This window comes from Eutrigla gurnardus (genome assembly GCF_963514095.1).
Source record: "Eutrigla gurnardus genome assembly, chromosome: 5".
NCBI lineage: Eukaryota > Metazoa > Chordata > Actinopteri > Perciformes > Triglidae > Eutrigla > Eutrigla gurnardus.
Genome location: NC_139919.1, coordinates 18,741,906 through 18,852,696, shown reverse-complemented (window position 1 = coordinate 18,852,696; position 110,791 = coordinate 18,741,906). Strand labels below are relative to the sequence as shown.

Here is a 110,791-nt window from a genome sequence, read left to right as displayed (position 1 = left end):
GAGCTCCCATCCCTCCTGGTCAGAAAGTGCCCGCAATGCTCACCGTTTCCCTGCTGAATGTCAAAAATGAGTTCGCAAAAAAACTCACCGACGGCAGCCAATGAGGCAGAAATGGATGACATTAATTTTTCATAATAATACATTAATTTTAACTATCACTCTTTACACAGTAATACATGTTACGGCTGCTAATCGCTCATCGGCCAATGGGCTGATGAAGACTTTATCACCAGAGGTAAATGGCAGCTGCACCAAATCCATGTAGATCATCTGTCCCGCAGCTGAAATACACCCTGACTCTGTGACATGAGAGAGATAAAATTGCAATCTGGGGAGCAGCCAAGTCAATTATGTGGTGTGTTAAAGGGAGACGTGACAGAAATACAGCATCCTGTCACACACTTCGACTCTGACCTCCTTAGTTTTGAAATAACTTGCTGACCCCATTCTGACCTTTGGAGCTGGGGTCAATGCGCCTGAGCTCGTTGAGGCTCAGAGATAAATGAGCAGACCGTCCTGTGAAGAGTGTTGAAATCCATCATTTCTGCGTGAGCCTCTATGGACACATGCATGAACACACAGACACAAATGCAAACACGTATAGCCTTCATTTTCATTTTCAATCCTCTCTCCTACATCCCAAAATATATAATTATGAAATAAAAAAGTTTCCATGTTCCCTATTAACTGAGTAAATCCTTAATTTACTCAGTTAATCTTCAATCACTGAACCTGCAACTCTCTGATAAGGGTAAATGTCACAAGATGTAGTGATACACGTAACTTATGGCACTGAGTGAGAGACAGAAGATGGTTGGTAATAAATCCTAATATTCGACATAATACAGACACATATTCTACAAAGGCTCCTCGACCTCCAGCTTGTATCCACTGTCATCAGCACCCCTGTAACAGGACCTGCATGATTACCTTATCAGCCGCGCTCAGAGCCCGATTCAGGCTAACACCATCAAACAGTGGCAGACGAGTAACCCCGCTGCACAACAGTGGCACATTAATCACCCTCCAACACCTCACCGCCTGTTCCAAAAATGTTTTTTTGAGGACAAATTCCCCATCCATACTGGCTCCTCCATAAATATCACCTTGGGTGATTTTCAGTCCGGCCAAATCACAAATCAAGCTGCTCCTTCACTATTGGTCTGTTTGTCATCCCATGCGAGTGATTTATACGTCAGCTTAGTGTGCAGATGGGGCGAGTGGCGTCCAGGCGATTGGAAACTGATTTTGAACCGACTGCCATGATGAATATACACCGACTCTCAGATCAATGTACATCATTTCCCTAAAAATAGAATCTGATTAAAGAAATGTAAAGTCATTAAAAATGTGACAAGCTTCATGGTTCATGTGGCAAGGGGGAGAAAAAATTACATGAACATTTATACAAATCTGATGCAAGAGCTTTTTGCAAAAAATGTTAAAATAGGAAATTTTTTCTCAGTTCTATGATTCGTCATTCATTCAACCTTTCAATTATTTTAACATCATTCATTTCATTCTCTTTGCCCACAATACTTCCTCTGAACGATTTGCATTGGTCACTATTGATAAGCATGTTGCCTAAAGATCGACCTACAAGGAATCTAAGAGTTAGGGTATGACTGACAAGGAAAACTGACTAATCTCTTTGAATCACGTGATTTAGAAATATTGGAAGAACCGCCTTAAGGAAACCCATAAGACGGACAATGCAATTTCTTCAACAAATAGATGAATGTTCTAACATCCTCTTTGTTTAAATCCTGCTCACAGAAATGATAAATCTCACACGCTATAAACTTCTTCAATGCTACACAGGCAGGCATGGTACAATAATAACCGAAGAGTAACTTTTCAAATTCCATAAGTCAAAATGAATCTTCATGTTTGCAAATAAGAACATTTCTTTCATAAGGTTACGGTGCATTTTCTAGCAGGAATCCTGCAATCAGCAGACAAGCAGACGTGATTCGGGGTTATTCTGTGATAGTGGAGGACACGGCCGCTGTGATGTGACAGAATGTGAGTCAGGAGTTTGTTTCATGCTGCAGGGCTTTGCCTTAAACAGGCTGCTGGTGAATGTAGCACTGTACAGCGGTGCCCTGCTGGAAAGGTCAACGGGGGCAGTCGGCCATGGACACAGTAACACAACCCACATACATACTGTGTATGTGTGTGTCTGTGTATATATATACATACACGCACATGTATACATATATAAATGTATAAAGTCATTCAACAACTTACATATTAGATATATTATACAGATTATTAATGTATAATGAACGATTATAGATATTTTCATATGAATCAGAGATCTTCGTTTAACCTATTGTACATTTGATGCATGTATGATGAGAATGTATACGCCGCCATCACAAATAATAACTATGCAACCCCTCACCGCTAAAGAGCAGTCAGATGTCGTGATTTAAAAAAAGGGATAAATCAATGAATTTCCTTCTAATAAAGCGAGCACTCTACGGAGGCGACTGAAAGCAGCAGGTGAGCTTCTTCTAGCACTTCTGATTAAATTAGAAGGCACAAGAACAAGGACTCAGCTGCCTCCATAAAGGAATTATAACCGGAGGGAGTAAAAAATCTATAAGGGGTAGTTCTAAACGGTGCCAGTCAAGAGCTGCAACCAAGGCAAAGAACAGGCCGACTACTCATGAGTGTACAACCACAGACTGAAGACTGTCATCTGTTCATACTAGGCTTTAGAATAAACAAAGACAATGAAAAAGCCTAATTAACAACAGAAATAAAATAAAATGCATACTGTTTGGTACCATAAAGCACAGTAAAGATTAATATAAAAATGTGTTAATACATCAATAATGAAGAAAGTTACGATGCAACAATATAAAAAGATGAAAAATATTGGAAGCCTTACAATTAATTTATGTTCAATGTGTCTTAAAAACAATAGAATAACATGGCTGAAGTTATCTAAACCATAACGTAACCATAATTTGACCATTTGAGACCAGCGCGTGGCTTGACATCTCAGGAAGATTTGAGCATGTGAAGAAAGTTAGAAAGGTGTCTTGTTTCTTCTAAAAATAGCAACTATATAGATCTTGTAACCCTCGACCAGCAGGTCTTTTCCCCTCTGCTGCCTCTGAGGGCTAACAGACCTGCAGCACCAAGAGATGTGACAGAAAACCTGCACGAATCAGACTCGGACTAGACCGACACTTCTGGAAGGCTGTTTTTTACTTTTAACTCTGAATTATAATTATTGACCCTAAAAGAGGTTTGAAAACAATTTTGGATTTTTGTCTGCAAGTGTTGCTCACTCAACATTTGGAAGTGGAGCGTTTAATGCGAACGATCTGTAACTTTTAGGCTTCATCTTGACAGTTTTTACAAAAGGTAAGGACCCCAAGCTTTCAATCCAAATATTTTGCTGGACAGAGAAGCTTTCTCTATATGTCTGTATTTCTTATAATATGTCTTTGGTGGAAAGTAGTTTACATAAAAAGTGTTCACTGCTGGATCTACAGATAATCCATGGCCCATTATTTCTAGAAAAAAAAAAAAAATATTTCTATTGACTTTAAAAGTATCCAATAAATAATTTTAAATTACACTACTCTTTTGGAAAATTGAAGCCAAACTGCATGACACCACAAGAGGGTCAGTAATAAGATTTTTTTTGGTACATTTAAAGATAACAAAACATGATGAGTGATTGTTGCAGGATAATCTGATGTGCTTTATCAACAAAGTTACTGATCAGCACGTGATTATTACAAACTACAACTGAAATATTTGGCAAATGTCCCTGATTAACCTGTCTAATAAATCTAATAAAATAATCCGAGAGAGAACAGCCGACAGCGTGCAGGAGGATACACGCGCCTGCTGCATGTGAATGGGATGACGCAGAGCTCCGCAAAGGCAAAACTGATCGAGAGCAACAGCAAGATGGTGCGCGCAGCCACGCAGCACCACCTCCTGCTGTAAAGTCCTCGGCGCGTCGACAACCCCCGCTCACACGGTGGCTGCGCGCACCGCCGGGGCGCGTGTTCGTCCACAAACAAACGTCCACGGGCGTGAATTGGCGCTGTAACGTGGAGAGGGGGGCGGGAGGGAGGGAGGTGGGGTTGGGAGCGCGCGCTCTCTCACGCTGTGTATCCTGTTGATTGTGCCCGCCGAGCGTTCAGAGGAGCAGAGCTCGTCAGTGGGAAGAGCCTCAGACAAGAGAACCTGCTCGCTCAAGCTGGATGACATATCCCCCCCCTCGGGGATCGTTTGCACAAAGGACGGGTTCAGTGTTTTTCAGCTCCATTTTTTTCTTCCTGACGTTGATTGAAGACCCCTGGAAAAAAACAACAACCTGCGCTTCATATATTTATTTTTTTTGCACCTCTCCTTTGTCACAGTAGAGCAGGTCGTGATTTCTGCATGCAACACACCGGGATTCATGGTGGGAGCGCTTCCTTTCATCAATGTGCATTGATGTAGCAGAAAACGTGGAGGAGATAAGGTAGGTTGGAGACGCATTCAACAGCTTCTCGGCGTCTATTGAAACCAGAAGTGCAACCCTTTGTCGTCTGACTGGGTATAGAGATCACCACTGGGATGTTTACAATCACATCCAGTTGCCTCCCCCCCGCCCCCCCTAATAGCACCTTGATCCTCGGGTAGCTCCCATAGTCCATTGTCTCGGTGGAACACCACACGCTGCCCGTTCTCGTATTATGAAAGGAACAATCCCTGATGAGTGTTTCTCTCTCCGCAGAACCCTTATCTCAGCAGCCGGAACCCGCGGTCAGGATTTCACTGAAGACGGCCGGCAATTAAAAGGATTTCGATTCTTGTCTCAATCGGGAATTACACATCCAAACTGGGATCTATGAGCGGAAAAGTGGCGAAGCCTAAAGAAGACAAGGATGCTTCCAAGGGTAAGACCACGCACCCATCCACTCACCACTGAGCTTAGAATGACAACAATAGCGGCCGCCGGACGCGGAGCCGTTTCCAGCATGGTGCATGTGGATGCTGCTGTGCGAGGGGCAAACGGCGGTCTGTAAGGCCTGCACGCTGCACGACGCGTCGGGCTCAGATCACACGCTTGACTCGCGTCGTCAGAGACGGACAATGGAGCAACGCGGAGGAGCAGCGGGCTGCAGAGTGGCGTTCACCCTCAAAGTAAACGTTAGGAACGCTGGGAGGGTGATTGTGCCACTGGCACCCTGTTGAAATGGCCCTTTGTGCTCCGCGCTTCTCCGCATCCCGATGCGCTCATTCTCATCACATCTGGACGAGCGTGACGCGCGCTTATGACCTATAGCGTGAAAAATACGCACCGTCGCCTCATAGAAAGCCATTGCCATGGACACGGGGGTTGCCAGAGAAACCATGGGGGATGTGCACGACACTTTACGCACGGGCTCACATATTACTGCACCTTTGTCTTGGCGCGGATTCTTCCATTAATAATCACAAAATGATATTAATACACATGGAGGTTGTATTTTTAGATATGTATGCAACAATCAGTCAGAAGGTATTTATTGGAGTCAGTATTCACCGATTTCTGAAAACCTAAAGCTATTTCTATGGCCAATGAATGAACACGGTCTCCCCGGTGTGATGCTATAATAACTACACGGTGGCAGCTTGCCCGTCGCTGCCTTCACGTTTTATTTACAGTTCAAGCGGATGCCCTCGTTGTCAGGTTCCCCTTATAAGGTGCTCACAACAAATCAATACACCTAATTGGCTTATTTTGGCAGCGGTGCTATAGTGATGACGTGAGCCACTGGCACTATAGCAACTATAACAGCCTGCGTGCAGAAACTTTCCTCTGGTTGTTCTTTACATTTAGTTATTTGTGAGATTCTCCAGAATTATTACAGCTTAGAGTCCAATTATTAATGGATAATGAACTATTGTGATACGGATATTTACGCTATCATAGGCTCCTATACTGTACTCACAATCAGTGTGAATATATAAACGGTCAATGATCAGGCCTTAGTTTGAATATCTCCCTTTATATGTCAATGATGCATCACATCTAAGAACCCCTCCATCACATTTATAGCTACATTTGGTGGAGAATCCCTTCTCTTTGTCTTCCAGGCCCAACAAATGCATGTTACAAAACTAACCTATGAAGCTTAAAACAAAAACACCCGTTGGACAGAGATAGGCTTGGATGTTATACTGACAGTACAGCTTGAAAATAATTGATTTCAAGATTAATCTCCACTGTAGCTTCCACTCTCAGCCCTACAGATCAGATAAAAAAAAATCCTTCACCTTAACCAAGAGGCGCAACAAAGCATGTTCTAGTTGCACAGCAGAAAGCCAAAAGCCGGTGTGGCTCTGCTGCGTCCCAAACACAACAAAACTGCAGTTCATTATCTGCATCAGTGAGAGGGTCACTTGCTGCCAGCTGTCCTCCATCAGAGACTTGAATGGCACACGAGCAGGGAATTGCACGGGAGTGTGTAGGGGATCAGTGCCGAGCCTGCCAACGTTGGCAACCACCTGCCCCGCAAATTATTTTAGGGAAACAGTCCATTAAAGCCGAAACCACCTGCCATCTCCAAAGCTTTTTCCCTCCTGCAAGCTGTTGGCTGAAAGACTGCCCTGTTTATTCAGAGCTAAAGCGAAACCCGCATTTCTCATCTACCCTCATTTAGTTTATGACACTTTCAGGTTCAGTGGTATCAAGCCGGCTGAATACATGCCCCCTTTTAAAGCTGATAACGGATTGGACATATAGCAGTTCATGGAAATTGAATGACGGTTTAAAAACCGCCAAAAGCTCTTTGGCAAATGTATTGTTCGTCGGCATAACGTGAGAGGGACGAGCTAAACAGAAATCGCATAGCTCAGTAATCCGGTGGTTTCTCCTCTGTGACTCACAGTTCATCCTGTAGCAGCACATGTGAAGACAGAAAGTGTGGTGAGACGGAGACATGGCCGGGGAAGAGCGAGGCGGCGTGCAGCGACGCTATCAACACCAGTGAATCACGTTGTTAGTTGCCCTCTGTCCTTGTGAAGCTAAGCTGTGCAGACAAAGTGATGTGTCAAAGCGTGACGTACAAACGCTCCCAGCTTTACAACTTTCCAGAGCCTGAAAACTCAGCCAGACCTCCTTTATATTAACAGCGCTTCATGGATGCATTGATGATAAAAGCGCGTGCACTCCGCTTGGCCTCATGCCAGTAGCACAATCTCATCTAACGGTCTCCATCACTCTTTTACAGTTTCAGAAAGCCAACGAGACTTTTCCCGTATGCATTTCGCATGGACGTAAATGCGAGTGAGGAACTTTGACTGCACTCCTGTCACTCTCCTCGCACTCCATCACAGCGCAGCGTGTTGATATACTCTACTCTTCGGGGTGAGCGTCAGCCAGCAGATTCATGTCCGCCTCAACTTGCCGGTCCGAGCCAAGCAGAAGGCATACGTCTTGCATATTTACAGGGAGATTAATTCAGCGCGAGGCCAGAATCGATAGACGCCCGGTTGCAGAGAGGAGTTGCAGAGCCGCTTCATTAATCACAACACAGGCAGCTCAATCCTCCACAACACTGACACCTGAACGAATGTCATCGGCCAAACCACCCGCCATCTAGTGTCGCTGAAGTCAGTCGATCCGATGGACTCAGAGAAGCCCCTTTGAATAGCACGAGGTCAAGGGGCCGTTGTTTGATTATGACATCATTGCATATGTAGTCAATATTAGTCTGTTTTATTCTCACTGAATGTTTGAAAGATATCTGCAGTGGTTTAAATTTTAGTTAAGCAGAAGTTAAGTTACTTAAGAAGAAAAGAAGTTTGTTCCATGTAAACAGCGGGGTTAGTGAGGACATGTCCTGCTGGAAGTATTCGTGGTGTCAGGGTGGTGGAGTCGTTGCCTGTCAGAAGCTTTCCTGGTCCTGACGCAGATCCGGCCACATTGCCCAAAGGAAACTGGTTCGCCTCGCATCAGAGATCTGCCACTCTCCGTCGCTGACTTGCACGCCGATCGCTGTTTGGGAATGTTGAGAGCCCCTCTCTTTCAATTCCTCTGTCAGTTTAGGTTTCTGAGTGACACGGGGAGCCCTGTGACTGGTGCAGTGGTCTCTGGTTCCAAGTCTTTTGTGTACAGTTTGTTTCTTTGGAAAGGAAGTTGTGTTGTTTTAAGCGATATTGTTAGGTCTGGTTGTGCCAAAAAGTGTGTTCAGGCAAATGACGTTTTTGCATCCTATTCATTTCTCTCGACTTATAAATGGAATCAGGCTCTGTATTACGTCATCCCTGTCAGAAATGTTCCCTTCTTAAAATCTCTAAAAACCTGACTGTCCTGGTTCATTAGTCAGCTTGCTGCTATAATCCACAGAGCTGCATGTCTTCTGAGGTGAATGGCTCTGTGAGCCGTCCCCCCTCAGGGCCCACTGGGACATGCTGGTTTTAATTTGCAGGGCCACAGAACCAGTGAAAACATGTCACTGGTTTCCTCCTCCTCAGTCGTCTCTTTTATTCTCGTCGTTCCTTGATGTGGTAATACTCCTCTTGGTAGACATTAAGTTGCTCGTGTCATCTGGCTACCTCTCTAAATGCTGTCACCCAGAGGGACTGAAGGCTTTTAATCCTTGTTAATAAAATGGCCATGAATGTTAAAACATCTGGCTCTCCACTGAATCTCACTGCCCTTTTTCGAAACTCGGGAATGCACAGCAGCAGACCGAGATCATAATCTCACAGATCATAATCTCACGAACCGTAAACCTAAAAATGTGTTTTCAAGTGTGTACTAGTAACCTTATAGATGGGAGGGACGTTCATGTCATGGCAAATCTCCTGATGAACACGTTCCATCCATCCATCCATCGTCTACCGTTTATCCTGTATTCAGGGTTGTGGGGGGCTGGAGCTGATCCCCCATTGGGCGAAGGGTTCAACCTGGACAGGATGCCAGTCTATCACAGGGCCGACATGTAGAGACAGACAACCATTCATGCTCACATTCACACCTACGGGCAATTTAGAGTCACCAATGAACCTATCCCCATCCTGCATGTCTTTGGACTGTGGGAGGAAGCCGGAGAACCCGGAGAGAACCCACACTCACAAGGGGAGAACATGCAAACTCCACACAGAAGGAACCCGGACCTGACCCGGAAATTTAACCCGAGACCCGGAAAATAATTTTCTGCAGCCCACTAATGTTGAATATGATCATTTAATTTCTAAATCTAAATGATGCAGCAGATCCGCACTCTGACAAATAGGTGTGGCATTAACTACTACCTGTGGATTACTCCAATTTTACTTTCAGAAATGCACTTCATGCTACAGCAGTTAATCCCAACGGAAGATAATCCCCCTTAATTGTGGTTGTGTGTGTGGAACTGCCCAGATAACAATAAACGATGTCTCTCCACAGGCCCAGAACACAGAAATGTTTCACAGAGAGAACTATGCCACATAGGGCTTTACACTAACGCCAGCTATATGGGACTAACTAACCCTTTCCTTAAAACACTAAGCCTGGTTGAATTAGTAGTCTTCATCTATTGCAGAGACCAGGAAGCAGACGGCTTTTACGATGGATGTAAAAATTGGACAAAGATGACATCAGCAGAAAAGTGTACCATGAGCTGGTGTAATTCCCACTGCCTCATATAGAGTATGTACATTTTGTCCATGCATAATACCTTCGCCAGGGCGTGTGACAATCCAACTCTGAGTGCTAATGGGCTCACTGCAGATCAAATGCTTTTATCTGAGATGAAGGAAAGAGCTCATCTGTTCAACTAAGCATGTGACAGCACTGACTCATTTGTCGGTAAGCCTTCACACCACCCTGAGCTCACTTTCAAATTGTGTACAGTATGTCCCAATGCATTTTCTACTGGAGCTGAAACCCATCGACGTCTACTTCATTTATCTCCAAACGGAATAAGATGCTGACCTGTCCAGGTTGAACCCTGCCTTCGACCCTGAATACAGGATACGCGGTAGACGATGGATGGATGGATGGATGGATGGGTGGAATAAGATGCCACTGAAGGTGGTGATGCAAGTCTTTCGAGAAAATTCCATCATGTTGGCTTCAGACTGGAGTAATAATGTTTTGCAAATCATAGTTCTAAAAAGATGTAAGTGAGACACAAAAATACACATCAGTTAAGATTTTAATGCACAGTAACAGTATGACTACCACGGCACTGTGGAGAGCGACTGGAGGATCTGAGGACACAAAACGGTCAGAGAAGCAATTACAATATTCCAAGGTCATTGTAGACGCCATGAGTTGTCATCTAAAAACAACCTGCATGCAGCCTGGATGGACTGTAGCACCCTAGGGTGAAGTTTAATGGACAAGACAGGCACTTTCTGGTCTGAGTGTCGCCAGTGAAATACTTGTGAGCAAGGTCATGGTCTCATAATCATGTAGGGAATGGCCTGCTGGATTCTATATTTTAAATCATGCTCAGGATTAACAGTTGCTTTGGACATGAACTAATTAAAGTCGGGGAATATTATAAAGGGGGATTAAGACGAGGTAAAAAGCACGGTGATAAGGGTGGACCGGTGGTAATAAACAGGAGCTGAGGCCGGAACAGGCCAGCAGGACTCGGCCGTACTGATGGTGAGGGCAAACGCTTGCCTCTGGTTTGAGGAGGATGCAGATGAGTGATTGGCAGTCTATTCTAGACACGACAGCCTCCAGAGCGATGATTCACCAGGAAGACACCGAACAGCAACTCACTTCCCAAGAGTCTGGAAATCAAAGAGGAAGCCCTGAGCCGAGCTGAAAAACGTGTTTTTTAATGGCTGTAATGCCTTTATGGAGCCTGATCCATTGTTTGCAAACTATGGCACTCTGGTTATCAAAAATGCATAACTGTGCTCTTAAAAATGCCGGAAACTGCTCCTTAACGCACAGACTTGTGTGTGTGAGCAAAGTGTGCGGCAACAGGAACGAAATGGCAGTCAGCAGTTTCAGTTAATGATATCCACACTGACAGTGAGGAGAGCGCAGAGCAGGTTGGGGTTTAGAGATGTGCTGAAAACTGCATTTTTTGGTCTTTTGTTTGTGTTATATTCTTTTGAAAAAAAAAAAAAAACCATCACAGGTTCTGTGATTCCACCTTCATTTGCTTAAAGCAGAGCTATTCATACATATTTTTATATGAACAATAATGGCTTGGACTCATTATTAGCACTTTGGCAGTTGTATTGTTTAATACATTCATACATTCAACCCCCCTGCAGAAATAGCCAACAGATAAACCCTTCAAAACCACAGTCAAAATGCTGTTGCTAATGCAAATAGTGAAGCGTGAGAGTAGTTTGCATTGGAGGTACGGTTTAGTGTTGCCGGTGACTTTGGTGGATGACAACATGTAGTTGGAAGCCTGAAGAAGACCAAGCAATTTGTGTGGTTGCTCATTAATTAAGGTCTTGACCGACCAGGTTAATGTTATTGACCATATTGATCTGTGGGTCACTCTCTCAAAATAACGGTTTCATTAGGGTGACGGCATGGACACGGTCTCTGGAGGGAAGGTCTCTGGTGTTTGTTTGAACTTCCAGGTAGAAGATTGACGTAAGACAGCTGAAATATTAGCAAAGATTATTGAATGGAACCGATGCTGAGAAGAAGAGGACAAAATAAATAGCTCCACCTGCTTTAACCTCACATATACTCCGTGTATAGATCGGTGGGCCATGTTTAATGTCTGGAATGACCGAGGCACTCGAGCTGTAATAGTACAGATGATACATAGCAGAGAACCATTAGCACCATTCCTCAGAGAAAGCTCGTTCATTCAGCATTGATGAGGACAGAGGACGGAAGGTTAATGCATTCTTAGCTAAATATTCAACAGGGAGGAGATAAAACAAATCCGGATGAAATGGTGGACGGCTAGAAATCACAGTATATGAAAATGCCAATCGCTCAAATAAAACGTGGCTGCGTGCTTTGATATATGTTTGCGTTCCACCGTGTGAAAATGATGACGCAAACGCTAAATGTGAGCAGCCTTCTGTTTCGAGGATGTGAGAAAGCAGGGGGGGGGGGAGAATAAAGTCATTGTTAAGATGAGCTCTAAATATAGCAGCGATCCTTCACTGGTCCCTGAAGCCAATTTTACACAGTCTGGAGCAGTGAACATCACGGCTGCGCCTTCCTGCTTCTCATCAGGGAGACGTCATTAGCATAATGAGACGCTGCCATGGCATCAAAGCCCCGATAAGCACCGGAGTCGTCAGTCATGGGGGGGGGGGGGGGGGTGGATGCCGAGGTGCCTCCCAGCTGGAGGCCGCGGTGTTGTGAACGCCGTCACACATGCGCTCTGAGCCTGGCAGACAGAGTCCGTATGGAGAGGCACACTTGATTAGGAAATAAAGGGTGGGAAGGGTAACTGTAAACGGGCGGTCTCTGGGGTGCTGTTGGTAGAGGGCTTAAAGGAGTCATAACCTGGTTTTATACGTATCCAGCCCCCCTTGGATCGCTTTGGATCAATTCGTAAAACTTATTAGAAAAAAAAAAAAAAAATTTAATCAAACATTGAGCTTGTTCTGACCCTTTTTCGTACCGCGATTTTATCACGCGAGATTACGCGCGAGGTTTTGACTGGTCCGGATGTGCATTGTATAATATGTAATGAGGCGCGCGTTGATTCGCCGCAGGAAGGACAGAGCTGGGGGGGCTTGCCTGCATGCAGACTCCAAAACATAAACAGCCCCCTGTCATGGCGCACACACTAAATGACGAACCTTACGGAATTCAGGCATTTATGTACGAACCAGAGTCGGAACCCGAACCGGAGAGTGAAGAGCCAGAGACGGTTGAAGAGACACGTTTACAGCAGGACGTCAGGTAGCGGACGGGGGGGGGTTGGGTGGTGAAAGAGGGGTGGGCTTATGCAAGTAGCCTCCACGGTGACGTCACCGTAGGCGCAGAATCAAAATCTCGTGCTTTAGGAATGCACACCCTTGTGTGCTATTCCTGTTCGGAAAAAGAGCAGAAGCGAAAAAACGGCGCCACTTTCAAACTCCAGCCTTTCAGGCAAGTTTCAACTGAGGTCAAACACAGATATGCATGTTTTAACAAGAGAAATTGCGATTTCCTGGTGATGACTCCTTTAAAGTGTGTGTTGTGTGTTTGTGCGCATTGTAAACATGTGGGTCGGCATTTTTTATCATGTCATGTCTTTCAGTTCATTCTTATCCCATTAGTCTAAATTGATACAAGGTTGTACAACTTTAAATATTAACAGTATGCCGTTAAATGGGCCAAGAGATCAATTGTTGTGATGTCCTTTTTTGCTCTTTCTCATATCATTTTCCCAGATTGGTTCACAACAACATTTCGGCTAATGTTTACATCAGAACAGCAACCTGATGTCATAAGATACATCACCCGTTATCATAAACATCAGTTTATCTCCTAAATGATGTGTACAAAGAGGGAATCCATAGAAGACCAATTCTAACGTATGACTAAGACTTCCAACTTTAATCCTCTGATTTTGATGCATCAAGCATCCTGGTTGATCAAACTTCTGTCAGGAAGAAAAGTTGAAAACGCAGAAGAAACTTCTGGAATGGATGTTAGCATGTTCCTACCTTTCCAACAGTCAGAACAATACACATTCTTGAATTAACCGCAAGCTTCCACATCCGTTGCCACAGATGTCTGATACAAACTAAAGAAATATATATTAGCCTAACATTTTCTTTACTCGCTGTGTGTTTGTAATTTATATTTTATATGTAGACCTTTAACAACACTGCAGTGTGATTTCAGTTTCCCACCTGGCAAACTTTTCTTTTTGTTTTGTCACATGTCATCAGAGATTCTCTGTGGTGAATGATCACATCATTTTCAAAGTAACAAGAGGAGACACGTCTCTGCCTACACTGCAGTACAGAGAGAGAGAGAGAGAGAGAGAGAGAGAGAGAAGCAAAGGGACAAAGAGAGGGAGTGTGAGAGGGAGTGAGATGGCAGCCAGTGATCTAACAGTAATCCATAACAGCAGAACTGGCTACCATAAAGAAGATGAACAGCGCTGTAGGCGAGATGAAAAGGTTACATGCAATAACGACAAAACGCCTCAGCTTTGCTTAAAGGTTACGGTGGAAAATTTAGACAGGGACGATGCAAAATTGCCCGACTTACTGTGGTTCCTCGTCTAAACGCTTCTGCGGTAACCATAGCAGTTTTATTTCTAACTCTTCACTCAGTTGTCTTTCCAAAAGAGCAGACGAGCTTCGGGGCTCCAGGTGTAAATAAAGTGCTCTTAATACTCAACATTACATCTTCTACAGTCGAACCTTCGTTTTTTTATGCCATGTCCCCGTGTGTCATGTTTGTGTTTGTGGCCAGTTGTTCTCCTGGCAACAAGAGACACTTGAAATCTTTTTATTTTTTTAATCTTCATACTATTCATAGCACAAAGACCTTTTTGGCACAGCAACCTTTAGAACACGTTTGACAGTGGAGGAAATATACTGCAACCCCCAACTGAGATCTTGTTTTCACATGATGGTCTGTGTATCAATGTCTATGTGTGTGTGTGTGTGTGTGTGTGTGTGTGTAGATCAGTCTGCGTGTTTGATCATGACTGTGTATGTCTGCGGCACCGAAGAAACAATTAGCCACTTAATCAATTAATCCATATGTCTAGCCGACAAAATAAATAAATATGTTGCTTACAAAATAATATGGTGTAATCTTAACCACACTTAAAATGTACACATTGATATTCACACTGGAGCATGAATAATGTATGAATTGTGAACCATTCTGCATGCACTCATTTCACATTTGCACATAATTTAAGTATATTGCGTGCATGCTCATATCACCAGTGGAAACATGCACATCCTCGTAAAAAGAAAAATATCAGTATGGCTCTTGATAGTAAGAGTTGAGTTGAGCAGAGCTCTAAAAATAGCAACCCAACTAATACACATCCATGCATGTCCAACTATTTTATGGGATGGTTTTTACTCATGGTGTGTCTGCTAAGAAATTATACTGTGTTTGGATGCTGTGGGCATTATTGCTAGGATGAACAGAATGCGTAGTTAACAGTGTGTGGAGGCAGTCCTCACACTTGCTCTAAAATCAGCCATCACACCCATAAAAACACGTGCAAGGCTCCTTAGCTGTGACACAGGAAAGTGAAAAATAATTAAAAATATATATTTTTGTCTGCTGGGTGGTTGAACTCTTCTCACTGTGTATTCCCTATGAAACTCTGGTGGTTTGAGAACTTTGCATAACAGGACAACTCCATTCTTCATCCCCCAACAATCCTTTTTTTGGGTGCAGGTGAATGAAAATGGCTGAAATGTATCCATTCATTCATTGATTCTGAGGGATGATATGTTTGACTTAGGTCAGCGACCGATTCTGGAGAGTCAGAAGCGTTAATGCTAACAACATGCTTCTCCACAAATGCGAAGGCTGCATCAGCTAAATGTCCCGGGGGACTGTGGATGGTACGTGTCTGTGTAGGGTTCGTGTGGGTGGCTGAAGCTCTGAGGGACAGATGGCCGCTCAGTCTCATTGCAAGTTGCTTCACCAGCGTCTCGTCTTTGGCTCTGGGTCTCTATCCTGTCTTGGCCGTAGCATCACAGTGATACCCACCCACTCATACGGCGCACGCACATGTGACACACACACACACACACACACACACACACACACACACACACACACACACACACACACACACACACACACACACACACACACACACACAGTTGGATGTATCCGAGTTCCGTTTACCAAGCAGGCTAACCAAGCTGCCTACTCTGCGAAAACCACCAACACTGCTGCTGAAAGTGACCCGATCCATGTTGGGATCTAAGGCACCACACTAATCGCTGCGACGGGGCTCCTGGCTCAGCAGGTTTTTTCACTATACTTAATGGCAGCGCATAACTTTACAAGCATACATAAGCCTATGGAACTCACTTTAAAATGGGTTTAAATTAAAAGCTTCCATGTTATGAGTTGCTCTTCATTACTAGGGATGCAACTGTGCAGCATATGGATTTAGCTTTTAGTGAATTACGACGCTAGAGCATTTCATTATATTTGACCAGGATTTTCCCAATCGAGACAGCTGCACCATCAGGTGAATTGGCACCATCTAAAGTATGCAGGATAAGGGTAGGACTATCTATCGTTGTTACATCGATATTGTTGTATGAGACTCGTTTTAGAATTTTGGATATCATAATATTGTTTTTCCTGGTTTTAAAGGCTGCATTAGAATGAGGTAGTTTTTTTTTTTTTAGTTTGATTATTTATTTTTGCCTATCAATGTTAGTGATGATTATGGCTGTTCGGTTTTGCCCAAAAATAAAATCCCGATTTTCTTCTCTCAAAATCCGATTTTCGATTACAATTATTTTGTGAAATGACAAAAGGCAAAGAAATTATTTCAAATATGCTGTTTTTCATTGAACATTTTGCAAATAATTTCCCCATTGGGATTTGAGTGCAAACCTTGCTCTTATTAAACAAAAAATCCCTCAAGGGATTAATATAAAGAACAATTAATGAACTTTTGCCATCTGGCTTTGCTCCATGTTATCTTCTTGTAGACCTCTTGTAAACAAAAAACAAAAAAAAAACAATCCGTTTGGGATTAAGAGAAAAACCTCACTTTCACATGTATGTTAAGGTGTGTCCATTAAACAAAAAGAACTTCAACTTTTTGTAAAATAAATAAAGCTTGAAAAAATATAATTTGTATCTCTGAGACAAAAATCAGACACACAAAAAAATCGATTTTACGAGTTTCACGTTTTTAACATCGTCCTAAATACATAATCACGGTTACGACTTAAAATCGATTAATCGAACAGGCAATATCGAGGTATTTGGTAAAAACAAATATTGTTATTGATTTTCTGCATATCGCCCCCTTCTACGTGGAATTAGCTTATTGTAGTTCCTGTTTGCAGTGTGCCCATGTATACCAGTCAACCATCACTGGTTACTGTGATGCTGAAGAAAACTTAATGTGATGATTCTCAGGCTTGTTCTGCAGCTATTAGGAGGCATCGTATTTCTAGCATTTCTAAGCTGATTTATGGATTCTGTGTTTGCAATGAACATCAGAGATGATGCAGATGCTAAGGGTTATAAAGTGCCTTCATTGCCTCCACAAGCTGTGTGGCAAAGCCACTACTGCTGCCTCTAATGGCTGTGTGTTGATGAGTGAGAAAAGTTAGCAAGTTATACTCCAATCACTAATTTCCTATCTACAAAACAGTCGTGTGTGCAGGTGTGTCTGGGTGCAGGTAGAAGTGTTTTTCTTCTATCATCTCTGTGTTTGCACTCCTTTTGTAACAGATTTCGAGACAGATAAAAGCTGCTAACAGGAAGCAGCGCTTTCTCTCTTTGCTCTTAACAGTCTAAGCATGAACACACACACACATACGCATAGATGAATATGTGCTTGCAAAAGTGGTCGTGTTTACACATGCTTAGTATAGAACAATGCCATATTATTAAAAGCTCATGAACATCCTATTATTACAATAAGGACTGTTACATCACAGCCAGTAGAAAACCGTAAATACAGTCAAAGCTTCAGCAAGCCTCTCCTACAATAATAATAATTGCACCCTCCCCTTTCAAATGTGAAATACAAATCTAGCCAAGACATAATTAAAGCGCTGTTTTTCAGACTATTTTGAGCTGAACTTAAAACTGTGCCGCCACTAATGAAGTTGTTTGTCTTTGCAAAGTGATCTCGGCATGCTGCTTACTAATGGGTAGTTGTGTCACGGCACCCGGCTGCCTGCTGATTGAACGGGTGATGAAAGCAGAAAAGTGGAAGAAGAAATTACCCGGTGGTGGCAGGTTTTCTAGTAGACCGGGCTGAGGCTGTCGAGGGGCATGTCACTGAGCCCTGCCAGTGTGGGTTGGTCTCTGAACATTTTTACAGACAACACACACACTGAAGTTTGAGGAGAAATTGAGCTACTCACTTCTATAAGAACAGCAAAATGTGGCCAGCTTGAATTAAACGTTAAATTGCATTCCCATAGCAGCACATATGCAGCATAATTAACTTATTCACTGTCCATTTGCTCACCATCTTGCAAAGATGCATTGTTTTCATACTAGCAGGGCTTGAAGAGGCCAATATAGAGATGCAACAGCCAACTCATATGAGCAAAAATAATGTCTGGAACATACTGCTCTCAGATGGAAATGGATTATGTTGCAGAAGGGGTTTGAGAAGTTTCTATGGACATGTTTCCTTCCTAAATAAACTCAAGTGAGCTCTACCAGAAGTCAGAGTTTGATACTCAAATCTGTCAAGATGTTGGTTGAAACCAGCTCCTATGGACCATATTCTGAGTCTTTTGAATTTCCTGAACATCAAAATGTGCACAGTATTTTGCACATGCCCAGTAGCTATCCATTTCTGTCAGTTTTTGCAGTATATCATTTGTTACTCGAGTGCTTACAATTCCTATGTGCAAGGATAGTCAGCTAATATGTAGCTTATCCGTGCTGAGCAGTGGAAAGAGAAGCCCGAGCCTTTATTTTGAAGGGTCAGAGTTTGAACTCTTAGACCCCAGCCTGTGCAAAAGTGAGCCCTAAGAAGCAGGGGTAGTTTAAGTCAGACCTAATGGCTTTCCCATCTGCTGTGCCTGGTAACTGTGAGGGGCCCCGTGACCCTTCATGTCATCTAATACACTAAATGGAGGGAGAGGGAGAGCAGTCAGGTATTTTGGCTTATTCTGAACACAATTCTGTAAACCGTGTGTGTGTGTGTGTGTGTGTGTGTGTGTCTGTGTGTGTGTGTGTCCCCGCTGTGCAGGTCTGATTGAATGCACGATCGTAGAATGTAAAAACCGTGCACATGTTTGCAAGTGCATAAATGAACATTTGCATGCAGATGCATTCATGTGTCGTAGTGTGAATATTGTAGCGCAAATTAAGTCACAGCGTGTGGTGACACGCAGAATAATCTACACACGCTCATTCTCATTGAAGGCACAGCATCTACAGATTACTACAAATGAGCAGTAACTCCCATCGAAACAGGACAACCCCGTTTCAAATATTCATCATATCAGTGATTCCATATTCCAATATTTTCCATTTGAATGTCAAAGAGAATGTTTCCTGGACCTTTTCAGTTAGAAAACTGTGTAAAAGTGACAAAGCCAAAGCAGGAAGGGTTTTTAATGCCACAATATAAATCGCAGAATTGCTATGTGAATGTGAAAGACACAGCTGTCCTGATTCTCCCCCTATGTGGTCGCTGCTACAGCGTGTCCGTACAGGGTTTGCATGAGAGAGGCCCATGCATGCGGTCTTGCAAGGTTACTTCATGTGACTCCTCTGGCTGGAGGGTTTCTCTCTGCCTCTCTCACTCTCCTCCCGCTACTTTCCGTCTCTCCCACTTTGAAGCGTGCTATGCTGTAGGATGCTGTCTGAGCCAGCAGCCGTCTGAATGCTGATGACTGTCTGCACAGATAACCTGCAACTGATCTCAATGTCTGACCCCCTCCCCCCCCTCATATGTAACCCTTGTGCAGCCAGGCAAGTCAAAAAAAAAAAGGGACTACATCGTTATTTGCAGCATTAGCTGGGTGGTTACACGGCATAGCACTTGGGAGCTGTGCAGGACTGCAGCAAGGGCAGTTTTGGCAGAGAAATAATCATCACCTTATGTCACCTTGTCCACAGATTTTCTTGCTTCCAACAAGCCCACTTCTATATCGCAAACCGCTCTAGACTTTTTTGTCAGCGCCTTTCCTTTCCGCTCACACCACTTACTTCTTTTTCATCACTGCAAACTACTTCCAGCAGCACATTAGTACTTTCCCTTTTTAGAAAGGTATTAAATCTTTCTGCCCGTCTATTTCCATTTCAACTTACTCTCTTAACATTGGACTGAGAGTCACACTCGGCTCCTCCTCTTCCTCCTTCTGAGACACTTAGATTTCATGTTGTCAGATTTGATGTCAATCTGCCGGCCAAGGAGCTCGTGATATCCTGGGACGGACGTTTGACTGTCTGTTCTGTTTGCATCAGGCTGGTCGTATGAGAGCAGGGTGAGCAATAAGAACTGTAGAGTAGAATTAAAGTGTAGGAAATTTTGATTAGATGGTTGCTCTCTTCGAACATCTGGATATCTGCACCTCCACAGAAAAGATAAACTGGGCTCTCATTCATCCGAGGCTTGTGTCTATTATCTGTAAACACACACACACACACACACACACACACACACACACACACACACACACACACACACACACACACACACACACACACACACACACACACACACACACACACACACACACACACACACACACACACACTTTGGTGTTACCCCGATCTCCTATTGCCTCCTCTCTTCGTCAAGCTTCACCGACTTGATCTGCACACACATCAGGTAACCTTCCCCGTGACGTCACTCCACATGATTGTTGCTCCAACACAATGCGTGCGCGTGGTAGTGCGACAGCGGCAGGAGCAACACAAGGGTGTCGATCCCAGGGTGCAATGGGAGTGCTTGAGAAAATGTAAGCAGCTTAAGCAGTCCATGATGTTGTCATCTCTTCTCAGCTGAGCTCCCAAAATAACAGGCCCTCTGGGCACAGACTGGCAGGGCTGAGCGGGAGGGACAGTCAACAAACAGACCCAGAACAACCCGGCCCAGATTAGACCAGATCAGACTGGCCCAGTTCCTCAGTCCACTTAAGCTCAAACTGGTCAATATAACCTCGCAAAGCATAAGTTATTCCAGCGGAATGTGCCTTTACATGAAAGGACAATTTTCATTCTCTCTACCCCAGAAACCTGTACTGCTCATTCCATTTTGCATGTAGCATGCAATTTCCCATGAAGCCTTGCTTTTTGCAGGCTCACGTATTTGGCAATTGACTTTAAAGAGCACACTGTGTGCCTGAGCCTATGCCTGGCAAGGTGGTCGCGGCGCCGGTGGCAGGGGAGGCAGGATTAACGGGTGTAAAGTGTGTCGGAGAAGGAGGGCCTTACACTTCCACTGAGACAGACAGAGAAAAGTGTTTAAGTCTCCTCGCTGCCCCCCTTTCTCCCATCTAGGTCATAATATAGGCTATGGGCTATAGGTTAGCCTATGTATATCCTGAGTATGGTAACACACAGCATGCATGTCTAAAAATGGGGGGATCTGCATGACATGGCCCACTCTCTGTGTCACCAGCATATGTGATGTGGCACATACGAGTATGGGAGTGCTTGTGATTGGATGTCGTGTACAGTCATGGACGTGGACATGTTATTTTCGAGCATCTTTGTCGCCTCAGTTGCAGCACCGTAGGAGTATGTGGATGAGCTCATTCGCACCTGTAAAATGCTCACTGAATTATTCATGAGTGAGAGCTAAACTGGATGGAGCTGACAATAAGCTATTTCTGGAACGTCACATTTGACTATTATATAAAAACAAAGAAATCACTCTCAAATACATTGCCACCTTTTTGTGCGTCTTCTGTTCTTTATTTACCAAATTTAAAACACAGCATTTGACATGTGGCTTGTTTTTATTGTAGCCCTCACTTCCTCCATTAGATAATCTAGTCCCTGGTGTTCAGAGATAACCTGCTTGTATCTCTGTAATCTCCCCTGTAGACATTGAAAAATACATAATGAGCGGCTGATCATGGTTTCAGATGAGTCAAATCCATCTTCTCTATTTGGCTCTCATGGAGAATGACACTGATGCACAATTCCAGTTGTATATGAAACCTGAAGTCATTGTTCTTGATTTTTTTTAGATTTTATTTTACATAAAGCCGTGATTTTCATATTTTGAACGTCAGCACCACATACACTATGTCTGTTCATGTCCCTCTATACATTAACACCAACAGGATCAGAAGGCTAATTGCATCTCATCAGCCCACATCCCTCTGGCCTGTTGTTAAACTCAGCTCTCTGGGTGCCACCGTTACATTTTAGTTGTCAAACCCAAGGTTGTAGTATTGCAGAAGCCGATATATTTAAAGAATTGATTGCTCGCTAAGCTGTCATGATGCTCTCAGCCTCTTAAGAGTGCCACGTTCACTGTGGTGTCATTACACCCGTTTACGACGGAGGTCAGGGGTCAGGCCACGGAGAAGGCATGCCGAGGATTTGACGGATTTGAGTGTCGCAGTGTTGTTTGCTCCCGTGGTATTTGCCTTATCTCGCGGTTATGCTTTTTTTTTTTTTTTTCAGGGTGACCCCTGAGGTGCCGGCGTGTGATAGGTGGAGGGATAAAGAGTGCTTTTTTTTATGACTTGTCAGAAAAGGAATTAGGCCGCTGGGGTTACATAGCCTGTGCTATATTTAGCCCTCTTTTACAGCTACAGGTCATTTGTTTGTGACCCGTTTTAATCTTTTTGAATAAACACCTCTTCGAATCTCAAATCGGCATTGCTGCAGTAGATTGAGCTATGATACTTAGATTAGTATTACATATGTGTGATTTATAGTGTGATTTGGATTAACTGAATGCTCTCCGACAGCAGCCGTCTATCCAGTCTGTCTCTGTCTCCCTCAGTACAAGACCTTCTGCGGGTCTCCCCGTCTTTCTTTGTCCATATCTGTCTCTTCCTCTTCCTTCTCAGAATGGTGCTATCCTGAAAGACACCTCCCATCATCTCTAACTGCCTTACCCACAATCCCCTGTGGATAATGAAACTGCAGGCCAGCCGCGGCAAAGGTCATGGAAAACCACTGCTGCTGCCTTTGTTGATTAGTTTTTCTAACCTACATTATTAAACCGTACTGTTAAGCTCTGCTTTGTGGTACATGCCATTTCATAATACATAGTAACAATCCACTTTACCTCCATTTTTTGTTATTAAACTTTTTCTAGTGAAAGCTAGTGACTGACATTGCACACTAACAGAATGGAAATCTCACTGCATAGGCTGGCTGACCCTAATGGCTTTTTGACATACACTGGTAATCAGAGTTACGTTGAAAAAGTTCAGTAAAGGGAATTGAGCTGGACCAGAGGTGCTTAATGTCCTGAACTACGGTCCCTCTGGGTTTTATGGCCTTGAGCCATAATGGAGTGTGCATGGTTCGGTCATATGAAGGACAAAGGCTCGTCAGGTCTGCATTAGATTTAAACCCCAATAGATTGTGGAGCACCGGTTGTACATCTGTGAGCATGATGTGTACACTTGTAAGCTCCTCCTGGTAATGTATGTTGCCACTGGTTGTGTGTTCATGTTGCTGGCTAAGGTTTAGTGCTCTGACATTAATAAGGGCTGTGATGTAAAGCCTCCACATAGGGATTGGAATAATAAAAAAAACAACAACCTCCAACTAGACAATTTAATGGTTCCATGACCCCAGACTCATAGCAAACAGCTCTGATGTCAAAAGCAACATATTTTCTCTCTTTTTCTTTGAAATGTCATTCGGCACACTGACCAGTTTACAAGAAGTACTACTTGGATATGTCTTCCTGTGTCTGTGTAAATCACAAGGTCCGTGGAGGTTGTTTTTGAAGCCTTGACAACAGATGCATATTCTGATCATGGAGGTGATATTGACGTCCATCGATCTGCATGGATGACGTCAGATTCTTGTGATTCGAGAGCTTCTGTCGATCACGGCATGTGATGTGAGCTGTGCTGCATGATGTCAAATGCTGCACTCTGGTATGCGTGTGCATGCCATAATATTATGAAGTGCTGAGGATATTGGGTTTATTCTTAGTATCTCTTCATCTCAGCTGAATAGGACATCTGGCCCTGTAGCAATACAACCATAATAACAGGAGGAAATGGATGCTGTATCAAGATTCCCTCTCAATGCCATTTTCATCGGTCAAGTGCGGCAGTGTGGCATTTGTTTCCAGTGCGCTGCTTGCCGTTAAAACCAAAGGGCATAGCTGTTAGTGCAAACTGACCTACGAAAAGTTCATTATCTCCGCCAAACGGCTGCCCAGATGCATGAGATCGGATCGCAAGACTGCTGCAATCAGTTTATAGTAAAGTGCTTTAGGACTGGGCAGTAATTCTCATCTGTTTAGTAAAAAGTAAAATTTCAGCTGTCATTGCAACCTACTGCTAACAACATAAAGCACAAATGCACTGTGCGGCAATCGAGCCAAAGCCAGCCTTGCTTGCTGTAAATAGTGTTTTGCTGCATATATGGCCATTAAATATTTAACATACCATAGTGTAGTTGACAAGGACAAACACGTCTTTATTTCAGGTGTGTTTGCTGAAGTGACGTCTGATTAATTTAGTTCGGAACAACGGCGCAGAATCCACGTTAGCGTGTATAGATGTCAAGGACATACACGCATTACTCATGTTGACAGCATATGAATCCTGACGTGCATACTGATTCACCGCTGCTCTGTTTTGAATGATGGGTGGCAGCGTTTTGAAGAGGATGGACTCTGACACGAATCAGCAGGTGAAGCCCACTCACAGTTTACTCAACAACGTAGGCATCAGGGCAGAGCTATACATTAACGCTTAATTGTTACAATTGTTCCTCATTAAACAGGTATCGACCGCACTATTAGCCCGCATCCCATTAGAAATCCTGCCTCATTTGACACATTTTTGTCACACTGCAGTGTTTCTACTGCAGCCATTCTGTCTCGTTTCTCCCCGTCAAGCCGTGGATGTTGTCATGGTAATTATCTGCAACAATGTGAAGCAGTTGAAGTATTTTGCATCCTTGGCTCCCGCTTGTCAGTGTTGGCTATTCACATACACATAAACACAAATACCCCAAATCTGTGGAATCATTAATGAGGGGAAAAACACAAAATGATCTCTGTGTAGGTGAAAGAGAATGCAAGTACAGGCTCAGTATAAGAGTTATTCATTTATCCACCAGCAACCAATCAATGAGTGAAGAAAGGAATGGAATCAAGGAAGTCGTACAAAAAACTGAACTGGAGCTAAACCTGAGACGAAGCATTTCTGTGTGGTTCACCAGCTGCTCCCCTGGCCTCGCGGTGTAGACTGTTCTGGAATAGTGTGGCTGGGCAACAAGCGGTTTACGGTTACAGAACCATTTTCACATGAGGATCGTCAGCGATCAACAACTGGCCCCTCCCAGCTGTCGTCTACTCACACGCCATCAATATACAGTTTGGCGGCTCCGTTTTTATGTGTGGAGGATTAAGCTTTGTTGTGTTGGTGGTTAGTTGCTGGGACAACGTGAAACCCCACTCATGTAGTTTATACCAGCTTCTCTCCTGTGTTTAAGCACAGTGTCCTCATCCTGAGCCAGATCAGACCAGAAGTGTCACGCTTGGTTTACTTGATAGTTGAGAGCTGTTTTTGTTATTGTATTGGTGGATTTTTGTTATTAAAGGAACTTGATTTTAAAGGGGCTGTGTAAGAACTTCAGCCAATTAATGAGGCAAAGAGCTGAGACAATGCTGCCAAGGAATGGCTGCATGTTTCTTTAAGGCGAAGTGCACTGTGTTTCATTGATTTAAATGTCTCTTTGGTGGTTTGTCTTAGCTTACATGTACTTGAGCTGGATTTATATTTAAGGGGTTATGGCAGAGCTACGTTGCCATGGCTACGCTGTAGGTAACATAGCTGCCATGGCTACGCTGTAGGTTACATAGCTGCCATGGCTACGCTGTAGGTGACATAGCTGACATGGCTACGCTGTAGGTTACATAGCTGACATAGCTACGCTGTAGGTTACATAGCTGCCATAGCTACGCTGTAGGTTACATAGCTGACATAGCTACGCTGTAGGTGTTGTAGCTGCCATGGCTAGGCTGTAGGTGTTGTAGCTGCCATGGCTAGGCTGTAGGTGACATAGCAAAATCCACTTAGCGCCTCAGACCTCCTTACGTTGATCGACGCTCTCTATTACAGTGAATGAAAGAATGTAAACTCAATGACAACATGGCGGTAATTTAAGGAGTGCGTGCGTTGCCCAGCAAAACAAAATAAATGAAGGAATGTAAATGCACTTAGGATCCATCTAGTGTTGCAGTGTTGGTATCAACGGGTCTGATGCTGAACTATAAATACAAACATACAGCATAGGTTTTAAGCAATTTAATCTCTTGCATAATCATAAATCTTTATGCATCTCACCTTTCTATATCTAATTGAAGGGCTTTGACATATGGATTACTATTGGCTTATAAAGAGTAATTATAGAAAACTTCAGAGACAACATGGCTTTTCAGACACTGTTTGACTCGCCTGTTACAGAAGTCTGGATGCCAGTAATCCCTGGAGGAATGTTGTCAGTAAAAACTACCAGCACCCTGGTTAGTCACCTGTTGCTGCTGCAAGAGCTTGTAAATACTGAGAAGGGTGTAGCTTTCCACTTGTTGTGTGCGTGTATTCGAGTGTCAGTGTATGGCGAGCGTGGGTGGCTTGATAACGCTGAGCAAAGCAGCTGTCTTAAGCAGTTCCTGTGTAATTGTAATCCCTCTGATCAGGCGCTCTGTAAACACCAGATAGTAAACCTAGCCTGCAGCTCGACTCGCACACATGCGCTGTCTGGTCTTCCACTCTTTTTCGCATAAACTTCCTCACAAGCCGGGAAATAGACACCTAGACTAGATGTGTGCATGCACACCGAAGCCTCTTGGCCCATTGTGATGCGCTTTTATGTCAATTGTCCTTAAAATAACAGAGTATTATGCTTGGAAAAAAAAAAAAAAAAAATGAGTGGCAATTAGAGCACTTGTGCTTTTGATTGTTCACCATCTGCAGGGCTTAACATGATGACCCCCTTATCCCTTGCAAATTCACACAGATGGCACCCCTCGCCCTACTTATGAGTGAGTATGATTCTTGTAAAAATGCTCACTCAGGATCAAAGCGAGAGGGAGGGAGAACTCTACTCCCTGCATCATTTTTAAATCCTTCGAGTGCAGTACGGGATGAACTCTTTTTTTTTTGCTGCATCGCACTCAGATGACAGCTTTTTTTTTTTTTTTTTCACGGGTGATGCCAGAAACTTCTGCTGAGATACCTTCTCTCCCTCTTCTCCGTTCTCTCGTTCTCACTTAGTCTCTCTTGACGTTTAGCACTGAGTGGCGGGAGGAAATGTTAACTAAACTTGCTTTGCCTGTGTAAGGCATTTATAAAAGATACGCAGCTATGTGTCGGGACGGGGCGGCTGCATAATTCATGACTTGGTCCAAAGCTAAATCCTCTCTCCATCTCCCTCTGCTGTACTCCTCAACGGTGTAATGGGTTCTGTCTGTGTAGTCATAACACGCTGGTAGCATAAACTAATGTCCACACAGGCAGACACACAGGCAACCTGCTATAGTCACAACCAAAGGCTCTTTAGCCCAGTTACATTTGTATTTGCTCTACAGCCATGTCAGCAGCTGGTGACACAATTGATAAGTATATCCTCAAAGATGTACATAGAGAGCTACTATGTGTTCTGCTCATTTTGAGGGTTGTTCAATTAACTCGCCCATTGTTCTACATTCTGGGGGGGAGGCATGAAATCAATTAACATCTAGAGCTATTAGCTGAAGCCAGAAATAAGTAAAGAAGTGAGATTTGTACACTAACGTTGGTGGTGTCCAGGCTTGTGTCCGCATGTGTTTGGACAGCATTTGCTTGAGTGATTTGGTGTTAAGATGGAGAGAGTGCCACTTAGGATGAGACCGATGCAGTCTCATGGGGAAAGGCGTTACCCAGGGATTACTATTCACGAAACATACACAGACTAAATATACTTCACGAGAAACTCCAGCAGGACACCCAAGTGTTAGGTTCTAACAAAACGGGGTTATCAGGCAGTTAGTGAAAATTTGAGTAGACAGATGTTGCGTTCCGACTGGTATCCCCGACATGGTTGACGCTTGCATAGACTGCCTAGATGTATAGCAATAAATAACATGATCAAATTAAATGAAATCATTTAGTCCCTAATAGAATCACCTCTCTGCATGCATTTGCAAGATGCATGCATCTCTGCCAGATTTTGTATCATTCTGCTTTTAGCGTACAGACATACGAGTATCTAAAAGCAGAAAGCAAAGGCAGGATTACTCATTGTGTCCAGACAGTAAAGCAGTCTCAAACATCAGTCGGATCAACGGACGGCCTTGCTTTCCTGTCATATCTCGGTGGGTTTTAGTGAACTTCTCTTCTCATATCACAAATGACGTCAGTTCCTTGAACATGTCATCGATTGTCACGGTTGATTGTGTAGTTCTAATGGTTTCAAGCTACAGGTCGCTGAATTGTGTGGATTGACACACACACACACACACACACACACACACACACACACACACACACACACACACACACACACACACACACACACACACACACACACAGAGAGAGAAACATGAAGAGATCATGACCTCACCATGAGCAGGGCAGCAGATATTGTAGTATCAGTAGTCACTTCCTGTCAGGCAGTGACGGTGGTGTTACGTGCTGCAGCAGTTTGATTTCTTCAACGTGACAGAGCTCACAGAACCGGCTGTTGTTTTCACAGTGCAGGCACTTTGTCTTCAGAGGTTGTGGAGTGACAGTCATGTTGGTGACAACATGAATGTCACCTTTTCTATTCTATTTTTACTTATTTTTGGGTTACCTGCCATTTTCAACACAGAATGGTCAAACAGGGGAACATAGCACGCCTTGATGTGTGTCCAGCTCTGCCCACAGATGGTCACCATTGCACAACTATTCTGGCGTTGCGCCCACTGATGACTGCCACCAGGCCCACCCGTCATTGTCCCTGTAAATCCACCTTCTTCTGGTTCCCCATCCGAGTATGTCCGTGCGAGTGTTTCGGAGTGTGCCAGGCACATGATAGGTTAACAGGTGGGATGACTTGGCAAATGTAGTAGGGAATGTTCAGGCCGGGGGAACAGCTGCGAGTGAACAGGATCCGCCCGTCGTCAGCCCACAAGACTTGGAAAATATTTTTCTATTCAGATTCTAAATAGTGGGCTACGATGCCAACAATGCACTCACTGTACTTTGGTTTGTTCAAGAACAACACCCTGTGTTATCCTGTGTTAGCTTTATAACTGGGCCACTGCTGCAAACGGGATCATTCTATAAAATCTAAAAAAATCACCACATAATCACTATTTAGCCAAACTTTCCAAAGTAACAGCATGAATCTACATTTTGGGTTAGCATTTCCATTTCCAGTATGAAGAGTTTTGAGAAAGATGTGGCACGAGCAGCGAAATGTACAAAGAATTAGTGAACACCAGTGCATTTTAAAGCTACTGCACGTGCACGAAGAACACGAGGATGGGACAAGCGAAGGTTTGTCCTGATTGGTGAGCTCCCCTGTCACTTGAGTTCAGAAGGACCGCCGTCTCCAACGAGAACTATTGTTCTGGAATAACCTTGTTTGTTCTAGTTCAGCTCGTCTCTTGCTGCGGTTCCCATCGCGAAGCAGAACAAATGCCTGGATGTTATCCAGACTTGACACAAGCAGAACAACCACGGATGTGTGTGTGTGTGTCTGGATTTTGTCCCTCTTAAAATGCATCATCAGGAAACTGAGCCATCAAACACTAATCCCATATTTTTGATGATTCAGATAGCGTTGGCGTTAGCTGTTCCTAAATCTCCTCTCTCTGAATGCCTGCAATTGAATCCTTTATGTAATCCTGCATCAAGGCCAAGCTAGTTGGGACTCTTGGGTCAATCAGAATTGACAGTGTGTTCTTCGCTCGTTAATATAGCAGAAGGGTTGGCCATAATACCAGCGTAATCCTTTTCTTTCATCGTGTCATTTTCCATTTTATTCACTTATGCTGTGATGTCAGGAGCTATTGTTTGATCTGCTCAGTTCTGTTCTCTCTCTTTTTTTATTTTTTTTTATTTTTTTATTCGGGCCACCGCTCTTTGTTCACATCTTCTCCTCGTGGCAATTTTCACCTGATTTAGTTTGTGCGGAACACCAGTGAGACACAAAGCGAACATGTTTAATAGATGAAGTCGTGATGCAAAGCTCACATTTAAAGACCTCCCAATGCCTGCTTACTTTCTCTTTGCTGTGAGCTTCCTCATAATAAACTCCTTCTCAATAACGGCAAATTACTAATGTGAGCAACATACTAAGCCAAGAGGACAGATGGAAGACTGTTCTGCTGTAACAACACAGGCACAACACAATCATTAGAAAACAAACTATGTTACAAAAACACATTTTCTGCCATCCCAACTCTCATATTTACTACACATAAGGCCCGGCTGAACGCTAGAAACAACTGGAAAACAATTTAGCTCCATTACTATATTAATTCTCGAGTGTTCAAAGGCTTGCCAAGCTTCATAAAGTCGGTGTCTATTAAATCCTATAGAGTTCATTAAGGGTTTTATTGGTGCTTAATAGTGGTTTATCGAGGCTTTTATTGTTCATTGGAATTCATCTTCATCTGGCAGCAAAAAAAATTGACAATCTTCCAGGGAATACGCCGTGAAATGATGACATTTTGGAGAGTGTCTTAACACGAGTATACACAAAGATTCAGTCAAACACACACACTCACAACTAATGCAATAAGTTAAACGTTTCCACGAGGGTCACTTTATAGTCAAGGGAACTTTTATAAATCCAAAGAAGAAGAGTATGTGATCAAGGTGGCAACATGGCGTTTTTTTGTCTATGTGTTTGTTTTGTCTCTCTTTCCGTCCGGTTTTCTGTAAAATATTGATCTGCAATAAATGAGAGACAGTGTTTGATGCAAATGTTGAGTAAAATCTCCGCAGAGCTGAGACTCGTGTTGAGGTCACCCTCCTCTTTCTCTGCTCCACCTCTTACTCCCGGCTCTTTCAAACTGTACACATGCCTTCACTCCTCCTCTTCCCTTCTCCTCCCCCTCTCCCTCTGCTACCTTTCCTCCTCAAAAGAAGAAAGGCTGTAAATGTGCTTTAATAAACTGTGTAAAGTGTGTGCGTGGCTTTAATGCCCATCTGGGATCTGATCCGGTTGGCAGGGGGCAGAGGAAGACGCTGCCCTCCATATCTGCTCTGCCAAGAACACACTGCTTGGCAGAAACACTTGGATCAAGGAGGGTTTTTTTTTTTTTTTTTGGCAAAGTAATTAATAAAGAAGCTTGTCACAACTTGCAAAGGTTTAGTGGTGATATGATCATATGGCGGTAGCAATCATTGCATAACTGTTGGATGAATGGCTGTAGCCTCCGTGTCTCCATTGTTCATTACCTCTTTTTGATTTGAGCCCAACAGTGTTTCTGTCGAATGAGATCTGGATGGAGAGAGAGAGAGAGAGAGAGAGAGAGAGAGAGAGAGAGAGAGAGAGAGAGAGAGAGAGAGATGTTGGTGGATAATTAGTTTTCAGTTTCGGAGCTGAGAGCCAAGACCTGTCAACCCCACATTAACTTACAGCAATGGGGGGACGTGGAACAGACCTGTGCACTTAGTCAGCCATGCGTTGAGACATCAGTAAGTGCACTGAGGGTTGTGATAGAAACAGGAAGTTGGGGACAGTCACTACTACCCCTGCTAAACACTGTTACCATTACATAATGCTATTTATTCCGACAAGAACAAAGTAAATATAGGACGTACCCCTCAGTTTTAAAGCTCCTCTCTATATATGTAAATAGTCAACAGATTGGTTTCTGATCATATCTGTTTATTCTCATTGAAGACTTCCATCTGTTGCACACGCTTCGTGATCCTGAAGCTCGGACTCTCTGAGCTGCAGGTCTCCCACTGAGATCGCCTCGTGTTATGCAACTTGCTAGACCTTTTCTGTTTCTTTATTTGTGTTAAGCAATTATAGCCACCGGACCAATCTAGGACACATTTGTGACTTTTGCTAACTTTAAAGCAGGTGAGTGCAGTTTCTATGGAAACTTAAAAAAAAAAGGTAAATGACTGTCTTTTTCTGTCCTTATGATGTGAATTTATTTTCACATTTATGACGCTTTAATAATGGCTGCCATGTTAGATTCAATACATAGATCAACATATTTCTATTCTCAGATCATATCCCAAAGTGATTCATAGTGTAGTATCACTCTTTATACCTTGGCTGGGAATTGAGAGGAAGTCTTTTATTAAACGGAAAGGTGGAAACATAATATTCCAAGGAATGTATGAGACAATATACTGTATGAGCGTACCGTATCTACTGTGTATTATTGAACACACGTTAGATACGTGGGAGGGTCCAGCCATGTTCCTTATTGAACACTCAACTGAACACACTCTGTGAAACCCACCGGTGAACTGAGCTGATCTGGCACGCTTGGTTTACCGCAGTAGTTTCTGATAATGTGCTAATCGTCACAAGCATAAAAGAAGAGAGATGTTAAATGCTCGACTGGAGACGAACTGCACCCCATAAATCAGCTGCTAGCAACCCGTAGCGAGATGGACAGGCAACTCGTCCTTCCATCCTTATAACCTTACTGCGTGGCGTTTAACAGCGAGCACAGCCGGCCTGAGCGCAACAGTTATGAATCATACGTTGCTATGGAGCAGATTTGACATATACCATAAGCTACTTATAAGCTAAGGTATCACTTACAGGCTTTGTTGATCCTATTTAAACCTCCCACTGTTTCAGTCCTGAACTCAAAGGCCTCGTGAGTAATATATGACGCTTTACAAGCCTATCTGCTCCCGTGAGCAGTTAATTGCCATGAAAGGGATCCTTAGTATTAAACCATCTAAGCAGGAGAGAGTGTGTTTGACCTCCTGTCTGTGGACACATCTATGAAACGTTTGAATACACGATAGAGATGCGAGTGCCAATATTTTACGAGGTCATCTGTCCGATAAGTGTGGGTTTGTGTGTGTTCATGCTGTATCGCATGAGTTGTTGCACTTTATGAGGACAGCGTGTTCGTTTGTGTATAATGTTTCAAAAAGAGTGATTCTCCTGCAGTAGCAACCATCCATGTGAACACGATGTTTGACTCCATAATAGGCCAGAAATAAATTGTGCTTTTCACTGTTATTGTTCTTCACGAGATCCTTTGTTGTGCGTTCTTGTTTGCTGTCACTCTGCCATCCTAAGCAGCATATTTGTTCAAAAAACAGTGAAAATGTGTTTGTGTGTGTGTGTGTGTGTGTGTGTGTGTGTGTGTGTGAGTGAGAGACACAGATAGAAAGATAGTGAGAGTGTCTCTCCACATTGATTTTTTCTCGACTTGGCATATTTTCAAACCCACAGCTGCATTCCAGGGATTTACACTTCCTTTTAAAAACGATATGGTGCGTAAAAAATAGATTGAGGGTGAGCAGGTGAAACAAGAATAGCTTTTGTCTCCGTCCCTAACGTGGGAGAAAGGAGGTGTACTCTCTAATGTAGTTGCATAATGGGTGGTTAAACTGAAAAAATGAGAAAAAAATGTGGTGGAGAGGAGAATGTTAGATCTACCTACTCTGGACGTAGTTGGCGAGACAAACACACACGTCCCCATAGATTTGGGATCCCTCAGCGGGGCCACAACATGAAGGGACACCTATTTTTCAGTGTGACACGACATTAGACATCTTCTACCGCCAACGCCACACACAAGGCGTACTCATAAACACATGGCATGAGATGTACAGTACATCTCTGACTCATCAAGTGGAGTCCAATGTGTCCTGAGGCTACGGAAGCTGTTAGAATGAGCCCACTCTCCGATGCTGGATCAATAGTTTTAGGTGACCTCAGAGGGGCACCTCAGGGAACCTCGGCTTTGGAACGACCTGCCTGAGCAGATAAGGCTTACAGAATCAGCAATAACTTTTGAATCACTTCTTCAAATCTACTTTTACAGACTTTTTACGTGATGTCATCTTTTTTTTGTGTGTTGACATGCCTTTTATTGTTTCATCTATTCTACTGCTTTTAGTTTTATTTGTCTGTTATCTTGTTTGTTTCCTGCCTTTGCTTTGCTCTGTCAAAGCACTTTGTAAACTCGGTTTTTAAAATGGTGCAACATAAATAAAGTTATTATTATTATTAAAGGCTTAGGTTTAGTCATGATTTAGGTTGCAATTCCCTCACAATCATGTGTTCATTTTGTGGACCACCCCCTGTGTGTGTGGCTCACACTGTCATGATGCACATTGGTTGGGAGATAAGAGGATTAACAGTTCATTATGAGTTAAAGAGGGTGGACTATCGGTCAGAAAAAGCATCCCTATAATGATTTCTCCAGTTTCATATTTATTGTCTCCAGGAGGATTATGCAATCGGTCATGTGCGTACCTAAGTGAGTGAGTGTGCACCTATTTGTCTGTCCACTCACATTCTGCTGGAGTAGCAATATTTGAATATTATGGGTGACCAGTTATGGCTGCATGCTCAGTGATTGCTTGTGGTTACGGTGACTTACACTGTTTCAAAACACTTTTTGTTGCCTATTTTAAACAGCCTTTGACCGCCTGCTGTTTCTATGAAAAGTCTTTTACGACGACTTCAAGTCGATTGCCAGCATAGACCTCCACTGCTGACACTGGCAGAGATCCACACCCTTCTGAATGCACTCTTCTAGTTTGACTTGTCACCACTCAGTTATCCAGTGATATTTGATTACAGAGGCTACAGTATTTGTCCCGAGCTATCATGTCACACTTGAGAGCCTCTGTTTACAACAAAGAAGGCAAAGGAACAAAGGACAAGAGGGAGAAAGAGACAGACAAATATTCAGCTCAGGGCGATGAAACGGTATGAATAAAAAAAAAACCTCATTCTGCATCTCAAAGAAAACCTCAAGTTCAAATCAACTCACTTTCTATGCTGCCTGCAAGGTGACTTACAACAAAAAAGAAAACTCTTCTTTTTCGACATGGAGTCACACAGAACCGACGGCGTCCCAGAAGACAACGTGCTAGATTCTGCTCCTTGCGAAACCACATTGAGGCCAGGCTATTTTGGAAACGCAAACCTCCGGCTACAGACCCGTTTCTGTGTTTAATTCTGATTCTAATTTAGTGAGTGTTCTCTTCTCCAAGTCATGACGTACATGCTCCAACCTTCTCGATGGATACGAGCCATGGACTTGAGTAAATTGCGCGGATTGGCCCTCGTTCATTTCCCTGGGCCTGACGGTGCTTCAGTTGATTACACACGTCCTTGAACCCCATTTGAACATGTGGCAGGTGGCATTTATGAGCCTGGGTGTCACCGGTGACATTTTGTCACATTAAGCCTGCTCTTCTCTTCTCACACTTGAACACAAGCACAGCACGGTCGTTGCGTATCGCTTGCTTTGTACTCCATGCGGTAAACGCTGCCCACACAGACACTGCAGCACGTCTACCACGCTGTTGCCAGGAAAACCCGAACTAAACAGATGAGCAACTAACCGACGCAAGATACACCCCTCCATTCCTCCTTACTATGAGATTTATTCCCGTCAGAGGGACATCTATCTGAAGGTCCGCTGTGGCAACACTGGTGCCCGTAGATCACACAGCTCACTCTGAGTGAGAGTCATTCATCATGCATCCTTCAGTCCCCAATACGTGCTCTTCATCAAGGCTGGGGGCAAGGATGGAGGAGACCCACCTTCCTGCTCTGATCATCCTCTTGGCCCCACCGTCACTTACTTTTATAACCTCAGATGATCCGTTAGCAAGCTCATTAATATGAGTGGGCTGGAAGCGGACGTTTGTTGAAGACAGGACTGCGAGGACGTGCGACATCTTCAGAGTGCTGTGCCAGTAAGCAGTTGGAAGCTTGACCCTTTGCCAATTAACCCGAGGTTGTGTCTCAGTGCACCTCAACACCTGTGGAGGTGAAACAAACCCTTTATTATTGGTTTGTTTGGGGTGAAAAGAGACGTATTGTGCAATAGGGAAATAGTCAGGATATCACCGTGTTTAAAGGGACAGTTTGTATATTCTCCCCCCTCCCCCCCAAAAAAATCAACATTGTTTGTAGTTGAGATACTTTATTTAACCTTGGGGGAATTTGCGTGTCACCCCACACATGGCACAAACTGTGTGCACTTTACAGGTATTATAAAAAGAGGGATTAGCTTAGCTCAATTTCTACTGTATGAAGCACCTCCGTGCCTCAGGGGCAGAGAACGGGGTCATATTCCTGGAAGGAAACTTAGACCTCTCTCTAGTCATTCCAAAGCACCATTAAAGTTTCAGTAGTGCTGTGGTTTTCTTGGCGAGGAGTGGTGGTGGCTAGTGTCTGTGGGGTATTAAGGACCTTCTGCTGGTGCCGTTGTTAGTGTAACAGGTCATCCAGGAGCCTGAAGGAGGCGCCGAAGGACAAAAGGGCATTTGGCGAATAATTGCACTCCGTGTGGAACCTTGATTATCTAACCCGCTGTTAGTGTGTGTTTGAGCTCTGTGGGGTGAACTAGCGAGGCTCATGTCAGACAACGGCTGACCTGGTTGGTGAACCTGATCCTGTAATACAACATATTAAAATACTGTATTTTATTTATTATTTGGAGGACTGAACAGCAATCACTTTTTTTGTTTCACAGAAGCAAAATAACTCCCTTCATCAGATGGGACAAATTGGACTTCCGGAATCCAATTTGTCCCATCTGGTCAAGTAGGAGATATTCAGCAGGGAGAGCAATTTGTCCAATCTCTGGAGAAGGGAGTTTATTTTATTTCTGTGAAAGACATCTTTTGGCCTGTTTGACATCTTTATCAACGGCCGTCTTCCTCTAGTGAAGGATTTGTTAAGGCAGGAAAATAAATGCTCCAATCCCTAAAGCTTGACTTTTGGTTGTGCAGTCAGGGAACATTCCCACATTTTATTTCCACTCCCATTAACCAATTCATTTCTTCATTTTATTCTGCACTCTCCTGTTAATTGTGCAATTTTACTCCCTTTAAGATCGATTTGGCATACCACTGGACTCAAATGGGGAACAATTCAGACCTAATAAAATACACTTAATCGTTATGTGTAAAAGAGTTTTATGAAAGAAAGTCGATAGTCAATAGAGATGTATAGGCTAGTAGTTTCAGGGTTCATTCATAAAACTATATTTAAATACAGTGCATTAACCTTCACTATAAACTTTTATTAGGTGCTGACCTTGACTGAAATTATGTTATGTTGTTTTCAATCACCGTGCCCTAAAATTCTAATTAGTACTTTTCACCACACCGCCTTTTCTACATTAGTGTGCACACAGTGTTCAGCATCTTCTAATTTTAAAATAATTGGACACACGTGCCTCGACTACATGTGCTCTTGCTTTTTTTACTTCCTGGTCCAATCCTATTTGTGTTTGAGACAAAGGGAGAGGACTGTGTGCTCCTTGGTCTCATTGTTCCTGATGAAGAGACACTGGAAACTGTGTGATACTACTGTGCATGGAAGTCAGCGTGTGGGAGACTGTCTACGTTTATATTTCGTAGGTCAGTGTATTCTTACCGGGAGAAGAGACTGTGGTGGTACTTTGGTCCATTCACGTCTCAGCTTGCTGAATAAAAGCTGGCGGAGGCTTACATGCAGTGCAAGATAATATCACAGAATGAGAAGAGTAGATATCGGGTCATCGAGAACAAACTCTGTGTGAAAATAGGACATCGGTTTTAACACTATTTTGGTGCCATTTTTCTGGTTAGTTTAGTTAAAATGAAAATAATTATGCCGGTCATGCCAGAAGGTGGGGGGGATATTCAGTATTGTGGTGGTTTGATAGTGGCTACTGATTAATAGATTTCTCAATAGTCATTTTCATTAAGTAGTTAATGTGTCAGAGAGGGGCATGGCACTTAAATCCGTTAGGAAAAGAAGACACAATTATTTGGGTTGATTTGCTTGCAGCTAATCCATCAACACAGAGAAAATGGGTCAATGATCGAAGCCAAGCAGGGACTTTGCCCAGAAGAGGACAGATGCAATAGATCCGATACATACAGGCAGAACCAAAGGGCATTTCACATGATGCCAGCACACAATTCTTTTGTATACAAATGCAGTGTGAAGCAATAGAAGCTTTCCTCAACGCAATCTACATGAAGCATGACTTCACTGTGACCTGGAGGCGCGTGCATGCCTTTGCATCTGCTTGCCTGCTCATACAGTAAATGGGGAACGGGGGGGGGGGGGCTTGACATACTACACAGAGTAGCAGACTGCATGCTTGCCCTGCACACCCACGACCTTTTAGTCCTCGACATTCACCTCATCTGAGTGCAGTAGCTCGCGGTTCTATGCCTGCTAAAAGCCTGCCGTAACACTGATTATGAACATCAAACTGTTCCAATTTCCCTTTCCTTTGTATTATTATTTGATCAATTTTCCTTTGTAGCAACCAAGTTTGTTGTTGGTTGTTTTACATTTTAGTTAATTTGATGTTCTTGATCTAAGCCTGTCTTTCTTATTCTCTTCTGTCCCTCTATTCTCTCTCTTCCTCTCTCTGTCCCTATGCTATATTAGCGTTATTTAAAACTATTGCTAATATGTGATGGATTTTTATTTGCCTGTGTTTCTGCCCTGTGTTGTTGTTGTTGTTGTTTCCTTTTGTTTCTGTGTGTGGTGAGCTTTCTAACCCCAGTTCATTCTGTTATGGCATCAATGCAGTCCAGGATGACGCTGCCCCAGGTACCCAGGAGTACATTATGTTACGGCAGGACTCCATCCACTCTGCGGATATAAGGAGTAAAGGGTCCCCCTTTCGTGCTAAGTGTCACGAAATCTTCTGCTGCCCGCTGAAGCAAGCCGTCCACAAAGAGAGCACAGAGCCCGAAGGTTTGTTTCGCACCCCCTCCTTGTTTTGATTGGCTGACGCTCCTCGTATCCCCCCGCCCACACCCGTCTTGTTTTCCCCCCCTTTCTCATATTCTGTGTGAACTGATAGTTCTCCGTCCCTTCAAACTTTTCTTTCATTCCTGTCCCATTTATTCGAGAGCATCTGGTGCGCTTCTGCCCTTTTCCAGCACGTGTGTGTTCGTGGGATAGTGCAGAAGAAGTGTGTGTGCTTGTGTTAGAACGCTTATGGCTTGTTTGCTTGCAGAGAACCTGTAGGAGGGCACCTCTCCCTGGGGCCCTCTAGTGTGGTGTGTTTGTACCGGAATGTGTGTGTGTGTGTGTGTGTGTGTGTGTGTGTGTGTGTGTGTGCGTGTGTGCGTACACATCTGCCTGCACATCTCTTACATTGGACGTTGGTGAGGAGCACAGCAACTGGGGCTCCTGCCCACCCCTCCCTACCCCAAACCATTAAGTCGGTCATTGCCACCCTGAGGGCACAAGCACAGACCAAAACAAAGTGCAAACATAAAAGGGGTAATAGATGGAGGCAGCTGCTGCTCTAATGAGTTCAATGACTGGGCAAATTCTGTATATATGCTTCCACTTCAACTGGACTCATGGAACGAAGCCACGATAGAACAAAGCACTTTTGTCTTCCTGTCCTGAACTGACTACGTGAGATTGAAATGTTTCATATTCATGACTAAATAGTGATCTACTCAGATACAGCCTGAATCCCCCCGTCCCCCCCTCCTCCCTTGCCACCCTGCTTCTGCTTGTGGTCTTGGTTTATGCTTCCTACCCTCTCGCTCCCCTCCTTTCCTTCACTGCAACCTTGCTCACCTTTACCCCTACCTCTATCCCTGCATCTAAATGCTTGTAGCAGCATCAGGGCTTATGGCTGCGTACCGTATATTTGTCATCAACATTTGTAGTTAAGTTCAGAAAAACAAAAACAAAAAAAACCCTTGCGCTTCAAGCATGCTTCCATACCCTGAACCGTCTGGCACTCAGGCTTTTTGACTGCCTCATTTATCATCTACCCCTCAATAGAGTGCTAAGATTGTAGTCATTGCTTTCCTTCGCAGACTTCCTGATAGGTAAGATGTGAATTATCTTGCTCCCGATATGTTTTCTGCAATGTATTGCTTTGTCTTCTGTTGCATCTTAAAAAAAGAGGATGGTGTTTGGTCCAGTAGTGCTACGCTTAGATCCGTTAACCTGTTGATGGTGTCTGTGTCCCTGCTGAAGGACTCAGCCACATGCACTCATCCTTGGGAGAAAGAGAGAGAGGGGGGGGGAGTAAAGAAGTGGAATACTAGCGGAGGTCTGGCGAGAAAAGTACAGATGTATTATTCAGTTTGGCTGCAGCGCCAGTTGGACGTGACTGAATTTACAAAGGGAGGAGACTACAGCTGTTACGTAAGATACAGCTGTTTTATAAGGACGTCATTCATGCTGATGCACATGGAAACTGTGTTTTTGAATCTCTCACACACACACACACACACACACACACACACACACACACACACACACACACACACACACACACACACACACACACACACACACACACACACACACACACACACACACTAGATGTTGATATAGTTGCACATATTTGCATTGGAGTTAGTTATTTAATCTGAAATGAAACCCGAAGGTGGTATGTTTTGAAAGATCTGAGCAGGGAAGTCAGTCTTGTCACATTGTTACCATGGCAACAACATTCCAACTGCTTTGTGTTGGACCTATTAATGACTTTCAGGGATTAGCGTTCTATCACTTAGCTGCATGTTAAATGTAGTTTGTAAGTCACTGCGGGACCAGACTGTTAAGTCAGGAGCTTCAGCTGGTTGTCTTTACGTAGTTTGATTTGGCAGCTATTACACTATAAAGTAGTAAAAGGCAGCCTTGTGTCTGCTGTATAGACGAGACAGTGACAAATGTTCTGAAACGTATTTCCTCCAAGTGTAATTCCTCTGATGCACATCCCAGCAGCTGCACTGAGGTGGCTGATACAGAGAACCAAGGTATTGCTTTCGCCAGTCACTGGAGATGTGCTTGACAGAAGAACACATCAGCAGTACACAGGCTTAGGCTGTAGCACTCCAGAGGATGAGTGGTTCAAATCACATCAGTTCATCTCTGTGAAGCTGCAGGGAGCATGAGAACACAGACAGGGAGCGCTGGGTGTGCCTCCTCCATCCCGTGGTCCGTGCGTGGCGCCAGGCTGTCAGACAGTTTGTTCTTGAACTCGAAATTCCCTTTGACGCAATCTTTGGCTCAATCTGTGTCACCACCTCTGGATTCTTCTGCTGTTTCCTCTGCTTCTGTCTCGCTCTCTTTGGGTCTGATCCGTTTCTCCACAGCAACAACACACGATGGCACCTGAGGGGACCCATCTGTGCAAATATCCCCATCCGTAAATCAGATGACTGCAGGACTTTGTGTTTAGAATTCCAGGCTACAGACAGATAGTCTTATAGAGATATACACAGAAGAATAAGGCGTGAGCTGTAAGTGTATGTATTTGACTCAAAGAATGAGTGTTTTTCCATATGAATTAATCCTAGCCCTTATTAGAAAAATTTGAATTACCTCTGCGGTGATTTAGAGGCAGTTCTGGCCATGACTTACACAAGAGGAGCTTTAAAATGCCAAATGGCTTGGACATTTGACTGCATCACAGAATAAAATGTCACAGAGAGGAAAAAGCAGAAGGTGGTCCGTAGCTTGATAGTTTCTCTCTCGTTTTAAATTAAAGGTTTACAATTTGCCTTCAAACAGTCAGGTGAACATTGAAAAAAAGTTATGTTTTCTTTAATACTCAGCGGTAGAGGAAAGTTACACACTTTTCATTAATCTTTGCGTTTCCTTGGTGAGCTGTAGAAAGACTAAAACTTTAACGATGCTCTTATATTGCAAGCATATGTTTCATATAGGCACTTAAATATTGTTTTAGGGTAGATTTGAAAATTGCCTAACCTTTAAAGTAATCCACCGATAGTTTTGTGCGCTTTATCCTTTATCTGCAAATCCCATACTATTTCACATTACTGCTGACCTTTTGGTAGAGCACACAATCAATTTTTAGGTCGGTTTTCAACCTTCTGCAGCGTTTGTTGCCATTTAGCGTAGCTTGCAGAAATGTGGAACTCGCTGGAAAAGGTAATGAATTTGGTGGCGTTATGATGTGTTTTGAAAAGTGCATGCACATTTTGAGTCCAACCAGTCCAATATCAAGCTTTGATTGAAAAGCTACATCAGTGTTGGTGCTACCAACTGTGGCCTCTAGGATGCAGGAGAATGAAATCACTATTGTGATGCGTCTCTTACAGACAGAATCCAGCTGGGTTGCTCAACATTCAGGCCACTATCTAATCGTTTTCAGCTTTATAGACTTAATAACTCATCTGCTGCCCACTCAGCCAAGAAAATGTAAGCAGGGGAGCAAGAGGGATGAATAGTGTCCCCATTCATTTCCTACACCCAATGTAAAATGCATGGCAGTGATACAGCACATTGTCGACATGGCGCAATTACATTTCATGGGGGGGCAGCTCCTTATAACAGCATATCCCATTGCAGTGTCTCACCGAGTCCTGCATACTACTGCAATGTTGACAAGAGACAAACATGCAGCCCCAGGATGCACTCATGCTCCAATAACAGCTTGTTTAATTTTCCTTCTTTCCTCTGCAGTCTTTCCGCATGAAAGCAACAACTCTGTTTGTCTAAGTCAATACATAAATTGAAACTATGCATGAATAAATAATGTGTATGATAATGTGATTTGGTGACTGGAGACTAGGCTGGGAAGAGAGTGTCAATGTCACCCCAGCACTGTAAGTTCTGCTGTGCTTACCTGACCTCTAGAAGTGTGCATTTGTGCAACATCAAAGTTTTGCTCTTAACTAGATGGATGGCGAGTGAATAAGCTTTCAATTCTTTTCACGTCTGATGAAAAGTCAAAATGAAATCCACAGTGTGAGAATATCTATGTCAAATAGTCCCGAACGTATGAAAGAGTAGTGTTTTATTAGCCTAGTTTACGTAGTAAATGTCAGCCTTTCTGAAGCAGAACAGAAAAGGTTAGAGTGCCCGCTCCATTGGCGTGATATAATCAACACCTCTTGCATGTCTTTTCATCTGCAAGCACAAAATAGATGATCTGGGCCTGCACACGTGATAATGCTCTGTTAATGTCACACTCACACAAGAACACACTCATTTCCCTCAGATTTAGGCAGAAATGCTGACACAGTGTTCATCTCTGGGGCTTAATCTAAGAGCATAAACAAACAGCAGGATTTGGTGTTTATGACTCCGTTAATGAGAAGCTACTCTGGAGACCAGCAGAGAAGGGAAGCAGAGTTAAGTTGCCAGGTCTATTACATTCCATCAGTGTCTATTTAATTAGCGATGCTCTCGTATTCGCCTCCACACCCCAGGTCCTCTCCTTGTGGCAGACTCGGCAACAGCCAATTTGTAAATAAAAAATGGAGGGACTAAGTTATGGATGAATATTAGGTTTATTCCCTCTACATGTGTATGGTACCCACTGTATGTTACTCTAAACATATTGGATATATCTTATAAAACACAATGGTGGGCCTAAATTGCACATAGTCCAGACATTTTATGTAAAAATGTTTATCAACCTGATAAAAATTGCAACAAAAGCAAACTCAATGAAGTTTGTGTTTTCAATATGTCCTTAATAATAAAAATAACAAAAGGAAATCTAAGGAGTTGTATGAAGGGTAAAATTTGAAAATGATCTTACCAAAAATGCCCTTTTATCCCTATTTCAGTGACTATATTGTGTCCTATTCTACCCCGATCCGGTCCTATTCTTCTTATATCTGGTCCTATTCTTAGATATATGCTCCTATTCTTCTCATCCATCCATCCATCCATCGTTTATCATGTATTCAGGGCCGCGGGGGGGCTGGAGCCGATCCCAGCTGACATTGGGAGAAGGCAGGGTTCACCAGTCTTTCACAGGGAGACATGTAGAGACAGACAACCATTCACGCCCACATTCACACCAATTTAGAGTCATCGATTGACCTATTCTTCTCATATCTTGTCATATTCTTAAATATGCTCATATTCTTCTTAGATCTGGTGCTATTCTTAGATATGCTCCTATTCTTCTCATATCTTGTCCTATTCTTAAATATGCTCATGTTCTTCTTTGAGCTGGTCCTATTCTTAGATCTGTTCATATTCTTAGATCTGTTCATATTCTTCTTAGATCTGGTCCTATTCCTAGATCTGCTCCTATTCTTCTTAGATCTGCTTACATTCTCATATATTCATATTCTTGATCTGCTCCTATTCTTAGATCTACTCCTATTCTTCTTAGATCTGCTCCTAAAGGTCTGCTCCTTAATCTACCCAGACCTTTATCATTTCTCAGATTTCAGCATTTCATCTATGTAATATTCATCTCTTTTGGTACGTTAAAGTGGATACTGACTGCATTACATGTAAAATAGCTTTTGTTGCAATTTTTGCGAGGTCAAGTTACATTGTCACTGGACCAAAAGTACTCATGTTAAATGTAGAAAATGGGGCAAATTATCCATTTTATCACAACTTGTTGGTCTAACTGAAAGGCTGAGTGGAAGGAAGCAGAATGTTCAACCAGCCGGAGGCTTCGTCAACAGTAAATCTGTGAGGAGTAATATTTTATATGGCATGCTTTGAGGATAATATTTATCAATCCTGTCAATGGACAGTGAAAGGACTGAATGATATAATGATGCGGGTACAGTACAGTACTTATACGCTGTTTTATATACCACATAGCCCATGCAACATGTGTATTTATCCTCCATGTCTACATTAGCAGCTTTACTCCCCATCGCTCCCACGGCTTGATTCAGATTTGACAAACCTTCACACAGCTTGACCCAGCTTATGTCACTAATGGATAGAATGCATTATTGTTTTGTTTTTTCAGCTGCGCTAAACAGAAACCATCGGTAGAGTAGTCAGGTTATAGTAACAGTGACACAAGCAAGCATGAACGTTTTCCCCAAGGCTATTTAATTGGGGCAATGAGGCAGACTGCTGAGTCAGCACCACATTAATGGGAGTCTGGCAAAGTGGCTCCAGACGGCTGCCAGGATAGGGATTAAATAGTGTCACTTATTAGGTAGAAGAAGATATTTAGTAGGTGTAATGTATTAAATATGAACAAATACTGAATCCTACTGTATAACCTGCTTTGAAAAGCAGGGAATAAATACAATTACACTCACAGAATGCATGATGGAGCAATGTATGGATGTACTGTATATGAACATCTTAGGGGTTTGACATTTTTCCACACAGACATGTATATATGTTAATAAACTAACTAAGACTGGGTTATCATTCTATCACAAATCTGTCACAAAGGGACTAGCAAACTACAAAGTACTAATCTTAATATTTAGTTTTTGAGATCCTTGCAGACCAGACAGGAAGGCCAGCACTCATTCATTTTCTGAAGCTGTCTAAAAGTCCAGTATTGGTCATTGCACTGCACTGTGACTACTGAAGACATTAAAAGTTCTACAGACGTCCTAATTTGTGTGAAGGGGACACCAGAACTGTCTCAGCACAACATTAGCAGAGACTGAGAGAGCAACAGGCCCGTTTGGCTGAACAATACAGACAGTTTGAGGGTATCTCACATTATCTTGGGTGCTAGCGGGGTTATGTAAAGGCCTTGCACATTTGCTCTCAGGGAGCCCCGATTAATGTGCTGCCTGTTGGCAAGGATTCAAACGGACACTCAATTTCTCCCATCATGTCGCCTGCCAGCCACCAAAGAGGTCTTGGAGCTTCCATTGAGCCCGATGAAACCCAGAAAAGTCGTCGTCCTCTTTACACAGAGGGATATACGGACTGTGTAGTGATATGCAGATGTTGGAGAAAAGTTGGACCTTTAGTCAAGAATGGGAACAGACTTGTAATGCTGCTGTGACACTATTTCTAAGTGCTGCACTCGAGACTCAGCTTGTTTGTTTGTTTACTTCCTTCTCAAAGGTGGTTAAATGTCTGGAAAGTGTTCAGAGTATTCAACAGTTGCCTCTTGCCGACTCAGTGATCTGTGCGCTGTGCAATCTCCCCGCCAAAATTGGCTGAGCAGCTACTTAAAAAGAAAACAAAAAACTGCTAAAACATGCAAGTTATTCTATCATTCCGATGATGTATTATATTGGTATTTTGTACTCATGTGTACAGAGCCTTGGGTCTCACACCTGATTTGTTTGCTAAACCGTACCCCTCCACAGATTTGTACATTTAGTGACAACAGTGCATTATAGGCAGGTGTGTGCATACTGTATGTGTCATAACACTCCAATATGCTCTCACTCAGATTACGGATGTAGTATCATTACATGGATCCTTTATTCAATAAAATCAAATATGTGTCTAAAAATATATCATCATACTTAAACGTAGAGCAATCTTCTCAAAGATCATATTCTGTCCATCAGTAGGAGCCCAGTGTGCTCAAGGTCGTCGATAATGTATTTGCCGGAACAATAGATGGGTTAGACATAAATGATGCATACTGTTAATGAAATGATGATTCATCAACTGTCAAAGAGACCCCAGTCGGCGGTCCCCTCCCTTTCAGCCGCTCCCATCAGCACGTGCACCTTTCACCTTCTGTGTCGTACAGCCTGTCTCACATCAGTATGCGGTGAAGAATAGGCCCGCGAGTCATTATCTTAGACCCAAATCTAATTTTGCAGCACGCATACAAGCGAAGAAGCGCGACAGGCTGAGGCATCGGACTGAATAAACAACAAAGAGACACACAGGTGCTGATGAGACGTGGTAAGATGCTCACATACAAAAACACATACTAGTGCATATACCGCTTGCAGTGAGGCAGACGAGGGGAACACATTCTACCACTACTCAGCCAACCATGTATCATCTCACCTCGATAAGCCCACAGACCGCTCACACATCTGTCCCGTTTGTATGAGGAGAATGGGTTTCGTTGCTCTTGCCCGTCAAAGCCACATTTCTAAGCTTTGTTTACATGTGGGTGCGTGTGTGTGTGTGCACTCTCGGGGACCTACGGCCTTATGGCAGCCATTAGTGTTAGTCGCTAATCCACCGGCTGGAGAGATAATTAGACATAGCACATCATCAGCATACATTTACAGCTGTCTCTCTGTATCTCATTTACCTCTCACACTATTTTTTCCTGCCATATTTTCCTTCTATTTATATATTTCTCTGAAAGGTTAAACACAAAATATTATAAAAAAGGTCAGTTTGAAACCAACCAACTGGTATAAGTGCCTCCTCAATGTAATGGTGAAAATACAAGGAATGCTCTTGGATGAGTTTTGTTGGTGTGTGTGAGGAGGATGTCACAGGCCTCGGATGCATGTTCATTATGATGCAATAGGGAGCAATCAGGCAGGCAGGGAAGCAGTCCTTCAGCAGTACAGATGTTCATATGTAACCCGTCGTAACAACAGGCCAGTGTCACGCACCTCTAATCTGTGCCCTCTGACAGCCGATGCATCGGTTAATATGTCCTAATCTCCCCATGTTATCTCCTTAATTGCAAACACACACATTGACCCTGGATGGGGCATGACATAAGTCACGCTTGGAACTTGGAAGAATAGTTATGTTCCTACAGCCTGCGTTACGAATCTGATCCAGCAGTACTGAAACCAACTTGTTCTGGCTTGTTGAGTATGAACGCATGTTTGCAGCAGCTACTCCTGTCACAGAATAGCAGCTGTGCTGCTTGCGGAACTCAACCGTCGTAATATGATATGAGCTCCAGGGTTTGCACTGATCCCTCAATCGGTAGCTAGAAGCTCAGTGCAATCATACAATCATGTTAAAGCGTGACCTCTGACTCACTGCACGCCACCTGGGTCGATGTGACCGTGGGGCCTGATAGAAGGAGAAGGTAGGAACATGTATGTCATTCCCCCTATCAGTGATTTAAAGATCACACTAAACATCAGTCATATTCTCTGTATCCTACATGTTATCCCTTTTATCTCTTTCACCATCATCTCTGATGACTGTTGCCATGTAATTGTAAGCAATGTAGGAGATTGTTGAATCTCTCTAATGTGTGATTTAAAAACCCAGCCAGTGGATAGCCCATAAGATACTTGTTAACACATTAGAAAGGCTAACATATTTAAAGACTTTCCACCAGAATCAATCCATAATCATTCAAACATACACATTCTACCATCTTAAAATGCATAAACTAACATACAGTATGTAGTATGTAGAAGACTTTAATGGGGTCTGCTCTCTGCTACTGTGGGTGGGTAGGAACCGAAACAGAGTACACTCTGCTTAATGAAGATTCTGATAAAGGATCCAGACAGCAAATACTACTGCTGCTTCAAAGGTACTACTGAGCAAAAGTTAGACTAATGGCAGGATGGATCTACTTTTTCTCTGAGACGAGACGCACGTGTGAGGACCCTGATTGACAGAATGCATTCCAGCTGCTAACCTTTACCATCACAACTAAGTGCCTAACACCAACCTTCACCAGAAACTGAACCTTCAAACCAAGTCTTAAAAAAATGCATTAATGCACTTTTACATACAGTAAACACGTCAAATCTTCTACCTTTTTAGGACTAGCAAGTCTACCTCAAAATCCCTCAGATCATGTATATCTCGCACACATGCACACATTGAACACACAAAATGCACTGCTGGAAGTTGTCTGCTGTGCTGCCTTTGGATTTCTTTGGATCCTTCTTCATCTGTTTTGATGGGTTCATAAAGCCAGCAGGATTTGAGAAGGCATGAATATTGCACTCATTCCTATTTAACTATTTACAGCCCAAATCAAAGAGAAGATGTTAAGATGCTGCAGCTGCTTTTGCCAATAGTTACATTTATAATTTTAGGAATCAGTTAGCCCATTGTAAAACAGAAAATAATTGAAATAATGTATGTATTTACAACGTTTACAAAGCTGTACAGCTGCAATTTCTCAACATATGCTGTACATTTGACATACAGCTGTGAGACAAAAGTAGCTCAAGTTTTTTTCTGTCTAATGTTTATAAAGCCGGTTTGATTTTCAACAACACACTGTAGCTCATGCAATAATGCTCTGCAGCTGACTCTATGCTACGCCACAGCATCTTACCTGTACCTGAATGCAGCAAATAATCCAGTGGATGTTTTCTTCTGCATTACCATACAATGATAAAATAACTCACAAAAGGCATTCTGTGCACACAATTGGAGGTTTAGACTGAACATGAGTGACGCTGCGGTGCTCGATTGTCATACATCAGTGCACATGGAAAAAGGTCTTCCTGCTCAGGCTGTTTTTGTCATTTTATCAGCGTATTTCCATTGCCTTGCCTTGTTTACACATATAGAAAGGGCATGCATTTAAAGCCACCAGCCCGCCATTCAGCTAATTTTCTGTAACCAGTGAAGCATTAGAGCATAGCATATAAAACTATCTATGTATTCCAATACCATCACTACCATACTATTAAGTGTGCCCGAAAAAGATTTATACCACGATGTACATTTAGCTTTACATTTCGGGCATTTAGCAGACACTTTTGTCCAAAGCGAATTATGATAAGTACATTCGCAAAAGAAAGAAACCACAACATATCATTGCCGTTTGGAGGTAGATGGGTGCCTTTCCATTTGAAGGCCAGTGCCATCGTCTTGAATTGGATGTGGGCTGCAACAGGGAGCCAGTGGAGGTCACAGAGGAGAGGGGTTGAATTTGGGTTGATTGAAGACAAGGTGTGCAGCAGCATTGTGGATAAGCTGTATCCAGAATCCTAGGATGTATTCGCTGTATCCTAGGATGACTGCATCCAGTCACATTTTTCAGTATGCAAGCTAGCAAACAATCTGACCCACAATCCATCTGTGCAGCTGATATATTAGCAATATATGTATGTGAGTGCAGCTGCAGTGTGCAATATGAAACACAGCTCATGGTCAAGCAGCTACAATGGTCGTAAGGGCAGTACACAACAGTACACAAAATGGCCACCGCGCTGACCATCCTGCAACATTGTATTGAATGTGTGTTTGTCCTCTTTTTGTCTTCTATGGTTGCTGCACTCCCTTTGAATTTGCGTTAATATCTGTGAACATGACACAAGAGGAAAAGACTGTGACTTCATTACGAGAACAAAAAAAGAGTTTATTTTGTTAATTATTAGCTATATTACTATTTGAATTGAGTTTAACAAGTCATTAAAACACTGTTACCAGACACGCCAGTAGCATTTGGGTGGTGGCCAGTGTTAATTTCTCTGCATGATGTAAGGTCCGCAAAGGGATTTGATAATGTTGCGTTATTACTGCAGCCTTCATTATCATTTCCAAGACCAATGCTACTCTGTAACAGTGTTGTATTTCATATAATATGTCTACAGACCACAGAGAGCCATCACTGCTTTACTGCTGTGTTTTGGCCTACTTTTTCATACCTCCGTAGGGTTCTGTATCAGCTCTGCACAGCTCCTCCTACCAGTTCTATCCCAAACACTGGTCCACTACCATCCATTGTCATTATGTTGCCATTGATTTCTCTGTGTGCCGACTTCACTAACAAGTGCAGGGACCGAAAGTGAAAAGTGGGATACTGTGTTGGGTAGGGAACATGACCTATTTACCCACCCACTCCCATAAGTTGAGTCACGCCTCCTGTCGTGTCATTTCCAGCTTAGTCGATCCGTTCCACCTAGCACATTGGGCTTTTAAGTACACTGAAATAACCAATGCCAACCTGAGCCATGCAATCACACCGGCATACACATTCTGATATTTTTGTAAATAAACATAATCATTTTAAACGCAGGAGTAGTGCCAGAGATCCCATATCCAACCATTCAGTGCTTGCTTCTTGTGTGAGGAACCATCCATGCAGCTCCCACGTCTCAGATCTGCAGTCAGCGGAATGAACCCCGATACTTTCCTCAAGGAAATGCAGTGGCGGGGGAAATAAAGAGTGAGCGGCCGGACTAAATTAGCTTCATTAATGTTCACACCCAGTTCGCTGCCCTGCACATTTGACCTCATTGCATGATATTTTTGTGGCCAGACGGGGGATATAATGGGGTTAGTCTAAGGACAGGGACCTGGTTAGAAGACAAGATCTGGGTCTATTTCAAATGCCTGGATGAAAGAGATGAGAGTCTTGTCCCTTTATATTCGAGACAAGGCTGATAACTCCAAAACATGGAGTTTTTTTTTGTTTTTATTTATTTTGGGGTGAACTGCCCCTTTAAGACCTTGTGTACTTGCCATTCCTAAATCAAGACACCACGTTAGCTCCGGTCTACTTTCAAGAATAGCATCGTTTTTGCCGTCACTATCCTCGCTACGAAGTGTCCATCACCTAAGACAACAATGTGTCCTACATTAGCAACTCTAAAAAAAGAAACAAGCATGACCTTGCACTCTCTCGCCAGACTCAAAGCTTTTCCTTTTTGTCTCCATCACTAAGTAGACAGTTTAAGCCAGCTGGTGTCTGAAATGATGCCTTTAATCTCACTCCATTTCCTTCCTTGATGTGTCATACTGGAAGGCATATGTAGGACAACATCACTTCACTTACTGTATTCAGGGACTAAGACTGCTCGTGCTAGACGGGTATAATTAGCATGGAGTTATTAATACAAACTTTTCAGAAAGTCTGAGCGTCTTCGTTTTGGCCGCAGCACACTTCCTTGATTTCCCTTTGATACCAGATGTCTCTTTTCTCTATGCGAGAGCCCATTTCCTGGGTGTGTTCTGGTTAATGGAGGAGGGATAACTTGAAAGAAAATAGCAGTGATTTCATTGTTTTGCGGCCTCTCAACTCAAAACGCCGTTGGGGAAAAGCTACAAAGGGGCTTCTTCCATTGTCTCACCGGCTATGATTCACACATTTAGTGTTCAGTCAAGCATTTTGGCAAAGAAGCATCTCCAGCACTTGATTTTCCCCTGAGGCTACCTCCCGTTGTGATGCTGGCAACGGTGGATACTAGATGCTGGTCTGACAGCCATTTAGAGACTTCTATTAGATGTGTTGGGGCTGGCTGCCTCTGTGTGTGTGTGTGTGTGTGTGTGTGTGTGTGTGTGTGTGTGTGTGTGTGTGTGTGTGTGTGTGTGTGTGTGTGTGTGTGTGTGTCTATTACGCATGTATGGATGTGTGCTAGTTGGATTACATACACAAGTGCACATGTGCATACTTCATGCTGTATGATCTTATCTTCCATTCTGCCTGATAAGTAATGCAGCATTAGAGACTGTGCACTGTGGCCAACCTAGAAACGGGCAGCAAAATGACATTACCGTAAGCCTGGAAGTAGCTTTGAACTTTGCCCTTTGTCTCCCGTGCAGCTAAACTGTGTTCCACATGATCTGAACTGACTCTTGTTTATTGAATTAACCGTACTATATTCTGTAAGAGCTGCTGCTGTATATAGCATTTGCACCGTCTAGGCCTTCATACACAGCAGTCAGTCACAGGGACTTTTAGCCACCTTCCTCCGGCTTACAACAGCAGTGTTGATGATTCACCCACAATCCCCCGGGGGACCTGAGAACTGCAGGGTCATTCAATTGGATGACACGTACACACGCACACGTTGCTTCCACGGCACGTACACACACAGATATTACATTTCAATTTCCATTAGCGGTCCAAACAAAACCGTAGCCTGCTGACATCATCTCATTGATGTTCAACAACCGATCCTGTGTTAAATAAATCGGCCTCTTTTTCCATAGTCCTGCTCAGGGCGACCGAGGAACAAAGAGAACATGCCAGCTGTTATTATCAGAGAGAATCAGCTTCAGGGTCTTTGGCCTGGAACTTTGTCGTAGAGTGTTGACAATTATCTACATCTATTCTTTCTTCATTTTGAAAGAGAAAAAAAGGGTCAGCTGTTTAGAGGGAAAGAGAAATAGGGAGTGTCTGTGGTTTTACAGTCTTGTGTCAAGGGGAATGAGAGCACGTCGCTGTTAAAGCATTAGTCATTCCGAGCAGGCTGCCGTCTGAACTCTGGCTATTTCACACACCGTTTGGTGCCTCTGATTGAGATTTCTCCACGTCATTACAGCCTCACGCACACACGTGCTCGCGCACACGTGCGCACGCACGCACACTTACACAGAGCACACAAGCCACAGCATTGGACAGCTCACAGTATGATTCCCAGCTAATTGATGTACTTCACATGCAGTTGAATTAAGAAGTGACAGATTGTACAGTCAAGCTCGAGTAAATATATTGACTACTCTGCCTTGCTGTATTTTAATCATTGATTTTCTGTTGTTGGCATACCAAGTACATGCGAGGAAGAGCTCATTTGATCTAGTCCCAAACCTACCAAACCTATTGTGCATGTGAATTCTTCTAGTTGACAGTACAGGGTCAAGAGGAACACAATCACTTTCATTTTCAGTCTGGGGCCTCTCTAATTAAAATAAATAATTAAATATGTTTGCCTACATGTAAAAGTCAACTATAGTTCAATAAGTGAGCAGAACATCCATCCAATACACTAACATTACAGCAATGTCTTTGTATTGTCCTCAGTGTCAGTGACCTATTAGAATCACAACAGCCGAACTTCTTGAAGTTGTTTTAGATCATGAAATAACTGCAGAAATATTTAATTCATATGAGGCACACTGGAATGACGAAGAATTCAAATGCCACTTTCAGAGATGCTCATAAACCTCTTCTTCCACTTTATGACACGTGCATTTATCAGTGAAGGAGCAGATTTCAGATAAAAATATAAACATTGTTCAGCAGTGCACCTTCTCGTCTATTTGTATCATTATCAAGCAGACACAATGCGTCTGGCAGAGGCTCAACACCTGAAAAACACCTGAAATGATTTCAGTTCTATGTTTCAGTGCCATATTTAGCTTTTATTGATGTACAAAACATCATTTTGCTCCTTTCACTTGGGAAACAATAGCTACTGTTACTTCCTCCGTGTAAGAGAAAATGTGGCAGTGGTGATCATTCAAGACCTTGAAGCCAGTTGTTATACAAAAGGTGAGAGGTTGGATGATTTTCTGCTCTAATAACAATAATAATGTTATTTTTGTTTTTTTTAAAGTGAGTTGGAAATAAAATTGATGGTGGCACAAAGCTCAGAAGTGATCTTATTATACAGCATTGATGCTTTAAAACATATGTGTTTTATGTTATTTCCGACTAACAAGAAGATTCACCCTGTTAATACATTTCTTAGAAATCTTTCTGGCACTTTAAACACAGGATAAAACGGCAGATAATATGGTGATGAGAAATAACATCAACATCAAGGAGTGCCAGCATATAACACAATGGGACATAATTGTTCCTCACTGACGGTTAGCTCTACACTCTTTGTCCCCAAGGTGGATATCATCCTGTTTTACCCGCTGGGAGAAAGAATGGGGCTAATGTCCTCTATTTTCAGTCCACTGACTCCTGAACACAGCCCTCCGGTTCAAAAGAGTGTGGGATAGATCACGCAATCATTGCCACGAGTCTGGCTGTCGGCCATGTATTCCTTGAGTTATGGTGTCTTGCTCTGTAATATCCAACCCCCATTCTCAGCGCACATATTCTCCCTCTCTCTATCTTTCACACACACACACACACACACACCCTCTTACGTATGTGTGGTATCCATGGTAACGCATGGTATCTCTGGCGCTGGTGGCCTCGCATGCGGCAAGCTGCTGTTGTAGTGGATTTACTGTACCAGCGCACGCACAAAGAGCAGGCAGAATGCTGCCAAAGGGACTGAACGGTTTGAGCAGCAACCCTTTGAGCTTATCAGAGATCTTTCCTTTTCAACTGATAATATTTCTCTTCATACCCTTCACCCTGTCACAAGAGGTTCGGCTAAAAATCCTGCCAAAGCAGTTCCCAATGTTAAAATATTCATTTACTTGGACAGTTAATAACTCTATATAATCAGTGCCACAATCTAAGTATGCAACTATGCCCTCTATTACACACCGTGAGCAAGGTTAACCTCCCCATTTATTCAGCGTTTGCCCTTGGAGGCCACTTTTCTCCACGAGTTTAAAGATTCATTAAACCCTGCATGTTATCATGACAGCCTCGGGTTATTAATAAGAAGAGATAGCTTACACATTTGGTTATATTTAATAACACAAAGGTCAACACAGTGATCAACCTTGGCGCACACAAGCCTGGCTCCCACTTTCACTTAGGACCTCTGCTCCCTAGTGGCCAGAGATGGCAAGTGCATCATGGTGCTGGGACCATCTGTGTGAAGTCCATGCACACGTGACGTGGGTTCAATGTTCTGGCTCTTTAACACACTTCTTTTTGCAGTCAAGTTTGTAGTGTATCACATCTAAATCTAATCTTGGACTGTTAAGGACGTTATATATTTTGGTATATTACAAAACAATATAATTTAGCAGATAGTCAGTTTATTGTACACATTAAACATTACTATGATTGCATTATGTAAGCTAAAAGAAGTGTGTGCTTTTAGCTATCCTCAATTATTTTCTCACTCTCACTATGCGTGTGTGTGTGTGTGTGTGTGTGTGTGTGTGTGTGTGTGTGTGTGTGTGTGTGTGTGTGTGTGTGTGTGTGTGGTGAAGGTGCCCCTGGGAGGCCACAGTAGACTGGCATTCTGGGGCACTACAGTAATTAATCTGCCCATGGCACATTGCTACACAAGCAACCAAAGCACACACACACACAGACAGAGAAACTGCCTCCGTGTGTGTGTGTGTGTGTGTGTGTGTGTGTTGCTTGCCATATTGACAGTGTCTACAGGTGCAGGTTACAGAGGTCACTGAAGTCTGCCCTTGTCGAGACCGAAACATATTTTGCATTTGGATATAAACACCAGAGGCTGGTGAATTATTTCTCATCTGCTTTATTTATAGTAAGCTTAGTTTATGAATGCAACACTCGTCAGCAGCCAACTTTCACTTGCAAATGAGCACAGTTTAAGTAGACTTCAAATGAGTCAAATATAGCTATAGTCTACCTTTGTCTGAGAAAAAAGTCAAAAGTAGACTAAAGCTATATTTTCTTCAGAGCCTTCTGAATACAAATGATACTGAAATTAGAATGAAACAAATGTGTGAGATTTATTATTTTAGTTTTAACACCATGTCTATTTAAAACATAAAAAATGTCTTCTGTAATCGTCTCATGCGTCCCACTTGTGCGATTACAGTATGCTATTTTCAGTGTTTTCCTCCTCCGTCACTGCTTGGCTGCTGCTAAGAAAAGCACCATCAGGGTGACAGACATTATCAGGCCTATACACATTTGCATGTTTAGTATCATCTAAGGTGTTTGATTAGTGTCACTGTTGCACAATGCAGCCTGACTCCCATCACCTATTTCTGTCCTCCTAACTGTCTGTGATAAATCCAGCCATCTACCTGAAGAGCCACACTGTCTGCCTGAGTGATGGCCCAGGTTTATCAGCAGTGGGATGACTGAAGCAAAGCCTGCTTCTGGGAGTGTTGAGATCTGTCTCTCTGTGTTTACTCATGGTAGAATTGGGCGTATGTGATAGAACCGGTCCGGGATACTGGATGCTGCAGTGTAAACAGAAACGCCTTAATATCACTTTACGCCGTCGGGCTTTCGACATTTTGGAGGCCCTTCCCTCACCTCACGAATATGTCACGGAAACATGAATTCAGAACCTCTGCATCAATAGACAGCGACAAATAATAAACAGATTGCCCTGATCAGTAAACTGAATATGAAAGAAACTTATTGATATAAGACCACACTTCAAGAAGACAAAGCTAGTTTATGAGCAGCAGAGGATCAGCGTTTTCAAATAATCCTATTTTCTTACCTTCAGAAATGTTCTCATGCTAGTGTGTATACCTCAATCATTATCATCATTTGTGTGCAAGTTGTTTTACTGAATTGTCTTTCAGTGTTTATGTGGTTTATAATATTGGGTCTTTTTCTAAAAGATATGTAGCTTAATCAATATGTGAGAGAGCAGAATAGAATGTCCCCTGAGCTGCGTGCTGGTGTAGTCTTGTTTGACGTGTAGTGCTGCTGTCCATGGTGCTGATCACGCAACTGTAATGATGCTGCTGTTTTAGCGACTTTGTTTTGCACTAATGAGTGACTTAAACCTTACAATTCATACATAAACAGTCCCAGATCCAACCGAGGGGTGAGACTACATGACATCAACATACTTTACTATTCCTATAAATAATACGCTGCACTATCGGGTCATAATTCCTTCGTATCGACTGGACTGAATTTCAAGTGTGATCATTAAAATATACAGTGAATAAGCATATCCTTTCATGGTGTTGGTGGTGCAAATACATAATATTATAATTTAAGGTAAACATGAAAACATTTATTACACTCATGTCTCCTGAGGTACCTGGGCTCAGGACTTAAAGGGATAGTTCAGGTGTTTTGAAGCGGGATTGCAGGCAAAAGTAACAGTAAAGGAGCAAAAGGTGAAACGTATACACGCTTTCTTCAAAGCCACCAGATCCCATGCCATGTGACAACAGTATAACTTTCCATTCAGTTGAGTTCTCTGTTAGGAAATATTCTAAATATAGTGCCTTACACTGATGATTTAGGTGAGTCTTTCTTTGAGGTGGCTCAAATAGGTACTGCTGCTTGTAGCATGTGTGTTTAATGGTAGTATTAAACACACTTTAATACTGTGCCCATTTTCAAAATCCATTCATGTTCCTATGGTCAACAGTGCCTATGGTAAGTCCAAATATGTTATTAAACGTTGAAACTCAACAAATTAAAAAACTAGTGAATAAAGAATAAAGTTTGTATCCTAGACAATTAAAAAGATGCTATAGATGCAGGGGGAGTACATGGTTTCATTTTTTCAAGATTACACTAAATATGAATAGAAGAAATATAATTGCAAATCAAGGAACTATATGTTATGATATGAAGCCCAGTTCAACCTTGAAACAGCTTTGGTGACCATCTAAACTGGGTGGGGTTATATTATGATGAGATTCCCTCCATGCCATTAAGAAGAAAATCAATAACAGTAAACAGGAAACAAATGTTTTTATCTCGGCAGTATGCTCGTGTTATTTAAACCAATCCCTTGTAAATGAATATATTGCTATTGACCCATAAAGTATTTATAGTCCTATCAAGTTTCTGTTTTGTAAAATAGCTTTCTTTGACATTGCCATCTAGTCAGCATATTGACGTATAGATCAATATCTGTCTGAATTATATATATAAAATAAATATATTAAATATATATGAAATGAAAGTGAAGTGATGTTCGGCAAAATCAAAGAGTCAGCGACTTATTTAATGTGAATAGACTGGCTTTAAGGTGGATTTTGTTTTTAGGTGGATTTTCCTTTCAGGATGAATCAGGCGCTCTTCATAGCCTGTCCACTTGCTCCATCTAGTGGTCAAAGCTGTGCATAGTCACCAGAAATCACTCTCACGAGTACCTACAGTAAGGCCCATAGAGCTCTAGAAGTCCGTCTATACTTACAGGAGTGCAACCATGAATCCACTTTCACTTCTGTCATCACGTTTGTAAAGAGACGTCAGCATTTAATTACATGCATGACATCATTGGATTAATACGATATATAGTCGTGCAAGCAAACCAATATTGACAGTAATTTATGCCGTGACGCTGATGCCATATTTAAGTCAATCTCCGTACTGGCTGGGTGAGTTGTAAAATAAATAAATAAATAAAGAGTGAGAGAGAGAGTTGTCTTTGTGAAAAACACTTTGTCTAATGCATGTTGTCTCCGTTGATTGTACATCGATATGTTTCAGTAAAGTGGACAGGCCTGAATAACCGGTTTAGTCAACGCATTATCGGATCATTTTACATCAGTTTTTTTTTTTTATTTTGTAATACGAGAGCAAAGTCTTCTCTGCCCCAAGAAGGAAGTACAATCCCAGCCTGCGTTTTCGATCGCTTTTCTTCAATCCGGCCACCGCCGCGCGCAGCACCACACGCGCCCTCCATGGCCGGATCAACGAGACCTCTAAATGAATGTTTAATGAGCATTTTAGAAGTCATAATGGCATGTCGCTAATGTCCTTTAATGATCTTCCTGTTGGTGGCCACGCCTCGCGCTTTCTCTTCCACAACGCCTCTGACAGCTGTTCTGACAACGGTTCTAACTTTGCTGAATGTAGACTCCGCTTCACCGCCCAAGGACCGAAGCATCCCAGCTGCTGTAGACAATCATGACTTTTCCACTGAGAAAATCGGTTTCAGGTATTTATACTGGATATGTTTTCGTTTGTTTTGCTTTTCTACTTCAAATTATGTTCGTTAAGTGCGACTGGGACAACACTTTCCAGATGAGCAGAGTGAAATTGAGTTGCTTTTATTGATGTCAGTAGCAGGCTTAAGTCATATTTAATTCTATTGGTGATGTTGTTGCTGCCGTGCAGTGGAGCTGTCCGTGGTGCTGAAGTGGACTCGCCTCGGGCGCTTTACACTTTATAGCATCACTGTTCCGCTTTGGCGTTTGGTGCTTATTCAGAACAAGTGTGGACACGTAAGCTTTACGGTTTTTAAAGAGCTTGTTATTATATTTAATATTTAATACTTTTTTATCGCGAGATTTCAGAGAAAACGACGTATTTGTGATCAAGACAAAGTATACTATTGAGGTTATTAATCAGACGAAATAAATAAAACCTCCACGTCGAGGACTGTAGATGGCACCATTGGTTAGGCTGTTGGCTGGACTCAAACCGATACGGAGGGAAAGTAAGGGAGAGGTGAGCCCGGGAGTCAGGACATCAGTGTCAGGGCTTCACTTTTACTTTGGAGTTTATAGCTATTAAAACAGCATTGGCCACTATTTTTCCATTCATTAACTCATTCATTAATATTATGTAAATGCGCCATTCACCAGTAGTAGCCCGTTAAAAATACAGACTTTATCGGGATATATATTTGAAAGCGGAAAGGCACGAACATTCAGATGATAAAGCCGTATTAATGGCCTGGGAATGTATAGCTATAATCCGGCTTCTGCTCTTTCGTCCCATTTATTCCACTATATTCATCTTGCATCCACATCACTGCTGGCGACCTGCTGTTTTATCCCTCGCAGTTATCTGCACGCTAAAGCAGACAATTCCATGGGATTAAAAAAAAAAGAGACCATGAGACCTCATTTTAATTTTTTAATTCGTCACATCCAAAACGACGTTTGTACTTTTACGACTTCCTGTTCATTTAAGTCTCATAAAATATAAAAAATATGTGGTTTTCCCTCCTCCCTCTCAACTCCCCGCCCCCCACGCCAACTACGCCCCTTTCTCTTGATACGTGCCAGCTTGTATGGAGATTACTTTAACCGTGCACATTGACTGGGCTTGTGCCTCCTCACTAGTTAGACTCCCCGTCCTCTCCCTCCTCCCCCCTGCTCACTCTCCAGGTAATAGTCGGCGGGATGCTCTGAGCAGCAGAGCTGAGGCTGTGCGTTGTGCTCGGATACCGCATCCACAATGACGCGCCGGCTGCTGCTATCGCCTCAACGAAAGAGAGAAAAACAAACGGGATCTCTTTAGTGATCCGTCGCCTTTCTAAGGCGCTCTTCGGTGAGGGATTAGGGAATCCTGTCTGCAAACAGGTGTCTCCGTCCTTCGGCTGCGCATCGAGGCTCACGACTGCCTGTCAAACCGGGTGCCATGTGCGCGTCCACGTAGTTTTAGCGAGATGATGCAAAGGCGCTTGCAGAGACTGGCTTTGTGCGTGTGTTGTTGGGATGCGGAGATAATGAGACAGTTAGAGGAACATGCAACGAGCTGCGAGGAAAGTCTTTGTGCGATGGAACGTGTGGGTTCTGTTTTTTCTTCAATTTCACTTTTTTTGGGGGAGTTACAACGGACAGTTCCTGAATAACGCCCAAATTCGCGAGGGAAAAAAATGATTCATTCGGACATTATCTAACCGGCTTTACCGCACTACTGGGACTATGTTTCTTCCTAGTCAACTTGGCAAATGCTTAGTTTGTTGAATCGTTGCAGTTGCCTCAGATAGTTCCCACTGCGTCTCGACGTTTACCGTCGGAATCCAGTTTTTTTCCGGGTGATTATTTCGCGCTTCTTCTGAAGTTGTTTCCCCGAGCGCAGCCAAACTGGCCATGGCTGCAGCGATAGCCAGCTCCCTCATCAGGCAGAAAAGGCAAGCGAGGGAGCGGGAGAAGTCCAATGCCTGCCGCTGCGTGAGCAGCCCCAGTAAAGCCAAGGGGAGCTGTGAAAAGCCCGGTCGACTGAACGTTTTCTCCCGGGTCAAACTCTTTGGCTCCAAGAAGAGGCGAAGGAGACGACCAGGTCTGTTGTTAATTTCATCAGGATCAATAACTCTTCGAACTTAGGCTGCCAAAATCTGTTTTAAAATCATCTAGAAACATGTAAACCGAGTTCTTCATTTCTATGCAGCTTACGGGATGAGAATGACGTGTTTCACTTGTGAAGTTTGCGCACAGATAAGTCACCTTACTCAGACTGCGGAGGGATGTATATTAAACCCATTCTTCATCCTTCACGTCCACTTATCTAGGCCACACTGGACAAGATATGCAAAAGTGTTTATTCAGTAGATTTTGGAGGTCACTAAAGACTTCACTGTCACTTAAATATACTTCGATATGGGCACACATTTCCCCATAGATTTAAATAAGCAGGTCTTAACTTTTATTTTAAGCAGACCTCACAATTAGCTCCAAAGTTATCTTCCCCCACACACTGTTGGCAGAGTTCTTTGTCATAGATATGTATCCAACTGAAAACAAAACAAAAACTTGGCAGATAATAATAAATAAGTGGTACCTCATTTTCAAAATGATGAGCATTTTAAGTTGATATTTATACTCTTATAAGGATTATAAAGAGATGTGAGCCGAGGTCCAGGATTGCTCTGAAAGCACCCTTATTGCAGTGGTGTCAGAGGTGCGTCTCCGTAGCCTAAAGCAAATCCAGTGCCTACGTGACCACGGCCCATCTGATTACATCTTTTTCAAACCTAAAGTCCATCTATTGTCACTTGTGTCCTTTTCTTTGTGTGTGGACATGACGACAAAACATATTCAACGTTATTCAAATCATATGCATTTCATTTCCAAGCTGTTTTGTTGCACTCAAAAGCAAAGGGTTCATTTAGAAGCAATCTAACATATATACAGTTTTTGCACCCCTCTCACCTCCATCTATAGTTTCTATCCCGTGGATGACATAAAGTGTGTGAAGAAGGTGATGTGACGTAACATTATGAAGTTTGGTGCATTGTGCACAATGTCATGTTCTTCTCCGACAAGCTGTTCCGCCGACAAGTACAAATTAATCAAAAATGAAATCATCATCAATATTTCCGGTGTGCACATAAACCTTCTCTGAAGCAAAAGTAACCCTACTAAGGCTAGATATGGCAGTACTGAAAGTTAAGTGAGATGAAAGGTTAGAGGAAAGGTGCGGTAGACCACCGTAAAGGACACTCCACTAGGGACAGTAACCAGGCAATGGAGAGCACTTAGCTCTTAGCAGACATTACAATGATGTAACACAGGCTGCCACTTCAAACGTAAATGATCTGCCACTTCAAACTATTGTCTTTTAGACAGATTGAGGCTTGTTTTCTGTGTTGCTACATATAGCCTAATAGTGTGATTTTCCTCATTTCATTAGTAAAGGGGGTTAGGGCTATGGGGGTAATGTGGCCACAAGGTCGGTGGTTTGATTGCCTGATTCTACTGTTCGCATTACGAAGTTGTTAAAGCTGCTCCGCTACACCCGACACTGGATAAGCGGTAGACCATGAGATGAGATGAGCATTACGAAGTGTCACCGATCTCAACCATGCTCCTAAACTTAAGTGTTTTTGTTGCCCAAAAGTAACTTCCCATGAAGAAGTTTATTTTGAAGGGACACTAGGCATGTAACGAGCACCCCCTTCATTGATTGAATCTTTTTAATAATGCCGGAAAAATCTGAAGCCTGTCCATCATTTTGACGGACCGGCGGCCTTGGAGAAGTGCGGGTGCAGCTGCACCGCTGCTGCAGAACGAGAGTGCCGCGGGATCTCCTCCCGGAGAAGCGAGTGCTCTCTGGGGCCGACATGGAAATCCCACGTTCAGAGTGTCTGCTGAGTCCAGTCTACAGTGTGGCAACACAGCGTGGGTCCATGAGTCGTCTGTCCAAGGCAGATCAGGGGGGGAAATAAATCATTCATCCGTTTTGTGTGTGTTGACATGAAAAGTGACCACGTGGTTGGTGTCTTGTCTCTTTTCATCGTTTCTCTCCATGTATTTATAAATGCGGAATCTATAAGCTTGTTCTGTATATGAATTATTAAAAAACACAAACACACACTTGTGGTGGGAATCATCAGTCACCTCACGATTCGATTACGATTCAGATGGTCACGATTCAACTATTAAACTCAATGCATCAGGATGCATCATAGAATCTATTGTTTCTCCCACATCTAACACACAGTACAGCGAGCCCTGCCCTGTGTGTCGCTATCTCCTCCTCAGTCCAAAATTCTACATTTAAAAACACAATGTGTTGGATGACATACAAGAAATTCCATACAAGAAATGGTTCAGCCAATGTCCTGAGTCACAACATGCCCCTAAAGTCATTTTTAAATCTGATATTATTTGCTCTCGTCCATCTGTGGTCCTGTTTCTCTGTCGAGCCATAGGGGCTGCCTCTTTTAGAAAACACAGAAAGAGTTTCCATGGCTTATGGACACAGCAACATTGATCAAACTGAATTAAATAGTTCATCAATTTATGTTTGTGAACTTACAGCTCACTAAAGCATAAATGTGATTTAAAGGTTTCAGGTCATCAGATGTCTTGCAATGTTGTTTAATAGAAGTGAAATGTAAAGCCCTGTTGTTTTATCAAGTGGCAACCATCATGACTGAGTGGTTAAGCCAATATGGAAGGATCTGACAGTATCAGTGTAGCCAATGTCTCAATGCAGTTTGTGAATTCGTTACAAAATTCTGGTGATTCGTGATCATGGACACAAATTTTGGGACGACATAAGGCAAAAAAACAATGTAGGCAACAAAATTAACGTTTGGTTTAGGAAAGAAAACGAACACTGCAGTTAAGAAAACCATCATGAAGGCATCCCCGAATAACAACGCTTTGGGACATGTGGTCTCGGACACTGATCTTGTGGTTGAAAGTGTTAATGTGTCCACTACAAAAAAAGGAGCCTAATTGACTTTCCATTGGCATCATTTTATGTGCTCAGCGACAGTAAGCAGTAATTGCTCCTTTGCTGTCCCACCTCGGCTCCACTCGGCTTTGCTTCCCTGGGTTTTGTGGCTCCTGTCAACCAAAATCGAAGGTCCAAAATGTCCTTTTTGAAGCAAATAGGTGACATCCGATTGCTACGTTCATGTTTTTCTATAGTCTGTTTCATTCCCGTGTCTTCCTGTCTCTGTGTCCCCTCTGCTTCCACAGAGCCCCAGCTAAAGGGGATTGTGACAAAGCTGTACAGTCGACAAGGTTTCCACCTGCAGCTGCAGGCAGATGGAACCATTGATGGAACGAAGGAGGAGGACAATGGTTACAGTAAGTGTCCCTTATATATTCTGTTCCCGGTTCATTCCGTGTCATTTCATCAAATTCCTCCCACCTGACCATCTCAGAATGTCCTGTAAAAATTAGGAAAAATGCCATAGGAAAAATTCAAAATATTAAGTCTCTACTGTCAACAGTTTTCTCATGAAACATCATTGAATGAAGGGTAGTTTAGACGTTTTTTGGCATCATACTCTGAAAAGCAATTTTAAAACAGCAATATCTAGAAAACTATCTCACCTGTGGCCTTCAAAATGTCTACAGTTTATATCTGTTACTAATAGCCTACAGACATGGAGTATCAGGGGTGTAGTTCAATGATAACCTAGTATGGTAGGTACTTAAACTTCTCCCAAAATGTGGCTTGTTGAAATGAAATAGCAAATTTGAAGAGTTGATGAGGTCCCAGTTTTGCCAGACTTCTATCACTTTTGCCTCTATCTCTGGTGTTAGCTTAAACATTCTACAAAATATGGTTTCTCTCAGATGATTAGTTTCACAGATATTAAGGCTCAAAAATGGAAGTAAACACATCTTTGCCCAACTTCAGAGCCATATTCCAAAAAACTGACAACAGGTATCAGGTCTAAACCGTCTAAACTACCCTTTATTCAATGATTTTTCATGCGAAAACCGTTGACACTAGAGACCTTATATTTTGGATTTGTTCCAAAACAAGTGTATCTTCATACTAGATTTTTTTCAAGAAATTCTGAGATGGTCATGTGGGAAGATTTTCAGAAATTTGATGAAATGACACGGAATGACCCTCACGTCATTTTTTATCATACACCCATTATCGTGCGTACTGTTGGTCGGAAGGTTTTAAAGTACAGACTTTTTTTTTTTTTTTTTAGAGAGGTTCATTTTACCTAATCAAAGTCACGGCAACCTGAACGCTGATGATGATTGGCTTATTCCTCTCCTACACACTGCCTCTGTTGTGAGAGCCAGTTCTGTCTTACACTATGTCTTGATGCATCCCTATCGTTGGCGTGACAACAACAATTCTTTGTATTCCAAGAGACGTATTTAAGAGGAGATCAATGGAAGAGTAATAGCACAGCCACTTGTCTGGTAACAATACAGCAGAAACAGACCTTATCTTGAGGCAGTGCGGTGAACAATACATGTTTTTGAAGATTTGAAAACACCAGTTAGTGACCTGATGTGAAATCCACTTTATCCCCCCCTCCCCCCAAAAAAGAGAAAAAGATCTGCATGGAAACAGCTTTGATGTAATACTTGCAGTGTAATCCTGACACTAAGCGGATGTAAACACCTCTGGAGCTTCTGAATTAGTACCTCTGTATTCAATTACTCCCCTGGTGGAGATGGCCTGTGTGTCTTAGTGTACATATAAATGGCAGCTCTGTGCAAGTGGGATGTTGTTGCAGCAGAACACCACCTTGTAATTTGTGTGCAATTTGTTGCCTAAATAAAACAATAGCAAAGTTCAATACTACGCAGGGCAGACAATGTGAGTAGAAACTAAAATTAAATTACATCTAACACACACACACACACACACACACACACACACCACCCTGCCCATCATGTCTGCAAGGACTCACTTTTCTGTTGACTTGCATAACAACTGGCCCGCATTGGCACCAAAATAGTTTTTGAAGAGAAAAATTAAAGAGTGCTGCCGAAGAGGAAAAGGAGGAAGAGTGAAGCTCTTTGCACTGCTCCAAAAATAGCGTTGTTAGGCGCTGGGTGCGCTTGTCTCCATGGTGACGGAGAGCGCAGTCCTATTGGAGCTACTGGTGTCTTGTGATGGTGGGAGAGGACCTAGTGAAATGCACACACACACACACACACACACACACACACACACACACACACACACAAACACACACACGCACACACACGCACATACACAAAACAGGATTTGGTCATTGCTACAGGCTGAGAAGACAGCCTTTGGCTGTGGTAATAAAGAAGTTTGATATTTCTGTGACATTTTCATTAGAAAGGCAAACAATATTTGAAATAACAAATGTCAGTAATCAAAGTGATTTCTCTCCTATTTTATAGAATTTCAACCATTTTCTTGTGTTGCATCACAACTGAACGAATCCACCGAGTATCTTGAGAAACTATCCTTTTCTTCAAAAGAAGTATATAAACATGCAGTTCATTCTCAGTCTAGTCCAACATTCTTTCAACCCCCATCTTTGTAAGCGGACAATAAAGTTAAGATTCAAAGGATTGTTAAAAATAAATTCTTCGGATGGGTAGTTGACAGTTACCACATTTCTGTGTTCTTACTTTAATCTTCTCTAATGAACAACTAATGTCCCCTTTGAGCTTGCTAACCACACAGTAGTCAATAAGAATAAACACAGTGCCATTCTACGTGATGTTGTCACAACAGCTTACATTCTAGCTGTCATATTTAGGCTGCTGCAGATTATATGATTAAAATGAGACCAGTGATTAATGGAAACCTTTAGGGTTTATTGTCATACTGAATTGGTCATGACTTCTAGGCTGTTAGTGGGTGGAACTATGGCAGGGAGACAGCCTGCAACCAATCATGTAAACAGTCCCTCCGGCGTCCTCACCCTTCCTATTCTACTTGCCTCTCTCCACTCAGAAAGGTCTGTGAGTGGGCGGTGGCCCTGTCATCCCCTTCAGTGTGCTCAGGTGTTTCTAGGAGCCAGGAAGTAATTGAGTTCCCCCTCTTGAAAATCTCCCATCAGTTCACCGGCTGGTAATGCTTCTGAAATAAAGTGGACTGCAAGTGTGTGTGTGTGTGTGTGTGTGCAACATGGTGGGAGGACAGAGGAAAAATCAGTGAGTGAGAACGGTGCAATTATGATGACCAGCAAAGATATTTCAGGAGAGGAAGAAATAAATCATCAAATCTAAAAGGATACAAAACATACACAGATCCCAATAAAATGCCTGAATAAGTCTGTAAAAAGTGTTTTCATAAGAAATACCTCCTCACTACTGACATCCTCTCCCTGTAGAGCACTGCCAAGACAGATCAATCTGAACAACTTTTGTGGAGAAGGTTTGCTGATAGTAACTGGAAAGAATGCATTATTGAAGAAAGTTCCAAAGAGTAGAAAAGTTCGGAGGACATGCCGCTCTTAGTGTATGTCAGTGCAGCTCAGGTTCGACCCATCCTTACAAAATATGGTTGACAGTAGGGTTGGGCGGTATGACGGTATTATACCGTGTGACGGTATAAAAGTGTCTACCGGTAGAGATTTTGCAATACCGTTTAGACCGGAGAAAGCGCAGATGTCTGCGGCATCGCTCTGAGTGTCTGTAATTACACCGCCTCGACACACGGGGCACTGCAGGCATTGCAGCAGACTGCTTGCGTGGTTGCATGAGCATGACGAAGAAGAAACAGCTTTACCTGAGTAATAACAATCATGGCGGAGGAGGAGAGTGAACGCCACGAGGAAACAGAGGCAGCGCGATCCACCCATGACGAAGAGGAGGAACTCGTTCCGAAAAAGGGCGCTACGTGTTGTGGAACTTTTTCGGATTTAGAAAATCCGACAATGAACAAAAAGCGATACTCTGTTGCTGCTGCAGGTGGAAACACCGGTAACCTCTTCCACCACTTAAAGCTAAAACACGCGAAGCAGTATTATGAGTCTTTCGCCAAAGGCACCCCTTATGACAATAAATCACATCGATGGAGGGAGATAACAGAGACCATCACGACGCATACTTTTTCTCATTTGTTATTTTTATTTCTTATTAAGATGGAGCTCTGTGTTTACATTTGCATACACACTATAGCTTAAGTTAAAGCTGGAGTTCAAATGTTTACCAGACATTTGCACATTCTTTGTGGCTTATTATTTATTATATTATTATACTTTCTTTAAAATAATGTTATGCTGCTGTGAGAAAATTAAAATAAAAGAGGAAAATGATCAAATGCGACAGTATGGTTATTTTTAATCCATTAATTGAATTTACAGGGGGAAAAACCATACTGTGATATATACCGTTACCGTGATATGAAATTATTCATACCGTGATATAAGATTTTGCTCATACCGCCCAACCCTAGTTGACAGTCAGTAAATACAAATTTGGCGAGTAGAGCTATAATTGGTTTGTCAGCTGCAGGTATTGAGCTTTTAAATGGTAGGTCCTATCTGTTTGAGAAATATGTTTTACTGGCAGCATCTGTTGTACGTCGCAGCCAAAGCAGGAATCAGCCAAAGAAAATAGATACGCCAATCTGTCATAGAGAGCGCTGCATCTTTCCCTCGCCATCTTCTGATTATTGTATTATAGGATGGTCACTAGGAACTAAAGTTTACAAGGTAATGTGACCATATTGTACCTGAAAATATAACTGAGAATCTAAATAGGATTGAGAAGCAAAATTCAGGAGAAACGACAAGAGTTCTGATAATAACACATGAAAAGCAATATACTGCATGTTGGCAACCGCTTTGGTAACCGTTTTGGAAATATTGCTTCTAATCAGCTGAGTCACCATCCAATGTATCAGTCATTCTCAAAGTGTTGACAAATACACTCTTTTATCATCCAAGAGTCTGACCTTCTTCCGTTATTGTTGTTGATATTCTCTGACCGTGAAGTCATTTCACACATGTCATTGAGAACAGACGAGAGTTAGTCGACAACATGGCATTTGAAGATCAAAAAGGTGTTAGGATAGACAGATAGAGACAGATAGTGAGGGAGAAGCAGAGAGAAAGGGAAGGAGAACAAATGGTTCCTGGGACTTAAACGCCTTTTCACTGAACCAGGAATATGCTGGCAATGCATGTCTACTCTACCAAGTAAATACATTATGCATTCCCGTGGCTGTTGTTTACAATGAAAGCCCGGAGAGAAGGAGGTCTGTGGTGTGAAAGCGATAAGGGCAGATGAAATAGCACATCAAAAAGCCTCTATAGTGCACTTCGCCAGAAGGAGTCTGCAGATAGGGATCTACTAAGTGGTTGAAAAGAGGACCTATAGTAAGCGCAGACTCACAGCTTAACTGATGTGAGAATCAAGTATAATTGATCCGCTCACGTGTCTTAACTAGGAATTCCCTAATCCTAATGTGACAATGGAAAGTCTAAAGTCCAAGTCAGAACAAAAAGGTGAGAAGTTGTTTTTTTGGGATAGAAGCACGACTACAGACTGTCAGGTGGATGTTGGTGTGCTTTCCTCTATGCTGCCTGTGGGTTCCCGGCCGGCATCTTATGAAACGGAAGCCTCTGCATGCAGTTGAGGCTGACATTAATGAGGTAGAGTTGTACCTCACTGACCAGCTGGGCCGCCGCTGGCGCTCTCAGTCTCACAAATCAGACTCAGCCCCGCTGTTCGCAGACAGGCCTGCATGTGTGTGTGCGTGTTTGATCATGAAGGCTATGTGATGGAGAGAGCAGCATTGTCACCATATCATGAATGTACCTTTAGCCACTGTTTTCATGTGAGATTTCTTTCCCTCTCAAAAGAATTTGACATGTTTTCGTTTGCCACAACATTGCACTTAACTTCAGCCTATGGTTTTAGTTTGTATGTGTGCTTTGTAATCTCAATAAATCTCTGCTTCTTGTTTCTAGTTGTGTTCATTTGCTTTTTAAAACACCCTTGGGAGAGAGCGGCTGAGTCCCTGAGCTTATGTCGTACCTCTATTTGTGGTTTGGTTTTGACAACTCGTGCTTTGGGATTTCTCTCAGAAACAAATGTCCATTTTCTGGCACGTGATGTGAAAACTCAATTGTCAACGACAGTGTTCATTTTGCCTCGGTCACGTTTAAATGCGACTACTCAAGTAGTATATGTGCTTTATATCTGAAGAATAAAAGTCATGAGAAGCTATGCTAGCTGCATAATATGCTTTATGTTCTGTAATAAGTGTATTCATGGAGAAGAAAGTACACGTTGTGTTTAACTTTTGTTTCTGTTGTCCGTTTCTCTCCAGCCATGTTCAACCTTATTCCAGTGGGGCTGCGAGTGGTGGCCATCCAGGGGGTGCAGACCAAGCTCTATCTGGCTATGAATAGTGAGGGCTTCCTGTACACATCAGTAAGTCTCAATGTCCTCATGTATGACTGTCTTTCTCTTTTTGTGTGCATGTATAGGATCAGGTCCTGGCCTCCATCAGCGAGGTTTGACCTTCAAGTCCAGCTGTATGCTGAGAGTGTTAGGTCTCTGGCAGACATCTGAGTTACTATGGCGATTGGAAAAAACAACTATCATGCAAGAGAGAAGATAGATACTTTAAAGGAATGCTTAGTGTTTTTATATTTGAGCAGATATTTTTTTCTTTTAGTTATACTATTTGAGGGAAAGGAGAACTCGCTCATTATGTTCCCATTCAGACACATCATCCAAAATCTGATGAATGAGCAGCATCGTTTTCTGATATAATTCAGTGTCAATATAAAAGCTCAAGGATGGTGTAAGCAGGCGGAGCGGTGACATATTCGATCGTGGCAGCTGGCTCTTCATCTTTGATTCAATGTGCAAGGTTATGAATAATTCAGTTGCGGACCGAACAATGTTCCAGTTCCTGTTCCGTCGTCTTCCCAAATGGCACTATTGCATTGTGTGGCAGGCGTCACTGAGGAGACAGACAGGCAGGGTGGATGTGCACCCAGAGGGCGTGCAGACACACACAATCACTATTTACAGACAATCCTCATAGTCAAATTAGTAATGATTGTTCTGTATGGTAAAGGTCTCAATAGGCAGGCACAATGGTGATTGATGGAAACAAGCTTCGAAACGGCAAAAGAAAACCTAATGATCTTGTAGCTTTTCACTTTGCAGCTGCTACTGACAAATTATCTATTAAATAGTTAAGACATTAATGTGATGAGGGAAGAGAGAAAACCAATTTTGCCCTCCTCACACAAACACACGAATGCATTCACGAAGGGGGCTAATAGGATAGCTCTCAACAAGTATTCGTTCAGACACACGTAATGGAACTGCAGATGGTTAAACAGTTAGATTTAGTGAAAGAGGAATCCGAGAGGCAACGAGAATACTGCTGAAAGGACTAACTCCCTAAATACCAAACACACACATGAACATTAGATCTCAGCAAAGATGAAGAAAACAAACGTTTTAACACATACTAAATAGATGACTGAGGTATTGGGGACAGCTACACCCGCAACCATAATTATAAAGATATTAGAAGAAGAATAGTGAGAGTTTCTTGAATTAATATGGTTGGCTCGAACCAGAATGCTGGTAGCCGATTAACTGAGTTTTGAGCCACTAATAGTGAAGCATACCTGATGGCCAATTGTGTAAACTTCAGTCAATAAATGCAAGTAAAAGACTGCAATCACCCAGTTTTACATGCACAATGACAGCATCAAATCATGTCAAGTCAATTGATAGTACTGTATTGATATTTCAATAAAGCAAACGCGTAATGTGTAGTCATTACCCTCTGGACCTATCTGCCGTAGTTGACTACTCTAACTGAATCCCTCTAGCTTTGAGAATAGACTACAGTTCATTTGTTCTGGCTATGCTCTGAGGAATTAAGCAGTTAATATGTCTGCATAGGATCAATATCGTCACATCAATCATTGGATCTACTGATTTTTATATTTTTAATTTGTAGACCAACAGTTTTGCAATTTCAACAGTACAACACTGGCATGTTTTGCTTGGCCATTTGAACAGTTATGCAACCTCAAGACCTGTGTTGTTTTACCTGTCGTTCATAATTTAATAGTAAGTACAATCAATTGCGCTTCTGTCCATAGAAATGAAATTTTCATCAATTGAAAATGAATATCTAATTTCTGGTCAAATTAGCATTTCTTAGACCAACAAACGAAATCAGCCTGTAAATGTTGAAGGTCTGCTATAATTACATTTTAATGAGCGCTGGGACTTGTTTTGTCAACATATCCATGGGGTTGCCCCAGCTAAGCATGCCTGAGGGGGAAATATAGGAATAATTGAAATAAAACAATCCTTCAACCCCCTTCCCACACAAAGGGACGCATGCATTGTGTTTAACATGACTCCCCAGCAGTCCACACTGCCCAGTGAGTGATCTCAATATGAGCCTGGCTATCACTAAGCATATGTAGCAAGCTATAGGATTCATTTGATGAAGATGGATCATGCTGGCAAAGCCTCTACAAGCAGTGAGCAGCAGCAGTAAAAGTATTGGCCCATATCTAAAATGTCTTTTTCCTAATATTTTTGGGCGGAGAGCAGATGCCAAGCAGCTAACAATTGGCCGAAATTTACAAAATATTTTTTATATAAGTTTCAGTTTTGCTTCCATCTGTGGAGCGCCCCAAGGATCTAACTTGGGCTTTATATGACTGAGAATTAGGGGTGTGAATCTTTGGCTTCAAGGCGATTCGATTCGATTAACGATACAGTAGTTGGCGATTCGATTCAAGGACGATTTTTTTTTTTTTTGTAACGATTCGATTCGATTCTGTAAACCACGATTCGATTCAGTAACTTGTAACCAAAATTCTATATCCATTAAATAAACATGCAATAATGCGAGTGAGACTATCTGTATTCTTCTGAAAGGTGAAAAAATAACATATTTATTCTATAAAAAAGTAAACCTGCATAATATTTTATGCTGAATACAAAAATGTAATTAAAATATGCTCGGTTATTTTTAACATTTTTAGTAGACTACATGCTGGCAGGGGAGAGAGTGTCTTAAACGTATTAAAACATTAATCATAAGTAAGAATCTCGATTAATCCGATTAAATGCATTTATATTGATTATTGGTGAAGCCAAAACGATTCATTCTATTTATTTATTGTAGCAGATCGATTTAGTAGAATCTATAGGACTGACAATCGATTCATCGATTAATCGAATGAAACGTTACACCTCTACTGAGAATAAAAACGATTTTGACCAGGTCCTCTAATCTGAAATCTATCTTGATTTCTTTCAAATTAAATTGATTAATTTATTAAATTGAAATTAAATTCAGAATGCAGTTGAAGGTACACATGATTTCTATTGGTCACTGACCTACATTAAGGTGCTATTACAGCACTATATAACCGCATGGTCTCCGAGGTTCTGATTAGAGTTTGTCTGTGTTACTCTGCTCAAGGCGTAAAACTAAAGGACTCTAATTACTTGAGACTTTGGCTTCTAAAATTGTAAATTAATTAACACCACTTTTGTTGATTAGAAAGATGCTATACAGTATATAGCCCAGTGCAGATAAACTTGACTAAATTGCTACTTACTCATTTACTATAAATGTATATACTTACTGAAAAAATGTTGATTTCACCTATAAAACATTTTTCTATATTAAATTGGACTTAAAAAAGGAACCCGGATTAAATAAAAAAAAAAACTAGTATCATCAAGCAGAATCTGAATTTGACCACCATTAATCAAATAATACTAAACTCCTCCTTTAACCACTGAATTTGCATTGTATTCAATTTGTTTTTGTGCCATATACATGTGTTAATTCTTAAATGTTGAAAAACATAAAAGCTTCAGTCTAAAAAGGAATACGGCTGGCTGTATGCAGTATATCATCTATGCTGTTTTAAATCCCAGCTCTCATATCAAATACGGTACATCCAGGAAGTGTGTTAAATTGAAAGAAGGCAGTTGGGGGATGGGTTGTAGTGCTTTCTCTCTCTGCTAAACGGAAGAGGGAATTGAATTGAATGTGTAGAATGGCTGCGTAATAATGCCTGTCTTGCTGGGAGTGCTGCTATGGTTAAGTGCTGTCTTAAAGCCATACATTAAACCAGCCAATAGGTCAGCATTGCAGGGAGATTCCCAATCAACTGTGGAGGCAGCAGATGACGAATTGTAGATGAGGGGGGGGGGGGGGGGGGAGAGCTGCTGCTGGGATCTGGATGCTCCCTATTATTCTGTGTGCATCAGTGCATGTATGGAATCGTGCATTTCATATCATTTTCAGGCATCGCCAATGTACATTTTTGACGCACCAATTAATACCAAATGAAAAATGTATAGATATTTAACCGATGATGCGTTTCCTTTGATAGCTGATGCATTTGAGTGGCTTTTATAGTGTTAACTGCACAGCTTCACATGCATCTGGGAGGGAGAGAGAGAGAGAGAGAGAGAGAGAGAGAGAGCACATGTGTGGGTGAGGCAGAATGCACCAGTGAAAATATCTTCACCCATCAGTAGCAATGTGTGGGAGACAAGGAACCAATTAATATGTATTTTACTTTACTATCTTCTCTTGTACTGTTTGCCCCTCTACTTTTGCAAAAGTAGGAGAGGAATTATGCAGTTTCTGATGCAAAACTTGCTCCGTTATACATGTTTCTATGCATTATACATGCTGCAGTTAAATAAACATTGCTGTCAACATAATCTAAAATAAATTGCAAAAACATACTTACCAACCCTCTCACACATCTGTAGCAATGCAGTTAATAGGCTATTTATAAAGCCTTTGAGCTTTTTTTGATATGTTGTAGATGTGTTGGGTATTTTTAGATTCCGAGGTGCCTTTGAAGTGGTGTTATTAATTTCCTGGTGGGTCATATTTGAATTAGCGTGAGTCACTGAGGCTCCAGTTGAGTCTCGTCTAGACTGCTCTGTGTAAGTGTGTGTAAAATGGTGAGTTCAGGGCTCTCTGGGTGGAGATATTTATCAGGTTATCATTAAGGTTAACAGGCTTTTATTTTTATTTTTTTACCCAAATCGCCAGGCAAGCTAAATCTCTGCAATAGTAATGCTTCCTATGAAAGAGTTCCTGCAGATAGACATAAAACCCATCAAATTCTTGGTCATTCATGAAATCACTCTCAATATGCATTATGTGCCAGCTAATGGTCTCAAATAAAAAATAAGGTAATCTGAATAATTCACAGGAGATACACACACATGTATAACAATAGAAACAGAAAATCAGCAAAGAAGTCTGTACATCGTTGTGCTTGTTTTTTGATTCGAGTACACTCTTTTTAGATATGGAGTTGGCTCACACCCATGACTTCTGAACCATTTAGCAAGCACAATGCCTTTGGTAAATAACCACTGCTGTAAGGTTCCACTCCATTGAGCTGTGTCATTAACTAGTGTGTGTGTGTGTGTGTGTGTGTGTGTGTGTGTGTGTGTGTGTGTGTGTGTGTGTGTGTGTGTGTGTGTGTGTGTGTGTGTGTATTTGTGCTACTGGCTGAACAAGTTCCCTGTGTGGGGGTGTCTATTTGTGTTTGGTATTTGCGAGGGTCTTTTCCACCAGCTTAAAGCTCTCCAATTTATTCCCAAACAAATGAACACTATGAGTGTACTTCATCTTTAGCCAAGGAAAAAAGGTGCCTTTTAATCCACTTCCACTCTACTGAAAGGCTGGGACATTAAAAAAGCCGGATTTAGGAAGATTCATCTTCCCTGGCCAGCCATAGCATAAGCTTTTGTGAGTCTTACAAGCATTGATGCATCTGCAAAGAACAGCATACAGCCCAGATTCCACTGGCATAATTGGTGTCATCTTAGTTCTGATATGGCAGCTGAATACACAGCAGAACGCAACATTGATTAGGCTCGTCTCGTGAAAGATCCAGCCATTAGCTTTGCAGAAGTGATCCGATCTATTATGCTAGTATTTCTCCTCCTGCTTGGATCGGGAAAACACCGCTGGGGTGTAATTACTCCCCTAAAGCCAACCAGAATGCCGTTTGAGATACATCATAATCGATCGTGTTTTCTTGACACGACTGCCTTGCTAATGCGATATTCACTTCACAGTTTACCCTTACCGCTGCTGAATTGTGTAATTGTATGATAGAGTACGAAAGGTTTGCCAGATGGGCAGTGTGTGTCTGTGCCCGTTTGTCACACTCAACATTTTCATCAGCATTTAAATGTCTCCTTCATATACACAGTTATGGATCATAAAGAGCTCAGGCAATACTGCGATAACTTAAACTGGGATTCCCTCTCGCTACGATATAAGACTGTTCTCTGCCCTTTGCCCATGAGATAAAAGTCACGTCATTTAGAAACGCGAGTGAAGATGAAGTTTAATCTGAAGCTGTGAAAAAGATACATCCTGGTGTCCTGTTAGTGTAATTATAGTTTTCATTTTTAAGAAAAATATAGAATTACTGGCCCGGCACCAGGGTGAAAAAGAGAACTCTCTTCATACACTATATATGTAAGGCACCCTGCATATGAATGCTAACTAATTGTCAAATTGATGTAAATAATGGGCAGAAAACTATGTCACCACTGGCAATGTATTAGGTTTCTTTTTTAAAAACGGAGCTGGTATAGAACAAGAATAGAAGATGGTGAAGTTTTCAGTCCTCTGCCCTCCTGTTCACTTCTCCTATCTACCAGGCAGATCCGACCACATGGGTTAAAACTGAGGCGTCTATAAAGTTCAATGTAATCACTGCTCATCCCCCACACAGACTGTATAGCGATGGACCTTTTCCTATTCTACTCCTATAAAATACAGCAAAAAGTATTGCAGAGCCCACAGCAACAGAACATTTGAACACATCTTCTCACAGACACAGATATAGGTGATTCAACAGGGTTGTGTATGCACTCAAATTGTCATCCTACCAAACACACTGGAGCCTATCTCATTTTCCTTTAGCTTAATTTGTTCCATATTAAAAGTGGCATGGCTCTTAATAGCATTATGCACACTCACATAATGCTGCAGGCTTATCATTGTCTTATTTATTTTATTTTTTTTACAAAAACGTTTGCCTGGACATTGTGTAAGTGAGGTTGCCAGCTATGCATCATTTGGACAAGAACTTGTCATAGTTGCATATTTCAAGAAAAAAAAGCCCATGTAGTGTAATGGGATCATTAAAAGTCCATTTAGCCCAACTACCATAGAGACATGGCAGGAGGGAGATGACTGTATTATTTCTATGCAGATAGTGTCCTTCGTTTTACTTCAAAAGTGATTTCCCCTCGCTCCATCTGGCACTGGAGTCATGATTAAAGTGATGTGAGAGTTTTTTTTCCACCGGGAGATTGGTTTCAGTGAACAATAGATATGCGATTGACTGAAGGAGACGCTACTGGATCCCATTCAAAAGAATGTGAATGTTTCTGTCTATCACAGTCCTTTTTAGAATAGAAATGGGGATCCCCTGCCATTTGGTCCCTCCTTGTGTCAGTATGAGTGAGCGTCCATAGACCCAATCCAATACAGCAGTAACAGCCAGCAGCCTCCCCTCCATCTTGGCTCTAAATGTGCCCGTATCTGTATGCGTCTGTTTATCAGACTCTTATTATTCTCCAGGGCGATTGTAACCAGCCAAATCCACATAAGCTCATTATTAGAGGTAGAACAGGACTCCGTTGTTTGCCTTTCACTCGCGCCTGTGAATAACTGAGATGGATGCTGCTCCAGTCTGCTGCTGCTAATCAGAGTCCCAAAGCAACGGAGATGTTGAGGTACTGAGAGAACTGTCAAGAAATTAACAATATACAAGTACAATTAGGAAATCAATAGACGATTAAATATCTGAAATAATTAATTCATTATTATGTTTTTGTGATACATAATTGTATGTTTTATTATGTTTAAATATGGACAGCAAGTTACAAATGTTTTAAAACACTGCTTTTGTGAATGCAACATTGCTTGAAACAAAGCTGCAAACAAACTGAAAACTGATCAAAAACTGGGTTGGAGCTCTAAATACCTGCTGGTAGGAGAGGAGGATGCGGCACAAACTGCAGTATATCATGATAAAATGGTATCCCCCTAAGATCTAAAGAGCAGAATTCTTTAAATAATTAAATTATTCAGCTACTATATTTGGCCTAGGGATTTGCACAGCCCATTAAATAAATCCTATCTATGCCAACGTACACAAGGCTAAAGATTTTAAGCTCTTTGAGGTCAACAGAAACAAAAATAAAACAAGAATATTTAAATGATAAATGCATTAATTAATTGTAATTTTCCAAAATAAACCAAATAGTCAGATTTAAGCACAAAAATCTCACTGTAGCCACAGATACAGAAAATGAGAGGTCAGACTACACAAATTACAGATGTACAGTTACCGATTTCCAATACACAGCTTGAATTTGATACATATACAATAGTAATACTTTTATCAATCCTTTAAGAGAATGAAAACCTTATAGCCTAATTCGTAGAGCACTCGTTTCTCCAAATGACTACAGCACATTTTTCTACTATACAGTATTTCAAATTGTTTAATACGTGAACAACCTTTTTCTTGAAATGATATTGCCAATACAAACAAAACCTTTCTTCAGTCCTCAAGATTGTGCTGAGCATTTCCCCTGTGCGGCCATGACATTTAGGATTTGTGTCTTTGGTCTGCTTTAAACAAATAAAAAATTTAAAAATAGCAATCGGCCAAAGATATTGCACTCGGTGCTTATATTTTCAAAGGCTCTCTTTGCATCATCCTGGCTCAATCCGACCTAAACATACCACAGCCTGGCTGAAAGTGAAGCTGGGTGTTTAGGATGGGAGGAAAGCTGGCCAGTGCAAAAGAAATGTATAATAAGAAGAATAAATAAGACAAAATGAGAGCATCACTGCAAAACAGAATGCTGCGCAATCGTTTTATCTTCATAATCTTGTTTTCATAATCGTTGGGAGCCAGAATCGTAAATGAAAATAAAACTGATTAACCGCCCAGCCCTTGTTCACTGCTTTTAGACTGCAAAGCTTTTGTAAGTTTTAACTGAATTGTACACAAAATCTTCAATAGCAGATCAATGGGCATCATCAGACAGGAACCTGAGTCCTCTTAGCGCTGTACATGAAGAGTGATGCTGTTGAACTGTGAGGCTGTTAGAGATGACTCACTCTCTGGAAGTGACATGTTGCTTGTCGTGATCTCACAGTCACCTTTGACACCCATCACAGTGGGATAGGACTGACCCTGGGTGGACCTGCTTGGGTCTGAAAGAGGCATACATCCTTTTTTGAGAGCTCACTTTGTCACACCCATTGTGAGTTTGCCCCATTGGCTATTTAACGGTGTTACTGTGAGGTGTTTTTTTTGCATATACTGTATGTATTTGCCTTGCTCTGAGAAGAAAACTTAAAAGCACGGCAAGAACAATTCACTGCTGACAAGCACGCACTGTCCCTCCATCTCTCTCAGGGGGAATTGTCTTCTAACTGATTAGACTCTGTTTTGTAGACTCACTGCTCAAGCAGCTCTGCAAATTGGACACACACTCTAATAGCCCTCAGCACACGCACGCACACACACACGCACACACACAATCTTTGCCCCAGAGGAAATAAAGTGCAGCCACACTGTTGTAGCATTAATGGCCAAATCCTATATAGGCACTGGATTGTAAACCAAACAGAAACAGGGAGTGAACTCTTGCACGGTTTGGAGGATGGAGGATGAACAGCAAAATCCGTCGTCTCTGGGGAGTCTCCCCATAGCCAGTTCATTAGTGGAAGAGATAATGAAGCACCCGGTTAACATAGAAAGATAGGTGGAGAACACACACCTTCCATGCACAACCCAAGTGCACACAGATTGTATGTAAATCTATTAAAGCCACCTTAGCGAGAACACTTCAAATCATTTATTTTAGTTGAAAAGAAGGTAAGCACTTAAATGTGTAATAAAATAAGTCAAATGACCGTATTCAATTATTGTGTCCAACAAAATCTTACATACTCTGGAAGATAATGAACCGCCCATACATAATTAACAGCTAGGAGCAAGATGACAATATACTCTCTATGTTTTATTAATGCTCCGCTGTATCTGTCGTATCACCGTTATCTATGATATAAAGTGGTACATTATTCACCAGACTAAATGGAATGAATAGTCCTAAAAGACTCTCAAGAGAGAAAAATGTTCAAGCTTGAGCTCCAAGATAACGTCTTCCCCCTTTCATGCCCCAGTTTGACTTGAAAATGCAGCGCAATGTACCGTTATGAAGTTGCACTCTCACGTAATGAACTTTTAAATTTCAGCTGCTTCTGTTCATACCAGGTGACACAGACTCTTGAGACATTGAATGACCGTCCAACAGCTATTATACACTGGATCTTCTCCTCCCTCCCCCCAGGAACACTTTACGCCAGAGTGTAAATTCAAGGAGTCCGTGTTCGAGAACTACTACGTGACATACTCCTCCATGATATACCGGCAGCAGCAGTCGGGCAGGGGCTGGTACCTCGGTCTGAACAAGGAAGGAGAGATCATGAAGGGCAACCATGTCAAGAAGAACAAGCCAGCAGCCCACTTCCTTCCCAAACCTCTCAAAGGTAAGCCTTTCACATTTTACTGTCGCACCATAAAGGGTGGATACTCTTTCTGCATGAGTTTGCCTGCTCTGATCACATCAGAAGTAAATGTAGCTGCTCCAAGCGGCTTCACTCCAATGCCGAGTGAAAAGCCGGCTGTCATAGAGATGGGTGGTAATGGCCTGAATATCGGAATTATGGTGCCTCGAAGGCATTCGTAGTGTGGCACTTGGTTGGCCATATGAAAAGTGACAAAAATAGTTGTGCCAAGAAAAAAAGAGCTATGAGAGAGGTTTAAACTCTCCCTAGTAAGGTTGAGTATCAGATCGTATGGTTTCGAAGGAAAAAGAAACCAATGTTCAAATGAGTGGAGTGAGAGCATTCCAGAAGCTATTTGAAAATCCAACAAGCAGCTCTGACTGAGTGCACTTGCTGCTTAAGTGCGATGCTTTTCCTAATTATTCAGCAGTTTTACTTTTCTAGTTGGCAAAGGGGTTGTTTCTTTCCCTGGGAACCATTACCTTTTCTCTAATTAAACATCCCCATTTTCTTTCCAGTCCATGCGGATATTCTTTTATTAAAAGACTAAATTAGCCGCTTTCTTCACTACCCTTTGCCATTTAGCATTCTTCTTAGAGACCTCGCTTCCTCTAGCTAGTCACACTCCGCTGCAGACACGGCAACGATGCTGAGCCATTGTCTGCAGCCAGAAGCAGCAGGAACAACATGTTTAATGCTTTGAATGGGGACTTTATTATCAGTACAGTGACGTGACAGAGAACCGCACCCATCCAAAGCTGTGTGTTTGGTGAACGGGGAGAAAAAAGGAAACTGAAGGGAGAGGTAGAAGTGGTTCGCTCTGTTGAAAAGGCCACCGTTTCCTTTCATCTTCAACAAGACTCAGATTTACCTGTCAACAGGGAAAGTCTGTTTTCACTTCAGTGGGATAAAAGAAGAGCATTTCTTCTCTCTCGGGAAGGAATAAAAAGGCTTGCAGAGCAAAAAGCCCAACAAATGACAAAAAATGGGTAGTTCAAAAAGCAATCGAATAAAAAAGTGATAATTCTACTGGTGAATTAAGGCATACATGCTATGCCTATGACACAGTCAATACAGATCATTGCAATCCTTTTTCCATTTTAAATGAAAATCAAAGCACACAATCTCCAATTAAAAGGTTATATATTCCTGGACAGATATGCTCTTCACTGGAAAGACACTTACTCATAGATATTATACATCTGTGTGTAAACTATCTTAGTAATATGGTGTTTCATTCAGATATGCAGCCGTTATTGCAATGGCAGTCGTTCCAGCTCAGAGTTAAAGTTTTTGGTGGAACTCCTCCAGCCAGCATCTTATTAAGGATCTGTGTCTGCCATCCAAGATCACTGTAATAGCTTTTCACTTTCATTTACCGGGTCATCTGGGGGGCCTCAAACACACTTAAGAGCAATAGCCAGAGAATGATTGCCTTGCTTTATGTGGAGAGAAAAATACTGAGACGGAGAAAAAGAGAATAACGAAGGATATATATATATATAGGCTGTGTGAGACAGTCAATCTGACAGACTCCCCAAAATAACTCTCAGCTGCCTTTTGTGTATTTTATCTACAAGGAGATTTATAGTGTTTTTGAGGTTAGGCTGCAAATCCAAAATGAGAAATATCAATAACTCCATTTGTTTTAATACCTAAAGAGAAAAGTAATTCTACTTCTTTCCCACAAACTTTAAACTATCCAGCAATGCATAATATTTACCAAGTAGTGTACATAATTTAAATTACAGATGTAGCAAGTGGTTTGGAAAGAGCCTTGCGAGGGAAAGGAAGAGAGAAATAAAAAAGAGATTTTGTTCCAGCAGCTCATAAAGATTTAGAGGCAGTGGTGTTACAGGGCACCAATTAAAAAGCTGTCTCCGTATTGGCAATGACATCTCCTGCAGCCATTACTCACTACTCCTCTGGTTCCAGTCTGAGAGTCTCAGCCCACGGCCTCTCATTCCGTCTTCCTCTGGATGAAGCAAGTTCAACCCACGTCATTCAACCCCAAGGAGCAAAATCCTCTTACAATTCTTCTGGATATTCTTGATGCAAGATACAAACGAGCCGCCTATGTCAGAAGGCAGCTCGGCTCTTCTGAAACCTGGAGGAGATTTGTGGAGGAATGTGAAAAATGACGAGAAGGATGGTTGTAAATGGGGATTAATGTTTAATATGAATAGCAGCACCGATGTTGAGGTGATGCCATAATCCCGAGGTCAGTTGCTCACTGCTATAATCATACAATACTGTCGCTAAGAAGACGGGTGATCAATCATCAGCAGTTTCCCAGTGAAACCCTGCCATTGATTGATATGTATAAGGACAGTCTCTGGATTTGCTGCAGTAAACAAAAATGCTGGGCTAAGTGAAGTGTCTGAAGGACTGCGTCTGCTGTTTCAGCCACACACTCCCTTAGGAATGAACATCAAATAGCATTCTAGGCAGAAGGATGTTGACAACATCCTGAAACCAAAGATTCCGATTACTGACGTTTCTTCTGAAAAGCAGCTGCTGAGATGCATATTGGGGCCCGATGCTGCACACGCAGCAAAGTTGGAGCACTAGCATCTCCTGAATTTATAATGCCGGGCTGTGAATGTAAATTCTCTTTACTTCAGCACCAACCTGGTCTGCTGTGATCTCTTGATTCAGCAGTTTGTAGGGAACTACAAGGTCTCACCTTATACCATCACTGAAGCGACAGTATTCTAACCTAAACAGGCCTCTAACCTAAACTTGATTGCCATCTGTGTATTAGAAATTGTTGTTTTCTTGTAGCTGCTGTTCGTCTGATGAGTATGACTGGAAATGTCAGTCTGTCTGATTCTCCCCCGTTTTTTTCTGTTTCCACAGTGGCGATGTACAGAGAGCCTTCCCTCCATGACTTGACGGAGTTCTCCCGCTCCGGCAGCGGCACGCCCACCAAAAGTCGGAGTGCCTCGGCCGTGCTCAACGGCGGCAAAGCCGTGAGCCAGAATGAGTCGACGTAGCCCGGTAGCCAAACCCAGGCCGGGGGCCGAACAGTGAAACCTTACCTCCAGCAGAGCGTGAATCCAAGCAGACTCATCTCACGATCCGCGGTTCAGGACTAGCTACAACTACAAACCACACACATATACCTAGACACCATAATAAGAAAACAGTTAGTCACCATCCTGGTCAATCATCATCAAAAAGAAAAAAAATCATCAATAGTAATAATGTTAATGGCAAACAAACCATTCTGGACATAAAGAAAAACAAATGCATTTTTTGTTTTGGTTTAACTATTACCTATTAATCACTCTCTTTTGGTGATGATCGCATACCAGTAAGCTCACCTTTATCTTATCATTTATTATTCTTGTTCCTGTGGACAATAACTTTTCTTTGCTCATATAGATACCAAGCACTCATGCATCAGTCAGACAGGGACAGGAAGTTAGACATGTAGGCATTCAGGGCAACCAGTAATAGTGCTGGTCTACAAGGCTGCAGTGGTACAGTACACGCCCTGATCTCTGTCTCATCCATGCTTCTGTGAATACAAAGCCTATAAACTCCCTGGTGTGGCACAGCCTAGTGCTGCTGGGATTGTGGCCAGCCAGACGGTAGCTCTCCTGCGTCCTAGTGCACACGCTCAGAGACTGAGCTCTCTAGCATTGGAAAATGAAGCCTATGTTCAGCTGACCTGAAATATAAGGGACAGTGTGGCTCTCTTGCAGTTTATCGTTTTTCTTTTCAGAAATGCCACAGCTGCACCTTGGTTTTTTGCCAATTTTCTGAATTTAGCCAAGAGCTTTTTATTTGATAACTGGTTTGGTTTTGTCCCCTCTTGTTCTCTTCCCTCACCATTGTTCAGTTGTACTGTATTTTTGTTGCTGTTTCTTCATTGAAAGGGGTTCCAGCAAACCAAAGACAGAACGAAAGAGTGTCCCTTTAAGCCGCTGAAAACCAAGCCAGTATAAAGGCAAAGCTGGATTTTTTTTTCATTGTGCATTTTTTTCGATGAAAGAAAGCAAACATTTTATGGGGCAGGGGAAAGGAACAATGGACAAAGGAAGTGATTTCTTCACTTTGGAGTTGGCAGCGTGCTTGATGTTGTGCTTTTTGCTGATACGTTCGATGACTGAGGTACATGTATGAAACGACTATTCTGTGTTCCCATTTTCCCTTCTGTTACCACTGTGTCACAATGTCTCCGTCTTTTGTCCTCGTGATCCGTTTCCTCCCTCCGTGCTTGTGTCATTGTGTCATACTTGGATTTTCCCCGTCATCCTTTTTTGTCAACCTCTATTGACTGATACAGTTCACCATAGGAATCTGGTGCAAGCCACTTCCCAGGATGCTTGTTATGTGTTTGAGTAACTTATTGTGGTGACAATATTTTCTATATTTAAAAAAAAAGAATACTGTGGACTTTTAGGTGGCTTAACATTTTATAGGACACTTCATATTTGTAAAAGTGGAAAAAAAGAAAAAAAGAATAAAAATGAACATCTTCCCTTTCTTGCACAGGGCATGTACAAACACGACTATGTACGAAAAGGACCCTTTTTTGTGGGCTAGATACTCTTCCCTTCAGCTACATAACTTCTTTCTGGTACATGCTTCTGGGAGGCTTTCTTTTCTTGGTTTCCTCCTGAGGTGGTTTGTACTAGGTGAACCTATCTGTTGCATGGGAGAAAGCAGGGAAATTCTGGTCTAGAGCTGCATGATGTAGGCTATGTGTATTAACCCACGTTGGATGATGTGTTCCAAACTACCAGGCTAAAGCTGATAAAAAACATTTACAGGCAGACACTGAGGCTGTCTGATAACTTCCAGTTGTTTATTATTTGTTGTATACACAAAAATGCACTGAATAAAATGTTTATATTAAGATATTATTTTAAAATGGGTCAGACTTTCTTCTTTGTCCTATCAATTTCCTTATTTATGTACTCAACATAATCCATCCAGCTAGAGCAGCTTTATATTTTAGTTGGCAGGATCTATAATGGTTGGTGGTGCAGAATTGGAAGATATATGCTGCATTCTTTCCTGAACACACACTCATACCTGAAACCTTTGGACACCAACACACAAAATATGCCTTTAATTGCCTCAGAGTTGAGGAGGGCAGGCTTATCAGGCTATCAGGCTTCTGTCTAATAAATCAATATGTCTTTTGGATTTGAAAGGATGAAGGCTACAAATCTTTAAATAGCTCCGATGCTGTGGACTTTCCCTCATGTCCTCATGATATGAGCGCTGCCTTGGCTCAGTAACGTTGCTAAGTAAAAAAGTAAAGTTTTCCCAAAAGGTTGTTCTTGAGATTGGTTGTGGTAAAAGTGATCCAATATCTTCTCTTCCCAGTGTGAAAAGAAAAAAAACAATCCCATTTGATCGGTAAAATCAGAACATGCCAGTACTATACGGTATCCGTTTATGCAGAGAGGACATGACACAAGGTAGTAATTACCGTGTCAGTTGCTGCTTAAACAAGCTGGTAAAGTATGATCTGAATGATGGCATGGCAAAGTGTTGACCTAACAGACTTTGTTAATAAAGTCCCCCAGCCCTCACCCCAACTGCTTCCATCATCTCAGGAAGGAGCAATTTCTATAATGAGGGGTTTAGTCCATAATCACTGCGCTGATTGTCGCCCACAGTGCATGTCAGGAATGATAAGAGTAAAGGGTGTCAAAATGTGACGCAAAGAATAAAGTCAAATTGACTCCAAATACTATTGTTGAGCTCATGGTAGTGGAATGGAAAATACAATGAGAAGGTTTTTTTTTAATTCATTTTATGCATTAAAAAAATAGTATTTAGTAGGATATGTCACTCAAGGGCACGTTACCTAAAATGTTCAAATAATACTTAATTAGAAAATCTTTGAGATCTTGCGGATTGACATCCTCCTCTACAGACGCGAGGGATACACCAACCCAACTGTTTCAGTCCTTAACCAATGGTGACACCTGTGCTTTGGCTGAAACCTAGTACTGATCTAATACCTGTTGACTTAGATCCTTCTTTTGTGTAAAACTCCCTCAACATTGGTACCATAACTTTGTAACAAATAGATACTTAGATTTAGAGTTGGGGGGATAACTATATCATTCATTTTTGGGTTGGCCTGGTGCTGGCGTCATGGACTTTCAGCTTCATTAGTAGTTTGCATTAGTAGTAGAAGTATTACTAGAAGCAGTCCAATTTCGTGTTGTTGTTGTTATGTAAATGTAATTAGTGGTTCTCTTTCTGGGAATCCCCACTGGAAGCGAGTCATGAGCAGCGTGTAGCTTTCTGTTATCCATTCTGCACGTACTCTGTCTTCCGTAAACATATTTGCCCGTCTGTGAACGGAGTCTTTGTGCTGGTTATATTCTGGGCGTACCATTGTGAAACTATAATGGGTCAAGTTAAATTTAGCCTAGTAATGTTATAATAACAACAATAATAATAGTAATATTACAAACAATAATTGTATAGACGAATGAGAAAACAATCCAAATACTGTCTTTTTTTTTGCATGTGCATCCATTATTGGCGATGGCTCTGACCATTGTTGATTCTCAAAATCGTCGTCTACCGGCACAATCCTACTAGATATAAACTTACTGAACTGTTATTTATTATTGAGATAACACATTGTGGTTAATAATGGTAAAACATCTTCTAAAGTTACTGGAAATAAAACTCAAGTGCAAAACTTTTTAAAGCAGCAACGAATTTGTCAAATACTAGTTTATTATGTATATAAACATATCATTTTATTGAATAGATAGCTGTAGTCATTGTTCAATAGTGCACTGCACAACTCTACAATAAGCTCATTCTCCATCCTCGGAGTGTGAGATAGAGTCGGCATCAATTTGGTCTCTGGACGCTGCCTCATTACACCCATTGCCAGCAGAGACAGGAGAACTAATAGGCCTCTGTAATATAGGTCCCGATATGAGCTACTTCATCGTTCATGTAGTTTGACATCTCCTCACTCCCTTCATTTCCTTTTGCCCATCTCTAGATTCCATTCATTAGCAAGGGCCAGTACAATTCATTAACGGAGACTGCCTGCCTTATTCAGAGATGGTGGGATATGTTTTCCCCTCTTTCTCCATCTTTCTCTCACTCGCCAACCAATCAGTTATTCTACCCCTCACTGGGCCAGACTAATGAGTCTTCATGGAGCCCCAAAAAAGAGCAGATGCAAATCCTGATGTTGCGCCCCATGCGCATACAAACAAAGCCAAAGAACCTATATACGCTAGTCGAGCAAAGCTTTTGCCACTACAGTGTGCAGGATTTGAGATCTCGAGTGAGATCAATCTGCAATAATCCGTCACGAATCAGGCTGAGCTGATGGAGCTGTGATATATGTGAGCACTGTGTACCTGTGAATGCTATAACTCATTACCCTTTATCACTGCCAGCACCGGCTGGCTGGCTTCCTTCCTCTTTCTCTCACCCGGTCTCTATTTCTGTCTCTCTATCTTTGTCATATCCTTTACTTTGTCATATCACTGCTGTTTCAGTGCAACATCCTATGCAGAAATTACATGAATGTTTCGATATCCGCTTTATATGTAAAACTAAATGGCAGGGCTCACTTTCTGATCTTTTGGCGCTGCTTTGCCATCCTTATTTACTGTATTAATGGTTACTAAATTATTCAGTCATCCATTCAGTCTCTACAAGTCAGCAATAAAATAGTTTTATTGTTATAGTAAGGAAAGCATTAATAAAATATTTAACAATTTAACATTGAGAAACTCATAAATAACAACTTACAACCCTTTATGACCCTGCTTTACTCTACAGCTTCACCAGAGGATATGTATCATAATCAGATTTACCAGTCTTGCAGTCAGTGCTGCAAAATATACTTTCCAAATCCATATATCATTAAGTTCTTTAATATTCCACTGCAGTGTTTCCCACACATTGACGAGAATATAGCGCACCGCCATAGTCTCAATATTTGCCCAAAATTATTTTATCAAAGCAAATTAACTTAATTAGCGGCTCTAATGATAGGCCTAAACAGGAGGGCAGCAGCGCTTATTATAAGGGGAAAAAAGCGGCTGGTTTGGCTTATCAAAGTTCTGTTTCCCCCGTCGCCATGGCAAGGCGTCGCCATGGCAAGGCGTCCCCCTCAGTTGCGGAGTTTGACAGCGCGTGTGCGTATAGCCCTGTTCACATACGTCGCTACTCGCCCGTCACTCGCTTTCTCGCTAAATTCTACTGGCTGGCAAAAAAAAATTCACTGCCGCTGGCTGGTAATGGCCAGGTTAGTTCAAGTGGCAACTCTCTGGAACTCTCTGTTGACGTCAATCATCTCTATTCTACATTCCGATTGGTACTCGCTTGGTACTTGCTTCACTCTAGTCACCCACTTAATAATAATAAAAAATAGTCATAATAAACTAATAGTATAAAGGCTCAGCACTGTGTTTTAGTCATTTTTGTTTTCATCTTTTCTTGAATGCTTAAACTCCTCAACCCCATTTAGTAGGCCTATTCAACATTTGTATCAGAAACAGCAGTTTGTAAGAAATTGGTCAGTAATTGATAGGTCATATTTTGGTTCTCAAAATTCACCAAATTGATGCATTAAAATGAAATCTATTCAAAGTTTTCTCCTGGGGTGGGGCATTCCCCCCGGACCCCCCTAGAGGATCATGGGCCCCCCCATCATAGTCTCCAAAAATCCTGTGGGAAACACTGCACTGGGATAACTTCCTCCTCACAATGTTGATGTTACAGATGTGTCTTGTTGCCTTTGAATATCCTTTTCCTACAGTGTTGTCGCAAGAGGTGTGTTGCAAAGAAAGCAATTTTCCACCTGCCAGTCAAGAAGTCAATGCATGAAATTACTCTAATCATGAAACAAGCTGGAATGATTTGCTCCCTGAATTTTGCACACAATTTAACATAAAGCACACTGAGTCAAACGCAGCTTCCCAGAAATATTGATGCATTTACATCCTTCGGAAAAAGACAAAGACAACTTAATTGAATTGACTGGCTGGCACGGAAACCTCCCACGAGAGGCAGCTGCAGCTCATATTTACGTCTTTGCGTCTCTTCCTCTGCTCCTTCTCAGTCTCCTTTATCAGTTTTTTGCGGACAATTAGGAAATAATTTACACTAAAACTAAATGTTATTTGAAAACGAAAGGGGTACATGAAAATGATGAACTTGAAGCTTTTTAGTAAATTTTCACAGGTCCCAATAACTCGAAATAGACTATACCAAAACAAACAGATGGGGGAAATTGAAGCAATGACCAATCCAAGCTAGTACTTGCTCACGGTTTGGAGACATACCTTGAGTAAACAGTAAAAAAAGGCAGGAGACCACAGGGAACCAAAGGGGGAAGAAAATATGATAAAGTAGAGAGAAATAGGATAGAAAGGCTTAATAGCGAGATAAATAAAATAATCCATCCAGCTAGTGTTAGGAAACAAAGTTTGGGAGAAAACAGCAGAAGTACTTGAGTTTGGTTATGTGTAAAGCCAGTGCACACAACGTGTTTGTACGCCTGGGCTTTCACGTGAAAAAACAAACCCAAACAACAGGTTTATCAGGTGACAGCAGTGGAAAACAAAAGCCGACTATCATTGCTTCAGCTCATGAAAGTCAGGTTGAGAAACTGATGAAACTGAATGAAACGCAGCACTGCTAACCCCAAAAGTGTCAGGCCTCTCAATCCCACAATAATTTGGTGCCCTGAGAGCCAAATCCAGAATCCAAATAAGAGTCTGCTGCTATTTGTCCTCCTAACAAGCTCTGTTCCATCATCCTCCACAAAAAGGCCATTAGCTCCGTTCTCACCAGATTACCCTGAGCAGAGTGTCTAGCACCTCTGCTTATCAGCTCTACCAGCACAGCAGAGCACGAGGGACAGGCAGAAACGATGGGTAAGACACACTGCCCAGAGAATGCGCATTGATAGCATCCACCACAAATAGCATAAGACATCACTGCTTCCTCCATTAGAGGTGCGGCACCACTGGGGCGTCGCCTCCGGCTTGTGTGCAATGTTTATCAGAGAGGGAGCTTGACCCACTTGCGATTTCCGAGAAAGAAACTAAGAAGGAAATACAGTGGGATTGTGACACCACTTTTGGTTGTGTTTGATCCAGCAGACCACATTGAATTTGAAATAAAACAATGGCTATACAGTTTTAAAGTGAATAGAAATATGAATATACTAATCATAGAGATATCGGGAGACACGGCATTCTGGGGATGGAAAAGCAGTTCTGAGCCACAGGTCACCACACTGAGATCCTGTTCCTACTGCCTCTGCTAACAACAAGGTAACTCAAAACAAAATCTGCATTAAGCCACCTCAAATTAATTTAGTTTTTCCAGTCCCATACGATGTTATGTAGCCTCAACAATGCATGGGTCTTCAAACTAGAAATTTCACGAACGTTATATCGTTTTATTAGCCCTTGTACAAAATCTCACCATCTTATCTCCCAACTATTGCTTATTAACAATGTTGCCATTTTAAAAAAAAGTTCAAGTAAAGTGATTCCAGTATGTTTTGCTGCCCGAGTTGTAAGCATTTTTGATTATTATGGGGGTTAAATCGTGAATCGCAATTATTTTGTCCGGGATAATCATGACAGGAAATTTCTCTCTCTTTGATGATTTGTAACACTACTTAACCATAAAAGTCATAAATAATTAAAAAAACATTACATTTTCACATAGTCCCATGCTGAGTATGGACTTCACATAAGGAGAGCATGGACACTTCCAAGACATCCCTCTGATAGCAGGGCAGCTGGTTAGTGCGGACCAGGGTTTATGCAGCAAAAATAGGCTAGAAAATTATCCACATTGGCCTCCTGACAGCAGATCCACTCGCTTGCAGTCGCCATTTCAGTGCAGTGATATACACACATGCATCAGGAAGTTGCCAACTCTCTCCACGCCTCGGGGAACTGATGGCTGCTCCTCTGAACAAACTTGTGTTTGTAACGTTACTCTCTCCTCTCTGGCTCTAATGTGTAAATCTCCTCACAATACATTTCCACTTCATCTTCCGCCATATTTTGTTTGCAAAATATTTATCTCAAGAAATTTTACACATCACAATTGCTGCTTTCCAACAATCTTATGACAAACCCAGTGACGCAACAGCAATATGACCTGCTTATTGTTTTTTTTGTTTGTTTGTTTTTGCTTGAAAACATTTGTCCATTCAAAGACTTCCGTCTAGAACAGGAAAGCTGCATTATTGTGGAAGCCCTTCAGTTACAGCACAACACTGTGTATTAGATTAGACCGCACGGTATAACAAATTACACAAAAGCTGCTGGAAAATCCATTATTGAAAACCTGTTGTCTGGTCAGAGCAACCTTTGCTAAATCCAATAATGACATATTAATTTGCACACCTGTCATATGTCACAGGGCTGCTGTACAACCAGCCCATCTGGATGTTTTATCTGAGATAATATATGCAGAGACTGTCAAAGATTACATAACTAAATACACAATGAGTAATTAGACTGAATGGAGAAAAAATAATTAGTTGACGCAACGCCACGAAAGCCTGACAAGGTTTTGACCAACCAATGAGTGAACACATCCCAGTCTCAGTCAGGGGAGTCAGATTAACATTGGTATAATCCAGACAAAGAGAGAAAGCCATTACTTTAATTAATAATCCCCATTTAATAACATACAAGAGCAGCTTTGGATGTGAATTATGGATAATGTAAGGAGGAAATGTTTTCTCTGTTGTGTATGCCAGCTGTTTTTATTGCATTTTCTATTGTATTTATGTATTTGGGCCCAAAAACACATCCTAGTGTCACAGCTAACAACTGTATTGTTTTATAAAAATCAATAGCTTTATTGTTTAGCTGTTCAGGGTAGGGGTGGGGGGGAAATTGATTCTTCAATTAATCGCGATGCGGACGTGGACGATTCTGAATCGATTCATAAATGTCAAAAATTGATTATTTTTATTCCGTATTGTTTACGGAAAGCAAAAGGCAGAACTCGGAAATGCAGCGCCTAGGACAGTCTGTTGCGCTGCACATAACAGAGACACGGCTGAGAGAGAAATCCGACCGGCACCAGCTGCATTTACACAGATAATGTTTCATCATCCATGACCGGAATAAACACTATTACTGCTTTGTACCAGGGATTAAAATTAACTTTTTTCACCACCGTCCCGGAAACGTCCCGAAAATCTTTTTCTACATTTTGAGTTGTTACTTACTGATAATATAATAAGAACACAATACATTATGTTGATAACAATAAATACATTTATTCCAAACTAGATTTGTTTAGGTAAAACAACACCCTCAGTCACCTAGTTACTCTATTAGTGCCCCCCTCGCTTTTTTCTAAATATGAAAATTAATAAAATATTCTAATATTTAATTGTCAAGCTTTACTTTAAGTACATTACACTACTAGACTATCTGTATTTTCATAACAATTAATGCCATGACAATAATAGCATATTGAATAGAAGGTTAATAATGTTCAGTGATTGACTATATTGTTATTAAAATGTCTCTGATATCGTCAAAAATGACCCTTTGGAAAGAAAAGGTTGCCAACTCCTGCACAAAACCGGGGCAGAAACGATGGTCTTAATGCATTCTGTGCTGAGTGAGTAGAGTCATTGGTAATAGCCCTAACGTAAACTTTAACAGACTACCTGTTTTGTTGATGGTGGATAACTTATGGATAATTACTTTTACCACAACAACCAGAAAAGTCGAGTATCATAACCAACAATCTCGGTGTGGTGAGTATACAGTTTCGGTATGTTATTACATTGTTTCAACAGGATAATTGTATACGACCAGCTGTTTGCGTTGGCTAGCTAGCAGACGATGCTAATCTGCCTACCAGTTAGAGTAGGCTAAGTGATAGAATCCAATAGTATAACAATAGAGGATGTGTTGACATGTTTGAATTTGTGGGAGGTTAAAGTATCAATCGTTATCAAAGTATCTTTCTACCACAATTCCAACAGTTTCTTAGTTTCCTAGCGTACTGGCATCGTTAGCCACTAAAAACGTTCTGCCCTGAGACTCAATGTAGCAGCTATCGTTGACGAGAGAGTGGTGATTCTATAGCGTTAGCTTACCTCAGCCTCTGTGGGAAAAGTTGTTTCGCCATCACTCTCACATCGTACTGGGTGACTTGGGCCTGGTAGGGCTATGTCCTGGGGCTGGGTACACTCTTTAGGCTTCAGCCAGTGCAACATCGTATTGAGTAGTAGTAGTAGTAGTAGCTAGCACAGTGACAGTCAGCTGATCTCTGGTGACAGTAATATCTTCGTCTCGTCCAAGCTCGAGTGGTAAGCAGTGCGAGCGCAACAGCAGGGCTGTAAACTAACTTTTTGGCTCACCTGCCAAGGGGACCGGTAGATGAAAGAATCTATCGGCCAAGTAAATTTTTTACCGGCCAAATAATAAATTGCCTCTTTTTGTTGCACACATCTGTTTCAGTACTTTTCATTGAGATAACAGTATGATAGAGCAGTACATGCTTAGAAAAGAGGCCAAAGTATCATTTAGAAATACATTTTAATATTATTAATTGAATTTCATTCATTTCATCTCAAACATTGCAAATTGAAAACTTTAACAGTGCAAAACTGTGACAAAGGAAACACTCATTAATTACTCATCAGAACTAAATATCCGCGCTGTTTTTCTTGGTGTGTGTCCGGCAGACGGAGCAAAACATGACACCCGTCGAGTCGTCGTACTGAAGCCATTCCCTGTCAGTCTTCCACTTTCCCAGTGCATACGTCGGGGGCGCTACTTCAGTGTGACACACAACAAATCACCGGTTTAGCTTGACGTTTGCTACCGTCATAATTTATCAGTTTACAGCTACTACAATGTTTTGTTATATCATGCATAATTTATTGCAAGAGCACGACCATCGGGACAAACATTTACCCGCCCCAGTGGCATGTATCCCTCCAAAATTAAGTCGCCAGGGGAATATTTTAGTCGCATTTGGCGAGTGGCGACCGTTAGTTTACAGCCCAGCGCAACAGGCTGCAACATTGTTGCCACTTGTCTCATAGAACAACATAAACGTTTTTTCACGTTCTTTTTCCACCGACCATCGTTCTGGTTTGCAAATAGTGATGAAAACTTTTAAACAGAAAAATGTAGTAAGCCAGAATTCTCGTCGTCCCGAGGTTGGCCCGAGGTCGGCCCGAGGTCGTCCCGAGTTAGAATATTTATCCTCCCAATGACAATTTATTACGTCCCCGGGACGACGGGACGGCATTAATTTTAATCCCTGCTTTGTGCACGTTGTGGAAGTTCCAGACACACCGGGAAACTAAACGACGTCCTGTCTGAGTTTATACCTTTACCCAGAGGGGGATTGGTGAGTCTCATAGAGTTGCATTCACAGCAGCGGTCGCTATCGAAAACCATGTTGTGATTTAATTACAATTAACGGATAAAGAGTATGCCGAAGTAGCGACGATTAGTAAAAAGTCCTAAGTCATGGTTTGTTAAGCCTGTCCGTTAAGACGATACGAAAATATGAAAAATGCTTGTTTTGGCGTTCGGTTCGCTCAGAGCTAAGAAAGGCTAACACGGTAGCGGCCATGTAAACACTGAACGTAACGTCGCCTCAGCAGAAATACGGCAGCGACCTTGTTTGTTCAACAGACAGTCTTTACTCCTGGTGTGTTCGTCGCTGTATGAAACGTAGGATACTATCCCACAGTGCCGGGAGATCACAGAACGCTACGCCGTGATGTCTTGAAATGCAATCTGCATTTGATTATTGCACTGTTCATAGAAAGTCATAATTGTGACAAGGAAAAGCTTTCGTTGACCTCTGAATCGGCATCTAATGGAATCGTGAGGTGCCAAGAGTAAAGTACTTATTACCTCTAAGGGAAGGAGGAACATATACTCCGAGAGTCTCTGCCAAGTGGCAACCTCCGGTGCTGAGAGATGAAGCCAATGCAGAAGTGCCAAAAACTGCAGTTCCTCAAATGGCCACACTTGATCCCCATAGACCCTCATGTTTAAATGTCCAATTTTTCAGCAGAAATAAACAAGTTAACAGCCTGATACAAAACACGGTATTATATTAAGGTTTAAAATGAAGGCATAATTGAGGGTGTGGGTGCTTCAAGCGGCAGGTGGGTACCATACCAGGTCGCTAGCTGCTTCCTATCCTCTGCTGTGTCACCCAAGCCCGCCTCAGCTTCACCTAAGATACCTCTGCCTATTTTAGAGTTGCTTTGTCATCACTGCAGAAACTTACAGGTGGCGTCACAAAGACTACATCCATATTATCCAATCTATGATCTCTGCAGACACTCTGCACTTTAAACACACCTATGTAGGCCACTATTATACATGAACAATATCAGTAAATGCCAGGAATTATTTTGCACAAAATTACAAAAAACAACAATATTTCCTTGTGGCTATATTGTATTCCGGTCTATTGAGGTTAAGTCTCAAGTTTGTTTCTCTGGTTGATTAATTATGCATTTCTCCCTTAAGGATTATCTAAATGTCAGTGGAAAATGTTATCTGGCAAGAAGCTCTTCCTCTTTGTATCTGAGGAACTGACACTAAAGCCTGATGTTTACTGTCAGAGATGTAAGAACTTTATTGTGCTACCAATTAACACCGTGGCTCAAAACTGTCTTGGTATGATATTGGAAGGAGAAATGTATACAGAATTGCCCTCAGAATGAAGGTGTAGTGCTTGTATTTAGCACCTTTGGGTAATTTTACTCTGCAAAAACATGTATTGGTACACTGAGTTTGTATAGAGGACTATATAGCTGTGAGTCTTACATAAGAGCACATGATCAAATACATATAATCTCTTCTGTCTTTTCAGTCACTCTTCTTTTCAGTCACTCTTCTTCACATCACTCAAAAGAAGACCTATGTTACATAATGCTGGGAGGGGGGGTTCCACATAGAGAGACCATTTATTATGGCACCTTTTTTAGGTTTGTGGGATCTTTTCATCAGAAATTGGTAAGTGTTGGTAATTGGTAAGTACTGTATCATTATGTGTATTCTCTTCAGTCTTCACCACCTTTCGACCACACTGCTATATAAATAAATGTGGTCCATTCTTACAGCCAGAGACATCACAAATGAATTTTGCTACTGTACCAGAAAAAACATTTGAAATTTGATTTGAATTCAAGAGATGTCCAAACAACCAGCATGGCGTTATGCAACCTGCTTCCATTTGTTTTGTTTCTCCACTTCTTTAGCTGTTCCAACTGGATCTGCTTCACTCCGTTTTACCGCAACATATTCAAATCTCAGTCCTGCAAAGGCAAGTCTTTCCCTCAGGACTAGAGGAAACTACTCATTTCCCCCTGCCTGACTAATATATTCACTGTGCATCGCCTGTTCCCATTTACCATAATAAGCCACTCGAACAGTGGATAACACATATCATGTTTCCACCACACATCATACTCCATTTCCTGATATTATTGTTTTTGGAAGCATCATCTATCATTTAATTTAGCATTCTCCTTCCATTTTCCTTATTGTTAATAACCACACATTTGTCTCTTTGTGCTGCATGGTGTTCTACCTCTCTCCCTCCCTCCCAACCTTCCATCTCACACCTCCCGTCTCCCCACGACTCCTTTCCATATGCAGGAGGGAATCCCAACTCTTGCCTCACTGCAGTGGATGAGGTCAGGCATTACGTAACTGGGAGTGAATGAGCCAGACAGCCAGCACCAACCTCCGTTAGCATCCAGTCGAGCAATAAGGTAGGCACTGAGAAGCAGGCAGGGTCGTATCTAATATTTATGAAGCCTCTGCAGCATTAATGCATTCTTCCCCTGCCATGCTAGAGTACAGCACTTCGTGAACGGCAGTGTGGAGAAAACCACATCCCTCTCAAATAGGGATGTGGAACATATAGTACAGTATACAAAAAAACAAAAGCACACGAGAGAACATTAATGAGAACTCAGAGCACTGCATGTCCAATCAGAAAATATGTGCAGAGCTACATTGGACGGATTTGAGACTGGATGTCTTCAGAATATCTAATATTGAGTCAGTGAGATCACATAATGAAATGTGCCAAAATGTTTTGACGCCTCCCCGGTAAACAGCAAGACTGAATCAGTGATGTCTGTCCCTCAAAACAACAATAGCGGCTTTAATATCCTGCTGGATTGACTGCCACAAGCCTGGGTCTGGGAATAAATCAATATTGCCGCCTTTATCGTATTGATCGCATGGCATGATTTATTGATCTGATATTTGAGGATTTGCTCTGCTGCAAAAAACATGACAGTTTGTGAAGGCTATTTCCTCTTTTCCATATGCATACCGGTAACTCTCCCACACAAATACACGGCCTTGACATTAAACATGTCACGGGAGAATGGAGTGCGTGAACAGAGTGTAATGAAAGGGACTTAAGATGTGTGAGAAGAGAAGACAGACTATAAAATCAACAGAACAGAAATAAAAGGCAATATCAACCTTCCTGCATTACATGTAGTAAGCTTATTCCATCAGTTTGAATGCTTGCAATATATGCAGGTTTTATAAAGTGAGCATGGATGTAACAGGTTACCCATTGGTCACAAACAGGGCTGGAGCTTGTGGACCTCCCTCAGTCCTGGGGTCCAAATCTAAAATATTAATGATATGTAATAATAATACCCTGCGCTGCGCTGAAAATGACTGCACATGTAGCACGCAGTTCTTATTGAACATCCTTGACAACATAAAACACACGCGAGCACACACAGCAATTTCCAAAATAAAATACCACGATTGACAAATGCGATCATATTTGTGTATCTCAACTCGCACTGAGAAACAGGAAGAGACAATACATTTAATAAATGTGAAGAGTAGATAAACAAATATGTGCATTTCAACGGTATATCTGCACTACTACTGTCTACTACCATAGCTTCCGTGGCCGGTGTGAACCCGTTACATGCACTGTAGTTCAGTGTTTAAGCAGTGTCCTGTTTTATCATGCTATGAGTTATACCACGGCTGTTCATAAGGCATGAAACTAAATAAATTATTTGAAAAAATGATCTGGTACTCTTACTTGTGTATTTCTACTTGATACCGAATCGATATCGAAGCATTTCAGTCAATATCGAATCGAAATTGAATCGAATCGTGACCCAACAAATCGAAATCGAATCGACTCGTGAGATTCTAAACAATACCCAGCCTAGTATTCATGTTAACATTCCCAGTAAGCTAACATTTGACTTTTTGACAGGAAATGCAAGCTTACGTCAGCAGCCGACATTTGCACTTAGAGTGAGCTGACTGTATCTAAGAGTTCAAATGACTAATGTTAACCACTTATTTACTTACTCCTCTTAATCAACCAAACCGATAAAAAAATGTGTTTTAAGAAATTATAAATCCACAAAAACAACTATGCATGTCTGTTCAAGCAGCAAGCTCTCTCTCTCCCTCCCTCCCTCCCTGTCTCCCCTCCTCTTCCTCTTCATTACAACTACCAGTCTCAATTTCTCTCAGGGCTCTCTATTCTGCCGTCTCCCAGTCTTATCTCCTGCGCACAATACCCCCCCCCCCCCCCCCTGCGCTTTGTACTTGTGTGTCATATCTTCCATCCATCTATGCGATTGTCATCTATACTTCACACAAATAGTATAATGTTGTGGAAATTACTTTCATCCAATACACTTTCCCCTTCCTGATCATTTCGTGTTGATTTCATTTGTCAATAGTGGGACTTGTGGTTAGGAGGAATAATGCACATGCTTGGAGATCTGTGGCTTAAATCTCCATTAACAGCTCAGTCTCTGAGCTCAAATGTACCAGGATGTCAATATCTTGGCTAGCTTGGCATGAGCATTTTAAGTGGAGCTGGAGCCAGCAGCCTAAGACATGCTGGGCATAAGGTATCAGTATTCAATGTTATTCACAGAATCTCTGCACTGTCTGTTGCCGCTTTAACCATGAAAAGGACTGCCATTGTTAAATAATGACTATGAAATATCATCTCCTGTCAGGGAAAACTACTTCTGTCTATTATCATTTTCATCAGGATGTTTCTAGCACCTAGGTAACCTAGCTAAGTGATTGTTTGTCGTCTCCTACAGTTTTAGCATTCAGAGTTCATTCATTGATGAACATTAAAAAAAACAATTCAAAAGAATTACTGACTTTCACCTGCAAGCAATCAGACTACATTACCACTACAGGGAATCTGATCCTGCGTCTTTGCGGAGGCGGGTGAGAACTTGTGTTCATCTGTGCGCCTCATTGGTTTCCTGAGATCATGATTTCACCGTAAGTGGCTTCATTCTCAGCGCTTAAGGCTACTCTAATGATACAAACACATTAACCTGAACACTACCGTGATGACAGCGTCATCAGGAAACTGAGCACGTCATTTCAGTTGCCATTTTGAAGGAAATTATTAAGGAGTTATTTGATCTCGTATTAGCGTAATGCCATCGAGTGTTTACATTGGGAAGCAGAGAGTTTAGCTCGTTTTCACCAAGAGGCAGTTCTGTCTGCCAGTCTCCCTGGGTGAGCTGGCAACCAAAACAACATCTCCGCCACCCACTGTTAATCAGCAACACATATGTACGTTTGTGCACAAAGGCCCACACAGAACTAGAAGACTGGCCAGCATCTCCGGTGACAGGTCATCCGTCTAGGACAAACAGAAATCATCAACACACACAAAAACCAATGCATGTAGCATATATGGTACAGAAAAAAATATAGTATAAAGTATGTCATATTTAAAGCTATAACTAAGATGGCTTTGTTTGTACAGTAGGAGACTGCTTAATTCTGAGTGATGACAGCATTTCTCTCTGGAAAGATCTGATTCAGTTATTTTGCTATGCAAATTTTTCTTATTTTCGGTTTGTGTGTTAAAGAAGGCAATTCAACATCGAGTCATATATGGCAGAATCATTCTACTGCTGTGCAAGCTGTGGGTTTAAAATTTTAAGCATATTGCAATTCTGCCCTTGGTTATCCCATGAGCTCCGTCTGCTTTAGCTATGCCAAGCCGTGGCATGCATTTCCACTACTGCCTTGCAGCAAGGGTTATCCACACTGCTGTAGACCTGCTTAGTGGCACAAGCAACCACAATCATGAAGAACTGGGGCCAGATTTATAAAACGCATGCTTATGCTGTTACCCCACATCCGTTCTCACTCCCAACTCCTCAAAAAGCAAGTCTTGCCATGCCCCTTGGCATTTGAACCCAAACCATGATGTTTATTCCTAAACCTAGTTATTTTGTGACGATGAAACTTTTATAGACTTTTGATTTTAATTAATTAATCATGAGGTAGGCATTATTATTGTTCTTTTTTTTTTTTTACATTCAAGCCATTCCTGTGCTACTATTGTTTTAATTTTATCATCACTTTTTAAACAAAAAAAGTCTGTTTCAATATGAGCGCTATAAATTAATCATTGGTCAACGTTCATACGTTTAATACAAATTATTGTCACTATTGGTTTACAGCAGCTAGATTCAACCACCGGTTGGAGGCCCATAGGTGGACCTCAGAACACCATGTGTTGGCAGTGGAGGAACTACTAAATGCATAGATTAAATTGAAACAATAATCAAATAAATAAAATATCCCAAACTGTGCATAATGGTGAGAACTTTGCCCCTGCTAATCGGTGAAAGTGCAGTTCTTAACTATTCTTTTCAGGTGTCTCTCTGTGTAATAGTTGAGATCAGCAGTATGTTAAGAGTGGATGTTGGTGGTTGCATGTGTGCATACTCTGAGTCTTCTTGCATCGGCTATAGGCAACAGATTAGTGCCATGTAAAAAGAAGAGTATGATTGCGTGCGTGCGTGCGTGCGAACGTGTGTGTTGCTGCATTTGTTATTACCCATTATAGCTGATTGCATGCTATGAACATATTGCCTCGAGGCTCTGTAGTCACTTAAAATGAATGATGATTAACCCGTAAAAGAGGCTGCCACCATTGCTTTGCTCTTGTTCTAACATACATCTTATTAAACGCACCTTAGTCATGTTCATGACAGCAATGCTGACTTAATAAGCAAGTCAGCATTGCATATTATGGCGATCGATCTCTAGAGATTTATCTATATATAGATGTATCTCTGTCTCTCTCTCTCTGTCCGTTGACTAAAGTAGGGAATGTGAAGGCTCTGTTGATGTGATAAGGATCGAGGTGACTGTGGGGGTCCCAGAAGCTCTGAGTGCTGATAATCAATCTCTCAACAGGCGAGGTGGAAAAGAGAGGCCCTCCCTGAAGGGAAGAGATCTGGTTGTGTCAGGCTGAGGGGCAGATAGTTTGGGTCAAAGTCAATGTGCCTGTTTATGCGTCTGCAAAAGAGCGGGATACTAGTGATGTGTAGGCGTGTAATGTGGGCACGATTGCTTAGTGAATGTTCATTCCGAGTGTCGCACTGCATTGACATTGACAGTGCATATGTTTCAGGTTTCAGTACAGTAGACTGTATAGTATCACACTAAGTTATTTGCAACATTTGAAAAAACAATCTCAAAGCAAGAGAAGTTAATGATTCATCTCAGAAATAACAGACCCTTGACATTATTTACAAAAAGAAGATGAGAAGAATTGAAGGAGAAAAGAGGAGGTGGGTCAGTCACTCTGTGCAGCCCACAGAAAGGAGCCGGTTGCCATGGTTTCAGCCAGTAGTTGTAGCTGGTGTTGCAGGGCCGATGGGAGGCAGGCAGCTGGTTGCCTAACAGCAGCAGATGGAGCAACGCAGGTTTCCAAGAACTCACAGACTGTGTCCCTCGCCTACATGTGTCATATAATTTCTGTCATCGTTATCCTATCCTCGCACAGTACACACACACACACACACACACACACACACAAACATTTACACACAGATAAGACACCAGTATACTCTGTGGGGAGTCATGACTGGGCTTTAGCAGGCTTTTAGCCTTTTATGTGGCAGCATCTTCTTCACCACTAGATAACACAGAACAAAGCACTATGCTGTCAGCTGTCTTTAAGTAGAGACTTAGGAGGGCGTTGTTACTGGATTTACACCAGTTTACAAGAAATACAGTGTTTGATGTAAACTGAATGAAAGGCAATAAAAAAAATCCATACTTGTTCATTGATATATTAAATATAAACACCATTCTCTCGCCATTAAAGGGAACTTTGAAATCCATTAAGTGTGGAATTACAAATGAGTTCCTGTATCGTTTGGTTTGGATGCTGTTTTCAAATGGCCCCGTCAATGATCATTTTGCAGGATCATAAATCATCCGTTTTATTCCTTGAGCAAGTTACAAAGAAGAGCACATGAACTGAAAAACCCTCAAAAGTATTTTGAAACTATTCGACTATGCTGATTTTTGTCCAAAAAGAACAAAACACCCACACAGAGTACAAACTAAGAGCTGCTTCCTTCCTTGTTTCGACTGTAGCCTAAAAAGTATTTAAATGTGCGTTGGTCAAGTGCAAGTGTCTGTGCATGTGTCCTCATGCATGCTGTTGTTTAAAGTTGAGAAAGAAAGATAAGCAGAGGAGGCAGCTGAAAACAACAACCACAGGATCACTGAACCCACGACTGAACTTTTAACAACTTCACAGACCTGTGCTCTCACCCTGGACAAGATAAGTCTAACAATAGCTAGGCAGCACGAGATATGAACACACAACAAGAAGAACTTCTAGAATCCCATAATGTATTTCTTCGCTGTATGCCTTGGCACGATTGGCATCAAATCAGACAGGTTGGATGTAAGCTCACAGGTATTGCAGGTATGAGAGCAGGAAGCGAACAGATGGAAGCATACCATAACGGACTCCTGATATTTTCTTCCTCAAATCCTGGATACCACTACTCTTCAGAGGAAACCTTTTTTTGTGTGCAGTTGCTGTGGAAACCATAATTAGAGTCCAACATGATGACACTGTTTCCAATTAGAGCAAGGCTCTGCACCAAATCGAGTAATGCCAACTAGTTGCTGGATTTCATTATGCACCACAGAGAGCACAGGCGACAAGGAAGAGCGTGGAGAAGAGCGAACTCAGACCAAAACACTGTCTGCAAAAGAGTGTGGAGGCAGAGAGAAATGCTCAAAGCATTCGGACCGAATGGAGAGTATGATAGTGGAAATGAATAACCAAGATAAACAGCTTTCTTCCTGTTTGGACACCACTGACTTGGCTGACCTACCACAGATATGAGCAGTTGAAAGATTGCTTGGCTAGAGGGGACCCTGTTAATATCAGCTCATTCATATTCATTACTTTATGACATGATAACTCATCAAACAGCTAGCAAACCCACCCCCACACCCACAAAGTCTCTGACATTTGCACATGCTCCGATGAACCTTTGGTGAAAGTGTTTTCCTGTGCAGCACATAGAGACACTTCGGTTATGCTCACAGCTCAGCTTAATGTAAGAACATTTATTCGCTGCATCCATGTCACTGCTCCCCTCAATGACACATCTCATCCATCTTACCCCACATGCTAAGCAGGGGGAAATTGGAGCGACAGTGGAATTATGCCCATTAGAATAATTAATTTCCCCTGGCGGGCGAAATGAGAATGTATCAGCGTTATTAATAATGTGGTAGCCAGGTCCGAAAACAGCCCTCCGATGACAGAGATGGAGGAGGCCGCTCAAATTGAGCTGAGGAACTCACCACAGGCTTCGGGCTGCTGCTAGGCTATGTTAAACTGCACTTTACCCATGAGCAGGAACAGCGTCCCAAAGATACCACGTGTGGACTATATATGAGCTGGTATGTAAAACTTACTTTTACTGAATGTATGTAGTGTGAACTATGATAGCGATGTCTGAACTCAGATGTATCGATTCACTCCCAAGAATACCGCAGGCAATTCATCATTTCTATAGAGTGCTATGCATTTCTCACACAGCTATAAATCATGGTCTGTAATTGCCCACAGCAGGATTTTGTTTTTACAGCACCTAGAATACTAGCTGACAGAATCTGGTGTCGAAGTATTGATTCATACTCGTGTTGTTCTGTTTGTGTGACAGAGGACAAATTCCCTTGATATTTTCTTTTACCAGAAATGTAATTACAACAACCCCCTTGTGTTGTTTTGGATCTTTTAAGAATGACTTGTCTGAATGGATAATGTGCTTTATATCCCATCTGTCTGCCTTCACCTGCACTTAATGCTTGCAGCGAAGCTTCGCTATTCAGTGATCAACGATAGTTTTCATGACAAATCGGGTAAAGTTTTTAATTAAAAAAGGAAAGAAAAAATGGCTGAGACACACCAGTTGCAGGAGCAACACTTACTGCACACCCGACACACAAGACAATGCACAATGAATGAGGCATTGACCTGCTGAGCAGTTGAAACTAGGGTTGCAAAATTCCGGGAATTTTCAAAAGTGGAAACTTTCCATGGGAATTTATGGGAATTTATGGGAATTAATGGGAATTTATGGGAATAAACTGGGAAATTTTGGCACTGTGCATGCCTCCATCACATGTACAGAAGATTACTAGAAGACTGGACCACACTTTTGAGCCTGAAGCACAAAGACTATTGAAGGCATACATTTGAGCTTCTGGACTAAACAAAGTGAAGTAAGTTTTGATACTATTATGGGGAAATATATTTATTAATGCTCTAGTGATATGAAAGGTTTGAAAAAAGCAGAGCTTGCAGTGTTCTGTTCTGTTCTACTTTCAAATAAATCTGTTGAAAACATTTTGTATGGATGTTTTCTTATGACTTCTGTTCATATTTATGCTTGGATATAATATATTCCCAGTTAGTTCCCCTAAATTCCCATTAATTCCCATTATTCCCATGGAAAGTTTCCAAATATGGAATATTTCCAAAATTCCCAAGCTTAAGTTTCCGTGGAAATTTACCGGGAATTTTCCGCCCCTTTGCAACCCTAGTTGAAACTAACCCGATGTTATGAGCAACCACGTGACTGACCACACCCACATGCATCTACACACACAGACTGCCACACATGCATGCACACCAAAGCTTACTGGCCAACAGATGTTCCTGCCTGCAGTAAATGCACAGCAGCACAAGACCAGCCAACATATGATGTCATCATTCATGGTTGTTACCGTCTGCACAGATTTGTTACAAAACCAACAATCATCCATTTGAAAAAGGTCATAGCGACTCTGACACCAATTTTATGAAAGGAACAAATTATAGCAGTTTTTAGTGCTGGTTTTTGGGTGTAGCTGCCATTTAAAGGCCAAAACAAGGGGACATGAACATAACAATAATATGTGCACGGCAGCATGTTTTGAAGGATTGGTTCCTGATTTCTCTGTGGGTGTCAGAGGACTGACAGAACACAGCATAATCCATTCAGTGATATCAAAACACTCAACTCGGGCGCAATAAAACACCAGTAAAATGGTGTCTGTGACAAAATCAGGTGAATACTTTTTGTTTTTGAATTGGTCTATGCAGCTCGGCCAAGGTTAACAGTTTTTCTCAGTTGCTTTGGCACAATCGTGAATCATCTCCAAACACTGTGTGAACAACAACAATTTTCTCACAATAGCATATGTATGTCTTGATACTGTCACACAGAATAATAGGACAATTACCATAAAAAAATAATTTCAGTGCTTTTCTAATGAAGTGTGTTTATCTGCATGCATGGTGTAATTAATCAGAAATATTCCAAACAAACGTGCTTCATAACGCACAAGAAACAAAATACGTTTTTGTGAATCGTGTCATCATGTAATGATTTCCGATTCACATTTCGAGAAGTAAAAAACATAAAGGACAAGAATTTATGGTAAAACATCATTAAAGCCTTTTTGCCCCCCCAGATGGAGCAACAGAGGAGAGAACCCTCTAATTGCATGCTGATGCAAGTGGCTATTCCACCTCACCTCAGCATTTGAACCAGCACTAGCCACACGTTTTATTATTCATGACTTCAACCGAGCCGCTTTGACAATTTTTGCCAGTGTCCCGCTACCGAGATGGAAACCAGTACGCAATATCAAAGCAATTACAGACAAAACAGAACATGAATGATCTTGAAGATCTCAATGTTGTTGTTGTTGTGGTGGTGGTCTGACTCTCCAAGTAACAGGATTTAGGGCCAATGACTTCCATGAAAATACAAAGGGAAATTAAACTCAATCAGATACAGTCTGATAACCAGCTGCAGCATTTAAATTATGTCGACTTTTCAAATAAAATAAAATTTGATCAAAAGGACACAACAAAAGACCAAAAGAACAAATTATGGATGGATGTGTGTGACTACAGACGGAGCGAGTGATACTGAAAAATGCAGTAAAAGGCTTCTGAAACTTGCAGTCATCAAAGTTTAATTACAGACGCAGCCTCTCGTTCCTTTCATTCTTATGTTTGGTGCACTTTCATTCTTTATGGCACCTCATACACATGACTGGAAGGAATGGATTGTTGTGGATTGGAATATTTATAATGCATCTGCATTCATATATTTTCAAGATCACATAACCAGTACATAGCTAAGTTAAAAGTTTTGCGACAGAAATAGAATGGCAATGTGGGCTTTACAATATTAATTTACGATAGGAAGAGTCATATCAGGGCAAAAAAAATAGATGCATCATTCATATGCAATGCTAAAAACGTCACAAACACTTGCTGGCTTAACAGGCAAGACTACGCCACTGTCGTTGGCTTAGAAACTAACTAAACGGTGCATTTTTTTTCTGCCACAAGTCTGTCTTTCCTCTCCAACTACCAAATGTCACTCACATCTCAGTGAGCTTAGCATTTACTTGTATGGTCGTTCAGTTCTCCTACAAGCTTAATGACACGACTGCAGGCAAAAATAACCAAAACACAAGGCTAAAATGCTTGTCAGGGTGACGCACAACCAAACTGCACCGGAAGTGAAATAAGCTGATGGCACGGCGACCAACAAACCACAAATATCAGATACATAACAAGTCCTTACCCGGTTTGTGGGTCTGCAGCGGCCTCGGCTCACAATAATCCTTGATAAATCCGACTGTATGTTTCCGAACGTCCAGGTTCACTTCCCTCGGTGTCTCTCCACAGCTGGCTTCTGGTTAATTCAACCGTCGTAGCCCGTTAGTTTGCTAGCTAACGTTTGTTCAACTGGGCTAACACGTTAGCAACGACACACTTCACCAAAATAAACGTAACTTCGAAAAAACACCTACTCCTGCGTTTTTTTTAAGGTGAATCATAATCATAAAATTGTATTTCATTAGTCGGTTTTACCTCTAGCACACAACGATGTGAAACTTTGACCGTGTTTTTTTTTTTTTTTTAAGTGTGACGGAAGCAAATATGGCAACCGGACGAATCGGCTGCATTTCATTTCCGGTTTTAATTGACGGGGGTTTACATTTTAAGACTTGAAAAAAACAGTGCTGAAGTAGCACAAAAGATATTTATAGGTAATACTTTATGATTCGGCAGTGTCTTGATAAAACTATCGCTGTTATTTTCCTCATGTAATGAAGTGTATATGTATTTATTCATCATATCGTGGCTGAGGTAACTATTGGCCTAACGTGCAACATCTTTCCATTGTAATGAAATCCATTGTGTCTGGTGCCATCATCAAAATAATGGAGATCTGCCATTCTTGAATTAAGATCCAATATTTTTAATCCATTGTTTATCCTGATTCACACTGTTAATGCTCTTAATCCTGTTATTTTGTTACATGGATGGAATTTAATATGAACCTCATTTAAGCAAATCAACTGTTCATCTGTGTTTGCAATATTGTTTATGGATATTATCAATTATGTCTTAATGACAACTGTTTATCAATATGGATAATGTCTACCTCATTCGGTACAGCATTGGTGGAAGTGTTATCGATGGTACAATCTCAAGAAAATACGATATTTTTCAACATTCAAACAGTTTCAGAGTTCAAAACACACATCTGAACTCTGAATTTCAAAAGAAAAACTAAAACTTACTACAAAGAAAAATGAAAGACTAAGCTTCAGGGCAAATATGTGAAGGCTTGCAGACATCACAGACCACACTACCAAGCATCATAGCATAGTTTGAACGGCATTTCTTCTTTCCTCGACTGTTTTGATGGATTCTACTACATTACGATTTGGAAGTGATGTAAACCACCTCACCCCCTCTCTCTGGTTGATGGAAACCAATGTTTTTCTATCTCAGAAAACGAAGCCAGCACTCTGCTCTGCCAAATTACAGCCATGTCCACAGGGCATGTATGTTACAGCCAGCCTCAAGCACTGCACTGATGAACTTGCCCTGCAGCACTCACTACCATTTTTAATTGGTCACTTCCCTCCAAGGTTCCTGCTTGCTTCAAGTATAAGGTCTTAATTGTATGCCTGCGGAGAAATAACATCACTTCTACTTTGCCTTTTTGACAGGCGATATGTTGCTTCCAGTAGAAATCTCTCAGGGCTGTGCTTGGCTAGTTTGCATTAAACTGTAACCCTGTGGGTGATAACATTCAATTCTTCTCCACAGTGAAGTCTACATGCTTAAGAACTTTTTTTACCACTGTTGTTCTTGTCGGGGCCTCCACACACTGCAATCACTGCATGTTGAATCATTGCATCTGGATCTTTTTATTGAAAAGGACACAAGTTGTTAAAAGACATGAAGATGTCTCACTTCCCAGAATGCAAGTGTGCCCACGACTTCCATATTTTTGATATTGATATTGGTATAAAGGGGAAAAAACAATACGCCAAAACCACAGACAGTCCTACCCCCAAATTGTTCCCTTCAGGCAGATGGTGGTAAAATGGAACTGCATTTAAATAGTGTTTTCTAGTATTCCACTCAAGGCGTTTTACACTACGTTCAATCTACATTCACCCATTCACACACAATTATACACTAATCTAATGTAGTCTAACTGATTCACACGCATTCACATGCCGATGGTACAGCCTTCAGGGGCAATTTGGGGTCAAGGACACTTCGGCATGCAGATCCGAGCATTGAACCATCGATCTTCCGATTAGAGGACAACTCGCTGTACTGCCTGAATGCAGAACTTCTCACTGTAAAGACAGCACCTATAACCTCAGGCACTTAAATTCCCTACGTATTAACAATCAATACTTTTCTATAGACTGTTTAACAGTTTACGGTCTGTTTTGTTGGTAGTATGATGACTCGGCAATAAACTGCTGAACGTGAATAGTGTGTGAGTTAGTCCGTCAGTAAGCGAGTCATTGAGTGAAGGAAGCGAGTGAGTGAGCAAACAAAAGTGAGAGATTCTTCTGCCATTCAAGCTCTAAGCGGCTGACAGCAATGTTAAATGAACAAGGCTTTTGTCATCTCGGGGCATTTGTGTACATACAGTACATGTCTAGGATCTCGAAGGCTTGTGTGTATTTGTACACGAGTGTGTGTGTGTGTGTGTATGCACGAGTATTTGTGTATCTGGCTGTCAGGGCTGTCCTCCACTCCTAATGGTTTAATGGGCACCCTGTGGTGCCTCTCAAGCCCCCCGGAGTGGGACACACTCAGAGTGTTGGGGAGCACAAAGGCAGAGCCATGTCTCTGGAGAGGAGTGTCTTTGTGACGAGGGGCCACTGCTGTGCTGACTGTTGCTGGCCTCATGGTGATTACCCTCCCCAGGGGGTCTGCTTTGTGGGCCCTGAGACCCAGAACTTCACCTTTACATACCCCCCTGCTGCGCCTCAACAGGGGGCCGAAACGCACCCCTGTCGATCACCTCACTTCGGTTGAAGAGCCCGGCCACAAGTGTGCGCCGTCACTTTCCCCATCAAGAGTAGGAACATGACTTTGCTGACTCTCTGTTATATACAATCATGTATATATATATATATACTGTATATAAAAACAGGTCATTTAAACATGTTACTATAAAAAAGAATATTCGGATAATAAATCCTACCAACGTAAATATATTCATGCACATATAGGCGCCCACAGCCAGTGCATGAAAGCAGCGGATGCATCCGCAAAGCCCATCAAATTTGATCACATTGCATGACCTACTTCTAAACAAATGCATATGTTATGTGTCGAGCCATTCCAACCACATCATGCTCACACAGAGAAAGCCAAGTACACTATGCAGATCCAATCCCACACATTCTGCCCACTGGCTTCTGCCTTCCACACCAAAAACCATGTAGGAGCCTATAATTGTGTGTTGCTGTATTCCTTAATAAAGCAGCCCGAGACTTTAATATGCCTTTGAGAAGGATGCAGCCCGTAGCAGCGGAGCGGGCATCCCAGAGCCT

At 41.9% G+C, this 110,791-nt stretch overlaps 1 protein-coding gene across 3 annotated transcripts; it reads left to right on the top strand.

Annotated features, from left to right (window-relative positions):
- The first annotated feature begins 4,241 nt into the window (after positions 1-4,241).
- fgf13a (fibroblast growth factor 13a) lies at positions 4,242-85,387 on the top strand. 3 transcript variants are annotated; one of them, XM_084010050.1, is made up of 7 exons: positions 4,242-4,498; positions 4,754-4,916; positions 38,492-38,659; positions 64,166-64,276; positions 70,215-70,318; positions 80,321-80,519; positions 83,397-85,387. In XM_084010050.1, the coding sequence occupies exons 2-7, from the start codon at positions 4,868-4,870 to the stop codon at positions 83,531-83,533; spliced, it is 768 nt and encodes a 255-aa protein (XP_083866176.1). In that variant the 5' UTR covers positions 4,242-4,498; positions 4,754-4,867; the 3' UTR covers positions 83,534-85,387. The 3 variants fall into 3 exon arrangements, with proteins under 3 accessions (XP_083866176.1, XP_083866178.1, XP_083866177.1); XM_084010052.1 differs by lacking the exon at positions 38,492-38,659 and having other exon boundaries at positions 4,257-4,498; XM_084010051.1 differs by lacking the exons at positions 4,242-4,498; positions 4,754-4,916; positions 38,492-38,659 and adding an exon at positions 60,789-61,016.
- Positions 85,388-110,791: the final 25,404 nt, after the last annotated feature.

Coding starts and splice junctions, on each gene's coding strand:
- fgf13a (XM_084010050.1), top strand. CDS start 4,868: ATGAGCGGAAAAGTGGCGAAGCCTAAAGAAGACAAGGATGCTTCCAAG. Junction 38,660..64,165: donor AGAGAGCACAGAGCCCGAAG/GTTTGTTTCGCA, acceptor CTGCTTCCACAG/AGCCCCAGCTAAAGGGGATT. Junction 70,319..80,320: donor AGGGCTTCCTGTACACATCA/GTAAGTCTCAAT, acceptor CCCTCCCCCCAG/GAACACTTTACGCCAGAGTG.